Source organism: Bubalus bubalis, chromosome 8 (genome assembly GCF_019923935.1).
Source record: "Bubalus bubalis isolate 160015118507 breed Murrah chromosome 8, NDDB_SH_1, whole genome shotgun sequence".
In the NCBI taxonomy this organism is placed as follows: Eukaryota; Metazoa; Chordata; class Mammalia; order Artiodactyla; family Bovidae; genus Bubalus; species Bubalus bubalis.
This window is the reverse complement of record NC_059164.1, coordinates 40541476-40685654: the sequence shown is the minus strand read 5'-3', so window position 1 is coordinate 40685654 and position 144179 is coordinate 40541476. Positions and strand designations below refer to the sequence as shown.

Below are 144179 nucleotides of genomic sequence, written 5' to 3'. Positions count from 1 at the left end.
CTTGAATATAAAATTATTCACTAAATATCACTTTTGTTAAAACTTGTGAAGACATTGCTCCAAAATGCCTTAGTAAGTGGACTCTGACTCCTCATAGACTTATCTACTAATTTTATTTTCTATACTTCCTGTTTTTCCCCCTCTTTGTGTTTTGTTTTACTTTTGGTCCTTGGATTTATCTTTCAATTATTTTTATAATGCTATTTATTTCTATCATTTTTGTCCTCCAATTGTTTTTCTTTTCATAGCATCCTATTCGTATATCTATTGGACAATATTAGAATATTTTAACATTGAAAAATATTATCCCATATGTTACCTCTATTTTCAGTGGGTTTTTTTCTGGTATGGTATGGTTTTTTTTTTATTGCTTTATTCATTCCTTTACTACTGTTTTAGTAAGGTTTGAAAAGGAAGAAAAATAACATGTGATAAATAATTTGGTTAAAGAAATACATCCCTTTTTAATTTTCCAGAATACTGATTTTTGGTTTTCTATTTGTACTGAATTGAATAGTGTCTCTCCAAAACAAATGTTGAACCGGTGAATGTGGCCTTATTTGGAAATAGATCTTTGCAGATGTAATCAGCCTAAGATGAGGTCATACTGTGTAGGATGTGTTCTAAATCCAATATATCTGATGTCTATATGTGAAAGAGAAAAATTTGGCCTCAGAGGCTCACGCAGGGGGGAAGGGACCTGAAGACAGGGGCAGATGTTAGAGTGATACATGTACAAGCCAGAGGCCACCAAGGATTGCTGGCAGAGATAAGAAGCTGGAAGAGATAAGAAAGGATTCTACCCTGGAGTCTTCAGAGGGAGTATGGCTTGCTGACCCCTTGATTTTGAACCACTAGCCTTCAGAATCATGAAAGAATAAATTTCTGTTGTTTTAAGTCACCCAGTACTTTGTTACAGCAGCCCTAGGAAACTAATACATCTTTCCCCATTAAGATGGATTTATATTTTAGCAAAAACAGAAAGATTAAGTTACTTTTGAAAAACTTGTCTCAGACTAGTTCATTCTAAGCTTCCTTTTCGAGAAATACAAGATGCAGACAGTTAAAAATCTAAACTTCTTCCCTGTAATCATACAATGTTGAAAGAATTAGTGTTGTCTTTTCCTTCTTAGTGGTTTCTCCTGGTCAGGTCAATTCAAGCACCCAGTGGTAAGTGCCTAGAATAAAACAGTTTTTCCCATGCTGATAACTGCAGGTAAAATTATACTTTTATACATTTAGCTAATTAGAAGGGGAGGTGATGACTGCTTTTTATATATAATTTTAGGGTCTGGGCAATTAGATGCCTTTTTCTATACAATGAGATTGACTTTTTTTTTTCTTTTATACCTAAGAATTTTTTCAGCTCTATGCATAGTTTTATTTAAATATATTTTAGTTCAAGACTAATGAGAGATAGAGGGAAATGTATAAACAAAAAATGCAAGCCAAGAAAGGTATGTATTAAGGAAGAGAAGAGTTGATTCTATCAGATGCCACAGACTCCAGCATGGGGGAAGTTACTGACATTTTTGGTGCCTTGAGGGGTTCTCAAGCAGAGACTAAATTCCAATAAGACTGTGATTGAACCAGAGGTGAAGAAACAGAGTAGGGAATGCTCTTTTCTATGGAGAAGTTTGGTTTGCAAGAAAGGAAAAAGAGGGGCAGTTACAGAATGTTAATTTTAGAATAAGAGATTCCAAGTGTTTATATTTAGATGGGAAAGAGTTTGAAAGGAAAACCAGGTGGAACTGAAGTTGAAATATAAGAGAGAAGGAAAGATGGAGGTGAGATAGGAATAAGGAGGGAAAGGTTGGGGAGAGAGGAAAGAGAAACAGAGAGACAGTGAGATAATGAGAGGTGAGGGAGAAGATAATTAGTTATGATGTTTTCTTGAGTGAAGGGGACACTGATATCTAAACAATGGCATATATTAGCACTAGCTTTGAACATAAAAAATGACTAATGTGATTTCAGGGAGTTAAGTGTGGAGGGGACAGGAAATAATAACTCTTGATTTTCTGTGAAGTTAGAAAGCAAAATCATACACTGAATATATTTATAGAAAGAAACTAAATTGAATAAGCAAAAATTATTCTTTTATTTCAAAGTCAAAATAGTAAAAAGAAAAGAATGACTACACAAGTGTTTTGAGAACTCTCTTTAAAACAACAGAGAAGGAGGATCACTGAGTGTCCTAAACACAGGGCTTCTTAGGCCCTTAACAGAAATTATAGATTTCACACAGCCCGTCAACCTTGTGTATTTAGCTCATTTACAAAACAATAAATGACAGCTACAGACTGTGGTTTCAGATGCTAAGAGACTGGTAGGTTCTGCTATTTTATCTCTGTAGGCTCTAAGTATCCTGTTTCGATTTAAGAAAAAAAAAATAGTGCTTCCTCTAGAAGGAGGATGTGGTTTTATGAGACATACTTTTACTTTATTTGCCTAAGTGCTCTCTTCACAGGGTGTAAGGAAAATCTGCATGGAAATTTTACTTGACTTCATCTGGTAACACTGCCTATTTCAGGAAAAAAAAAAAAAAGAATAAAACTGTTCATTAAATTTGTAGTTCCTATAGATAAACTGTAAGTTCCTGACACAAATTTCAAAATCCGTCAAATATAGATAAGTGACTGACTGAAGTACTTTATGTCACTCTGCTTATTTAGAAAAGAAAGCACTTTCATCAGCTAAGCATATAATTTATTCAATCTTCTCAATTAAATGAACACATTCATAATTAAACATGACACAAACGTTTGCTAGAATGCCAAGAGGCACCCAGAAAAAGACTCTTGTTTGAAAAAAGTTGTATAGAGATATTTGTGAAGCACACAGCTCAAGGAAAAATTGTATTTTAATATTGCTGTTCGTAGTCATGCTTTTTCTCTTTGCTCTTATCATTTATGTTTATGAAAGTAATCTAGACCGAAAAGGAGAGTACTGGTGCAGGTATACTTTCTGTATTCAGCTTGGGCACGTGGTTACTTGTAGCTGAATCCATTTCCAAGTGAAATCACACAGCATTTGATATGAGCCAATCCTAACTTTATGAAAATGATCTCTATTTCTAACAAATTATTCAACACTGCCTTTATTGTGAACGACTTTGTGATGCTTTTCTTCCTGCATGCTGGGTTAATGATGAAAGAGCAGAGCAGCTTTGAATGTGGTGCCTGTCTTCTTGGTTTTTTCCTTTTATGCCAAAGATGTTTCCTTCAGAATGGATTTTAGTTTTGCAAATGGTAGGACATTGTCAGGTTCAAGAAGACTAAGGAAAGAGAAAAAATATGGAAATGATCCTAGCCACACTTAAAAACATTTATTGTACTCATATAAATGAGACTGCTTTAACTCAAAAATCAGAAAATGAGGGTTCTTACTACCACAGAAATAGAATAACTGAGTTTGTTTAATGCTTCTTTTCTTAATATAACAACCCATTTTGAGGTTTATTGAGAGGTAGAAGAAACACTTTGTGGTTGGAAAGATCTTATATACTTCATTTGACATATAATTAATTGATAAAGCATTACATTCATGAAATTTTATATTTGACACTTTCATACTTTCATTTTCCTATGAAAGGATGAAACTTATTTAAAAAAATGTATGTTATACAATAGAAATTTTATTGTAAATATAGAATAATTCAGCTGGGGAAAAGTAACAGATATTAATAAAATATGTGAAATAGTTTGTAATAGAATAACAGCAGATACATAGGATATGAATAATGCTATTGTTCTCAAATTCTTGATTATTTTTTATATTTTAAAAAGTTTCCACAAGCATGGTGTGCAAACTGAGTTTTGCATTTTCAGTTAAGAAATCAAGATAAGCTATGAAATTGTCAGTTTTACTGATTAGCCTAAATCAGTACATAACTAAATATTAACGTAAATTGTACATACCTAAATATCTGATAATACGTACAATGATTAACAACTGATTTGCAGTAATTTGGGTAAAGTCTCAGTCTTTAAAACAAAAGTCTGATTTCCATGGTTCTGCATCTCTGGATATTGCTGGGCCTAATGCTTAGACCCTCAGGACACATCAGTATTACTAAGATTATTTATTGCAATTTGCATATGTCCTTATTTGTAAGAACTGTCTTTATAAAACACTCCGAGTTATTTGTATCTAGGTCTCTCTTTTAGGGCCATATTATTCAAATGTGGTATCCACATCTGGAAGCTTCTCAGAATTGTAGAATCTTCAGGCTCTACCCCTGACCTGCTGAAGTAGAATTTTAGTTTAACAAGACTCTCGTATGTTCTGCATGCACGTTAGAATTTGAGCAGAAATGTTTGAGGGAGTAAAAACCCAGTATGCTAGAAGGTTTAAAGGTCCCAGGTGGTGTGGAAAGAAAATTCATTCCAAAGAAATATAGCTCAAATTATATTCAACTTTACTTTTTCACATCTTGGGTTTTCTTTAGAATCTGTAAATTATAAGTGGATCATTTAAGTGAGTCAGTTTAAATGAATGGGCATAATTCAGAATTGAGTAGAAATAAGAGATTTTATTTGCATAGTATTCTAACTTGGAAACTTTTTAAAAATAAAACAGTACATCAAGTAATTATTAGTGATGTATTTTTCTGGCTAATTTCCTCATTATTTTAAATCATAACTTCAATAATACTCAATATGCCCCTGAACTAAATATAAAAATCCTTAAATATTCAAGTGATTGAGTATTCTATTCACTTTCTTTGCATGACTTGAAAAGATTTCCAAATCTAAAGAAGCTACAATAGGGAAGGTGCACATGAGTTGGTCCTATTTTGGCAATTCATTGAATGTGTACGCGGGAAGGTTTTCTCCCTTCACATGGAGTCCTCTACAAACATTTACTGAGTGAATGAATCATTGTTGAATTGGAGACAAAGACTGTTCTTTTAAAAATCTGTTGTACCAGGAAAATATATAGGGCAGTATCCAAAAGGAAGATACATTTAATGTTTTTTTTTGATTATTTATAAAACCAGAAAGGCAATTTATTATTTAAAGATATGAATTACGTTATCAAGAGGAAAGGATACTCATGTTTGCTGATCAGCACTTTCTCTTTCTGGTACAACTATGTGTGGGAAGCAATATTATAATCAGACAGTTACTGTGAGTCAAAGACATTTGATGGGTGATTATAAATGCTATTGCCATCAAGCCTGAAGAACTGATACATAGGTTTTTACCATTGTTGTTCAGTCACTAAGTCCTGTCTAACTTTGCAATCCCATGGACTGCAGCACACCAGACTCCTCCACCATATTAAACCCACAGAATGGATATGTGATTTACTGGGTTCAGGGTAAATCTTCATCTGATTAGTACAAGAGACATTTTATTACTGTTTGCTCTACATATTCTTCCTTTTCTTTTTCTTTCTTTTGGAAAAATGCTTAGATGGCAGAAAGAATGGATTGAGGGAAGCCAATCCAGTTAGGAGCCTATTGTTCTACTGTGTGTGTGCTTATGTTTATCTGTGTCCCAGTTTAGCAGGAACAGGTCTCATTTACACCCATTTAACATATTGTCACCCTACTTATTTAACTTATATGCAGAGTATATCATGTGAAATGCCAGGCTGGATGAAGCACAAGCTGGAATCAAGATTGCAGGGAAAAATATCAATAACCTCAGATATGCAGATGACACCACCCTTATAGCAGAAAGTGAAGAAGAACTAAAGAGCCTCTTGATGAAAGTGAAAGAGGAGAGTGAAAAAGTTGGCTTAAAACTCAGCATTCAGAAAACGAAGATCATGGCATCTGGTCCCATCACTTCATGGCAAATAGATGGGGAAACAATGGAAACAGTGGCAGACTGTATTTTGGGGGGGCTCCAAAATCACTGCAGATGGTGACTGCAGCCATGAAATCAAAAGATGCTTGCTCCTTGGAAGCAAAGCTATGACCAACCTAGACAGCATATTAAAAAGCAGAGACATTACTTTGCCAACAAAAGTCCATCTAGTCAAAGCTATGGTTTTTCCAGTAGTCATGTATGGCTGTTAGAGTTGGACTATAAAGAAAGCTGAGCGCCAAAGAATTGATGCTTTTGAACTGTGGTGTTGGAGAAGACTCTTGAGAGTCCCTTGGACTGCAGGGAGATCCAACCAATCAATGCTAAAGGAAATCAGCCCTGAATATTCATTGGAAGGACTGATTCTGAAGCTGAAACTCCAATGTTTTGTCCACCTGATGTGTAGAACTGACTCATTGGAAAAGACCATGATGCTGGGAAAAATTGAGGGCAGGAGGAGAAGGGGACAACAGGATGAGATGGTTGGATGGTGTCACCGACTTGATAGACATGAGTTTGAGTAAACTCCTGGAGTTGGTGATGGACAGGGAGGCCTGGTGTGCTGCCGTCCATGGGGTCGCAAAGAGTTGTACACAACTAAGTGATTGAACGGGACTGAAACTGAACATTTGTCCACGATTTTTTACTTTTATTAAAGAATCAGTATTTATATGGGCTTCGCAGGTGGCAGTAGTGGTAAAGAACCTGCCTGCCAGTGCAGGAGACATAAGAAATGTGGGTTTGATCCCTGGGTCGGGAAGATCCACTGGAGGAGGGCATGGCAACCCACTCCAGTATTCTTGCCTGGAGAATCCCATGAACAGAGGAACCTGGTTGGCTACAGTCCATGGGGTCTCAAAGAGTCGGACACAACTGAAGCGACTTAGCATGCTGAGTTGTTAGATCTACTCTTTGTATTCCCAGGTCTGTCATCATCTGTCAGGAACATGGTTGTATCTTTTAAAATAACCTTTGATAACCACCGACCTTTTCCTGGGGCTTCCCTGGTGGCTAAGATGGTAAAGCATCTGCCTGCAATGCAGGAGACCTGGGTTCGATCCCTGGGTTGGGAAGATCCCTGGAAAAGGAAATGGTTACCAACTCCAATATTCTTGTCTGGAGAATTCCATGGACATAGAAGCCTGGTGGGCTACAGTCCATTCAGTTGCAGAGTCAGACTCGACTGAGTGACTAACATTTTCATGTTCTGGGCCTCAGTGAACTCAAAATAATGAAAAGCCCATTTAATGAAAACTTTAGTATTAAACATCTACTTTTTAAACAAGTGGATATAATGTGAACTTGCACAGAAAGCTTATCAATGGATACCATTCACCACAGGAGCCAGAGTAAAGCTAATACTAAGCGAGAAAACACATTCTCTGAAGAAACATTGTCTACTTGAAAAGTTAATACTTATCTTAAGAAGAATGTTCCCAAAGACAACAAGTAGTACATACAATTAATACACTTTGTTCAGAGAAGCCTGAGTTTTCATTTAGATCAAATGAATGTCTTTCTAAATAGCTGTATTTATTTTCAATCCCAATTTTTCTTGGGCACATATGGAAAGTGAACCAGTATCTCTGATGTCAGTTTTATATGTGTCTTTAGATGCTTTAAATAAGATTTCATTTAAATTAATTCCAATAATGCTTCAGGTTTTTTTCTACCAGCTCAAGGAAGCAAAGTAAAATTTTGGAGGTGATACATCTGACATTTACAACATTACATAAAAATTGTAAATTCAATTGAAAGGTTCACCATGTAAGATACAGTTATTTTTACACTGATAAAATGAATGCAAATTTTGATTGGGCAAGCTTTATGGTAGAAACAATGTTGTGGCTAATTTAAGAAACCTATTTTATCAATTATTGTCACATTAATGCTGCTTAATAAATCATCCCCAAATTCAGTGGCTTAAAAAATTACTTATTTGTGTGAATATATGATTAGTTGGCAGTAAGAAGGCCAGCTAATAGATGAATGCAATCATCAAGAGTGAGATGATGGTGGCTCAAGCTAGGATGATAGGAGTGAGGACTCAGGGAGAGGTAAGAAGTGACTGAATTTAAATGTTATACATGGTCAGCTTTGCATCAATGACTTGGGCTATGTTAGGTTGCTACTTTATTATATATCTCTCTCATCCTTCCTGTGGTCCCAGTGGAATAGACAAGGACCTGTTCTTCTCATGGTTATGGGAAAGGCTCTGTAGGGCAAGCAGAAATGCTGCAGACTTCTTAAAGCCTAAGGTCAGAACTAGCACACTATCAAATCTATCCATATGCCACTGGCCAAAATAAGCCAAGGACTGGGGAAGTAGATTCTGCTCAGGATGACAAGCATATGGATGAAAAGCTTTCGGCCCATCTTTCAATCTACAAACCCTTTTTTTTTGTTTTTAAACCATGCCCTGTGGCATGCAGAATCTTAGTTCCCCTCAAGGATTGAACCCATGTTCCCTACTTTGGGAGCATGGATTCTCAACCACCAGACCACCAGGGAAGTCCCTCCAAACCCTTTTGAAAGCAATAAACACTTAAACAAATAAATTTGGAATTGGCTGTGGTCATGCATAATTGACTGCATCACATTAAGTACAGTGCTCCATAGTCAAAACAGAGGATGTAGATGTCAAAATTTATGCTTTTTAGTATGTTCACAGAGTAATTAAACTACAAAATCTGGGGGAGTAAAGCTAATGTTAAATAAACATAAAGGCACTTTAGCATTGACGTATGTGGTTTTTCTCTTTGCTGCTCTTCATCAATTTGATTTTTAAAAACATCTGAGACTTGGGAGACATAATTTGTAAAACAACCTAGAAGGCCTACAGTGGAATTGAACTTCTTTAAAAAAACTAAAAGTTTCTGAGTTTGGGTTGCATTTTATTCAAAATTAAAGTTGAAATATTTAACCAAAGTGTTCTGCAAACAAAACAATAAAAAACTTCCTTTTAGGAAAGAAAAAGTATTTAAAACAACGCTAAAATCCAGAAGACATTAAAATATATTTGTTTAAAAGCAAAGGAGAAACTGAATAAATTAAGGTTGAGAACTTAAACAGAGAACACAATTTTTGAAGAGTAAAATTGCACTTTGGAATATCTCAATTTGAGATGAACCTTTTGACAGAGGCCTTATTCTTAATAAATTTATAAATTTTTTAAAAAATTGAAAAAAAGACCTATGCTATGTTGAAACATCAAAACAATAACAGAAGTAACTGACAAGGTTTTTTTTTATAAAATGTACATTAAATAAAGATTTTCTGAATGGAAACAAAAAGAAAACCTGTCAAAATATTTAGGTCAAATACTTGCATATCTGAATGGCAAAAGTAAAAAAGAAGAACTGACAATATCCTCCAGTTAGCAAAATTTGTTCAGATCTTACCAGGCATCTTAATGTCTGTAAGAGATTACATGTTTAATTAAAAATACAATGATCCACAAAGAAATATTACTATAAATTACCAACAATCTCAAGTTTAGTAAACATAGAATACAAACTTGAAGAATATTGTAGGTAACTGTATAAAAACAAAATAATTAAGACTTTTTAAAGAAAATCTGCTGAAAAAAATATATTCTTAAAAATACTAGTGGCATTATATAACAAACTGATTAAAGAACATGAATATGTGGCAAGATTAATTTTTATGCTTATAATTTTTAAATGTACATAATTGTTGAAATTTTTGCTTTAACTAACAATTACATTATATTTCCTTTTGAAATCTTTGTATAGTTTCAGCATTATACCAAATAATTTTGGGAATAAAGAGATAAACATTTTTAAAAACTATGTAATTTTTATATCCTTAATTAAATTCCTTTTTAAAAAAATTTTATTGAAGTATAATTGATTTACAATGCTGCATTAGTTTTAGGTGTAAAGCAAAGTGATTCAATTTTATAAATACACATGCACACACACACACACACATATATTAATTCTCTTTCAAATTTTTTCCCATATAGTGTACTAAGTAGAGAGTCCTGTACTCTACAGTATGTCCTTGTTGGCTATATACTACATACTATATTATATATATACTATACTAAATATATACTATATATTTTTTTTATATATAGTAGTACATTGTATGTTAATCCCAAACTCCTGATTTATTCCTCCCTGCCACGTTTCCCATTTGGTAACCATAAGTTTGTTTTTTATATCTGTGAGTCTGTTTCTGTTTTGTAAATAGTTCATTTGTATCATTTTTAAAAACTAGATTCCACATATAAGTGATATCATATGATATTTGTCTTTCTCTATCTGACTTACTTCACTTAGTATGATTGTCTCTAGGTCCATCCATGTTGCTGCCAAGGCATTATTTCATTCTTTTTAATGGCTGAGTAATATTCCATCATATATATGTACCACATCTCCTTTATCCATTCCTCTGTCAATGGACATTTAGGTTGCTTCCATATCCTGGCTGTTGTAAATAGTGCTGCTATTAACATTGGAGTGCATGTATTTTTTGGATTATGGTTTTCTCTGGATAAATGCCTAGAGGTGAGATTGTTGGATTATACGGTAGCTATATTCTTAGTGTTTTAGGGGACATCCATACTGTTTTCCATAGTGACTTTACCAATTTACATTTCCCCCGACAGTGTAGGAGGGTTCTCTTTTCTTCACAGCCTCTCCAGCACTTATTGTTTGTACGCTTTTTGATGATGGCCATTCTGTCCAGTGTGAGCACCTCATTATAGTTTTGATTTGCATTTATCTGATAATTAGGGATGTTAAGCATCTTTTCATGTGCTTTTTGCCCATCTGCATGTCTTCTTTGAAGAAATGTCTTATCTTCTGCCCGTTTTTTGGTTGGATTATTTGTTTTTTTGACATAGAGCTGTATGAGCTGTTTATGTGTCTTGGAGATCAATCTTTTGTTACTTGCTTCATTTGTAAATATTTTCCTCCATTCAGTGGGTTGTCCTTTCATTTTAAAACTGTGTAATTTAATTTGATTCTTTCATTCTCCAAATTGAGTTTAAATTATCCAAAACTGAAATTTAAAATAAATGGTCAAACCTACATTTTAGTAGTATAGGCCTAACATGATAGTCTGAACTGAGCAGATGCTAGTTGTCAGACAGAAATGTGGATAGAGTTTAATTATATTTAATTAAAATTAATTGGAGGTGAAATAGACATATCTAGATTTTATATTTTGATTAGTGGATCTGGTTAGTATAGTTAGTTGGTTAGTGGAAGTCACCTGTTAATAGTTGGTGCTGGCCTTCATGGTATTAGAAAAGACAGAGATACAGTTTGATAGGAAACTGTTTCCAAGGAGGAGGATCAAGAAATAGTGGGTCTTGATGGTTGGCTGAGGCCTCAGAGATGAGGTTTTGAGACATTGAAGGGACAATTATTGCTAAGTGACCATATCAAAGTCATGTGTCCTAACAAAGGTACTGAGTTTTGTTCATTTGAAGCCTTTGAACGTATTTTATGTGTTTTGAAACAGTATTAGAATAAATAATACATTTTCTGTGTTTATGTTGGTATGACAGACTACTAACACAAGAAAAATAATACTGTTATATATTAATTTTGTGTGAGACCTAGTCAAATCAATTAGTGCAGTAAGATAGGGAAAGATAATTACATATTTTCATTTACGCAGTAAACATAATGCATAATTCAACTAAAAATAAATCTATTGAAATTCAGTGCACTAAGGAAATTAAAAATTAATATATTTGCATTCTCTATTGATTTATTTGATTACTCTTGAAAAAAATAGTTTTGTTATATACAAGTGGACACACAATCATATCCTGAAATCACAGCCCTTTTACTGTACTAGCTGATAATGTACAGGTACAACATTAAAAAAGATAAATATAAACATAAAAATATGGAGCAGTTTGGCATTTTAGAGGGTGAAAAAGACTATTTTAAATTTTAATCTGGTTAATTTTCTTCATCTGATTTATTAAGACACCAGCAGTTGCTTTAGTATGCAATAGATTTTTTATTTTTGTAATCTTGTTATGGTTATCAAAGTCTATGTTTTTGTGGTTTCTGTCCTTCAGGATCTCAGACTATTTTATAGTTTATCTTATTCACTTATTTGAATATTTTAAAAGAAATTTCCATGCTCATGCAAATGTATATACTTTAGAAAATCCTGTGGAAAATATGATGTAGAACCCTTCAACATTATAAAATATGATGTAGAATCTTCCATTAATACTACAGTAAATGGTAGTTTTAAGACATTCCATCTCAGGAACTCTATTTAAACATCACTCTATTGAAGACATTTAGTCTGGCCGGGTGTCAGCAAATGTAGATAATCAAGTGCTTCCCAGATCACTAAAAATGAAACAGAAACTAGGTGAGTGAAATGAAAACAGAATCAATTAGAGTCTAACAAATAATTAGAAAGCTAATTCTAAAGTTTACATTCAGTTCAGTTCAGTCACTTAGTTGTGTCTGACTCTTTGTGACCCCATGAACTACAGTACACCAGGCCTCCCTGTCCATCACCAACTCCCGGAGTCCACCCAAACCTATGTCCATTATGTCAGTGATGCCATCCAGCCATCTCATCCTCTGTCGTCCCGTTCTCCTCCCAGCCTCAATCTTTCCCAGCATCAGGGTCTTTCAAATGAGTCATCTCTTCACATCAGGTGGCCAAAATATTGGAATTTCAGCTTCAACATCAGTCCTTCCAATGAACACCCAGGACTGATCATAGGACTTTATTTTCTTAAACCTTTAAAAATATGTGAGTCATATTACTGGATACTCTCATCCTCATGTCTTGAAAAGTAACCCATTCATTATGACATCAAAGTACAACAGATGTCGTGCATCTGTTGTGAAATATCTCCTCCTTCTCCTAGTGAGAATGTCACTCCCCAGTTAGTTCCCTGTTCACCCCCAGTTAGTTCACTGTTGCTCATATCATCCATTCATGTGATACTTGCCTTCCCTCTCCCACAGTCCTTAACTCTCAGCTGAGGTACACTCCACCTTATTGCTCGCTGAAAAAAGTTACTGCAGGGGGGCTCCCTCATATTCCCAGCAGACAATCTATTCATTTTCTCTGCACTCCTACTTGGAGTAGGAATGGAGTGTCCAATCAAGTCTATTCTTGCAGGCACTGGCCTCCTTCCCCTCTTGGCTTATCAAGGACTTCAGTTCCTCAGCCGTGCCTCCTCCCTACCACCTCCTCAATCTGTTCATCTGTCATTAGTCTTTTCCTCTGTACTGGCATAATTCCATTAGCATACAGATATTCTCTACTAGTTCCTTAAAGATAAAAAGGCTGTATCATGAGGTTTGCAAGGTCTTAGTTCCCTGACCAGGGATTGGATCCATGCCCTCAGCAGTGAAAGCATGGAGCCCTAACCACTGGAATGCCAGGGAATTCCCTGCTATTTCCATTTTTAAAGCCCTTCCCTAACCTCATCATTTCCTCCAGTTACTGTCCTATTTTTCTACTCCTCTTTCCAGAAAATGATATTTAGTTAATGGCTTTATGTACTCTCTACAACTTCATTTCTCCAATTCATCCATCAAACAACACATATATGACTTTATTCTCCCTTCCACTGACTCTTCTTTTGAAGGTCACCAGGTACCTCAGAGTTGCCAATTCCAACAGAAATTTCTCTATATTTAACCTATGTGGCCCCTTGACAGTATGTTCAACATGACAGGAACACTGTTATTATGGAAGCCTTCCCTCCTGGACTCCTTGACCTGATAGTTTCAGTTTTTCCTCATACGTCACTATCTCCTCAAGGTCTGTTTCTGATGTAGATCTTACTAAATGCCATCCTGGTGTGCCTCTTACTCTTTATTATCTACATTTTCGTCTCAGGTTGTCTTTTTTTTTTTTTCCTCATAGCTTTAGATAGTATTCCTGCTCTCCCACATTGCAGGTCTATTTCTCCATGTCAGATATGTCCTCTAGGTCTGAATCCTGGCTCATGAAGTCTAGACTCATGTATTCACCTGCCTATCTGACATCTCCTAGATACCTAAGTGGTAGGAAATGTTCAAAAGGTAGCTGATGATTCTCTCCCCTAACCTATTTCTTCCTCTATTCATAGTAGTTCCATTTTTTAATTTTTTGAGGAACTGCCACTTTGTTTTCCACAGAGGCTATATCATTTTATACTCCTACTTTATGCAATGACTCTGCCAGTTATTCAAGTCAAGAAAAAAAAAACAAAAAACTTAAAACTAAAAATCATACTTGATTCCTTTCTGTTCCATACCATCATCCATAAATCCAATTGATCACCAAGTCCTGTTGGTCTAATTAATTGTAAAATATGTCTTGAATTTATCTAAAAGATGTCAGTTGTCTTTCTGAACTTCACCAGTCCTAAATCATCTTCATTGTGTTGCCTAAAATATCACAAAAACTTCTTACAATCCCTGCTCTTCTCTGTTTTGTTGTTGTTCAGTCTGTAAGTTGTGTCCAACTCTTAGAGACTATAGCCCACCACGCTCCCCTGTCCATGGGGTTTTCCAGGCAAGAATACTGGAGTGGGTTGCCATTTCCTTCTCCAGGGGATCTTCCTGACCCAGGATTGAACCTGCGTCTCCTGCATTGACAGGCAGATTCTTTACCTCTGAGCTCTGTTTGCTTCCCAGGTGGTACTAGTGGTGAAGAACCTGCCTGTCAATTCAGGAGACATAGGAGATGTGGGTTTGATCCCTGGAAAAGGACATGGCAAACCACTCCATTATTCTTGCCTGGTTTATTCTCCTCCAGTTGTTCCCCATAGCATCTTTCCAAATACTATCAAGCTCCTGTTTACCTCTGCAAATACAGATCCCCTGTATAATAGGCTGTATTACTTCTCAGTTAACAGCCTATTCTTCAGTCAGCTGCTCTTCCAGTATCCACGTTGCCTGTCTATGGAAAGAAAAGACCTTCCTTCCACTCCTAGCCTTCCATTGGCTTATTCTCATCCTTCATATTTCAACTCAAATATCGTCTGTTTTGCAAAGTCCTCTCCTCCCCCAAACCATTTACGGTAGCCTCTGCCTACCACTCTTTATTTTCTCACTCGGCTTATTTAGCCCTACACCTGTCTATCACCACCTGAAAACATCCAATTTGGTTTCCTTCCTCTTTTTTTGGCATGTGGGATCTTAGTTCTCCCAACCAAGGATCAAACCCATATACCTTGCGTTAGGAACATGAAGTCTTCCTTAACCACTGGACCACCAGACAAGTGCCCTGATTTGGTTTCTTCTTCACTCTTTATCCATTTGAATATTCATTTAAATGGACACTCCTGGAGAACAGGGACACTAACACTCTGAATGAATTTCATTTTTTTTTTTTTAAGCCTAGGTCAGTGTTTGCCCTGTATAGCAATTGATAGCTAACTGCTGAATAAATGTAGAATTAAATGAATAGATTATTTATAAAGTATGTTTGTTATATTAAAAAGGTCAGAGCATGAAATTGGATGACATGACAATCTAACCCAAACTCAATGGTCAATATGCTCAATTGTCTAGAAAATTCAAAAAATATAAATAATCCAAGAATATCTGGAGCAACAGCACAGCTGAGAGAATAAAAACAAAACAAATATACTAAGTTTAGAGAGACACATTTTTTCTCTTTTGAAAACTTACAAAGAAATGTATATATAATTGCAGAAATCTTAGAAAAATATATAAGGAAAAATAATCTAAGTATACCTGCTATCCCATCAACATGTCAAAACCTCAACTAATATTTTATTACATAACTTCCATATTTTCCCAGGATATCTACATATGGTCACTGAGCACTTGAAACATGGTTAGTGCAAACGAGGAACTGAATTTTTAGTTTACTTATTTATTTGTGTTGTTGTTTAGGTGCTCAGTCATGTCTGAATCTTTGCAACCCCATGAACTGCAGCATGCCAGGCTTCCCTGCCCTTCAGTATCTCCTGGAATTTTCTCAGACTCAAGTCCATTGAATTGGTGATGTCATCCAACCATTTCATCCTCTGTCGCCCCTTCTCCTCCTGCCTTCAATCTTTCCTGGCATCAGGGTCTTTTCCAGTGGGTTGGTTCTTCACATCAGGTAGCCAAAGTATTAGAGCTTCAGCTTAAAATTGAGACAGTATAAAATATTTTTCTCAAAAACCACTTTATTGTTTGGTGTGACTGTGTTTTGCTTAATTGAAAATACAGTGTCTGAATTGAGATGGCTGTAAATGTAAAATATATGCTATATTTTTAAAGCCAACATAAAAACATTCAAAAAAATTTAGTAATAACACTTATGGATTATATGTTAAAAATATTAATATTTTGGATCTAATGGATTAAGTAGAATTTTTTTAATCTAATCTATTTTTATTTTTTGGATATTTTTATTTTTTAAATTGGCGAAAATTTAAATTACATTCATGGCTTATATTATACTTCTATTTAACATTACTTTATACACATACATCTATATTTATATATATATATACACATAGACATATGTAGGGTTTTATAAAACATATCCTTCTAAAAACTACTTCCTTGAATTAGTGATATTGTACAAACATCCTCTGAAGTCAGTGAACATAGATCTATATTTTGTTTATTTGACTGAGTGCTTAGTATTTCACTATGTGGAATATTAGATATATTTTTTTATTACTAAACATTTAGATGATTTCTAAATTTTCACTCTTATATACAATGCTGCTGCTGCTAAGTCACTTCAGTCGTGTCCGACTCTGTGTGATCCCAGAGACGGCAGCCCACCAGGCTCCCCCATCCCTGAGATTCTCCAGGCAAGAACACTGAAGTGGGCTGCCATTTCCTTCTCCAATGCTAGGGGCATAATTTAGGCAATGTTTATACATGAGACATGGTTATAAAGACCAAATACCTTCAATGCTAAATTTTAAAGCAATTAAAGAAGGCAAGGAGAAATTTTTAGAAAAATCATTGAAGTAATGAAAATAATGGAAAGCAAAAGTAATAGTGGATTATTATACCTAAGGGTGAAAGAATGGATTGAGAATAAGTCACAAGGGGTTCCAGGAGGAACACAAGTAGTGACAAGAAGTGTTTTCATGACAATGAGAACAGGAACAAAGACAAGACAGAAGCGACTAGAAGCTGGGGCATCAGGGCTGTCTGAAGACATTTGGTCCAAATGACCTTACCCAACTCCTCCACATATTGTTCTAATAGAAGATGCTCCTAAGAATAATAAAAGAGAGTTTAAGTTTCATACCTTCTGTTTATTAAGGCAGAAAGTAAATAACATATTGTGAAGATTGATATCAATAATAAATTATGTTTTAAAATTCTATTTAAGATGGTTCTAATTTTCTGGGAAAATATGTTATATGATGATTTCATGTCTCTGAGAACACTTTAAAAATAATTTTAGATAAATGAAGCACTGTCTTTTTATTTATTTTTTTGAGCAATGATAATTATTTTTCTAGTTTTTTTAAAAATTTATTTTGGCTACACTGGGTCTTAGTTGTAGCATGTAGGGTCTTTTTAGTTGCATGCCAAATCTTTAGTTGTGGCATGTGGGATCCAGTTCCCTGACCAGGGATTGAACCTGGGCCCCCTGCATTGGAAGCTTGGAGTCTTTAACTGGAGAACCCCCAGGAAAGCCCCTTCTATTTTTAAAACTAGAATACAAGTTCATGGATTTAAGAGGCTAAAAGCTGTGGCCTACATATGTTATTTTTGCCTCACTCTAGAAGATGCTATGAGCACGTCAGAAGACAAAGAGCCTGCAAGGACAGGTATACTGAACCAGCCCTCTGGAGAAAGTGTGTGTTATCTCTTTTCTGATAACACATCAGAATTTACCCACCTAGGGCAGCCTCGGGGGTTTGCCCAGGGAAGGATGTGGAATGGAATGGTTCTCAGACCACTTCAAGGTGGTCTTTATCCTTTGTGTTCCAACTTGTTAGATCTGTTCCAGGTGTCCAGAATCAGTAACAACATTGTCTCCAGAGAACTTCTAATACACTTCACATTAGAGAAGATAAATGGAATAGGACTGTCGTGTTTTCCAAGAGCTTTGAGTCCACTCAACCCATATATATGTTCAGTGATTCAGTATTGTATGAATTACAAATTCCAGAGTTCTTAGGCCACTGACAGGTTCCTAGACAACAAAAGATTAAAACCTAATATAGAGAAAATTATAGACTTTTATGGTATTATATGGGAATAAATTATAATACCATATTTAGCATTGCTAGAAAAAGTCTTTTAAAATTTGAATCCGTTATGCTACTTACTCCATAAATAAAAACATAAGACTTTATTGGTTAAGAGCGATACAGTTACATTTTTTCAATCAGCTTATTTCAGGAAGGGTTTTGTGTCCTGTGTCCCACATTGGAATTTTATTGCAATCTCACTTGACTTAAATAGATAATAAGTGGTATCTAGGCATTGTTAAGGGCTTTCCAGGTGGCTCAGTGGGTAAAGAATCCGCCTGCAATGCAGGAGACACAGAAGACACAGGAGACGTGGGTTCGATCCCTGAGTCGGGAAGATGCCCTGGAGGAGAGCATGGCATCCCACTCCAGTATTCTTGCCGGGAGAATCCCATGGACAGAGTAGCCTAGAGGGCTATAGGGTCGCAAAGAGTTGGAAACTACTGAAGTGTCTGAGCAGAGCTCAGGCATTGTTAAATTTCCAACAGTTACAACTTTTATATAAACACACTGTAAATCAATTAGAAGCCCCTCCTCTCTGTATCATTTCTACAGTGTCACAGAAGCACCAGGAGGTCTGTCATCTCTCTCTGGCTCTGTCAGTTACTGATTATTTTACAAGGGCATGTAAGTTAAACTCTGAAAGTTAATTTCCTCGTATGTGATATGAGGACAGTAAATCTTGTGCTATCTGCTTCATAGGGTTATCATGGGAATCAAATGAGGCAAAACATACAAATAACATTTTGAAAACAAAACGAGAGATGATTCCTGGAAGCTTAGAAAAATTTCAATAGTAACAAGTCCTCATTTTGTAAATATTTCTTTTCTTAGGAATCTTTTGATTGCAAGCAATAAAAATCAACTCAAAGAAGCTTAAGTAGGGGGCAAAACATGGAGAAAGGGTTATAAGGATGCAAAATCATCTCTTGGTATATGAAACCAGGAGCATATCAAGATCTTAGAAGAAAAACAGAAGCCAGTTAACTTCTCTCTTCTCTGTTTGCCTGAAGCTTTTTTTTCTTTTAATTTTAATCTAAAGATAGATTTCTTCTGCTTTCCCATGAATGAAAATGTGACTACCCACAGATCCAGAGTATATATTTTACAGATTGAGCCACCTGAAGACACTGGTCTCTCTTTCATATCCAACTACAAATTCACAGGGAATCTGGTTATGCTTGGATGACGTGCCCACCCATGCCTATATTTCCATGAATGATGAAGAACAAGATAGACAAAATGGCTATTGGGTGAATCGTTCTCACTAGACTGGAAAGAGAAACCCTTTTTCCTTCCCAAGGAAAGGGGTCCTCAGACAGATCCCTTGGTAGCCACTAATCCCCTTAACTTTTCAAAGCATTTTCACGTGTGAGTGAGGTGAAAAAATGTATTAATATACAATAGACAGAATTTCTCTGAGGGATGAAACTGTTTTTGTTGAGGAGAAAAAATTCTTTGGAAAACTATTTGAAAGAGATGTGAGATCTTGAGGGCATGGGTGCCTCCTGAATCCCAAGAACAAAGGAGTGCTTGAGGGAACTCTGTTCCAGAAAATGAAAGGTGTCAGATTTGGCTCCTAAGAGACTAGGGCAGAGAAAGACGAGAGGAGACAGGGAGGCCAAGAGACCAAGACATGCTGTGCATCAAAGCTGCATGGAGTAAAGAACTTATAAAAATCTCCTGGGTGGTAGGATAAGCCTCAGCCTCCATCTAACCCAAAAAAGTCCTTTAAGAAAAAAAAAAAATAACCTAATGTGGTTTTTAATTGACTCTGTGTAATTTGGTTTCTATGTCTGTTCTGTAGACATTATGTAAATGACGTAAGAGTGTGTGTATGTGTGTGTGTCGGGGGGGTGGTGTAAATTAAATATGTCTGGATGGAATCAGTAAAGAACAGAAGAAATGTATGCAGAAGCAGAGGCAGAGCCCACACTGTCTCAGATCTCCAGAGCAGGGATGCAGCAGCTGAGTCAGGGTTATAAATGTGTTATTTCCTGTGACCTGCCCAACAACTTCTTGAGTAATTAAAACATATCATTACTGTAACCGATGAGGAAGCTAAAAATCATTTATCCAGTGTCTTATAGCAAATTAGTCTCAAGGCAGGATTGAAGCCTCTATGTTTCTTCACTCCTAGGCTCATATTACTGCATTGAACTTAACCGTTATGACACCAGCAGAACAGGGGTGAGCATACCTTAGTGGCAAGAATCAAGAAGACACTGCTTTTCATGTTTTTTAATGCTTTTAATGAAATCACCAAGATTACCTCTTATTCATTTGTCTACTCGTTTATATATACTGGTTGAATTCCTAATCTGTGACCAGCACTACAGTGGGTGATAGGATGGCCCTTTGCCTATAAGTAAGAATAGTTTGACAAACTGAATCTTAAAATTATGAAAGGAAAAGACTAAATAGTAATGGAAGACCATGCAGTTCACAATGTTCTCAATTTCTTCCCCCCGCCTTTTTTTTTTAAGTTCTCTTTGAAATTGCAGTGTCACACAAAGCCTGATTTGGTGTCAGCAGCAGAACTGGATAGTTAACATTTCAAAACTAACCATATCAACCATCACACATTGCTGGCAGGAATGTATACAAGCCCTCTGGAAAACAGCTTGGCAGGTGCTCGACAAGTTAAACATAGAATTATCATATGAAGTGTTAGCTGCTCAGTCATATCTGACTCTTTGCAACCCCATGGACTGTAGCCCATCAGGCTCCTCTATCCATGGAATTCTCCAGGCAAGAATACTGGGGTGGGTAGCCATTCCCTTCTCCAGGGATCTTCCTGACCCAGGGATCAGACCCTGGTCTTCTGTATTGCAGACAGATTCTTTACTGTCTGAGCCACCAGGGAAGTCCAGAGTTATCATATGACCCAGCAATTCCACTCCTAGGTGAAGTGGAATGCTGAAGGTATGCTGAAGATAGATGAAAACATGTATTCAAACAAATAATTATGAACAAATATTCATAGCAACAATATTCACAATAACCCTAAAGTGGAAACAACCCAAATGTCTACCAACTGATGAATGGAAACATGATAAATGATGAAAACTGATAAATGGAAACATGACATACTCATACAATGGAATAATATTATCAACAAAAAAGGAAATGAAGATTAATACAGGCTACACCATGGGTGAAACTTAAAAACATTATACTAAATAAAAAAACCAGCCACAAAGGATCATATATTTATGATTCCATTTTTATGAAATGTCTAAAATAGGCAAATACAGAGTCAGAAATTAGATTAGTAGTTGTCAAGAGCTGGGGTTTCCCTGGTGGCTCAGTGGTAAAGAATCCACTTTCCAATGGAGGAGACACAGGAGATAAGGGTTTGATCCCTGGCAACACCCTCCAGTATTCTTACCTGGAAAATCCCATGGACAGAGGAGCCTGGTAGCCTAGAGTCCATGGAGTGGCAAAAGAGTCAGACACAACTTAACAACTAAATAATAACAACAAAGGCTGGGGTGGGTAGGGAATTGGGAATGACTGCTAACGGGTGTGAGGACTCTTTTTGGCATCATAAAACTGTATTGAAATTAGTGGTAATGGTTGTACAATTTTATAAATTAAAAACTATTGAATGGTACACTTTAAAATGCTGATTTTTATATGTAGATTATATCCCAATTAAAAAAGAAAACCAACCACATCACATTTCTAGTTGTGTATAAATAATGTGATAATAAAATCACTCTCAAAATGAACACTAACTCCACTGCAGTCACTGCTTCCATTGCTACATTGTCCTTCTCGGTGTTTTCCTATGCTCTCCAAAATTTCCTGTCAGCTACTTTATGTTAAGTAAAAGGAGTCTTAATAATCTGATGGACTTCTGAAAAAAAATTTTTTTTAAGATTTATTATATTTTTTTACTTTTTTAAATTAATTTAATTAATTTATTTTACTTTACAATATTGTATTGGTTTTGCTATACATTGAATCCACCATGAGTGTACATGTGTTCCCCATCCTGAACCCCCTTTCCACCTCCCTCCCCATCCCATCCCTTTGGGTCATCCCAGTGCACCAGCCCCGAGCACCCTGTCATGCATCAAACCTGGACTGGAGATTCATTTCACATGTGATATTATACATGTTTCAATGCCATTCTCACATATCATCATGCCTTCGCCCTCTCCCACAGAGTCCAAAAGATGTTCAATACATCTGTGTCTCTTTTGCTGTCTTGCATACAGGGTTACTGTTACCTTCTTTCTAAATTCCATATATATGCGTTAGTATACTGTACTGGTGTTTTTCTTTCTGGCTTACTTCACTCTGTATAACAGGCTCCAGTTTCATCCACCTCATTAGAACTGATTCAAATGTATTCTTTTTAATGGCTGAGTAATACTCCATTGTGTATATGTACCACAGCTTTCCTATCCATTCATCTGCTGATGGACATCTAGGTTGCTTCCATGTCCTGGCTATTATAAACAGTGCTGCGATGAACATTGGGGTACACGTGTGTCTTTCCCTTCTGGTTTCCTCAGTGTGTATGCCCAGCAGTGGGATTGCCGGGTCATATGGCAGTTCTATTTCCAGTTTTTTAAGGAATCTCCACACTGTTCTCCATAATGGCTGTACTAGTTTGCATTCCCACCAACAGTGTAAGAGGGTTCCCTTTTCTCCACACCCTCTCCAGCATTTATTGCTTGTAGACTTTTGGATTGCAGCCATTCTGACTGGCGTGAGATGGTACCTCATTGTGGTTTTGATTTGCATTTCTCTGATAATGAGTGATGTTGAGCGTCTTTTCATGTGTTTGTTAGCCATCTGTATGTCTTCTTTGGAGAATTGTCTATTTAGTTCTTTGGCCCATTTTTTGATCGGGTCATTTATTTTTCTGGAATTGAGCTGCAGGAGTCGCTTGTATATTTTTGAGATTAATTCTTTGTCCATTGCTTCGTTTGCTATTATTTTCTCCCATTCTGAAGGCTGTCTTTTCACCTTGCTTATAGTTTCCTCTGTTGTGCAGAAGCTTTTGGTTGTAGTGGTCTTTGTTGCTTCACGCAGGCTTTCTCTAGTTGCAGTGGGTGGGAGCTACTCTGTTGCTATGTGCAGGCTTCTCATTGTGGTGGCTTCTCTGGCTGCAGTTGCAGCTCATGGGCTCTAGAGCACAGGCTCATAGTTGTGGTGCACGGACTTAGCTGCTCCGCAGCATGTGAGATCCTCCCGGGCCAGGGATCCAACCGGCGTCCCCTGCGTTTATTGCAAGGCAGAATCTTAACCACTGGACCACCAGGAAAGCCCTGAAAAAGAAGTTTTGAATTTTACTTTCAAAGACTAAGAAATGCTTTGAAGGTGTTCCGCCAACATAAACACTCTTCCTCAGCCAGGTGTCCAGAAGGAGCTGTTGAGGAAAAGAACACAAGCATTTTGTGAATCAAAGCGCCACTCTGCAAGCAGCTGTGTAGCCCTGGGTGACCCAAGGAGAGCTTTGGTTAAAGGATGAGGGTGAACTTGTGGTGGAAGCCTGAGAGCTAAGCAGCACTTCTCCATCAACAGATATTAAATATTTGCGGGCCAACACACTTAGCTTGCTTGGGCAAAACGGTGTACTGCAGGCAGACCTTGAGCCCACGTACCCACCCAGAGTGCATCAAAGGACAGAGAAAAGCTTTGCTGAGGCCAGCACTGCATCTGTCCACCCCATGAGAATTAGAAACAGGTCATGCAAGGGGAGCATGGGTCCCTAGGAGGAAACCAGTGTACCAGCCCTCATGCTGTGTTCCTGAGTGATTGAATTTATCTTCCTGGGTGTTAGGGTTATAGCAACAGTGAGCTGGGAATAAAGGGGGTAAGGATAGGCCAGGCCCAGGGAACAGTGACTAGAGATTTTCTGTTAATATATATATTTTATACCAGTCACTATTCGGACAGGAGACAAAGTCTGATCTTTAGCACTAACTAATTGACTCTGTTTTACTGTGGTTGTATGTATGGAAAACCTTGAAAATTTCATGCCTTAAAGTTCTTCATACATGTTTTTTTTCCCGCCCCCTCCCCCATTCAGTGACCCTGAACTCTTAAAAAGAACTCATTTCCTAATATGTTAATATAAATCATATTTTGTCCTTTTTAGCCCCTAATCCATACATAGCCTAATAACGTGTTGGTATTCAACAAATGTTTGCTAACCTCTTTATTACCGTGATTTGAAATAATATTGCTGTTACCAGTAATTGGGACAGAAAAGCACTCAGTGCTTCCCTGAATCCCCTTGGCCTGGCTCCTAATTCCAGTCCTGATCAACCCTTCTGTTGCAGTTCCTGCTGAGCTGAATAAGACACACACATGCGGGTCTCACAGTTTAAAGAGAGAGCTACGGGGAAGAAAAACAGCTGAGCCAGCAGGAAGCAAACGCTGCAGGGAAGGTGTCAATACAACTGTTTTTTTAATGCAATGTAGTAAATCAACACGTAGACTTTAATAAAGCCAGGTAGCTTTCTTTAAGAAGAAGCTCGCTTATGCTTCAAGCTTGGCCCAAGGTTTGCTTGACCCTTTTTTAGAATAGCATGTTGAAATTTTGGTCAGGTCAAACAAATAAATGTGAGAGGAAAAAACAAAAAAAGACATGACCTCATTCTTAGGCTTATTCTCACGAACAGAAGCATGCAATTTATGAAGCAGGAGAAGACAAGGCAAATAGGAAGCACAGAAACCAAATCATTTAGCATTGTCCACCAAAATACAAATAGACACTATCATGAATTTTACTATTCTGTAATTTCTTCTCTCTAGATCTTACTCAAACCCTCATCTTGGCCTTCAGCATCCTCAATTGTTCTCTCCACCTAATCTTCTGTTTCATATAAGAGTGAAATACTTAAACTCTTGGGTCTGACAAAGCAGAAAGAAAAAGTACAATAATTAGGAAAATATGATGTGCCAGGAACTGTGTTATCCTTGATGTTATTTAATCATCAAAACACATCTGCTGATACATCCAGTTTAGCAGAGGCTCACAAATTCCAATTTAGAATACAGGTAGAGTAAATTCTGACCACCTAAGCATGGTCTGCCCCACTCTGCAGGATCTGACCCCATCTCCCTCTCAGCCCCCATCTCTCTCACCCCCACCCCCCACCTTCACTCTTATGGTTCAGTCGAACCAGTCTTTGGGTTCCTTGATTAGGCCAACCTCAGTTCTATCCTGGGGACTTAGTACTGGCACTTTACAATGAGACTGGAATCCTCTTCCCCCAAATCGGGTTCCCTCTTCGCCTCCAGTTCTCTGTTCAAAAGGGTCACCTCCTCAGATTGATATCCCTGAAACCTCAGTTGAAAGTAATTCCCCCTGAACCCTTGGTTGGAGGAACAATTACTTTCTGGTTGCTAGTTACAATAGTCAGAGTAACTCCCTATTATGGCCGTGAGAGCATTACACTCGGATCCCACTTTAGGGGAGTGTAGTTGGCTGGCCACCTCCAACTGCCCCATCTTTAGGTCCACTGCAGTATTCCCATCTGAGGCTGCCCAAAGTCCATGACAGAGCAAGGTGGGGGTCCTAGACCCTGGCTGTTTCTGCCCAAGGCAGGATTTGTCTAATGAGCAGTATTTACTGGGGAGTAGGGAAAGGGAGCCCCGTAGGCCTGGTTAAGACTTTCTCAGAGTCACACCATAGTCTGAGACTCTTCCTACACAATTCTCTCTCCTTCCCCAGGTGTCAGAGTTGCATCCCCTTTGAAAGTTCACCCCATCTCTTCCTGTTCCCATCTTACCTTTATCCTTCACAGGCATTTCCCCCAATAAATCTCTTGTGCCTAACCCTGTTTTGGAGTTTGCTTCTCAGAAGACCTGAACTGGTGTATTCTCTCGTAAAACACTTTGTTTCTTTATCTTCAGAGCACTTACAACTATTTTTAATTGTATCATGTTTAATTGCTCCGCTTACCTACTTACTTAACATCTCTCTTCCACCACTGCCCCTAACCCAACATAGTAAATCTTGTTTACCACTTCACTCCCAGTGCTAAGAGCATTATCTGGTTCATGACAGGTCTTTAATAGTTGAGTGAAAGAATCAGTGGTTCAGTAGGTTAGATTTATACTCTAAATCCAGCTCTTCCTCTTTATTTGTTTACTATGGGCATTTATGTGCTAGTGATTGGAAATAAAACAGTAAACAAAAGAGATAAATTCTCTGCTCTTTTGAATTTATGTGCTAGTGAGAGAAGGCAGGGAGTAAACAAGTCACAAAAATATGCATGTGATGTGATAAGTTATAAAGAAATGGCAGTGCATAGTCAAGGAATGAAGAGTGACAGGTGGGTGGGTAAGCAATATATCTCCCTTTTAAGATGCCACTTAAGTGAGACTGGACTGATGTATGAGCCAAGCAGTTATCTAGAGGAAGAGTGTTCCAGGCAGGGTGAACAGAAGTACAAAAGTCCCATGACAAGTGTGTTTGGCAAGTTCAAAGAGTAGCCTGCATGTTAGTGAGGCTGAATCACTGAAGGCAAGGAGAGTGGTAGGAAGTAATATTGAGTGTAAAAAAGTGAGCCTGATAAACCAGAAAATCTTTGTCGTCATAAGAACTTGAGGTGGGAGTTTTCTCTAAGTAAGGTGGAAAGTGAATGGATGGCTAGTTCCATGTAAAGAATGACCATTCTGAAAGGATGACTGTTTGCTGGGTAGAAAACAGGCGGGGATAAGGGGCAGAGACAGAGGGACAAAAAAGCAGGCTATTGTGAAATTGCATCGATCTCTCAAACTGGGATATATCAGTGGATGGTGATATTTGGCCAAATTCTGAATGTATATGAAGGCAGAGTATACAGGATTTCCTCCGGGGGCTGAGAGGAAGGGAGGAATCAAAGATGGTGACAGCTTTGTGGCCTGAGCAAATGGAAGGGCAGAATTGCTGATCACTCTGTTTTCCTCCAGTCAAGCTGCTGTGCAGGTACAGACACAGATAGGCTAGGAGTTGATTTAACCAAATTTGAGATTTTTCTGTTGAATTCAATGGTGTGGTTTTCTGGGAGGTATCTGCAAAGCAATGATTATCCTGGTACAAGTTGCATAAGTTGCTTAAGGAGAGAAATGATCACATGACAAGACATAAGGGACAGGGATAAGGCATATGGGCAATGGATGGAAGGTGGGTGGATTGAAGAATTGATGGTGATGACATTTCAGAGAACATAAGATGGAAAAATCAGAGGTAGAGATCAGAAAGTGGGACAGCCACGTTCCTTCCTTGCGGTGGTAACAATTTCCTTTTCTACCCCTGCCTAATATTTGGGAAGAAGAGTCATGGCTTAAAGGAAACAGTAGCATATCCCAAACCTACCTCTCCATCTACTATCCCATGTGTCTACCATTCTTCGTGGTTAAACATTCTGGAAAATGTCCTCATTAATCTCTGCATTCTCAGTATTTTCCTCCTCCTTGATTTTACATGGTATGGCTTACTCACTGCAGTACATCAAAGTGCTTTAGTTTATTTGCCAGCCATCTCCTGTTGAAATGATAGGCTCATAGGAACCCAGGATTATTGGGATCTTGCTGATGATCAGATTCAACATACTCACTTTTATAGGCAGGGATATTTTAAAGGATATTAGTTAAGGGACTTTCAAAGACAGATACCCAGTTGATAATAGAGCTTTGAATTGCTCCAAGGTTATTTGATTATCTGCTTAGAGCGTCTTCTACCATAATACCATTTCCAATTCTCTTTTCTTTTTTCTTGTCCCTGGGAGTATTTTCGATGCATTTGAAATACTCTATTACCTCTCTCTTTTTTTTTCTTAAACATCTTCCACCTTTACTTATGTACTGTTATATTCCTCAATGCCCTTGGCCTCATGGACAATGACTCAAGATGTATTACCCTTTTCAGTAAGAAATTAAGTGTCCTAATTGGCATCATGTTCACATGTGCTCACAAATGAGTCTGTTGGTTGAAGTCACTGCCTCTTTTCTCTCACGTTTTCCCTCTTCTTTTCCCGTTCCTTTCTGTCATGGCCACTGTCTGTGAAGCTAAGCAGGGGGCCTGAGTGTTGCCAGTGGCGCAGTGCCCACGGCAGCATGTGAACATCCACACCCAAGTGCTGTCTCTATAAGCTTTCAGTTCATCAGCGCGCTGGTGCCTGAGCGGCGGTATGTTCTATGCAGAGACGACGGCCTTACATTATCATTTTCTCTGCCCCACGGTGCTGTAAGTTGCAAACCAAAGGGTGCTGCTTGTCTTTTAGAGTCTTTCAGTAATTATTCCATGAGTTCTCATATTTCAATATTTGCCCAGATTCTCACATCTCTAATAAAAATGGTTTTGTTTTGGGGTTTTTCTATCTCTAACTATAGACAGGTAATGGATGCCATGCTAACCCCTCTATTCTGTGTGTATAACCTGTCCCTAAAGCAGACTCTTCTTAGTAGAACTCTCAGTGTAAACAATGGAAATGTGTCCACATGTCTCATCTGCTTCCAACTTAGTTAGACAAAGATACACACTGCCTTTTCTATTGTCTCTTTTTGTCTCCTCTTACCCTGGTGCCGTGTGTGTGTGTGTGTGTGTGTGTGTGTATACACATCAGGTTGTCCTGACTCTCTCCTTCTTTGGTTCCTCCATATCCCCACACTAATCCATCCACACACTAAGCCAACATGTCTCACACAAACTCTCCTTTCCCACTTTTGCTTGTGTATTGATGGCAGGATGAGTAAGAAAGGAAGTTGGAGGCCAGAAGGAGTTTCTGAATTTTAATATCAGTTCTCACACTAATTCCATTTAACTTCTGAATGATACGGAATCTCAAGGCTGTAAGGGATTTCAAAAGCATCACTCTCTAGATCTTCTCCAATATATGATCACCCAGTCTAGATTTTTACATTTTGCTGCTGCTGCTGCTGCTGCTGCTAAGTCGCTTCAGTCGTGTCTGACTCTGTGCGACCCCATAAACGGCAGCCCACCAGGCTCCCCCGTCCCTGGGATTCTCCAGGCAAGAACACTGGAGTGGGTTGCCATTTCCTTCTCCAATGCATGAAAGTGAAAAGTGAAAGGGAAGTCACTTTTACATCTTAGTTGAATATAAATGAGTTTCTGAGGTTCCTTATTTCCTTTTGGGGAAATTATCCACTTCTTTTTTCACTTCAAGGTACAATTTATTGGCTTTCTTCCAATAGTTCTTAAATCTACCACCTTGAATCCAGACAGAAAATGTCTGTTGCCTCTGGTTTATGACATTTCTTCAGTCATTCATAAAGAACTATCATGCCATTTTGTATCTTCTCATTGCTGCATTAAATATCCCCAGTTTCTTTGATTATTCCTTATGACACAGTTTGGAGTTACTTTAAGACCTAGATGCTCTCAGCTGAATGTATCCCATTTCGTCTTTTAACATTGTCTCTAATTCTCTTAACATGTGATGATGAGTTGTTATTCAGCAGTAAAAAAAAAAAATATGAAGTATGAAAAATGCTACAACATGGATGAACCTTGAAAATTTTATACTAAGTGAAAGAAGGCAGTGACAAAAGACCATGTATATGATTCCTTTTATATAAAATGTCCTGAATGGGTAATCCATAGAGACAGAAAGTAGATTATTGGTTGCCTAGGACTGGGGGTAGGAGGGACAGTGGAAAGATTGGGGGAATAATGGCTTTAGGGCATGGGGTTTCTTTTGGGGGTTATGAAAATGTTCTATTATAATTGATTGTTGTGATGGCCACAAAACTCTGCAAGAATACTAGAGCCATTGAATTATATACTTTTAGTGGATAAAATAAATGCAGTGTGAATTATATCTTAGTATAGTTGTTTAAAACATATGATGGCCAGAAGGTAAAACAGTACTCTGAAGTAGATTGCTTTAACCTCTGTATTTCAGTTTCACTCTCTATAAAATAAATGAGTTGATACTATCTGTCCCACCTGCTTGATGAGGTTGTTGAATCATGTTTTTCAATGTCATAATTATGTAAATTATTAATTTGAATGATTTTTATCACCTTGTATCTGGACTACTAACAAAATCCTCTTGCTGGTAACAGGATTTGTTAGGTGAAATGAAGTGAAGTTGCTCAGTCGTGTCCAACTCTTTGCCACCCCATGGACTGTAGCCCACCAGGCTCCTCTGTCCATAGAATTCTCCAGGCAAGAGTACTGGAGTGGGTTGCCATTTCTTCCTCCAGGGGATATTCCCGCCCCAGGGATTGAACCCCGGTCTCCCGCATTGCAGTCAGACACTTTACCCTCTGAGCTACCAGGGAAGCTCATTTGTTTTGTTAAATAAAATCCTTTATTTCCATCATATACTTTGCACTTAACTCTCTTAACTGGTTATTCCTCTTAAACAAAACATACCCTGTTATGAAATGAAAGTTTGTGTCCCTGCCCCCTCCATTCACATGTTGAAGCCCTCACTCCAGTATGACAGAATTTGGAGGCAGGGCCTTTGGCAGGTTATTGGGGGGGGTGGGGGCGGGTTCCCATGATGGGATTAATGTCCTTATAAGAAGAGTTGGAGGATTAGAGCTCTTTTTCTCTACAGGTGAGAGCATAGCAAGAAGGTAGCCATCTGAAAGCTAGGAGCAGAGTCCTCAACAGGAAACTAAATTGGCTGGTACTTTGATTCTGGACTTCCCAGCCTCCAGAGCTGTGAGAAATAAATTCCTATTGTTAGCACACACTGATGTGTGCTAAGATGCTTCAATCGAAAGACTCACAGATAATACAAAATGGTAATATGCAAACACTATGTTGAAAGCTCACTCTGTCAACTTTAATTCCAGAATTTCTGATGAACATCAACATTTAGACTGCCAAGAAATACAAAGAGGGTAAAGATGACTCATTATAATTCAAAGCTTGCTCCTTTTTGCTGATATCTTACAAAAGACCATAGGAAAAGTTGAGGCAGTTCTTGAAATGGCAGTTCTTGAGCCTGGCATGTTTGACTACTGCAGAACAGGAAAGGGCATGTCCAATTAGGAGGAAACTGGCAATCTCTCCCAGGCCCCAGGCCTTCCTTAAGGAGACCCACTCTAAGGCTATCCTTCCTGTAGCATCAGCTCAGCCTTACCTTCTTGGAAAATTCAAGCCCAGTTTTTTTAACAAACTTTTTATTTTTATAAAATAAGACTTATAGATGGTTGCTCTTTGGTTTCTGTTAGAGCAATTTCCTAATATAACACATCAAAGAAGATGTTTTTCTTTGCTACCAACCCAATCTTATAATCAACCAACATTTCCTGTGATATCTGTAAGGAAAAGTGTAGTAGTGCAAGTGACAGAGACCAGATCTTAAACCTATGCTCATTGATGACATGGAATTCATCAATGGGTGGGATACCTCCAATGCCCACAGATTCCCCCAGACCAGGTAAAGCTGGAAGGATGGAGGATAGTGTGGATCAGTTTCATCTCATTTTATGCGTGAGGAAGCCAAAGCCTGCAATAAGGAATGACATGCCCAGTGGCTTCTGATTTACTAACATGGTCATGAATATTGGTGCAGAACTTGGCTTGGAAGCTTCTATGTAGTCCCAGAGGAGGTAAGTTACGGTGAGGAGCAGGTTTGTGTGGGTGTGTTGGTTCTTATTTTAAAAATATACTCTTTGATTCTTTGTCTCACATTTTCTCAGGTTTGAGGAAATCCTTCAAAATGTTTTCTGCTTGTGGAAAGGAACGTGAAAATGGATGGTAGGAGGGAGGAGAGAAGGAAAAAAAAAAAAAGGAAGAAAGTTGACCTCTTGTCCTCCCCGGACTTTTTTGTTCCGCACTTTACCTGTTCTGCTTTCTCCATGGCTCCATTCCCAAACCAGCTAGCTCTATCTCCCACCGCCATGAAGGCCAGCTGACACGGGTTTGCATTTTGAAAACCCTCGCGCGCCCGCCCGAGCTGGGCATGCTCAAACGCCCAGGACTGGTTTTTTTTCGGTTTCCAACTTTGGCAGCTCTCCCACCCGCACCCCAAGGGGCAGGTCCGCACACATCCCTGGGTGTGAGTACACGGGAAGAAATTATCACACTCTCGAGGAGGAAGCCAGGTAGGGGAATTGCCCGAGAGGTTTGGGGCTCCGGGGGCGCTTCCCAGGGGCGCGCGCGCGGGTGGCCAGCCCTCGCGGGCTGTGCGGCGCCGGGGTCCGCGGCAGCGCGGGCGCGCGCGCTCATCCGAGGGGGCGAGGTCCGAGGGCTCGTGCGCGGGCGCGCGCTCTGGGAGTGGTCGCGGGGCGGCGGGCGGGGCGGGTAGGGGCGGGGACGCGGCGGCGCGCGGACGCCTCGCAGAGCTGGGCTGCTTAGAGGCTGCAGCGCGGCCACCAGTAGGAGGCCGCTGGCAGCTGTTCCCAGAGCCTAGGAACCTGGTCTTAGGGGGCGCCTAGGGAGGCGAGGAGTAGAGCCTGACTGTAGAAAAGAGCTGCGCGGTGCTCCTCGCCCTTCGGCAGACAGCGCTGCCCTCGCTCAGTTTCGGAAGGAGATAGGGGTGGCGTGGCCGGCGTCAGGAGGAATTCGAACGCCTGCATCCAGAAAGAAAGAATTCACCTGTGTTTCGAGGCAGCGCGCCGGACTTGGAGGGAGCGGCAGCCAGCTTTCGCTCCTGGCACAATGGGCTGTACGCTGAGCGCCGAGGACAAGGCGGCGGTGGAGCGGAGTAAGATGATCGACCGGAACCTCCGCGAGGATGGCGAGAAGGCGGCGCGCGAGGTCAAGCTGCTGCTGCTCGGTAAGAGCTGCTGGAGCCTGGTGGGCCTGGAACCCGGGGGTCGGGCGGCAGAGCCGTGCGCGGCTGTGCTGGGCTCTTTGCGGTTGGGAAACCCGGAGGGGAAGTGCCAAAGCGGCGGAGGGCGCATCGTGTAGCGTCCGAGGATGGTTTTGGAGCGCGAGCTTGTGCGGCGCAGAGCTGAGGCGGGGGCCCCTCTCCTGCCTTTCTCTTTGCTCCCTTGGCCCCGGAGAACTCGCCGGTGGCGCGGCAAGACTTCACTCGCGTGCCTGGTGTGAAATTTCACCAGGAGCCCAGGAGCGGTTCGCAGGGAAGCCCCCTTCTTTTAAGTTAGCTCAGCTTTATGAAAATGGAAGGGCATTCGCGAAAAATAAAGAAAAGCACCCCCCGCGCTAAAACCCTGCGTACAAGGCATCGTATCGCGGTTGTGGTTTCCTCGAGGATGTCAAGAGTGCCACGTTTTGTGAAATCAGTGCACCTTTCGTGGGGCCTCCTTAGGGTTGAATTGTGTCTTTCTGGTGAACTTCCTATGGCGACTCAGTAAGTGTTAAAGGAGCACTGATTACAGGGGAAGTAGGCTATGCTGGATGCTGGATTTTTTTTAATACTGTGGGGACATGGGAACCACCAAAAAGTTGGGTAACATTGGCTTCAGTAAAACCGATGTGAAAGGTGTGAATGGGTCACACGGGACAACAGGATTCTCCTCTGCTGCCAGGGCTTCCGATGAATGAGATTTGCCAGGTCGACGCAAGGCTTTTATTTGTTCTTATTATTGTTCTGGTGGAGAAACGCTCTGCGGAGGTCTTTTCCAGTTGTTTGAAGGAAGGGAACGTGAAAAGAGTAATCCAGGATTTTGATTGAGGGATACACTTGGAAAATATTCACAGTTTAAGATTTTTGATGTGTGAGTTAAGATTTCCTTTTGTTTGCCCCGCCCCCCCCCGCCCCCCCGCAAACACACCACACCACCCTACCTATAGGTAGCGAAGTAGGTGAAAGATTTCTTAGAATCTTTATTTGCACTGCAGCGACTGCTTTTATTTTTGTAACAGTTATAATAAAATAAATACTATTGCACAAGCCTATTTTCAGTAAGCTTCTGTTTCATTGGTTTAATGACTGCAGGAAAAATGGTGGGGTTTTTTCTCCATTACTAGTAGGCTTAGAAGCTGCAAACTTGGCATGACTAAAAGTAATAATGATCCGAGTCATTCTACAAGTAAACTGTGAAATAACTTTGTATTTTAGAGACCTGGTGGTTTTTCCACACCTCCCCCTACCCAAAGTAAATCTTTCTCAGTTCATACTGTTTACCTAAGTTTTTACATAAATAAGAAATAGTCTTTTGAGGAAGGCAATATATTTTTAGTATCTTGAACACAGAAGGAACATACCTTGGTATGGAAACATATAGGTGCTCCTCTTTCAAATGGAATGTGCTTGAGACAAAAATGGAAAAAGGATTGAAAAGTTCTCTTCCAGCAGTTTGTGCACTCCTGCTCTGATGTATTATTTCAGTGTATTGTGTGATGCTCAGTTTGAGTCAGCCATCCACCATGTTTGTTTAAAGGCTTGAAAAATGAGTCCTCTGGTATGGTAATATGCTTTAAATAGATGTCTATTAGAAATGGACAAGGATAAGGGTCCAAGGAGTTGGTGTTTGCTTATATTCAGAAGGGATTAGTATTTCTCAAACTTAGCACTATTGGCATTTTGGATGGAATATCTCTTTGTTGTGCAAGCTGTGTTGTGCCTTACAGGAAGCTTAGCAGAATCTTTGGCCTCCAACTAACGTCTCAGGTAACTCCCAAACATGCCCTAGGGGCAAGTTTAATCTCAGCTGAGAGTAGCTCTTCTAGACTGAAAAATATATACTGAATTTGTAGGGTAGAACCTGAATTTGGATCTCTACCATGAACTGTAGTGAGAGCTCTGAGGGAGGTGTAGCAGGTTATGATTTTCAGAAGAAATTAAGGAGTTTTGTTTCTCCATACCAATAACATTAGAAAGCTTTCAAAATGACTTAAAATCTTTAGGTAGCTAAATTTTTTCAGCTCTCTTTTCTAGCTTTAGTCTTGTGCTGTTCCCACACCTTTTCTCTGGAGAAATCCCATCACAGCATCATATTATTGGCCCAGCATTCCTCCTTGTCTGTCTTACTCCCATCCTACCCTCTACCCTTTTGCCCAGAGTTCCAACATTCTAGTTCCTTTAAACAGAATGTTGGCTTATTCTTGGAATGTTTGAAAAAATATTTCTTTTTCCTAGTTTGACTTGAGCAGTAAAGTATTGACATTTGATTCTTTGGGGGATTTTTTTTTAGTTCTTAGTGTGTAAAGAGCTCAATTAAATCATTCCATGTAAAACACAGCAACTGAATCATCTAGAAATGTAAAATGGTGTCTAGGTAACCTATAACCAATGTCAATTCCATTTACATCAGGCTTTCTTTCTGTTTATTTCTTTTTCTCATCAAATGATTTTTTTTTAAGGCATAAAGCACCTAAGGTACCTTTAAGATGGTGTAGTAAATAGTCCATTATATTTCATTTTTTATTAAGGCAAGAATTATATTTTAGACATTGTGGTTGAGAGATTCAGGTATAAGACACATCAGTAAAAAGTTTTTGGTACTGGATGTCTATGTTATTGGGAACAAATGTATATATTTTAAACTCAGAGGTATTTCACTATCCTTATTAGGAGCAGTGAATTAGGCCTTACAAAATAGAGGACCTAGTCTAATTGACCTAAAGAAAATTAGGTCAGGGTTTAAGTGGTTCGACCTTTTAGATTTAGCTTTCAGGCTTTAGTATTAGAGTGGTAATCCTAAAGAAACTTATTTTAATAATGAAAGTTTTCTTTCCATTATATGTGACTGTCTCAAGGGAAAATCTTATTGTTATATCTTTGAGGATGTTACAACTTACCATCATCATTAAACCTGTTTCAGTGAGACTATATTGTACATATGGGTACTTATTACATATTTTATGATAATTTTCAATGATATATGAGGGTATAAAATATGCCAATAAAATTTTTACAAATTGTTTTAAAATTATTTGATTCTGAAACTTTGAGCTGTTATTCTCACTCCACCCATTATCCTTCCCTCCACCAGAGTCATCCCCACAAACAAACAAATACAAATCCACACCTTTTATCTCCTTCTTTAGCTTCTTAAAATGAGGTGAGGAACTGGATCTCTTATACTTGGTGAATATTTTTCCATTCCTGCCACTCACAAGCTATTTGAGAAACTATACTGTTCATCGCTTTGCTTTCTTTAAACTTTTCCCTTGACTCCTCTAGTTAAGAAATTACGGCATTGCAGAACTTTTGATTTTGCATTGCTTTAGCTATTTCCTTAGAATTGGCTCAGGATCTTAGATGTCAGAAAGTTCCTTGAGTGAGTGAGTGGATCTGGTATTTCAGCAGACGTTGTTCTCTCTTCCTCACCTGCTTTGTATTAGCAGTTACTGTAATAGAAGCCACAGGTGGTGGTGATGTGTGTTTTGAAAGTGCTGATGTTTCTGTATCTTCTCTTTTTCATTCTTATTTTTTATAGTTCAGGTTCTGCTCTGCCTCTGGCAGCCCAGTTGCAGTAGACTTTCCTGCCTTTGCTCTTCATTCACCTCTAACCTGCAGTAGGTACCATGCTAACTCCAGAAAACCATTCTTGACTTCTCCTTTGCCTGTAAAATAGAAGCTTTCTTGTAGACCTAGCTTCCCCTGTCCTCGCGCTCTTTTCCTCAGGGCACCATTCTTCTCCAAGAGGAATGCTTGGCATATGGTGAAGCATATTTGCACTCTGGCTTCCAGCATGATTTCGCTTTATGCCCTGTCCGCTTCCCAAACTATTGTGAGACTTCAGGAACAGGATCTTTATAAGTCGTCCTGACAACCCTTTTATTTTGTCAAGTCCATATTTAGTTCTTAATTATGTTAATATCTTGTGTAGGACTAGAATTCACCTGGAATATAAACCTTGTACTTTGCCATTTTCAGTATTGATGGGAATGTAAACAGAAAGGAGACAGTAAATGACAACTAAATAAGTGCATGGTATCTAAAAGCAAGTTGATTGGTTTAATAATTTTTTTTTTAATAAGAACTTTTCACAGTCATTATGTTTATTTGACACGTTAGGTAAATTCAAGAAAATGACAATGGATATCTGAGGAGGGTCTTTTATGTTGTTATAGTGTAGTATTATTCCTTAAATAATTTTCTTTTATTAAGCCTAGATCTCATTTTTTTACTCTTTATTTTTGGACTCTTAGCTATAAAGAACATGAAATTAATTTATCAGTGATAGTAAATTAGTTCAATTCAGTCACTCAGTTGTGTCTGACTCTGTGACCCCAGGGACTGCAGCATGCCAGGCCTCCCTGTCCATCACCAACTCCCAGAGCCTCCTCAAACTCATGTCCATTGAGTTGGCAAAACCAACCGTCTGGTCCTCTGTCATCCCCTTCTCCTCCCGCCCTCAATCTTTCTCAACATCAGGGTCTGTTCAGAGAGTCATTTCTTTGCATCAGGTGGCCAAAGTATTGGAGCTTCAGCATCAGTCCTTCCAATGAATATTCAGGACTGATTTCCTTTAGCATTGACTGGTTGGATCTCCATGCAGTTGGATCTCCATGCAGTCCTTCCAGTGAATATTCAGGACTGATTTCCTTTAGCATTGACTAGTTGGATCTCCAGGGAACTCTCAAGGGTCTTCTCCAACACCACAGTTCAAAAGCATCAATTCTTTGGCGCTCAGCTTTCTTCACAGTCCAACTATCACATCCATACATAACTACTGGAAAAACCATAGCTTTGACTAGACAGACCTTTGTTGGCAAAGTAAAGTCTCTGCTTTTAATATGCTGTCTAGGTTGGTCATAGCTTTGCTTCCAAGGAGCAAGCTGCTTTTAATTTCATGGCTGCAAGTCACCATCTGCAGTGATTTTGGAGACCCCCAAAATAAAGTCTGTCACTGTTTCCATTGTTTCCCCAATTATTTACCATGAAGTGATGGGAACAGATGCCATGATCTTAATTTTCTGAATGTTCAGTTTTAAGCCAACTATTTCATTCTCCTCTTTCATTTTTCATCATGAGGCCATTTAGTTCCTCTTTGCTTTCTGTCATAAGGGTGGTGTCATCTGCATATCTGAGGTTATTGATATTTCTCCCAGCAATCTTGATTCCAGCTTGTGCTTCATCTACCCTGGCATTTCGCATGATGTACTCTGCATATAAGTTGAATAAGCAGGGTGACAATATACAGCCTTGACACACTCCTCTCCCTATTTGGAACCAGTCTGTTCTATGTGCAGTTCCAACTGTTGCTTCCTGACCTGCATACAGATTTCTCAGGAGGCAGGTCTGGTATTCCCATCTCTAGAAGAATTTTTCATTTTGTTGTGATCCACACAAAGGCTTTGGCATAGTCAATAAAGCAGAAGTAGATGTTTTTCTGGACCTCTCTTGCTTTTTCTATGATCCAGTGGATGTTGGCAATTTGATCTCTTGTTCCTCTACCTTTTCTAAATCCAGCTTGAACATCTGGACATTCATAGTTCACATACTGTTGAAGCCTAGCTAGAAGAATTGTGAGGATTAGTTTGCTAGTGTGTGAGATGAGTGCAATTGTGCAGTAGTTTGAACATTCTTTGGCATTGCCTTTCTTTGGAATTGGAATGAAAACTGACCTATTCCAGTCCTGTGGCCACTGCTGAGTTTTCCAAATTTGCTGGCATATTGAGTGCAGCACTTTCACAGCATCATCTTATAGGATTTGAAATAGCTCAACTGGAATTCCATCACCTCCACTAGCTTTGTTCATAGTGATGCTTCCTAAGGCCCATTTGTCTTCGCATTCCAAGATGTCTGGCTCTAGGTGAGTGATCACACCATCATGGTTATCTGGGTCATGAAGATCTTTTTTGTATAGTTCTGTGTATTTTTGCCACCTCTTCCTAGTTTCTTCTGCTTCTGTTAGGTCCATACCATTTCTGTCCTTTATTGAGCCCATGTTTGCATGAAATGTTCCGTTAATATCTCTCATTTTCTTGAAGAGATCTCTGTAGTCTTTCCCATTCTATTATTTTTCTCTATTTCTTTGCACTGATCACTGAAGAAGGCCTTCTTATCTCTCCTTGCTATTCTTTGGAACTCTGTATTCAAATATGATACCCATATTATAGGATGTGGTGGAAGATGTTATTTAAACCTTGAAAAGAGTGCTATGATTTTTAAGACAACAATTGAGTGTCCAACCACAATCTTAATTTGTATTTTGTCATGCACTTCTCTCTGCCTTGGAAAATTCAGTATACCACAGATTTACACGGGAGGACCTGATGTATTTGTCATATTCCTAAGTCATGCATTTTTTGGTCACGTGTTCTGGCTTGTAGTGACCCAGCGTCTGACATCCTAGAGAGTGACACTGGTGAAACTGGGTCCCAGATGGCATTTGAGTTGAATAAGCTAAAGTCAACTGCACCTGATTTTGTAATGCTTAGGCTGCATTCTGTTATAATTTGTTAAATACTACTTTAAAACTTGAACAGAAGTGGGGCTAAAAATCCTAACAGAAATGAGACAAAAATAATTTTAAAATGAACGTTCATTACCACAAAATTAGTGGCTTAAAACAATGCCAGTTTATTACCTTTACATTTCTGTAGGTCAGAGCCTTATACCAAACTCAAGTCAAGATGTTGTTAGGGCTGCTTTTCTTTGGAGGTTGTGGGAGAGAATCCAACCTCTGTCTAGAGAGACTACCTGCTTTCTTTGGCTCATGGCCTCATCTTCATCTTCAAAGCCAGCAGTGGCTAGTGGAGGCTTTCTCATGTAGCATGACTCTCTTGTCTCCCTCCTTCACCTATAAGGACCCTAACCCCAATAATCCCAGATAACAGATTTATCTCAAGCTGAGTCTTGAATCACATCAGCAATGTTCCTTGTTTTGTAGGATAACATGCTAATAGATTCCAGAGACTGGGGGCATGGGCATCTTTGGGGGCTGTTATTCTGTCTACTGTAATCTGCCCTCTGGCTCCCAAAGATTCGTGTCCGTCACATGTGCAAAAATAGTTGTTGCTATTCAGTTACCAAGTCGTGTCCAACTCTGCACCCTCATGAACTGCAACACGCCAGGCTTTGGTGTCCTCCACTGTCTCCCGGAGTTTGCTCAAACTCATGTCCATTGAGGTGGTGATGCCATCCAACCATCTTATCCTCTGTCGCCGTCTTCTCCTCTTGCCCTCAATCTTTCCCAGCATGAAGGAAGGTCTTTTCCAATGAGTCGGCTCTTCACATCAGGTGACCAAAGTATTGGAGCTTCAGCTTCAGCATCAGTCCTTCCAGTGAATATTCAGGTTTAGGAAATCAAACTGGTTTGATCAAATCAGACTGGTTTGACCTCCTTAAAGTCTCAGCCCTTTACGGCATCAACTCAACACCCGAAATCTCATCCAGATCTCAGAATCTACTTCTGGTATGGGTGAGAATCTTCATATAATTCATACTGGAACCAAATTTCTTTTTATCTGTGAAACTATAAAACACATTATCTGCTCCCAGAATATAGTAAGAATGCACAGCTTATAAAACAGGCATCAGTTCAGTTCAGTCAGTCAGTCATGTCTGACTCTTTGCAACTCCATCAACTACAGCACTGCAGGCTTCCCTGTCCATCACCAACTCCCAGAGCTTTCTCAAACTCATGTGCATCGAGTAGGTGATGCCATCCAACTATCTCATCCTCTGTCATCCCCTTCTCCTCTTGCCCTCAGTCTTTCCCAGCATCAGGGTCTTTTCCAGTGAGTCAGTTCTTCTTATCAGGTGGCCAAAGTATTGGAGCTTCAGCTTCAACGTCAGTCCTTTCAGTGAATATTCAGGACTGATTTGCTTTAGGATTGACTGGTTTGATCTCTCTGCAGTCCAAGGGACTCTCAGGAGTCTTCTTCAACACCACAGTTCAAAAGTATCAGGATATCAGTAATAGTCATTCTCATTCAAAAAGGGATAAGGCGGAAAGAAAAAGGCCTGCGTATTCGGTCCCATACACTTTGCAAACTACTTTAGGTTTCAAGGCCTACGAACACTCTTGGTGACTATGCTTCACTTTGTGGCCTCTGGACTCCGCCCTTCAATTTTCATTCTTTCTTTTCAAGGAAAGGCAGCACCGTTTTATCAGCCTGTTTCTTGTCTGTATGATGGTGACAGCATTCTTTCATTTGGTACTTTTTTCCTCCCATTTCCTATAACCAGTAAGAGAAAAACAGGCTGCACCTTCAACAGTTTGCTTGCCAATCTCCTTGTCTAAATATCCAAGTTTATAGTTCACAAGTTCTGCTTTCCACATAACTGCAGGACATAATTCACTTATGCTTTGCCATGAAATAACAAGGGTTCCCTTTCCTCTAGTTTCTAATAATACGTTCCTCCTTTCCATCCAAATCCTCAGCAGCAGCACATGTTAAGTTCACCTGTTTATTGACAGTCTGTTCGTGATGGTATTTAGTTTTCTCTACCATCTTCCTCTCTTTCCTCTGAGTCTCACCAGGGGAGCCATTAATATCTGTATTTTGAAAAGCATGTCCAGGCAAATCTTGGCTTTTTTTCCCTGCTTCTCAGAATTCTTTCAGCTTCTACCCATTGCTTAATTCTAAAGCCATTTCCACATTTTTAGTATTTGTTGTAGCAACGCTCTACTTCCAGATACCCTCACTGATAACTCGTGTTTAACTTTAGGAATGCATAATGTTGGTAATTTTATATCCTTTGCTGCTGCTAAGTCACTTCAGTCGTGTCCGACTCTGTGCGACCCCATATACGGCAGCCCACCAGGCTCCCCCGTCCCTGGGACTATATCCTTTGGTCCCTTGTAATTTACTTAACTGTTAAGATAACAGCAAAACCACCAATTTCTGGTGCTTCATATTGAACTTGCGGTATTTCACTTGAGACGTAGTGTGAATGAATAAGACTTTTTCTTTGTTTGCCGCCTCTTCAGTGAAGTTTTTCTGGACCATTCAGTCTAAATTAGTCTTCTTTCCTCTCCCTTCCAAGTTACACCATTTTGAAATCATCTTGTCCTTTTGTTTTTGTGTTTGCTGCATCTCTACATGCGGAGCGGTTTCATCAGAGCGCGAACCCTGTACGACTTATCACCTACCGGGGTGACACATACTAGTCTTTTCATAAGCGTTAATTAAATGAGTAACTAGTTAAATGATTCATTTTGAGTAATAGTCTTTTAAAGGGAAAAAGTCAATATATTATCCTTGTGCTTTGGGTAAATTAGTGAATTTTGGCCCATTGTGTCCCTATTTATGTTTAATACCTTGCTGCTGCTGCTGCGTCGCTTCAGTTGTGTCCGACTCTGTGCGACCCCATAGATGGCAGCCCTCTGGGCTCCTCTGTCCCTGGGATTCTCCAGGCAAGAACACTGGAGTGGGTTGCTGTTTCCTTCTCCCATGCATGAAAGTGAAAAGTGAAAGTGAATTCGCTCAGTTGTGCCTGACTCTTTGCGACCCCATGCACTGTAGCCTACCAGGCTCCTCCGTCCATGGGATTTTCCAGGCAAGAGTACTGGAGTGGGTTGCCATTGCCTTCTCCAATACCTTGCTGCTGCTGCTGCTGCTAAGTCACTTCAGTTGTGTCCGACTCTGTGCGACCCCATAGACGGCAGCCTACCAGGCTCCCCCGTCCCTGGGATTCTCCAGGCAAGAACACTGGAGTGGGTTACCATTTCCTTCTCCAATGCAAGAAACTGAAAAGTGAAAGTGAATTTGTTCAGTCGTGTCCGACTCTTAGCGACCCCATGGACTGCAGCCCACCAGGCTCCTCTACCCATGGGGTTTTCCAGGCAAGAGTACTGGAGTGGGGTGCCATTGCCTTCTCCGAATACATTGCTAGTTAAGAGTAACTAGATAGAACCTACTATGTTGTATCTAACAGAGTTCTAAAAAATAACATAGAGGACCGAATTCTTGTTACATGATCAGAAGAATATTTTGACTCTTGGTAAGTGGTTGGAGTGAAATGTGATTTTTTATTTGTATATTCTGAATACATTTTTTTACCTGTGTATTTTATATTGAAGTATAACCAATTTACAATGTTGTGATAGTTTTAGGTGGGCAGCACAGGGACTCAGCCATGCATATCCATGTATCCATTCTCCCCAAAGTCCCCTCAGGTCCAGGCTGCCACATAAGAATGAGCAGAGCTCCCTGTGCTACACAGTAGGTCCTTGTTGTAAACACATTGTTTTTAACAGGATTCTTCACATACTATTTGAATGCTTTGTTTTGAATGCTTTCTCAAAATGCATACAGTCATGCAACAAGACATTAAATATACTCTCACAACCGTATCTGTCCTACAGAATGGTGCGACTCTGGGTAACTCTGGCTTGCAGGAGCCAGCAGGGGTGCTCAGAAGCTCATCAGTGTGTTCTTTGTGCCTTGCTGGCCTTTGTGTGGTGAGAATTCTTATTGGTGGCATTTGTTAAGCGTGGTTCATATTTTTGGTATTTTTCCTTAGGTTTGCTAAATCCTTGGGAGAATTTACAGTCTACTTAGGGAAAGAAGATGTATATATAAAGATAACGCCTCACAATGGAAAATGGAGGAGAAGTGGCAGAAGAGACACCGGGGGAGGGGACTGCTTTGCTGGTCTTGTGAGATGAGGGTGGATGCGGCATGCATCTCAGAAATCAAGTGGTTACACATCTGCCCGTTGCCTTCATGTACTTCTGAGGGACTTTTGGATTCTGTCAGCTGTAAGCTTTGTATTGTACCTAAACCTATAATCTAGGAGAGACTTTGCCATCTGTAGTTTACTTTTCTTACTTTTTCCATGTATAAGGACTTTTATTCCTCCAAGGGTTTGTTGTTGTTGTTCTGTAGGAAGACTCTCCACTTGGGAAAGGTGGTTGACCCAGAACTTGGGCAGTAAAATGTTTTCTTTAAGACCTTGGGCAAGTTATCCAGTTCTGTAAGCCTCAGTTTTCTATAAATTCCAGACAATAAATATTGCTATCCTATAGGGCTGGGAGACAAAGTCAGGTAATGTATCTGCAGTACTTAGACCAGTTGTTCATGGCACACACATCTTAATAAGTATTGATATAAACTTATTATAAATACTTCAGAGACTCTGTGGAATCAGCCCTCCCTCCCTGCCTCCTTGCAGTTTGATCCATTTATGGTCACAAATATTAAATCTTTTTGTTGACTCTTCTTAGCAAAGGGTGTGTACATAGCTGAAGAAGTATAAAATCAGTTGTAATTACTAGTTTCCAATCCCACCTCAGCTTCCTTTTGGGATTTGGATTTCTGTTAACAGACTCCCCACTGGGAATAGACCAGCTAAATACCTGTGCTAGGTTAAGAATTCTGTAGAGAGTGAATTTTGAGTAAATAGAAAATTTTACGAATGATTTAGAGGTAATTTTCTTACCATTTTATTACCCATTCATAGAATAAATGCAGCAGTTTCCTGCAAACTTTCCTTTTATCTTTCTTAAAAATAAAACATAGCTGTTATGAAACATAATTTGAGTTGATTCAAATGAATATGCCATTTATCACAGAAGTTTATGATTATTTCCCACAAATTTTAGAACTTTTCTGAAACTTCCTGCATTGCTAACTCAAACAGATTCCTAATAAAACTCCAGAATTAAAATGAAGTTACTTTTAAGAGAGAAGCAGCATCTCCTGAAAAGTGGGCATAACCTTGACATAAAAACAAGGAAGCATTGAATTTGTTACAGTACTTACGCATTTTAATAATTTTTCAAAGAAGTCCCTTAAGACTTAACCTTGAATTACCTGGAATTGTTCTGTTTACCATGCCTATTTAACCTATTTAAGGTTTCTACCAGATTTTTTTTTTAATCCTGGTAATATACTTATCTAATCTACAATATATTTTTTCTTGTTTGGACACATGCCTTTTATTTATTTAAAGCATGGAACCTGTAAGTAAACCATACAAGATCAATATAATGTAGTGGGAGAAGAAAACTGCCTTCTGATTAGTAGTGTTGAAGTTAATCTTTTGAAGAATAACATATTTCTATGAAAAATTTGATCCACTGAGTTTTTACAAACTGAGCACATCAGTGTCCCTAACAACCAGATCAAGGCATACCTGCCAGAGATGTGTTGTGACAGAGTACAAAGTGCTGATGCTGGTCAGTGGAGTGGCTGGAAATGATGAGATGGTGCTCCCCAACTCAAGGCCAGTGCTCTGCACTGGCTCCAACTCCTTCATCCTCTCTTGGCATACAGGACGCTCCCATCCTCTCTGATTCTGTCATCTTCACACTTCCTTAAAGTCTCCTGTGTCTTGTTCCATAAATATTCTCAAGTCATGCCTGGCATTAAAAGTAATAAAATCCAGATAGAAATTAAAAGTAATAAAATCATATACTCCTTTGATAATGTTTCATCCCATATTTTGTCATCTAAACTTTTCAAAATACTAGGCTATATTCCCATCATTTCCTCTTTTAATTCAGTGTTTAAGCTGCTTTATGTTTTAAAATTGTGGACTTTTCTAGTGATACCGAATTATTGGAAACTACAAACGCTCATGGAATGCACACCAATATCTTTTTTAAAGAGATAATGTTGTGTGACTTTGCTTTGTTCACTGAAGTTTCTTTTATAAATAGTTTGGGCTTCTCATTCTAACTTCCACATCTCTTAACCTCTCTCCTGTTTTTTGGGTTTTTTTTTCATCCTTTGTTGTGTGCTACTTAGATAATCTTCTAGTTTACTTTCTCAATTCAGTAATAAATTAATGTGCCTTGTAACATAAGTGTCATTTTTTTACTTCTAACGGTGACAATTTTATTTCTAGAAACTGTTTTTAATCTTTTAAATAATAGTTTATTACTGTATTTTTTGTCTTAAAAAAATCACTTTTATTACCACTAACTTCATAGTCTCTTGGCAGCTACTTGTAGTGTCTTGACTGTATCTCATGGTAAGTAGATTGTACTCTCCTGTAATTTTTTGTGTGTGAGTGTATATTAACCAATACATGGCCTGTGTGAATCCTGGGCACCCTGTATTGGCTGCAGTTTTCCTCTCAGTCGTGCGAACTGAGGGCAGAGGACAGGTTTATTTCTTATTTACCTAATATGGTGTTCTAAAACTGGAAGCATCATCGCTCCTCCACTCACTAAACCACTTTCTTCTTCCTGTTTCCTTCGTCTTACTTCCTGTCACCACCAATCCTTCACTTTTTATTTGTTCTCACACCTAATTAGTCAGAATCACCATTGACTTTATTTTCTAAGTATTTTCCTGCCTTACTTTTTTTTTTTTTTTTACCATCCAGCAACCTTGAATTTGAATATTTATGGTTCCTTTCATTCCTGTGCTCTCTTTTTTTTTTCTTTTGCTTCCCTCTACCCTTCACTTATGAGATCTCTGCTTAGGTTGAGAGGTGTGGGTATGTGTGGGTGGTGTGTGTGTGTGTTCACGTGCGCCCGTGTGTGTGAGCCCAGTGGGGAGGGTCTTCTGGGGATCCTCATTCGAGGTGTGTGTGTGTGTGTGTGTGTGTGTGTGTGTGTGTATGTGTGTGTGTGTTCGTTCATGTGCGCCTGTATGTGTGAGCCCAGTGGGGAGGGTCTTCTGGGGATCCTCATTCACTTCCACTGTGCCCGTGACCCCGGCAGACAGCTTGTTCCCTGTCTACTGGCACCCACTGCTGAAGTGGGGATATCCGTGCTGGTCCATTATGTCTCGTTTTAATCACAGCCAGGACCATCTGTCTCACTGCCGTGGCTGTCCTCTGTCTCTAGTGGTGCTGTGGGCCTCCTGGTCTCCCCCTTTCCAGACAGCCCTTTGCTGCAGAGCCAGAATGTTGTAGCCAAGCTGTGAGCCCCCTGAGAGCTCTGCCTTCTCTAGGCACCTCAAGCCTGTGGAAGGTTCTGTGTGGCATCGATGCTGTGGTGATGCCAAGGTGCTGGAGGGAGACGAACTTGCGTGTTCTCTCTGCAGAGTCACATCACCAGGCTGCCTGGAGGTGTTGCTGCCTTAGGCGACTTTCTTCCCCCAGGATCCCAAATAGTCCCCTCTGCCTTTAGCAGTCTCTTCTCTGACATCCCATTCATGCCTGAAACGTGGGCTCAAAGAGAAGATCAGCCTAGAGATGACTCCGTACCTCCCTTGTCCCCGTGTGCCTTTTGAGGTTGCTCTCAGACCACTGAGTGCCCTGGGGCTGCCAGGGTTGCAGTCTCTGCCATGTGATACCTGGAAAGTACGCCATGTGTCTTCACCCATTTCTGTCTTGATGACACTAATGAACCCTTTTCTGCCTCTTTCCCATTATTCATGTAAATGTGAAAAAGAAAAAAACACAAAAAATTTTAAAATATTTCTCACATTACATTCTCTGTTGTCCTTTACCTTCCTGCTCTGAAGCTGTTTTTTTTCCGCTACTGTCCTAATTGTGAGTTCTTGCTGCTCCATGTGTGCTCACCTTTATTTTCCTAAAGCAATTCTTTTTAAACACAAAAAAGTAAGTCGTAATCTTTTAAAATGCAGGTTCTAATTCAGTAGGTCTGGGTTGGGATCTGAGTTGCTGCATTTCTCACAAGCTCAGAGGGGATCCCTTGGCTGCTGATCCACAGCCCAGGCCATACTTGGAGAAGCAAATTCCTTGAGTAGGTGATCCTCCTGGATTGTTCCCATTTAACCATTTGTACACATTTTTAGTCTTATCCTGTCTTTGCCACATTCTTGAAGCCTCCCATAACCTTCTCAATAAAGTATTTAAAACAGCTCTTTGTTCACAGTAAGCACTTATTATGTTTTATGCATTCACATATATGTACATGCATGTATAATGCTTATTGTTGTTTTATTGCTAAGTCATGTCTGACTCTTTTGCAACCCCATGGACTGTAGCACACTAGGCTTCTCTATCCATGGGATTTCCCAGGCACAAACACTGGACTGGGTTGCCATTTCCTTCTTCAGGGAATCTTTCCAACCCAGGGATCGAACCTACATCTCTTGTGTCTCCTGCATTGGCAGGTGAATTCTTTATCTATGAGCCACTAAGGGAGTCCTGTATAATTCTTACCACTTACCATTTTGTTGTCAACTTTTAATGTTAATCTGGAATCTTGTTTTAGTAGTGCATTTTGAAAAAAACTACTTGATACTATCTTGCATGGAAACATGCACTTCCTGGAAAGTGATCAAAAACTATAATTAGTGATAATGAATCTTCTGTGTGTTTAGCAAGAATTTTTACAGTGGATTTCCTCTTTTGATGATATAATTGTTCAGGTCAGGTTGAACATGACCTTATAATTTTTTATGAACATTTTCATTTGGTAAAGTTCATGATGAAATTCCTTTGTTAGAAGTAAATAAAAGATGGTTATAAAGCCTGAGGAAGTTTATAGCCATTGCCACTTTTATAACCTCAGCTTTCCTAATCTATATGCACATACAACACATTTCCCCTGCCCTTAAAGGGAGTTCTGGTCTTAGAAAACTTATCTGTCACATTAATGTTTACTGACTTGCACTTACAAAATGTGATTAAATATAGAATAAATGTTCAATGACTTCTGTTTTCATTATAGTATCATTAGCTGGCTGGGCTTACTTTAAGTTAGCTGTGACATCTGGTTCTTATGAAACATATGTAAATTCATTCAACGAATATTTATAGAATGCCAACCCTATGGCCTGCATTTAGGTATCTGGGAATGGAAAAATCTCTGGGAAGCTGGTATTAATTAAAGTAGAGAAAGCATTCTTTAAGCATTTTACCATTAGATAAGAACAATATGGTTATTTTGGGCATGTTATAAGTTTAAGTATTAAAAACTGGGTTCTGGGTTTCTTCCACTCTGACATTTGTCTTACCCTTTGTAGTAGAGATCATTTTAACTTTGCTATGGATGATTGCACTTTATACGTCAAGTTGAATTTTACTACTTTTTGCCAAAAGCTGTTCAAAAACTTTCAGAGCAGAAAATATGTAATGAGCTCCACAGTGACTTATACTGTGCACATGGTATTTCAGAACTAATTTCCAGGAAAGTTGTCAGTCTACAAACGTAGCCCATTGTAGTTCTTGCAGTCACATCCAAAGGAACTGAAGCTCTAATCTAAGAAGTAAGCATTATATAAAGAATGATTCTGAAAAATATGAAACTCTTAACAGATTCTTCATGCTGCTGCTGCTAAGTCGCTTCAGTCGTGTCCGACTCTGTGCGACCCCATAGACGGCAGCCCATCAGGCTCCGCCGTCCCTGAGATTCTCCAGGCAAGAACACTGGAGTGGGTTGCCAGTTCCTTCTCCAATGCATGAAAGTGAAAGTGAAGTCGCTCAGTCGTGTCCGACTCCTAGCGACCCCATGGACTGCAGCCCACCAGGCCCCTCTGTCCATGGGATTTTCCAGGCAAAAGTACTGGAGTGGGGTGCCATTGCCTTCTCCAACAGACTCTTCATAGTGGCTAGCTTTTGACAGTCAGTCAGCAGGACTTAAGCTTTGTGTGATTCATAGACTTGTGTAGAGTTTGAATTACATTGGGTGTGTGTGGATGTTTTTGTTCATTAGTGGACAAATGTTATTTTAAAAAACAAAAATGTTAGAAAATTCAAACATCAGAATGAGTCTGTCAGGTACGCAACTTATTTTTTCTGAATAAACATAGCCATGAAGAATTTCTAGAATGGGTTCCTATACATGGGGGAATAAGTCGAGAGTTGAACTTTAATAATTTAAGAATCATATTCTTAAAACATAATTTGGCATAATGATTTTGCCTGGATTCTGAAAGTTAAGATTGTGTGTGTGTGTGATGACTCAGTTGTGTCTGACTCTTTGTGACCCCATGGACTGTAGCCCACCAGGCTCCTCTGTCTGTGGAATTCTCCAGGCAAGAATACTGGAGTGGATTGCCATTTCCTTTTCTAGGGGAATCTTCCCAACCCAGGATTTGAACACAGGTCTCCTGCATTGCAGGCTGACTCTTTACCGGCTGAGCCACCCGGGAAAACATCTTAAGTTAAGAAAATCTAAGTTAAGATTAGGTGTTTAGATTTTTTGATATTTCTAACTATTAAATACTATGTGGGTAAGGTTGCAATCCAGATAATCACCTTATTTGCTAGAACATTTCAAGTGCAAATATAGGGGAGTAATTGTTTGTCACATGTTTCCCATATAGATAGTATGATTGAAGAGAAGTTGGTTTTTAATTGTGTATAGGTATCATTTACATTTGTTGTCATTTCAAGCTTTAGTTTACTATAATTAACTTTCTAAAACTTGATGTGTGGTCTTAAGGAAGCATTCAGCCAGAGCCTTTGTGTTATTAGTCTTTTGAATGCATTTCTTCTATTAATAATGGATTATATGATATAGATCCATGGTAGTTTCATACTTTAATGCAGTCTGCTATTACAGCTTCAGTAAAGAGACTTTATAAAAGACACATTCTACAGCTTTCTTGGACATAACATATTCACAAAGTTTTTTCTTCTTTCTAGCTCTCTATTTCTCTTAATTTTATATTTAATGATATATCTCATTCTCTTAAATGTAAACTGGCATCTGTGCTGATAGATACAGTAAATATCTGACAGGATAAGTGTGTGAAGAACATTTCTGTTGTTAGGTGGGGCTCTTTATTGGCTAGGAAGAGATGCTCCTCAAGCTGGCTCTGACACAGAGGGCGTCATTACAAGAGGCTCAGAGGAAGCCCAAGGCTGAAACTTTAAATTGGCAGGTGGGGATCAGGGCTGGTACCTTTGGTTCTGGCTTGTGTACAGCATTGCCTCCATGATTTCCATCCAGCCGCTGGTTTCTACATTCCATGAACTTAAAGTTAACCTTGCACCACTCACAGCCTCAAACCCATAATTCAGTTCAGTTCAGTTCAGTTCAGTCGCTCAGTTGTGTCCGACTCTTTGCAACCCCATGAATCGCAGCACGCTAGGCCTCCCTGTCCATCATCAACTCCTGGAGTTCACTCAAACTCATGTCCATCGAGTCGGTGATGCCATCCAGCCATCTCATCCTCTGTTGTCCCCTTCTCCTCCCGCCCCCAATCCCTCCCAGCATCAGGATCTTTTCCAATGAGTCAACTCTTCGCATGAGGTGGCCAAAGTATTGGAATTTCAGCTTCAGCATCAGTCCTTCCAAAGAACACCCAGGGCTGATCTTTAGAATGGACTGGTTGGATCTGCTTGCAGTCCAAGGGACTCTCAAGAGTCTTCTCCAACACCACAGTTCAAAAGCATCAATTTTTCCACGCTCAGCGTTCTTCACAGTCCAACTCTCACATCCATACATGACCACTGGAAAAACCATAGCCTTGACTAGACAAACCTTTGTTGGCAAAGTAATGTCTCTGCTCTTTAATATGCTCTCTAGGTTGGTCATAACTTTTCTTCCAAAGAGGAAGCGTCTTTTAATTTCATGGCTGCAGTCACTATCTGCAGTGATTTTGGAGCCCCCCAAAATAAAGTCATCCACTGTTTCCACTGTTTCCTCATCTATTTCCCATGAAGTGATGGGACCAGATGCCATGATCTTAGTTTTCTGAATGTTGAGCTTTAAGCCAACTTTTTTACTCTCCTCTTTCACTTTCATCAAGAGGCTTTTTAGTTCCTCTTCACTTTCTGCCACACGGGTGGTGTCATCTGCATATCTGAGGTGATTGATATTTCTCCCCGCAATCTTGATTCCAGCTTGTGCGTCTTCCAGCCCAGCATTTCTCATGATGTACTCTGCATTTAAGTTAAATAAGCAGGGTGACAATATACAGCTTTGACATCCTCCTTTTCCTATTTGGAACCAGTCTGTTGTTCCATGTCCAGTTCTAACTGTTGCTTCCTGACCTGCATACAGGTTTCTCAAGAGGCAGGTCAGGTGGTCTGGTATTCCCATCTCTCTCAGAATTCTCCACAGTTTATTGTGATCCACACAGTCAAAGGCTTTGGCATAGTCAATAAAGCAGAAGTAGATGTTTTTCTGGAACTCTCTTGCTTTTTCGATGATCCAGTGGATGTTAGCAATTTGATCTCTGGTTCCTCTGCCTTTTCTAAAACCAGCTTGAACATCTGGAAGTTCATGGTGCATGTATTGCTGAAGCCTGGCTTAGAGAATTTTAAGCATTACTTTACTAGCGTGTGAGATGAGTGCAATTGTGCAGTAGTTTGAGCGTTTTCGGCATTGCCTTTCTTTGGGATTGGAATGAAAACTGACCTATTCCAGTCCTGTGGCCACTGCTGAGTTTTCCAAATTTTCTGGCATATTGAGTGCAGCACTTTCACAGCATCATCTTTCAGGATTTGAACTAGCTCACCTAGAATTCCATCACCTCCACTAGCTTTGTTCATAGTGATGCTTTCAGAGGCCCACTTGACTACACATTCCCGGATGTCTGGCTCTAGGTGAGTGATCACACCATTGTTATTATCTGGGTCGTGAAGATCTTTTTTGTACAGTTCTTCTGTGTATTCTTGCCACCTCTTCTTAATATCTTTTGCTTCTGTTAGGTCCATACCATTTCTGTCCTTTATCGAGCCCATCTTTGCATGAAATGTTCCCTTGGTATCTCTCATTTTCTTGAAGAGATCTCTAGTCTTCCTTTCTGTTGTTTTCCTTTATTTCTTTGCATTGATCGCTGAGGAAGGCTTTCTTATCTCTTCTTACTATTCTTTGGAACTCTGCATTCAGATGCTTATATCTTTCCTTTTCTCCTTTGCTTTTTGCTTCTCTTCTTTTCACAGCTATTTGTAAGGCCTCCCCAGACAGCCATGTTGCTTTTTTGCATTTCTTTTCCATGGGTATGGTCTTGATCCCTGTCTCCTGTACAGTGTCTCGAACCTTGGTCCATAGCTCATCAGGCACTCTATCTATCAGATCTAGCCCCTTAAATCTGTTTCTCACTTCCACTGTATAATCATAAGGGATTTGATTTAGGTCATACCTGAATGGTCTAGTGGTTTTCCCTACTTTCTTCAATTTAAGTCTGAATTTGGCAATAAGGAGTTCATGATCTGAGCCACAGTCAGCTCCCGGTCTTGTTTTTGCTGACTGTATAGAGCTTCTTCATCTTTGGCTGCAAAGAATATAATCTATCTGATTTCGGTGTTGACCATCTGGTGATGTCCATGTGTAGAATCTTCTCTTGTGTTGTTAGAAGAGGGTGTTTGCTATGACCAGTGTGTTCTCTTGGCAAAACTCTATTAGCCTTTGCCCTGCTTCATTCTGTGCCCCAAGGCCCAAATTGCCTGTTACTCCAGGTGTTTCTTGACTTCCTACTTTTGCATTCCAGTCCCCTATAATGAAAAGGACATCTTTTTTGGGTGTTAGTTCTAAAAGGTCTTGTAGGTCTTCATAGAACCATTCAACTTCAGGTTCTTCAGCATTCCTGGTTGGGGCATAGGCTTAGATTACTATGATATTGAATGGTTTATGTTGGAAACGAACAGAGATGATTCTGTCGTTTTTGAGATTGCGTCCAAGTACTGCATTTCGGACTTTTGTTAACCATGATGGCTACTCCATTTCTTCTAAGGGATTCTTGCCCACAGTAGTAGATATAATGGTCATCTGATTTAAATTCGCCCATTCCAGTCCATTTTAGTTCGCTGATTCCTAGAATGTCGACGTTCACTCTTGCCATCTCCTGTTTAACCACTTCCAATTTGCCTTGATTCATGGAGCTAACATTCCAGGTTCCTATGCAATATTGCTCTTAAGAGCATCGGACCTTGCTTCTATCACCAGTCACATCCACAACTGGGTATTGTTTTTGCTTTAGCTCCATCCCTTCATTCTTTCTGGAGTTATTTCTCCACTGATCTCCTGTAGCATATTGGGCACCTACCGACCTGGGGAGTTCCTCTTTCAGTATCCTATCATTTGCCTTTTCATACTGTTCATGGGGTTCTCAAGGCAAGAATATTGAAGTGGTTTGCCATTCCCTTCTCCAGTGGACCACATTCTGTCAAACCCTTAATTAGTTTTCTAAAATTAGACAGATCTGATCTGCCTATCACAGCTTTTTACCCCAAGCTCTGAAGTCACAGGTCTTTGGAAGGTGAAGATTGGGCCTCTTGTTGATCCAGTGCTCACTCTTTTTTGGTCCAGGCAGCTGTGGTCTGAGAGGAGTGCAGGGTCACTGAGCCTGCTTCTCAGTAAAGCCAAGAGGAGGACTGTCAGACTGTTTAAAAAATATATGGCATTGCTTCTGAATCCTTTATATATATCCAGTATAAGAAAATAATTTATTTGTTGCATTTCAGACAACAAAATTGCTTTCTGTTAAGCTTTTCTATCAGTCCTATTCATTGTCTCCTATGTTCTGAGCTGTTCAGTCTTGAGATTGATACAGTTCTGTTCAGTCGCTCAGTTGTGTCCGACTCTTTGCAACCCCCATGAACTGCAGCACGCCAGGCCTCCCTTTCCTGCACCATCTCTCAGAACTTGCTCTTCCCTTGTGGCTCAGCTAGTAAAGAATCCTCCTGCAGTCTGGGAGACCTGGGTTTGATCCCTGGGTTGAGAAGATCCCCTGGGGAAGGGAAGGGCTACCCACTCCAGTATTGTCACCTAGAGAATTCCATGGACTGTATAGTCCATGGTTTCTCAAAGAGTTGGACACGACTGAGCTGCTTTCACTTTCAGCCTTCTTTTTGGTTTAGAATCGTTTAAATTGTTAGACCATGTAACTATGACTTGGTAGTTTTGTATTCACTTAGTTATATGTGCCTTCAGGATACACAACTTAAGAACTTTTAACAGAAGTAGAGAAGACTTTCTTATACAAGAAGAAAAAACATTGCAAATTGTAGTAGGCAATATTGATTAATTCATTCATATTAACATTGATGACATATGCACTCTAAACAAAGTGGGGGGAAAATGTAGCATATATTTTGTGGAAGTGCAAATTAAAACGAGATGCCATTTCACACTTATTAGAATCAGACAACACCAAATACTGATCTGGACAACTTTTGTACACTGTTGGTGGGAGCATCAGGGCAGAACCATTTGGGGTAATGTTTTGTCCATATCTAGTAAAGATATATGTCTCTCAGACCAAGGAATCCTACTCCTAGGTATGGACTCCAGAGAAAGTGTTAACACTTATACCAAGAAAAATATTTCCTGCAATATTGTTAGTAGTAAAAGCAAAATTTGGAAATACTAGAATTATTCATATTCAGGAGTAAATGAGCAGGAATAAATAAATAAGAATTTATATTGAAAATGAAGTACTATAAACAACTCTATGAATGAAATACTCAAAGAGAAAGTGGATATATGATAAATTTCAGTGACAATGTTAAGTTATGTATGCATTTTGTAAATGTAAATGCTCTATGGCACATCAGGGCTTCCCTGGTGGCTCAGCTGGTAAAGAATCCACCTGCAATGTGGGAGACCTGGGTTCGATCCCTGGGTTGGGAAGATCCCCTGGAGAATGGAACGGCTACCCACTCCAGTATTCTGGCCTGGAGGGTTCTGTGGACTGTATAGTCCATGGAGTCGCAAAGAGTCGGAAACGACTAAGCAACTTTCTAGTCTATGGCACAATCAAGTAAAGTTAAAAAAAAATCTTAAGACCTATACCATATGTTTATAGGTACAAATGTATATAGCAAAAGTATAAAGAAATGCATGGAGAGGATAAACATCAAATTCAAAGTGCGGGTGATTCCTGAGAAGAGAGAGAGGGGATGAGTGAGGGAGGGCTATCCAGGATGCTATAGTGCTTTATGTCTCAAGCGGTGTGCTGGATACACCACACAGGTGTTGATTCTCTTATTTTCCAGATATTTCTGTTTGACTGAGATATTACATATAAACACTGAAGTATTGTTACTCTTCGCTAATTCTTGTCAGTTTTGGCATCCTCTTTTTGTGTGTGTGTTTCACATCTCTTACTTCCCAAGACTTGTTTGCTAATAATTTCCATTGTCTTGTTCATCATCCTTTTTTTTTTTGCTGTTTTCATCTTAGGTTGAACTGTAGTAATTTCTTCCTGCCAGGACTTCCTACCTACACACTTTCTGCCCTTCATTCTAACTTAATGCTTCTGAGTGATAGCCTTGATCTTAGCAGTAACTACTCAGCAGTATGTAGTAGTTGTGATTACTTACAGAAAATTACCATGTTTTTTACTTTTGTAATCAAGAACCTCTGTGGTTTGGCATCTGCCCTGCCTTTCTGTGTTGACCATGATGATCCCTTGTCTCTCTCTGCACACTGCACATGCTTCCCCCATGGATACCCTTTCTCATGCTGTTCCTCTTTCAAGGAACACCCTTCCATCCTTCCCGATTTCCAGTCCTGCCCATATATGTTCATGAGTACAGAGAGTTTGGAACAGCCTTCGTCCAAATTGAATAATATGTGGATCCTTAATAAAGAGAAAACAATTCTTACAGATTCCTAATAGTGTTTTAAATGTATTACAATATCACTAAATTATATACAGTTGTGCAAACATGTAATTAGGTTTAAAAAAGTCATACATTTCTTACTCCTAATCAGCTACAAAGCCAAAAAAATTACAAACAAAACTACATATACAATTCCCACTAACATTTATTCTGTGCTGGTTGTGGTTTGAGTCAGGTATACATTGCCTTTGCTTTTTGGCATGTCTATACTATTAGGCAAACTGCCCCAATTCTCTCCTCCCCTTTCTCTAATTGAGTTATTCAAACCCCTCATTCTATGGTCTCATTATCATTGGAATAAATGCCCATTGAGGCATCATCTGTGATAACATGAATCATAAGGCTCAGTACTATACCCACCAAGTAACCTGATTTTGTATGTGGGGGAAACAAGGTATATTTGGAGGTAAATGCAGATTCACTAATAAATATTAAATTGACTTCCATAGCAGATGCCAACACATATCAAACATGGGTCTTACTCTGAAGGAGTTTCAATTCAGTTGCTCAGTCATGTCCGACTCTTTGCAGCCCCATGGACTGCAGCATGCCAGACTTGCCTGTCCATCACCAACTCCCAGATCTTGTCCAAACTCATGTCCATTGAGTCAGTGATGCCATCTGGCCATCTCATCCTCTGTTGCCCGCTTCTCTTCCTGCCTTCAATCTTTCCCAGCATCAGGGTCTTTTCCAGTGACTCAGTTCTTCACATCAGGTGGCTAAAGTATTGGAGCTTCAGCATCATTCCTTCCAATGAATATTCAGGACTGATTTGCTTTAGGATTGACTGGTTGGATCTCCTTGCAGTCCAAGGGACTCTCAATAGTCTTCTCCAACACCACAGTTCAAAAGCATCAAAACTCAACGAGTTTAGTGGTAACATAAAGCAAAAGGAAACATTATAGGAGGAGTAAATGCTGGAGGTGGTATTTGAACATATACAGGGAGGCACCAGGATTTCAAATTCAGAGCTGTTCACTATTCAGTCCTTAAGCTATTAAAGGATACAAGCAAAAAAATTCGGTCAGTGTGATTCATTTTGAATTGATTTCTCTAGTTTCATATTTATTTTCTTCATTCTATTTCCATTGCTGCTGCTGCTAAGTTGCTTCAGTCGTGTCTGACTCTGTGCGACCCCATAGACAGCAGCCCACCAGGCTCCTCTGTCCCTGGGATTTTCCAGGCAGGAATACTGGAGTGGATTGCCATTTCCTTCTTCAGTGCATGCATTCATGCTAAGTTGCTTCAGTCATGTCCAACTCTGTGCGACCCTATGGACAGCAGTCCTCCAGGGTCCTCTGTCCACAGGTTTTTCCTGGCAAGAATACTGGAGTGGGTTGCCATTTCCTTCTCCCATTGGAAGGTTTAAGAGTATCTAAAATTTAAATATTAAATCTTTCACAGGAATTTTTTTTTTTTTTACAAGAAAGCTACTTCCATTGCCTCTCTTCTTTTTCACAGGCTTTTTCCCTTCAGTTTTCTAGAACTAAGGAAGGTGATGATAATGTCATGTTACAAAGTAGGAAATGGAGGCTTAGACTTGTATGTAATTTGCCCAAGGATATACAGCTGCTGAGTGGCCAGGCTGGGTCTTTTATATACATCTCTTGATTAAATTCCAGGTTCTTAACTCTCTTGGTATACTGCCTGATCAGTACTTTCTTAAGCTTAAATCTGAAGTAATCTACTTTTCTGTTGTTTCATGTAGGTTTTTTTTGCATTTGTGAAGTTAAAGGGTGTATTAGGGTGAAAGGGTTTGGTAAAGAACAGACATTTCCTAAATATTGGTTGAATAAATTAACAGTTGTGTCTTCTGTTGAAAGAGCAATAATTTAAAATACCAATATTAACTGATAGACATAATGAGATGTTTTAGCTAGATGTTTTTTAAAGGGAATACTGAATGATACATGTACATTAAAATAGTTCAATGTTAGGTTTGAGAAATCAACCTCAGAATCTCATCTGAGGTTAGTATAAATTTAATACCATCTCTTCCATCTCCAGATCTAGGGCTGAAGTATTTCAAATGAGACATGAAATTTATTGTTTAAAAAAATAGTAAAATTGAATATCCTGAATCTTTGAAGAAAGAGTTACTTATACTTACTACACTATATTTGACCCTCAGTGTGGCTCAGATGGTAAAGCGTCTGCCCACAATGAGGGACACCTGGGTTTGATTCCTGGGTTGGGAAGATCCCTTGGGAAATGGCAACCCCTCCAGTATTCTTGCCTGGAAAATCCCATGGATGGAGGAGCCTGGTAGGCTACAGTCCATAGGGTCACAAAGAGTCGGACACAATTGAGCGACTTCACTTTACACTATATTTACCATAGGAAAAAATTATGGACTATGTGATTTTAGAACAGCTGCTTTCTATATCAGTGACTTTCCCATTAGCCAAGGTAACTAAAATACTAAATTTTAAAGATAATGCCACAGTGTAAAAATAACCCTCTCAATGACAAACTGATAATGATGGAAACTGAGGACAGATTAAATTAATCAAGCTTGTCAGGTCTAATATACACTTCAAGAAAAATCAAAATATTTTCTTTAACTTTGAATTATTTTTTCTTTGGCATAGGCGTAACAACAGAGTTTTATATTTTTGGTTTAAGGGTTTCGTTATAAAATGTATGTCTTAAAATTGGTAAGCATAATTAATGCTTATATTTTTCTAACTTTATAAGTATATTTGAACACTGGTATGTCTAATTATCAAATTGGAATTAAAACATTTCCATTTCTACAGGTTAATAAGGAATATATTGGGGGTGTTTTTGCTCTGATTTACCATAGGAAAAATGTGAGATTAATAAGTCAGATTAGAAAGTTATCCTATTAATAAGATAGGATGCTTATTCCTTCAGGAATGCTAAAATACTGTAAATATATAAAGAAGTGTTTCTGGTGAGCTTCTTTGAGGGGTCATTTTAATTGTCTGAAATAATGGCCATAGATACTTTACTCAGTTCAGTTCAGTTCAGTTCAGTCGCTCAGTTGTGTCTGACTCTTTACAACCCATGAACCGCAGCACGCCAGGCCTCCCTGTTCATCACCAGCTCCCTGTTCATCACCAGCTCCCACTTTCTGCCATAAGGATGGTGTTATCTGCATATCTGAGGTTATTGATGTTTTTCCCAGCAATCTTGATTCCAGCTTGTGCTTCTTCCAGCCCAGCATTTCTCATGATGTACTCTGCATAGAAGTTAAATAAGCAGGGTGACAATATATAGCCTTGATGTACTCCTTTTCCTATTTGGAACCAGTCTGTTGTTCCATGTCCAGTTCTAACTTTTGCTTCCTGACCTGCATACAGGTTTCTCAAGAGGCAGGTCAGGTGGTCTGGTATGCCCATCTCTTTCAGAATTCTCCACAGTTTATTGTGATCCACACAGTCAAAGGCTTTGGCATAGTCAAGAAAGCAGAAGTAGATGTTTTTCTGGAACTCTCTTGCTTTTTCAATGATCCAGTGGATGTTGGCGATTTGATCTCTGGTTCCTCTGCCTTTTCTAAAACCAGCTTGAACATCTGGAAATTCACGGTTCACATATTGCTGAAGCCTGGCTTAGAGAATTTTAAGCATTACTTTACTAGCGTGTGAGATGAATGCAATTGTGCGGTAGTTTGAGCATTCTTTGGCATTGCCTTTCTTTGGGATTGGAATGAAAACTGACCTTTTCCAGTCCTGTGGCCACTGCTGAGTTTTCCAAATTTGCTGGCGTATTGAGTGCAGCACTTTCATGGTTGACAACACATTTCAGTTATATAATTTTTAAGGTTATTTTCTTTGTTTTAGTAAAGCAAATCGTTGGTACATTTTATATTTAAGATAAAACTGTAAAATATCTCTTGAAAATGGTGTTTTCTGCAAGTTGGAAGAACTTAGAAAGATTTCAGTTATTGTAACTAGAACTTTGGCTTTCGGAATAGCTTTCTAGGCCGTGTTCCAAAATTACACATGGAGTCTAATTGTGAAAGACTTGGACTTGTTTATTAGGTTATAGATATAATATTTTTAAAGTAGATTATTTTGATAAAGTATTGTTTCATCTTTAATTCGATATACTGCTACAGAAGAAATACCTATTATATATTATGGGGAAAATTAAATAATATGCTGATTATTCTTTATTTTGTCTTAGCCTGCATTTGAATTCATTTTTAAGTGCATTGTCTATAAATGTTGTATTTCTAACTAAGTGTAGAGATTTTTTAAAATTACTGACTCAGTCAGTGGAATTATACAACTTTTGTTTTATTGAGCTTTTCTTAGTAAAAGGAAAAGTTTAATGTTTTTAATAGAATCTCATTAACTTGAATAAGGACAGATGATTCTGAGAGTTGATATTAAACAAATACATGGATTTGTTTTGTGTTTTTAATATTAAAATCATAATTGAATTGCTTTTTCCTGCATAAAAAAGGAAATAAAATTTTCTTTACTAGTATTGTGAATTCCAGATAATTTCTAATTCTATATTTCTATCAGATAATACATGTATACAGCATAAGAATGATGTTCTTTTGGTATATACCAGATCTATAATAGTTAGACTTCATTGATTTCAGAATGTATTTTTTGGTGTGTTTTTTTGTTGTTCTGAAATAAAATGATTTTGTCAAGGTTAAACAAAAACTCATATGTGCTTACCTTCCTTAAATATATTTTATGTAGTCTAGTGTTCAAGACTTTGCACTCTTAGTCATTAAGGTGTCAAAGTCAGTGAGTAGGCTGGTGTCTTTATTATTAAAGATCAGTGATTATAATTGAGGTTTTGAAATTTTAAGTAGCAATGGCATTCCAGAAAGAATGATAACAGAGTTATTCAGCTAGATGTTTAAGAGAATGAAATCCAGTGTGTCACTGAGCAGACTATTAGAAAGTGAATGTACAGACGAGCAGGCAAGTTTGCCTGTCTTCCAGATGACATTAAGATCAGAGCTGTTGGAGCAGGCCTGCCTTGTGGAGGGCACCATGCTTCTTTGCATAATTCTTCCGAACACTTTCCCCCTGTCTTAAATATGCTGTAATTACTAAGCACTTACTGTGGGCTTACCATGCATCCTGTTGGATGCATGTTGGAAGAAGTAAAAGAAAATAAGGCAAGAGAAGGCTCTTGTACCCTGGATTTAGTGGTAAGAGATTTAAGACTGGATATAGAGGTGAGAGATTTAAGATACCCTTTTAGGTGAAACAAACCCCCAAGTATAAGTATACTTTTTTAAAAGGAGGGCTTTTGAGTACAGAAATGAAATTATTTCTTTCAAATGGCAAAGCTTTTAATGAGGTTCACATGCTGAATAAGCATACTAATACTTAACAGTGTTTCTAGACATTTCATTAAACTTTTCTTTCCCAAAGAGCGACCTTCAAATAAAAAGTCACAGTGCAAAGGGCAAAGCACTGTATTCTCAGGAGGTTCCAAGCTACTCTTGCCAGCCTCAGGATATCCATCCTTTTCAAATTCCTCCAAGTCCACCCTGAGATTTGTGCTGCTGCTGCTGCTAAGTCGCTTCAGTCGTGTCTGACTCTGTGTGACCCCATAGATGGCAGCCCACCAGGCTCCCCCGTCCCTGGGATTCTCCAAGCAAGAACACTGGAGTGGGTTTGCCATTTCCTTCTCCAATGCATGAAAGTGAAAAGGGAAAGTGAAGTCGCTCAGTCGTGTCCAACTCTTCGTGACCCCATGGACTGCAGCCCACCAGGCTCCTCCGTCCATGGGATTTTCCAGGCAAGAGTACTGGAGTGGGGTGCCATTGCTTTCTCCATGAGATTTGTGAAGGAGACTCAAATCCCTCGTGTCTTTTTTCTTGGCTTCTGCATGAACTCCGTTGTTTTCCAGTGCTCTGGCTACAGCTCACAGTGGTCATGTCTTCTAAGGCTGTTGAGATCAGAGGTATCCTAGCTTTCGCCGTGTCTCATTGCCCACGCAGACACACTGGGACTCTTGGTGCCCCAGGTTGAGCTTGCTGTGTCTGTCTCATGGTCTCTCCAGGTCTCTTGTGGTGGTTCCCATGCCACATTGCGAGCACTGTCCTTGGCCCCAGCTGCTGGCACAGGTTCCGGAGCCTTGTGTTCTCACAGTCCCATGGAGAGTTTTGTGAAACAGTTCTGTTTCAGTTGGACTTGCTTGTTGATTGCAGTGCCCTTGTCCAGGCATAGCCGTCTGACATCATGCTAAGAACCGTAGCTCTGAGGCCCCATCCTTCTTTGTTCTTGAGCTAGTCTGTGTGGATTGACTCCTCACCACTCCCAGCCCCCAATTTCTTTCAATATAGTGTCTTCTAGTGTCTAGAAAAGCCTTAAATCCTAGGTGACCGCAGCTCAAGTTCAGGAAATACACAAGGTGGGTGGTTCTTAGCAGACACTTGAGACGTTTCTATTTACTGTCTTCTTTTTCAGCAAACTGTTTTCACATTTTGAATTATGCTTTGCTTCCCATTTGGGTGGCAGAGAATCTTTAGCCGTAGTTGTCTCCAGGTCGATTTTTTCCACTTCACTTTTCTATGCTGAAAGATCCTAGTTTTCAAGCAGGCAGAATTCAGTTTCCATCTTAACGTCAATGCTTTAACTGGTGGGGGTGACTATGATGCATTTCTACATTTCTGGGAACCTTCATCTCCTCATCTGTGAATTTGTAAGAAAATATCTGTCTTACAGGGTTTATTGTGAAGTTTAGATATATATCAGGGGCTGTGCACATGCTGAATGCTTATTACGTGGTAGGTAATGTTGACCTTCCTGGCTTGATTGGATCACTCATTAACCATCAGTAAATAAATGAATCTTTCCTGTTACTTTGCTTCATAGATCTGTGCTTAACAGGCAGCTCTACTGCAAATCAGTTCTCTACAGCTTCTCTGGAAAATGACTGCTTCTTTTTAAAATGATCCCACCAATCACCCCAGAAGTGACTTATATGTTGTTTATTGGTAGCTCACTGCAGACAGTTTTCCTTTAAAATGTGAGGGGAAATATTGGAACTGTTTGCACATGATGTAAGCATGTGACAGTCAGCAGAGTCTAGATTAAAACGCAACAGCTCACAGAGCTTGGTATTTCTGCAGTTCTCTGGACCACAGTCTGGTTATTTTTACAGATGGGAGGAAGCAACCAGGTGACCTTTGAAGAGCTTCTCCATGTTAAAAAAATCTGTTACTCTCTAAGACAAGATCTGTTATGCTCAACTTTGTATTTTAGGCTAGAGGTTTCCACATAAGTAAGATGTATTCTGATGTTCCTATCCTGGAATAAGTAGATATCCAGGATAAACCTAATACGAGTCAGAGTTTGGAAATAGATCCAATAGCTTCCAGCCCTTTTGGTTGTGGCCTTGGATGATTTTCATTAAGTTTTAAAAATAGTGCTTATGATATCCATTTGCAAATCAGAGACTTAATTTCAAGTTATTTGCCAATATATTATTTGGAGTGATTTTACCAGTTAAAGAATATTACCTTGAATTGTTATAGCATATTATATTCTTGAGAGCAAGAATATAATTTTAACAGTGAAAATCTGTTAAAGAGGATATTTTGATAAAACAACTTGAGTGTTTTCTAAAGAAGGCAGTAATTAATATTTTTTATATTCTTTCTGTTTTGTTGTTGTTTAGTCGCCAAGTCATGTCCAGCTCTTTGCCACCCCATGGACTGTAGCACACCAGGCTTCCCTGCCCCTCACCATCTCCCAGAGTTCGCTCAAGTTCATATCTCCTTCCATTTAGTAATACTGTTTTTCAGGAAAAAAAATTTGATAGCTAACATCATAGTTGATATTGTATGGTTTATTTTGCAACAGTTTTCTGAATTTCCATAAATCAAGTAGCATGGTTTCTTAGTTCTCATTACCTCTAAGAAGTACTGAGTTAAAGTTAAAAGTAGGACACTTCTTAGTCTTTAATATGCTTATGTTCATTGTGTATATCCTTAAAGTAGGTATGGTAAGCACCTTATTATACTGTACAGCTTGGTATTCACAGAACACCTATTGGCATTCTTCATATTAGTGTTCCAAGGATAGTTTGTGAGAAACTCAGTCATATATAAGTCTTAGCAGTTTATGAAGTACTGTTGCATTATTATCTCCTTTGATTTTCATGACTCTGTTAGGTATTGTTTTACTAGTCAGATGTATGAGTATTGGAGAAACTATGGCTATGTTACAAAGGCACATGTTTACTTAGCTGGAGATTTTATATTGAGAAGGAAATTTGATCTTAACTCAGCAACGGTGTGTTGTTTTAAGAAGTATTTGAGAAGTTAATTCAGTACAGCCTTGGTGATTAAAGAGAAATATATTAGAAGACATTGATTTAGGGAATGAGAGTTTAGGAATGTCAACTATTTACCACTGGGCGTGCGAGTGAAATTTTCCACTCCTTAATTATGTTTGTGTCAAAAAAAGAATTTCTTTGAATGTTGTATGTTTTTAAAAGTACATTATCCCTGATGCTGGAAAAGATTAAAGGCAAGAGGAGAAGGGGATGGCAGAGGATGAGATGGTTGGATGGCATCACCAATTCAATGGGCGTGAACTTGGGCAAACTCTGGGAGATGGTGAAGGTCAGGAAAGCCTGGTGTGCTGCAGACCATGTGATCGCAAAGCAGCAGACATGACTGAGCAACGGAACAACAGCAGTGGCTCTGTAATATAAACTCCTTGGGTTCTTATCAACTTCAACTCTAAAGTACATGTTCATCTCTAATGTTACTGTTCGCTAAGGCAGCCTGTGTTTGTTTCTAAAGTGGAAGCCCCACAATCGAAACCATTGGATCATAGACTGATAGGAAGTTGTGTTGAAAGAGATTTTCTGTGTCCCTTAATCCATCCTTCTCTTCTAAAAGCTGAAAGTATCCCTGCAACATTCCTCCTGGATCATGGAATTGTATAGCATGATTGATAATCGCTGGAAAGATGCTCAGTTGTTTTATTTATTAGCAGATGCTTATATATTGCTTAGCGTTTTCCAGACAGTGTCCCAAGGGATCTGTAAATATCAGCGTATTTCATTCATTGTTACTGAGTGTCTGCTAATATCCCAGGTACTTTGCTTGGTTTTTTGAGTTATTTTATTAAATCCTACAGCAGCTGACTGTGAAAGTTTGTATTATTATATACATTTTATAGATGAGACAGATACTCTTCTCATGCATCTCAAATTGAGACTACACACCTAAATACCAAGGTTAATACCAAAGACAGGAAAAGAACTCTGCTACCTCTTCTGAAATTGGCTTTTTTGATACCCAAGCAGAATCAGCAGAATTCTCATCAGTTTCATGTTTTCCAGGAGGATTTGCTCTTGGATCTCCCATGTCAGTAGCAACAGCAAATCTCTCCTCTTGAAAAGAAACCCTTCTTGGGTTGAAGGGATGCTTTGAACAGTTGCTTGAGTTTAGGGGGGAGATGTTTAAGATGCCTGGGAGAAATAATAAATGGTCCTCGTTCAGCCCAGACATTAGGTGCGGCTGTGCATGATGGCTGGGTTTTGAGAAAGCATGTGAGAGAAGAATGGAAGAGGTTGGGGTGACTTCCAGTGAGGAGAAACAGGGGAAGGAAGAATGGGTGTGTGGGGGCAATATTGTTAGATTCTGGAATGCATTGTGTGATACAAATTTTATCCCTAGTCTCCCCACAGAATCTTTATTGAAAGGGGTTAAAAATAATGTGTGGACCTGGGTTTGTTTTTTAGTCCAAGTACTAACTGCAGTTTCGTGGGGAGACTCAGAGCTGACTTGCTGAGATGACCCAAGGGAGGCTGACACATCTAAGTTCCATGCTTGTCTGAGGTCCCTGTATATACTTCCCTCTGGCAGTATATGTGTCACTTCTCTTCTATGTAGCATCTGAAAGGGTTTTAGATGATTAAAGGAGAGAATGGCCCCTTCCCTGAAACCTCCCACTCTTTTGTATAAGTTCTGTAATTATTCTGCAAGCATTATTCTCAGACACCTTAGCATCACCCTGCTGTAGGTGGGCCCACACCTGTTTGCAAACTCCACATATATTTATACAATAGCAAGGACTTAGACACTGCTTGATCTCTGCACGTCCTCTTGTAGTATGCTCTGTTTAGAGTAGATTCTCCATCACTCTGTTTGGTGTTTAGCAAACTGCTCTTTACTCTTGGCATGTTAATTATATCCCACTGAAATTCATTACGTAACTACTTAGCTCAAACCAGTAACATACATTTGAAAAATTGAAATTTTGAGTCTGCGTTCTGTTTCCTACATCCATTTTAACATATGTGAAGACAATTTGTCCTTGCCCTTTATTACTGAATTTTGAGATACTAAGAGATGCTGGTATTCCTTCTACTTTTTTCCTCCTACCTCATGATTAAAAAATAAGTTTTATAACTAATTATTCACAAATAGTAATTAATTAATCCTATTATTTAAATAGATACCAGATACACACCCACCTAAACTAGAGCTTAGCATTGTTTGCTTGTATTGAGCACAAGGATATTATGGGATATCTGTTAAAGCCTTTCTGAAACTAAGCTACTTTTGGCCTCATGTGTAGTCATGCCTTTTTCTCTGTCTAATAATCTCATCAAAATAGTACTTACCTTTTTTAGTGAACCTGTAGCTACTTCCTCATGCCAGGGATTTCTGTTCTAAATGCTTAGAATTTACTTTTTTAAGTTGTCTTCAAAGTTGTCAGCAGTTTATTCCAGGCTTACCTAATTTCTCCACTCCTTTTAGTCTATTTCTCTTCTTCTCTAGCCTTCACGATGTCTCAACTTTCATTTGATGACTTTACAAAGATACTAGCAATTGGAGAAGCAAGAATGATGGCTTAATAACAGTGGGTTGACGTTTTAGAGCATGAGAAACCACCTACTTCCTCCCTTGGCCTTTTAAGAGGAACGGAGAGAGATCAGAGAGAAGGATTTATAACAGATTAGAAAATAAAGTCTAATGAGAAAAAGCTAAAGATGGCATATTTGTGTCCCCACCCCGGCCCCGCCCCAAAAGAGAAAGCTAAAGACTACATGTAGTGTGATGGCCAGCTGTTTTGCACATTCCACGAAGACCATACGAAAGGAAATGGACTTAAGCAGGATTATTCAAGGATTTATATTGAGTATAAATAGAGGTTTGACTCTAAATATTGTTCATCTCTGGGGTGACTTTTTAAAGGAAGTAGGATATTTTCCCTCCCTTCTAATAATGTCTAAAAATAACAGATTTTCATCTCTCAGTAATGGTGTAGCCTTGTAGTGCTCCCCAAGGCTAACAGAGGTACTAGGTGACCTTTACAAATCCTTTCTGGCCCAGTGATTCTGTCTTTTCACAAATCTCACCTCACATCTACAGATCCGATGCCTTAGAGTCACTCCAGTTCTTTCTCTTTCTGTCATTTAAAATGCTGTGAACATTCCTTCATGAAGCTGCTAATGGAAAAGTGACTAGGCAGTTTAGTGTGCTCTTCTGTATAAAAATAAAAGTCAATATGTTTATGTAAAATATAAATGCTTCCTATAATGTTTTGGTAATTTAAATGGAAGGTGATGTGCTTAATTGTTTTTAATGATGGTCTTTACTTTTCAGGTCACCCTAAGAGTTTTGGCTGAAGATTTTTTCTGTCTATTGTGAAACTGAGTATGCTAGCGTTTATTTTTACTTGATATTTCAGATATTTCATTACTAGGTATTTCTTTTAGCTAAACCATTTTATAACTGGGGGTGTTTTTTTACTGTAGTACTTCTTAGAAACTAGATTACTCTTAAGCTGGTCATGTTATCTATCTCAGAAGAACAAATGCTGTTTGGGAACATCAGTTCTTAATTTTCTCTGTTTTGGAAATAAAGTTAATTATAGATATAATCAAAATAACAAAGTTCAATCTGTAAGGTATTTCCATATCAGTTACTAGATCCTTTTTACAGGAGGTGTCATCCTGTGTGGCTTCATTACTTTGTCCTTCATTGAGAATTAAAGGCAGAGAAGGTTGTTGTTCAGACGCTCGGTCATGTCGGAGCCTTTGTGACCCTATGAACTGCAGCATGCCAGGCTTCCCTGTCCTTCACCATCTCCTGGAGCTTGCTCAAACTCAGTGTCCTTTGAGTTGGTGATGCCATCCAACCACCTCATCCTCTGTTGTCCCCTTCTTCCACCTTCAGTCTTTCCCAGCCTCAGGGTCTTTTCCAGTGAGTCAGTTCTTCGCATCAGGTGGCCCAAGTATTGGAGCTTCAACTTCAGCATCAGTCCTTCAGTGAATATTCAGGGTTGATTTCCTTTAGGATTGACGGGTTTGATCTTGCTGTCCAAGGGACCCTCAAGAGTCTTTTCCAACCAGTTTGAAAGTATCAGTTCTTTAGTGCTCAGCCTTCTTTATGGTCCAACTCTTACCTCCACATGACTACTGGAAAAACCATAACTTTGACCATATAGACCTTTGTCAGCAGAGTGGTATCTCTGCTTTTTAATATGCTGTCTTGGTTTATCATATCAGAGAAGGTAGATTAATATAGAATCTTTGACTTTGGATCTCTACTTGCAAGGGGTGTGACCTTGGGCAGTTAGTGTAATCCAGGTTAAGCTTCAGTTTTAGCATTTATAATATAATATAGTTATGACTTACAGTCATGGCAGTGCTTATTAGGACTGAGGAAAAATTAATGCAAAATGCTTAGTATAGTGCTTATCACATAGTAAGAATTATAAAGGTAGCTATTTTCATACATTAACAGAAACAAATGCAATTTGCTTAATGCTGTTCACTAGGCATTATGCTGGGTACTGAACATGTAAGAATGAAAATATTTTTTAAAAGGGCGCTATTTAGATCATTTTCCTGTGTGCAAAATAAGATCAATACATTGCTCTTATAAATAATCATAAAGTTAGTAGTAGTAATACATTTGGCATTTGCTTGACTCTAAGTAATTGCTTGTAGAGCACTGTTGGAGGAAGTGAAGTCTCACAGTTAATTCTGTTGTGAATATTTGCATATTGATATTAATTTAGTACTCTGAGTTTTTATGATTACTCTGATTGAGTGCCCATTTTAATATTGTTGCTTTAACTATTATAATTTAGTTTTAGTCTTTTCAAACTATATGGGAGTTTTGAACGATGATTGATATATATATATATATATTTATAAAATTATTTTCAGTCTCATTTTTCCTCTCCCTATTTTTAACGTCAGTGGTTGGGGATAGAAATGGATCTTCTTCTACACATAGTTCTGTAAAGTACATACCTGTGGTTTTTAAAAGTGATTTGGTACAGTTGTCATCATTGAGGTCTATCACCTGGGCCATTGTGTTGCCTGTGAAAGCCTTTCTAGCACATTTGGTCCTGTTTAAAACATCCATGAGCGTATTTGGCCCATGCCAAGTAGTTTTGGACAGGGCCAAATATCAAGGATGTTTTGGTGTGGATAAAATGTCTCATGGACCTTTTAGACAGGACCAGATGTCTGCTAGCCCTGAGAGCTTGATGAGGTGGTTGGTTAACATCATTATAAACAACAACCATGAGAATGAGTGGGTTAATGACTTGCTGTTTCCTGGGGTTTGGTAACTTAAACTCACCTTAGAACTATTGATAGTTTCATAGACTTTTTGAAGTTAGAAAGAAACTTGGGGCTAACTGTTGTCCAGCTTTCAGCTAATGTAAGAATGACCTGTATCATTCTACATCCCTGACTGATGGATATCCTGCCTTTGACCACTGCTCCTGGATGGAGGGAACAAAAGAAGAAGGTCTTTCTTGCAGTGCTTGGCGTTCTGTGGAAAACAGACATTTACAATGTCAATAATGGACAGCAAGACTCGTGTGGACTTCGCTTTTCTTTTCTGTACTTCAGAGTGGAGGTTAGTGTTCTGAACTGAAGTGAAAAGTGTCTGAGAAAGGAAAAGTGGTCCATATTTTACTTGTTCTAGATCAACGCTTCTTATCCTTATCAGGCCCACTGCCCCCTTTTGTAGAAGAAAAAATTTTAATGTGCCCTGTAATATTTCAAAACAAGATTGGTAGATAAAAATAACCTATAATTATAGACATATTAAAAAGCAATCAGTATAACACTTTGGGCTTCCCTTGTGATTCAGCTGGTAAAGAATCCACCTGCAGTGCAGGAGACTTGGGTTCGATCCCTGGTTGGGAAGATCCCCTGGAGAAGGGAAAGGCTACCCACTCCAGTATTCTGCCCTGGAGAATTCCATGGACTGTATAGTCCGTGATGTCTTAAAGAGTCAGACATGACTGAGTGACTTTCACACTATAACAATTTAACTACAATGTATTATGAGAAATAAAGTAATTTATATTTTTCCATTTATGACTCAGCCACAACTATACTGCTAAGTCACTTCAGTCGTGTCCAACTCTGTGCAACCCCATAGACGGTGGCCCACCAGGCTCCCCCGTCCCTGGGATTCTCCAGGCAAGAACACTGGAGTGGGTTGCCATTTCCTTTTCCAGTGCATGAAAGTGAAAACTGAAAGTGAAGTTGCTCAGTTGTGTCCGAGTCCTAGCAACCCCATGGACTGCAGCCTACCAGGCTCCTTCCTGCTACTGCTACTGCTAAGTCTCTCAGTCATGTCTGACTCTTTGCGACCCCATGGACCACAACCTACCAGGCTCTTCCATCCATGGGATTTTCCAGGCAAGAGTACTGGAGTGGGGTGCCAGTGCCTTCTCCGGCCACAACTATAGGTCATTATAAAACTCAGATGCTTGTTCTGTGTGTGGAATCTATGTAGTTTGCTACACATGCAGACTACAGTATGTGTGCTACTGAAAATCTGATTGTCAGAAATGGAGCTCAGCTTTCCTAAAATTTCTTAATGATAAGAACGTATTTTCCCCATTTATGCAGCAGTTGCATTCCCGGAAAAATCCAGCATATACTAAAACTGCAAAAAGGCCTTTGTGTTTATATGAGAAATGGGGTTAGGTTCTAGACTCAGATCATGAACTTTTTTTTTTTTGAATGATAGAGATGTCCAAAGGATCATTTGAAAATTCTACAGAACACAAGACCAGTGCCTCATTGATAAGATTGTTTTGTATATTGCAGTAAACCACCCAACCACTCCAACAACCAAAAATGCTCTCATAAATTTCCTTTACACTGCCCATGAGGCTGTACCATCCCTTTTGAAAATCACTGCCCTGTGCTGATTCCAGTAGAACTTTACCAGCACCTTGAAGCCCAGGGAACTTCCTTAGGTCAAAAAGTTATATAAACCTGTGCATGTGAAATGTCTTGTAGAAATCTTTAGTCATATATTTAACTCCTTTTCACTAACTTGTTAGATTTTATTTTTAAATTACTGTGAAATTTATTATAAACAAGCCCCCCCCCCCCCGCCCCACCCCATGCATACTAAAGCCATACCTAGAACATCATCAGTTCAGTTCAGTTGCTCAGTCGTGTCCAGCTCATTGCGACAGCATGGACTGCAGCACACCAGGCCTCCCTGTCCATCACCAACTCCCGGAGTCCACCCAAACTTATGTCCATTGAGTCAGTGATGCCATCCAACCATCTCATCCTTTGTCATCCCCTCTCCTCCTGCCCTCAATCTTTCCCAGCACCAGGGGCTTTTCAAATGAGTCAGTTCTTCGCATCAGGTGGCCAAAGTATTGGAGTTTCAGCTTCAACATCAGTCCTTCCAGTGAATATTCAGGACCGATTTCCTTTAGGATGGATTGGTTGGATCTCCTTGCTGTCCAAGGGACTCTCAAGAGTCTTCTCCAACACCAGATTTCAAAAGTGTCAATTCTTCAGCTCTTAGCCTTTTCTTATTTTACAGCATCCCAAGCGGATACTCTGTGCTTATTAAACAATAGCTCCACATTCTTAGCCCTTAGCAATAATTGTTCTGCTTTCCATCTCTATGACTTTTGACTATTCTGTATACCTTGTATAATGGAATTATGGAATAGTTGTATTCTCTTTCTGGCTTATTTCTGGCTTAGCATAATGTCTTTAAGGTCCACCTACTTCATTGCACACACAAAATTTCCTTCCAGACTGAATAATATTCCATTGTTTGTATATACTACAGTTTATTCATTCATTAATACACATTTCAGCTGTTGATACCTTTTAACTATTATAAATAATACTGCTGTGAACATGGCTGTATAAATATCTCTTTGAGTTGCTACTTATAATTCTTTGGGGTGCATACTCAGAAGTGGAATTACTGGATCATATGGTAATTATGTTTTTTTAATTTTCATTTTTTAGAATAAAAATTCTGTTTTTAAAGTTTCAACTACCGTACGATTTTCCATAGTGGGTACACCATTTCACATGACCATCGACTGTGTTCAAGGGTTCTGATTTCCCCACATCCTTCCCAAAACTTGTTATTTATAGGTTTTTGTTTTTGTTTTATGACAAGTAGTCTCCTAATGGATGGTATCTTATAGCTGTTTTGATTTGCCTTTTCCTAAAGATTAGTGAGGTTGAGTGTGTTTTCATGTGCTTTTTGGCCATTTGTATATCTTCTTTGGAGAAAAGTATTCAATTCCTTTTTCCATTTTTTAATTGGATTAATAACAAGATAAATATCTTGTTAAGTCATAGGAGTTTTCTGTATGTATTCTGGATGTTCATCATTTATCAGATATTTAATTTGAAAATATTTTTTCTCCTATTCTGTGAGTTGCCTTTTCATTTTCTTTTTAGTGTCTTTTAATGCACAAATTTTAAAGTTTGATGAAGTCCCATTTAGCTGTTTCTTCTTTTGTTACTTGAACTTTTGGTGTCATATCCAGGAAATCATTGTTAAATTCAATATCATAAAGTTTTCTCCTATGTTTTCTTCTAAGAGTTTTATGGTTTTATCACTTATGTTTAGACCTTTTATCTATTTTGAGTTAATTTTTTTGGTATGGTACAGGGTAAGGATCCAACTTCATTTTTTTATATGTGGATTTCTAATTTACTAGATTTTCAACTTTTTACTTTCAAAATTGTTGTTTATAGTCTTAGCTGTCTTACCATTATACAATCTTAATCTTCTTTCACATAAAACTTTTTTGCATTTTTTAAAACAATCTGTTTATTTTCCAGTTTATGTTATACAGTTATTTTTATTCTTAAATATGAGCATGTTTTGTTTCTTCAGTTATTGAAATTATTTAGCTTTGTCCTCTTTTCAATCTTTATTATTTTTACTCCTGATATGCCTTAGTCTCTTTTTGCACTTGCCTGCTTAATACATTACTTAAATCGTTTAAATGCTATTTTTCCATTTTTATTATAAAGTGATATTTGATTATTAGAAAGTAATTTAGAAAAATATATAAATTATAAAATGAAAAAGCATTTCATTTCATAATCCTAGCCTCAAGGGTTAATAACAATTCCATGTATATTCTTCTAGATACTGATTGTATATATATATATTCCAACACACATATTTAATCTATTCATACACTCTTATAGCCTGTTTTTTCCCACATAACATATCCTGAACATTTTTCTATGTTGCCTCACATAAAGCTATCACATTTTAATGCTTTTATAAAAATACTTTTGTATGTCTATCATGATTTGTTAAATCAGCTTCCTATTACTGGACGCTTAGGTTGACTATACTCTTCATATTGTTAAAAAATATACAAATATGCTTAAGACAGATCTCTAAAAAGGATTGTCTGGTTTGGACTAGGGTATTTATTAAGGCTTTTGAAATGTGTTATCTGTTGCCCTCCGAAAGGTGGTAACCATTCTACTTTCAGGAATAGTATGAGAGTGTACTCACTTGCACACCATTTCTTATACCATATTGATTTAGCTAAAAATATTTCATTACTCTTCTTTTTAGTGATCAGTGACGTTGGCTGTCTTTTTATGTTTATAGGGCTTGTATATTTCCTCTGTTGCCAGTTCTTGTGCTTTATTTTTTGTTTCTTTATTGTTGCTTACTTTGTATTAGTTTATTGGTTTCATCTTATCTAGTGTAAGTATTTTAAATAGTAGTTTTCTCATTACCCTTTTTCTGTAGTTCTTTTCCTGATTCTTATAGTTTTGACTATTTTGTTGTCTGTCAGAATTTTTAAAATTATGATTTTCCTCTTTTTAAGTATTCCTGGATTTAAAAGGAGGAGCAAGAATCATGACTTAACAATGGTAATTTTAGGACGATTCCACATCCTGCCCTACATCTGGCACTAGGGCTAGCTTTTTCCATCCCCTTGCCCCTGTAGTAGCTCTCTGAAGAGCTCTCCTTAACGAAGTTCTAAAATGACTGTTTGAGTGGCCTAAAAGCTTTTAACTTTTGCAAATCTGAAGACCTAAAGGTTAAAATTTCTTCCTCAGGGAATATTTTGCTAGTTCTGCATTCAGACTAAAGTCATAGAAATACATCATTCTCTCATAACAAACACCACTAGTCTGCTAGGTATGAAATCTTTGGACTTCTCCTTTAGGTAAAATCACTAGTCTTTCAGCAAATTGTGTAGTCAGAAAGTCTACATGACAGAAGAGGAGGTATAACAGAGGTGCCATTTAGAAAAAGTTTGGTGTTCTGGGAGCAAAGAAACAAGCATTAGTCGAGGTTCAAGACAGTTCCATAGGAAGAGGAGGTAAATGGAATGTTTGTAATCTACTTTTTAAATAATCTATTTAAAAAAAGTTTTATTGGACTATAGTTTATTTACAGCGTTGTTAGTTACTGCTGTGCAGTAACTAGCACAGTCAGTCAGTTATACATGTACACACATTCACTCTTTTTTAGATTCTTTCCATATAGACCATTACAGAGTATGGAGTAGAGTTCCCTGTGCTGTACAGTAGGGCCTTATTGGCTATCTATTTTATAGTAGTGTATATGTCAATCAGTCTTCCAATTTACCTCCTTCCTTGCTTTCCCCTGAGTAGCCATAAGTTGCTACTAAAATATTCTTAAAACTATCTTTTTAATTACAGTCTATCAAATTTTCACTAACTTTTAAAACATCTTTATTGAGATATAATTCCCCAACCATACAATTTGCCCTTAAAGGGTACAAGTCAATGTTTTTTAGTGTATTCACATTGTAGTGCGGCCATTACTGTAATGAATTTTAGAACATTTTCATAACCTCCAAAAAAACCCCTGTATCCTTGACCAGTTACCTCCTATTTCCTCTAAACCCCATGCCCCCATCCCTGGCCTTAAACAACCACTAATCTACTTCTGTCTCTATAGATTTGACATTTCTGGGCATGTAATATGAGTAGAATCAAACACTGTGTGGTCTTTTTGTTGACCTCTATCACTTCACATGATGTTTGTAGCATCTATCAGTACTTCATTGCTTTAATGGCCAAATAATATTCCACTGTATTAATATGCCACATTTTGTTGATCTCTTCAGTAGTTGATGGATACTTGGGTTGTTTCCATTTGGGGGCTATTATGAATAATGCAGCTTTGGCCACTGATTACAACTTGTTGCATGGACATGTTTCATTTCTCTTGGTTAAGTACTTAGGAGTGGAAATATTGAATCAAATGGTAACTTCCATTTAACTTTTTGAACTTCTGAGGATTCCAATTTATTCACACACTTAGCAACACTTGTTACTATCCGACCTTTTGGTTCTAGCCCTCCTGGTATATGTGAAGTAGTATCATCTTATGGTTTTGATTTGCATTTCCCAGATGACTAACTGATGTTGAGTATCTTTACATGTTTATTAACTCCTATTTAACTTTTAAAATTTAAATATACTAAACCCCTAATGGAAACTCTAATCTGGCATTTACTCCATTAGAGAGAATGAATCAAGACATGTATTTCATTAATTATCCGATACACATGTTTTGAAAGATCACTGGAGAAGGGAGAGGCTACCCACTCCAGTATTCTTGGGCTTCCCTTGTGGCTCAGCTGGTAAAGAATCTGCCCGCAATGTGGGAGACCTGGGTTCGATCCCTGGGTTGGGGAGATCCCCTGGAGAAGGGAAAGGCTACCCACTCCAGTATTCTGGCCTGGAGAATTCCATGGACTGTATAGTCCATTGGGTCACAAAGAGTTGGACATGACTGAGCGACTTTCACTTCACACATTTTTCACATTTAACATACTGAAATCAGCACATGCACATCTTACAGTAAGTATAATATGGCTTATAGTAAAGACAACTTGAAAAAGAAAGCCCAGTTGGCATTTAAGAAGTTTACTGTTTCTCATACCATAGTCCTAGAGCAACCGATTCATCTAAAAATTAAAGGATTCTCAGATTAGGACTTAGTACTAATAATTCCTTCTCTTACAGATCACCAGACTAAATTTTTAATTAACTGAGGATGTGAGGTCTCTTTGCCTCCACAATTCTTTTCTGGTTAGTTTACTGATACTTGCCAACCTATTTTATCATGTCCCTACCAGTCATGAGGGATTGGATGCATTATTTATCCTCATTTTTAATAGATTGTTTCCCTTATTTCCCTATAAAATTATTGGCTATTTACTGAAGAATTTTTGTTTATTACTTATAAATTTAAGTCTCTGTGTTTCAGTTTGCATGGAGTATAGGAATTTAGTTAAAGCTGTTTCATCACTGATCAGTTTTAGATTCACTTTTGTTTGGTGAAGAGAGCTGATGAAAAAAACCAAAGGCTTGTGTTTTATTGATCCCTATAGGACTTTGACCCTGTACAGAAACTGGCTATGGCCAGAATGTATGAATTCAGCAGAGTCTTTTTTTATTATTGTTTGCATGAAACCTACAGCTTAACATGACTGTATAAACCAAGGTAGTACAAGTAGTTTTGATGATTTTGAGTAGTGTTGTCTAGAGTTCTGTATTGCCCCATTCCTTCCACCACCCCTTTTATTGTGGTAAGAGTAGCTAAAATGAGATCTGCTGTCTTAACAAAATGTTAAGTGTACAGTATTGTTAACCATGGAAAATCAGAAGGTTGCCTCATTTCTTTTTAATGTATCTTAATGATGTAAAATGACGTCTAACAAACCTATGACTCCTGCTAAAATGAACTTCGTCATAGCTCAGTTGATAAAGAATCTGCCTGCAATGCAGGAGACGCAGGTTAGATCTCTGGGTCAGGAAGATCCCCTGGAGAAGGAAATGGCAACCCACTCTAGTATTCTTGCCTGGAAAATCCCATGAAGAGAGGAGCCTGGAGGGCTACAATCCATGGGGTTGCAAGAGTCAGACACAACTTAGTGACTAAACCATAGCATAAAGAACTGAGGAGAATAACAATCTTATTGACAGATTCTGGCATCAGTTTGTTAATAGCTTATTCCTTTTACTGAGGTTTGCCTCTGTGTAATTTCAGTTATTGATCCTAATTCAGCCTTCTTGAGTGTCACACAGTGTAACTTCCCTTCCTATGTAGGGTCTCAAGCCGTTTAGCATACACCCTGCTCTCTCCTAGTCTTTTTTCTAAACATTCCTCCATCCCTCAGCCTTTCCTCAAATGAAGTAGTTTAGAGTCCTCTAGACCTCCTCTCTGGACATAATTCTGTTTTATCTGTGTTCTTTCTAGAACTGTGGCTAGAAAGGATATTTTAGACATTATTGGACCAGTGAAAAGTAGATTAGGGTTGTAGTTCTTAGGAATTATATACTTGTACATGTTTTGTTTTATAGTAACTGTCTGTAAGTTTCTACTATCGTTTTCTTCCTCTCATTAATTTAGTTCTTCCACTGACGTACTAGGTACATTAGCTTGTTAAGATCCATTAGTAGCAGTTATATTTTAAGTAAACCATCTGCATGTATTTATTAATCAGCCTTCTGAGTAGCCCTTCCTCCCCACACGATCTCAAGTGTTTCCTGCCGCCTGTTCCTCCCCCTCATGAGTTGAGGACATACAACGCTTATTCCCAACCATTCTGTTCTCAATACCCAGAGTTGTACCTGCCAGACAGCAAGTACTTCATACTTTTTGAATGAAAGAAAGTATGTTGAAATTGTTCATTTTCTTGACTGTCTCCTTTGATTCTAGATACAACTTTTATAGAGTCAGGACCTCTGATTTATTCACCTTTGACTTGGTTGTGTAATGTGATCCTTGACACACAGATGCTGGAATTCTGGCTGAGTAGATTAGATTATTTTGAAGACTTCCATGGCTAGAGAATGCTTGGAGGTATATGAAAGAGGTGAGGCTGGAATACCTGTGGGTCGAAATTCTAGCATCCTTGGAATGTCATGCTCAGAAGTTTGCGTTAAAGAACTGATACACTTTTAAACAGTTTAGAAAAATGGTTGTGGGAGGCTTGTAAAAATTAGAAGATAAAGGTAATTAAGTTCTGAATTTGTTGACACGCAGGGCAAAATTCCTTTGTACAAGTTCTCTGTACTGATAGGATCAAAATTTACCGGTCTTAAGGGTAAAAAAAATATTACTTTTGTAAATATAACTTGAATATTCTATTTTAGTTGAAAACATAAGTATAGTTCTGTTTAGCAATCTTTTGATATACAATTTTGATCCCTTTTTGGGGGGAATATGATTCACTGATTATATAGTTGTCTTTTTTGCATAGTTAAAATGAACCCCTTATTTCCAGTTTCTTTTTTTTTCCAACTGAAGATACTTGCAAAGGAATCTGAGTGAAGAATCCTCTTAGATTTTTTTTTCCTCCTCTCTGTTGAAGAGTTTCTCACATTGATCTAATTCAGTGGCCATTTTTAGCAGCTTGCTTTATTGCATTTTTCCAAGGCACCCAACTTAGCTTTTAGAAGGAAACCAAAGCAGATAAAAAACAAAACACAAACCCTTTTATTTTGTATATTAATATATTGACTGGCATAATGTTTCATTAAAAAAAATTTTTTTAATTCAAATATGAAACAAACAGCACGGGAAAGAAAAGAATAGGCCTATTGGGATAAGCAAAGATTTCTGGTTATTCTCCAGTAGCCACTGTCCCTTGATAGGACACATTGCCACACAGATAGTGACTATATTTCCCAGCTTTACTAGCATGAAACTAGAAAGATAAATTCTGCTCATGGGGATATGAAGGGAAATAAGCTACTAGCTTTGGGGTTGTCCCCTTGGAGGGAAAGCACATTCCCTCCACTTCCTCTACTTGTTGTCACCCCCAGTGACAGTGAGTTCCTGAACAGATACCTGTACCTGAGTGGGAAGCCTTGTCATGAAGGTGGCAGAGCAATAAGGTAGAAGGTGCGTGGGCCTCTCAGTGCAGGCCCTGGAAGACTCACATGTGGACTGCTGAGTGAAAGAGTGATGGAGTCCTTTCTGTCTTGTTTAAACCACTTCCAGTGCCTGAACCAGAATCCTCATTAAAACTTTAAGGTACATGTATACATGCCAAACGCTTGGTGCCCCACGGAACTGATTTAATCTGACTCGATAAAAGTAGAAAAGGTAGTGTGTGCATTGGATTATGTACTGAAGGGAAGTGTTTGAAGTGGTGAAAGGATGGAGTCAGTCCACATCAGTGTGAGACATGTCATCCTAGTCAGATTTATGATTCCTCTAGAGAACAGGCTGTGAAGATACTGTATAAAATTTGGGATGTTTGATAGGGGAAAGTATAATATCCGTGTCTTTTAAAAAATATGCTTAAAGATTATTGCCTATAAATTGAGTAACAAAATTCACAGTAGTTTATTTTAATCTGAAATCAACTTACTTCCTGCTGATGAGTAGAGAAAATGATAAAATGTTCAATGTTGCTTAAGCTTTAGTCCAATATGATTATTTGAACAATCATTTATGTAGTGTTCAGATAAAAATGTTTCATCCTTTGCCATCCTTCCTTCCTGCTGTTCTCCCTAATTGGTAGCGGGGCAGTGAGTGGACTGGGAGGGAAGAGTGACTTCCTTGGACTCACTGAAGTGTGGACAGGGTTCTGGTCCCTTAGATTTAATATACTCTGCTTTGCTTCCTCTGGTCATGGAGGTGATAGTTTTCACCTTGGTGCTCCTGGCATCATAACTGAAGTCTCTGGTGCTATAACTCAGCCTGCTTAGACCCTGCCTGCTCTAGATGCCTCTTCGTGCAGCCCTCAGAGTCTCTCTCCTGGGTCTTTGTAGAGCCGTGGTCTTGGTTGTTTTCTCGCCTGCCATATTGGGCCATGGAGCATATCTCTGCTCAGTTTCAAACTCCCTGGGAATCAGCTGTGTTTTGGTTGGAAAAGTTCAACCCCAGTTGCTCCCTGCCTAAATATGGTGTGGTCCTTTTTATTGCCGATGTTAATAAAGGGCTCCACTTGGGAGAAAGTCTGGGGGAGGAATGGAGCAGGCATGATCATGAAACTTTTGGAAGTAAAAGTGATTTGCTGTGATTAGAATGTGAGATTTGTGTGCATGAGTGATGAGATTGGAACATGGGTTGAAGCAAAGGAGATTAAAGAAGATGATGTTATTCAACTTTAATCATAGAGATATGACCAAATTTTTCTAAATAAATTGATTCATTTTGATTCTTACAGTGTAAAAAATTTGGAATTATACAGATATTTGAGGGATAAAATTGCATTATTCAGATACAAACACTTTTCAGTATATTTCTTTCAAGGTACTTTTTTTTGGTGTGCATGCTCAGTTGTGTCTGACTTTTTGCAACCCCATGGACTGTAGCCCACCAGGCTTCTCTATCAATGAAATTTTCCAGGCAAGAATACTGAAGTGGGTTGCCTTTTCCTTCTTTGTTTGGTATGAATGTATGTATATCTAGAGTTTAAAACTATTATATATGTTTGTTTTTTCTCTGTAAGTTGTGTTTGTGTCCTTTGTTTTTAGAATAGTGGTATTTTTCTTGTCATTTAATGTTAATCTATTATGAATTTTAAAAATATACAGTTTCTTTTTCTTTGATGTCTTTGTCTGGTTTTACTATCAGGGTGATAGTGGCCTCATAGAATGAGTTCGGAAATGCTCCTTCATCTGCAATTTTTGGAATAGTTTCAGAAGGATAGCTGTTAACTCTTCACTAAATATTTGGTAGAATTCACCTGTTAAGCCATCTGGTCCTGGATTTTTGTTTATTGGGAGTTTTAAAATTGCTGATTCAATTTCAGTTATGGTAATTGTCTTGTTCATATTTTCTATTTCTTCCTGGTTCAGTTTTCAATTTCAGAGAAATTGAACCTTTCTAAGAATTTTTCCACTTCTTCTGGGTTGTCCATTTTATTAGCATATAGTTGCCCACATGGTGGTATTAGTCACTAAGTTGTGTACAACTCTCTGTGACCCCACAGATTGTAGCCCACCAGGCTCCTCTGTCCATGGGATTCTCCAGGCAAGAACACTGAAGTGGGTTTCCATTCCTGTCTCCAGAAGATGTTCCTGACCCAGGGATTGAACCCAGGTCTCCTGCATTGCAGGCAGATTCTTTACTGTATTTGCTGAAGGGAAGTCGTCTCTTCTGTGTGTCATTTGTAACTTTTCCTTTTTCATTTCTTATTTCATTTGGGCCCTCTCTCTTTTTTCTTGATGATTCTAGCTAAAGGTTTATTGATTTTGTTAATTTTTTCAAAGGACCAACTGTTAGCTTCATTGACCTTTTCTACTGTTTTTGTGGTCTCTGTTTCGTTTATTTTTGTTCTGATCTTTATGATTTCTCTCCTATTAACTTTGGATTTTTGTCTGTAGTTCTTTCCTTGGCAGCTTTAGGTGTAAGGTTAGGTTGCTTATTTGAGATTTTTCTTGTTCTCTGAGGGCAAGCTTGTATGGTGTAAATTTCTTAGAAGTGCTTTTCCTACATCCTATAGGTTTTGGATGATTGTGATTTCATTTTCATTTGTCTGTAGGTATTTTTTGATTTTCTCTTTGAGTTTTTCAGTGTTTCATTGCTTGTTTAGTAATATATTGTTTAATCTCCATATGTTTGTACTTTTGCAGTTTTGTTTTTTTTCTTGTATTTGGTTTTTAGCCTCATAGTATTAGGCTCAGAAAAAGATACTTCATATGATTCTAGTATTCTTATATTGGGTTGGCCAAAAAGTTTGTTTAGGTTTTTTTGTAAAATGTTTCCCAGATGAACTCTTTGGTCAACCCAGTATTTACCAAGGATTGCTTTGTGGCCCAGTATATGGTCTGTCCTGCAGAATGTTCCATGTGCACGTGAAAGGAATGTGGATTCTACTGCTTTTAGATGAGATGCTCTATAAATATCAATTAAGTCCATCTGATGTAATTTGTCATTTAAGGTATGTGTTTTTCCTTATTGATTTTCTGTCTGGGTATCTGTCCATTGATGTAAGTGGAGAGTGTTGAAGACCCCTACTATTATTTTGTTACTGTTAATTTCTCATTTTATGTCTATTAACATTTACCTTATATATTGAGGTTTCTCCTTTGTTGGATTGGAGATACACACACAAACACACAATTGTTATATCTGCCTTTTGGTTGATCCTTTGATTATTAAGTAGTGTCCTTCTTTGTCTCTTTTTTAAAATTATTTTAATGGAGGCTAATTACAATATTGTGGTAGTTTTGCCATACATTGACATGAATCAGCCACAGGTGTATATGTGTCCCCCATCCTGAACCACCCTGCCACCTCCCTCCCCATCCCATCCTTCTGGGTTCTTCCAGCGCACCAGCTCTTGAGTGCCCTGTTTCATGCATTGAACTTGGATTGGCAAGCTATTTCACATATGGTAATGTACATGTTTCAATGCTGTTCTCTCAAATCATGCCACCCTCGCCTTCTCCCATAGGTCCAAAAGTCTGTTCTTTGTATCTGTGTCTATTTTGCTGTCTCGCATATAGGGTCATCATTACCATCTTTCTAAATTCCATATATATGTGTTAATATACTGTATTGGTGTGTTTTCTTTCTGACTTGCTTCACTCTGTATAATAGGCTCCAGTTTCATTCACCTCGTTAGAACTGATTCAAATGCATTCTTTTTAATAGCTGAGTAATATTCCATTGTGTATATGTACTATAACTTTCTTTGCTTCTTTTGACAGTCTTTTATTTTAAAGTCTGTTTTGTCTGATATTAAATACTGCTATTCTGACTTTTGATTTTCATGTGTGTGGAATACCTTTTTCCACCCCTGATTTCAGTTTGCATGTGTCTCTAGATCTGAAGTGGGTTGCTTGTAAGCAGCAGGTGTACAGATCCTGTTTTTCTGTATCAGGTTGTACTATACAGTTACAATAATTAAAGCAGTGTGGTGCTGGCACAAAAACAGATATATACATCAGTGGAATAGGATAGAACGCCCAGAAATAAACCCATGCGTTTATGATCAATTAATCTATGATAAATTAGGCAAGAATTTATCAACACAGTGGAGGAAAGAGAGTCTTCTCAGTAAGGTGTGCTGGACAAGCTACACGCTAGTCATAATGGGCATCAGTCTACAAACAGTAAAGGCTTGAGAAGGTGGGGAGAAAAAGGAACCGTCCTGCACTGTTGGTAGGAATGTAAATAGGTATAACTGCTATGGAAAACAGAATTCAAAAGGATACATGTACCCCGGTGTTCATAGTAACACTATGTGTAATAGCCAAAAAATGAAAGCAGCATAAATGTCCATTGATAGATGAATAGAAGACCTGGTGTTATAACTCAGTCATAAAAAAGAATGAAATGATGCAGCAACATGGATGGGCCCAGAGACCATCATGTTAAGTAAAGTAAGTCAGAGGAATATAGATATCATATGATATCTCTTACATGTGAAATCTAAAAGAATACATATGAACCTATTAGCAAAGTAGTAATAGACTCAGATATAGAAAACAAACTTATGGTTACCAAATAATAACCAAAGAGGGGATAGTGTGGGGAGAGGGAGAGAAGGAGCTAAATTAGTAGTTTGGGTTAACATATATAAACTACTATATAGATAACAGATAAACAACAAGGACCTACTTATTGTATAGCATAGGGAACTATATTCAATATCTGTAATAACCTATAATGGAAAAGACTCTGAAAAAGAATATGTGTTGGGACTTCCCTTGTGTTCCATTGATTAAGACTCCAAGTTCTCAATGCAGGGGATGTGGGTTCAATCCTTGACTGGGGACTAAGATCCAGTATGCCAAATAATGTGGCCAAAAAAAGTTCAGTTAAAAAAATTGTGTGTGTGTGTTTGTGTAACTGAGTCATTTTGCTGTGTATCTGGGGGGAAAAGAAATAAATCTACATTTGATATTCATTAACTACTGATAGTTTTCCCTATTCTATAGTTTGCCTTTTGACTTAATTTACGGTAATTTAAGAAAAGCAATGCCAAAGAATGCTCAAACTAATGCACAATTACACTCATCTCACACGCTAGTAAAGTAATGCTCAAAATTCTCCAAGCCAGGCTTCAGCAATATGTGAACTGTGAACTTCCTGATGTTCAAGCTGGTTTTAGAAAAGGCAGAAGAATCAGAGATCAAATTTCCAGCATCTGCTGGATCATCAAAAAAGCAAGAGAATTCCAGAAAAAACATCTATTTCTGCTTTATTGACTATGCCAAAGCCTTTGACTGCGTGGATCACAATAAACTGTGGAAAATTCTGAAAGAGATGGAATACCAGACCACCTGACCTGCTTCTTGAGAAACTATATGCAGATCAGGAAGCAACAGTTAGAACTGGACATGGAACAACAGACTGGTTCCAGATAGGAAAAGGAGTACGTCAAGTCTGTATATTGTCACCCTGCTTATTGAAGTTATATGCAGAGTACAGCATGAGAAATGCTGCGCTGGAAGAAGCACAAGCTGGAATCAAGATTGCTGGGAGAAGTATCAATAACCTCAGATATGCAGATGACACCACCCTTATGGCAGAAAGTGAAGAGGAACTAAAAAGCCTCTTGATGAAAGTGAAAGAGGAGAGTGAAAAAGTTGGCTTAAAGCTCAACATTCAGAAAACAAAGATCATGGCATCTGGTCCCATCACTTCATGGGAAATAGATGGGGAAACAGTGGAAACAGTGTCAGACTTTATTTTTCTGGGCTCCAAAATCACTGCAGATGGTGACTGCAGCCATGAAATTAAAAGATGCTTACTACTTGGAAGGAAAGTTATGACCAACCTAGATAGCATATTGAAAAGCAGAGACATTACTTTGCCAACAAAGGTCCGTCTAAGTCAAGGCTATGGTTTTTCCAGTGGTCATGTGTGGATGTGAGAGTTGAACTGTGAAGAAAGCTGAGTGCCGAAGAATTGATGCTTTTGAACTGTGGTGCTAGAGAAGACTCTTGAGAGTCCCTTGGACTGCAAGGAACTCCAACCAGTCCATCCTAAAAGAGACCAGTCCTGGATGTTCATTGGAAGGACAGATGCTGAAGATGAAACTCCAATACTTTGGCCACTTCATGCGAAGAGTTGACTCATTGGAAAAGACCCTGATGCTGGGAGGGATTGGGGGCAGGAGGAGAAGGGGACGAAAGAGGATGAGATGGCTGGATGGCATCACCAACTCGATGGACATGAGTTTGGGTGAACTCCGGGAGTTGGTGATGGACAGGGAGGCCTGGCATGCTGCGATTCATGGGGTTGCAAAGAGTCAGACATGACTGAGCAAATGACTGACTGAACTGATGGTAATTTTTTAAAACATTTATAGATTTGGGGACTTTTTAGTTTTTTTAATTTATCTATATATTAATATATATCAGTCAGTTCAGCCGCTCAGTCGTGTCCGACTCTTTGTGACCCCATGAGTCACAGCACGCCAGGCCTCCCTGTCCATCAACTCCCGGAGTTCACTCAGACTCACGTCCATCGAGTCAGTGATGCCATCCAGCCATCTCATCCTCTATCGTCCCCTTCTCCTCCTGCCCCCAATCCCTTCTAGCATCAGAGTCTTTTCCAATGAGTCAACTCTTCACATGAGGTGGCCAAAGTATTGGAGTTTCAGCTTTAGCATCATTCCTTCCAAAGAAACCCCAGGGCTGATCTCCTTCAGAATGGACTGGTTGGATCTCCTTGCAGTCCAAGGGACTCTCAAGAGTCTTCAACACCACAGTTCAAAAGCATCAATTCTTCAGTGCTCACCTTTCTTCACAGTCCAACTCTCACATCCATACATGACCACTGGAAAAACCATAGCCTTGACTAGATGGACTTTTGTTGGCATTATTTGCTTGTATATTTACACCTGGACAGCTTTTAGGAGAAGACAGTGGCAACCCACTCTAGTATTCTTGCCTGGAAAATCCCATGGATGGAGCAGCCTGGTAGGCTGCAGTCCATGGGGTCGCAAAGGGTCGGACACAACTGAGTGACTTCACTTTCATTTTCACTTCCATGCATTGGGGAAGGAAATGGCAACACACTCCAGTGTCCTTGTCTGGAGAGTGTCAGGGATGGAGGAGCCTGGTCGGCTGCTGTCTATGGGGTCGCACAGAGTTGGACACGACTGAAGTGACTTAGCAGCAGCAGCAGCAGACAGCTTTTAAGAATTAGTATAAAAGGCTGTTTCAGAATCAGAAACCTAACCTGAAAATGGCCTAAAGAAGATAGGTGTTTAGTTCTCTCATATAATGGGATTTAAGGTTAAGTAGTGCTGGGGTGCTCTGCCTCGCATGACGATTCATTACCCACATTCCTGCCTTCTTACTGCCCTACTGTCCTTGGACATTGTCTTAATTCACCCAGTTGGAACAAGACCACAGGGAAACCTATTTTCTGGCTAATACGTAGGAACCTGAATGATAGAGTCAAAGCCTGCATTTTCCTTTTAGATACATAGTGATTTGATGAGAAATGTGGGGATATGGCTACACCCAGCAGCAAGTAAGGATGAGCAAGATAGTTTCTAGCTGCCGTGCTCTCAGTCACTACTCTTATTGTAATAGAAGAAGAAGAGAACCTGCTTTTTTTTCCTTTATGAACCTGTTTTTAATGGTCAGTCACAGGCTTCCATTCATTTCTTTATTTTGTCTTCCAACAGGATTCTGTTCTCCCTTTCCATGGTTCATATAAATATTCAGTTACATTCTCTTATGCTGCTTCATGTTGTGTATTCTTCTTCCCTTCTCTCTACTCCCTCCCTTTCTGTCATCCAGCCAGTGAATAAATGTTTTCCTGTTATTAGGGATGTCATGATGACAAAAACCAAGTGCTCTCTTCCCTCATAGCTCACAGTCTAACGGGTGAGAAAGACATTAAATCTGTGGTTTTAGGAGGGATCAGTGGACTCTGGAGGCCCCTGAGACCATTTTCATAATACTAAGATATTATTTGCCTTTTCTATTGTGTCATTTGCTCTGATGGTACCAAAGTAATAATCGGTCAAACTGCTGAATCACATCAGTAGCACTGGGTTGTACCAACAGTCATTGTATTCTTCACTACTCTGCACTTGTGATTTTAAAATGTTGAAGTCATAAACATTTTTATTAAATCTTGACCATTGAGTTAATACCTCTTTAATATTCTGGGTGACCAGACTGCTGTTGCACGTGGTGTCTTGAGAAAGAGCAGTTGTGTGGTGAATTGTGAATTGAACTAGATACAGTTTTCCTGGAATACCATTGCATTTTCACTTGAAAGACAGAAAAATTATGGTTAATCCGACTTGGGATTTGGCAGTTAGTCAGTTGCCACTTCTAGGAAAACAGCAAACAGTATTTGTTGGCAATAACAAAATGTGAGCTTTCAAACAAAAATAAATAAATAAATAAATTGAAATTTTATAACCTTTTCCCTACCATTGGGAGCTTGATACCATTTCACCTAAAGCTTTTTCTGGTGAAATTATGTGTAATATTACAGTAAAGGCCATGTAAACATAAATGCTTTTTTAAAAAATATTGAAAATATGTCGACATTCAGTTCTCTGTAAGTTAGTGAACTAATTCCCACATCAGAAATAGAAGATCCATTCCAAGTACAAGATAGACCAATGGACTTTAAGCTACCAAAGTATAAAAAGTCCAGAGAAATACATTATAATCAAACTTTAACCTTTTCAAATTTTGCTATAGAATCGATGAAAACTATCCACAGTTATCTGCAAATGTTATTAAAATGCTTTCATTTTCTAACTTCATTATTATGTGAAAATGGATTTTCTTCACTTAACCAAAGTAATATATTGTATCACATTAAATGCAGACATAGATATAACAATCTAGAATTTGCAGAAAAGTAAAAGAATATTACTTGTTTCACTTATAGGAGGAGAAGGGAAATAGAAATATTTCATAAAAATAATAAGCTTTTTATAACTGATCAGCAACTTAATCACTATAATGACTCTGATCACAAGAAAAAAGAGGTGACCTTTCTACCTAACTGGTTCTCAGTCCCTAGCTTGTATTAGAATCACTTGGAGGGGTTGTTAAAACATAGATTCCTGGGCCCCACTCCCAGAGTTTGAATCACTAAGTTCTGGGTGGGACCTGAGAATGCACACTTCTTTCTTTTTTTTAACTTTTTAGTTTACATTGCAGCATAGCTGATTAAAAATGTTGTGATAGTTTCAGGTGGTCAGCAGAGGGACTCAGCTATGCATAACAGAAGTATCCCTTCTCTCCTAAACTCCCCTCCTACCCAGGCTTCCACAGGACGTTCCTGTCAGTGGGCATTTAGGTTGCTTCCATGTCTTGGCTATTGTAAGCAGAGAATGTGTATTTCCTAAGTGTTGCTGATACTGCTGGTCTTTAGATTGTAGTTTTAGAACCACTGTTCTAGCTCTTTATTGGACAAAGCTGATTGAGCTGCCATTTGAGGAAAGGAAAAAAAAGATAAGTAGTACAGGTGTAAAGATAATGGCCAGAAGTGTCCTTAGTTGTCAGAAGTTTGGGAATTAACTAAAAATTAAGCAGAAGAGCATGTCCAGAATGATTCAGTACCTGAGACTTTACCCTGCTAACACACTAATTAGCTTACCCCAGTTTTGTTTTTCTTTGTTTTTTTTTTTTTTTGGCCAAGCCTTGATGCTTGTAGGATCTTAGTTCCCTCACCAAGGATGGAATACAGGCTCATGGCAGCCCTAACCACTGGACCACCAGAAAATTCCCACCTCAGCTTCATGGTTACTGGCAGAAGACATAAGAGTCTTGGTTCAGAGACAAAAATGACTATATTGCAGCAATTGCAGTTGCCATTATGGCAATTTACCAAGCCCTGATTCCCTAAAGCAACAAGAAGAGAGCCATGGCTACACAGTCTGAGTTATGTTGCAATAGAGGAGCCTTGAAGTTAGGGATCCTCAGTATTTTTTTCATAATGTGCAGTTCCTGGGAATTTATCCCAGAGGATATGTTATCTTTATTATACTGGACAGCAAAGAGACCTGCTCTTGGTTCCAGAGAAGAGCCTTATCTCTGACTTCAAAGACTGTTCTCTACATAAACATCCTTGAAAAGATGTTTGAGGACAAAGGCTCATGTGCATTCAGAAATGTGAGGGAGACCCATGGAGAGTTGCATGGCAACATAGGAAGAGTTGCGAGTTTGTGTATTATATTACTCAATGGTCCTTACTAGTAAACAGCTAAGCAAAAACCTGAGGGCACTTAGACTTGAGTTTTAGAAAATGCGATCTCTGACTCCCTAATAAAGGAAGCCTTCCCCTTCTGTGTGGTACCAAATCATTTTCACAAATGTGTGTAATTGTCATTGGGAACAAAGTTCTCGTGCTTTACAGGTCTTCTATGAACTATAAAGTCAAACAGTTTTATAAAGTGTATATGAACATTTAAAAGGTAAATATGAATTTAGTCAGACAAATAGTGATGTATTAGTCACAGTAAATTGCACTTACTGTGTGACTCTTGGATTAAGGCGTACCCCTTCTACAGTGGGCTATATGATGGCTAATTTTCCCACATCTTTGCTCTCTCTAAACTTCTGTAACTTTTCTTTTTTAAAGGATCCAGTAATTATCATTTGACCTTTACTTGCTGCAAATGCATCATTAACCTCCTTTGTTTTCCCCTCATTAGCTAAAGATAATTAAAGTAATATTGTTTGGCACAGGGTTAGTCTAAAACTCTTTTCAGGTCCTTGTGACAGAACACAAACTCATAACTGACTCATAGCTTGGAAATTGAGTTGAAATTGTCTTCAGTTCTGACTAGAGTGGTGTCTTTTTTTTTTTTTTTTTTTTTAAAAGGAAAAAAAAGCTTGATTGAGATCAAATTCACACACTGTATAATTTACCCTTTTAAAGTGTACAATTCAACATTTTTTAGGGAATTCCCTGGAGGTCCGGTGGTTAGGTCTTTGCACTTTCACAGGCTCCAAGGATTAGAAAAAGGGCATAGAGTGGTGTCTTTTCTCCTTCTCCCAGGTCATCCTGGTTTGTGCTTCTGCCCCCTTTAACTCTCAGCAGTGCCCCACTTCCTATGGTCATTTGTAATGTGATTCCCTAAATGTGACTAAAGGCTCAGGGATGCTTCAGGCTTTTCTCATCCTAGCTCTCTCTCAGTCCTGCTTCCCTCTCTTCTGACCCCATCCTTTCCTAGTGTTTTCCATGATATGATCATCGGAAATGACTTCTATGGACCAGATTTCAAATTCTCCTTTCCTGTGATTTCTTTCTTTAACTTTAACGTAAAAGGCCAGGGAAGATCTCCGGCACCTAGATCTCATTCCTTCCTTGGAGCAGGGGGAAAAAAAATCACTGCATCCAAACTGATTCTTTGTTAAGCTTTTAGTATATATTATGTATATCATAATATATATATTGTGGTCAGGTCAGATCAGGAAGCAACAGTTAGAACTGGACATGGAACAACAGACTGGTTCCAAATAGGAAAAGGAGTATGTCAAGGCTGTATATTGTCATCCTGCTTATTTAACTTATATGCAGAGTACATGATGAGAAACACTGGACTGGAAGAAGCACAAGCTGGAATCAAGATTGCCAGGAGAAATATCAATAACCTCAGATATGCATATGACACCACCCTTATGGTAGAAAGTGAAGAGGAACTAAAAAGCCTCTTGATGAAAGTGAAAGTAGAGAGTGAAAAAGTTGGCTTAAAGCTCAACATTCAGAAAATGAAGATCATGGCATCCGGTCCCATCACTTCATGGGAAATAGATGGGGAAACAGTGTCAGACTTTATTTTTCTGGGCTCCAAAATCACTGCAGATGGTGATTGCAGCCATGAAATTAAAAGACGCTTACTCCTTGGAATGAAAGTTATGACCAACCTAGATAGCATATTGAAAAGCAGAGACATTACTTTGCCAACAAAGGTCTGTCTAGTCAAGGCTATGGTTTTTCCTGTGGTCATGTATGGATGTGAGAGTTGGACTGTGAAGAAGGCTGAGCACCGAAGAATTGATGCTTTTGAACTGCGGTGTTGGAGAAGACTCTTGAGAGTCCCTTGGACTGCAAGGAGATCCAACCAGTCCATTCTGAAGGAGATCAGCCCTGGGATTTCTTTGGAAGGAATGATGCTAAAGCTGAAACTGCAGTACTTTTGCCACCTCATGCGAAGAGTTGACTCATTGGAAAAGACTCTGATGCTGGAAGGGATTGGGGGCAAGAGGAGAAGGGGATGACAGAGGATGAGTTGGATGGATGGCATCACTGACTCGATGGACATGAGTCTCAGTGAACTCCGGGAGTTGGTGATGGACAGGGGGGCCTGGCGTGCTGCGATTCATGGGGTCGCAAAGAGTCAGACACGACTGAGCAACTGATCTGATCTGATCTGATCTGATGTATATCATATATGGATATATTTACATATATTTCTAAGATTTTTTTGATGGTTTGTAAAAGATCTATAAAGAATAGGGAGTTTTACCCTCAGACACAACTGTGATTAGCCTGCTGGAAACACATGGTCCCTTCTTTGGATAAGGGGGTCTAGTGATTGACAGCCAAACCGGATAGAGTCATGCTTAGACACCTTCTCAAGCAAGGTACAGTGTTTGGCACTTGCTTGAGTATCTTAGGACCTATAAACACAAGCTCAAATACAGATCCTGAAATTCCGCTGTATAGAGGCATTCAAGTGACTCAGGATTTCTAAAAATACTCTTGTTACACAAAAACAAAACAAAACGCTGAATTAATTTTTGCAGAAAACTTGTAAACTCTCAGGAGCTTGCTTGCAGCACCAGTCCTTTATCCTTCCTCACCTTGGACTCTGCAGACTTGACTCTCCGAAACATTGATCCCTCAGTTCAGTTAGCTACTTTGTGGTCTCTCTGACTAGGCTGCCAGGAAAAAGTTTCCTGTGTTGCCCACAATTCTCCTTTCTCTTGTCCTCCCTTTCTAGGGTAGCTTTGCATGTGTAATCATTCTTGCTCAGTGTTACAGTGTGATCCCTATTTCAGTCATGAATGACTTGGGGAGTGATTTTATGGGGCATTAATATTTAGAGAAAGAGGATCATTTGGGGGGAATCTATAGATTCTGATGTTTACAGTCACTATTTTTATATCCCAGAATGTCAGGTAATCTCATAAAATGTATGTATTCATATAAATGTAAGTCCAGCTTACAGCTAAATAAGAAAGGTTTCTAGATTATTACCTATGTTGGGGACTTATAATTAAAAACAAAGTCTTCTCTCAACCCAGAAATCATCTTCACAACAGTAGTGGAGAAAGAAAACTTTTTTTTTTTTAATTGAATGGATTGCTTCACAGGCATTCCATTAAGAGACTGCAGAAAAGAATGAAACTAGAACACTTTCTAACACCATACACAAAAATAAACTCAAAATGGATTAAAGATCTCAACGTAAGACCAGAAACTATAAAACTCCTAGAGGAGAACATAGGCAAAACACTCTCTGACATACATCACAGCAGGATCCTCTATGACCCACCTCCCAGAATATTGGAAATAAAAGCAAAAATAAACAAATGGGACCTAATTAACCTTAAAAGCTTCTGCACATCAAAGAAAACTATTAGCAAGGTGAAAAGACAGCCTTCAGAATGGGAGAAGATAATAGCAAATGAAGCAACTGACAAACAACTAATCTCGAGAATATACAAGCAACTCCTACAGCTCAACTCCAGAAAAATAAATGACCCAATCAAAAAATGGGCCAAAGAACTAAATAGACATTTCTCCAAAGAAGACATACAGATGGCTCACAAACACATGAAAAGATGCTCAACATCACTCATTATCAGAGAAATGCAAATCAAAACCACTATGAGGTACCATTTCACACCAGTCAGAATGGCTGCGATCCAAAAGTCTACAAGTAATAAATGCTGGAGAGGGTGTGGAGAAAAGGGAACCCTCTTACACTGTTGGTGGGAATGCAAACTAGTACAGCCACTATGGAGAACAGTGTGGAGATTCCTTAAAAAACTGGAAATAGACCTGCCTTATGATCCAGCAATCCCACTGCTGGGCATACACACTGAGGAAACCAGAAGGGAAAGAGACACGTGTACCCCGATGTTCATCGCAGCACTGTTTATAATAGCCAGGACATGGAAGCAACCTAGATGTCCATCAGCAGATGAATAGATAAGAAAGCTGTGGCACATATACACAATGGAGTATTATTCAGCCATTAAAAAGAATACATTTGAATCAGTTCTAATGAGGTGGATGAAACTGGAACCTATTATACAGAGTGAAGTAATCCAGAAAGAAAAACACCAATACAGTATACTAATGCATATATATGGAATTTAGAAAGATGGTAACAATAACCCTGTGTACGAGACAGCAAAAGAGACACTGATGTATAGAACAGTCTTATGGACTCTGTGGGAGAGGGAGAGGGTGGGAAGATTTGGGAGAATGGCATTGAAACATGTAAAATATCATGTATGAAACGAGTTGCCAGTCCAGGTTCGATGCACGATACTGGATGCTTGGGGCTGGTGCACTGGGACGACCCAGAGGGATGGAATGGGGAGCGAGGAGGGAGGGGGGGTTCGGGATGGGGAACACATGTATACCTGTGGCGGATTCATTTTGATATTTGGCAAAACTAATACAGTTATGTAAAGTTTAAAAATAAAATAAAATTAAAAAAAAAAAAAAAGAACCTGAAAAAAAGAAAAAAAAAGACTGCAGAGACAGAAAGGTATCTCACCCACTTACATAGACAAGCTGATACAACCTATTACGTATATGTTTTCAAGATAAACAACTAGTTCCTAAATGACAGGCTTTACAACACCTTATATAATACACAGTTCATCATAACTTCACTGGGTAATTGAAATAATCATCATTTAGCTAATTAGCCTTGTCCAGAAGAGAAACAAGCTTATCTTGTGATGAGGTAGTTTTGCAACTTGGAGCAAGATATTCAACCGAGTTAGACTTCTGCCCACCTGCAGAAACGGGCAGTTAGGGTGCTATCTCCCTGATGTTTACCTTTCAAAGAGATGATTCTCAGGTCCTTGAGAAGGACATTCTCCCTCATAAAGCTGACAAAAAATGTCTATTTAGTTTTCCAAAGGGAATACAGTTGTTCTTGGATATCTGCAGGTGATTGGTTCCAAGACCTGCCACTGATTTAACCAACCTGAGAGTCTGTGTGTAGTACTATGTGAATTTACTGGGGGCGGGGGGAGGGGAACATGTATAAGTGAACCCATTCAGTTCAAACCCAGGTTGTTCAAGGGTCAACTGTACATACATTTCAAGGATAGGGGAAAGTTTTTACTTATATTTAAAACTATTCTAAGTAAATGTCCTAAAAAGAAGGGAGAGAAATTTTTCTTTACTCCCATCAGGGGTAATTAAAGCCTCTTCAATTTATGTTTACCCTTTGCTATTGTTCAGTTGCTAAGTCATGTCCAACTCTTTGCAACCCTATGGACTGAAGTGTGGCAGGCTTCCCTGTCCTTCATGATCTCCCAGAGTTTGCACAAACTCATGTCCATTGAGTCAACGATGCCATCCACCCATCTCATCCGTTGTCACTCCCTTCTCCTGCCTTCAGTCTTTCCAGGCATCAGGATCTTTTCCAGTGAGTCAGTTCTTCACATCAGGTGGCCAAAGTATTGGAGCTTCAGCTTCCGCATCAGTCCTTCCAGTGAATATACTGGGTTGATTTCCTTTAGGTTTGACTGGTTGGATCTCCTTGCAGTCCAAGGGACTCTGAAGAGTCTTCTCCAACACGACAGTTTGAAAGCATCAGTTCTTCAGCACTCAGTCTTCTTTATGGTCCACCTCTGACATCCGTACATGACTACTGGAAAAACTGTAGCTTTAACTGTGTGGACCTTTGTTGGCAAAGTAATGTCTGCTTTTTAATATATTGTCTAGATTTGCATATTTGCCCTTGCATCCTCTTTATTTGCTTCTATCTTAAAAATAAGGACCTTGATCTTATTCATCTTACAGTAGCTTTATGATTAAACAAAAGTGACTTTAAATGCATTTGTAAATTTGGTTTTATTACAGGTTAAATTATTATTTCATCTTATTCAGTATAAAGTGGTTTAATTGGGATTTTTTTAAGTGGAGTAGTATTGTCATCATAGTCAACAAAAGAGTCCGAAATGCAGTACTTGGATGCAATCTCAAAAACAACAGAATGATCTCTGTTCATTTCCAAGGCAAACCAGTATCACAGTAATCCAAGTCTATGCCTTGACCAGTAATGCTGAAGAAGCTGAAGTTGAACGGTTCTATGAAAACCTGCAAGACCTTCTACAACTAATACCCCAAAAAGATGTCCTTTTCATTATAGGGGAGTGGAATGCAAAAGTAGGAAGTCAAGAAATACCTGGAGTAACAGGCAGATTTGGCCTTGGAATACGGAATGAAGCAGGGCAGAGGCTAATAGTGTTTTACCAAGAGACACATAGGTCATAGCAAACACCGTCTTCCAACAACACAAGACAAGACTACACATGGACGTCACCAGATGGTCAATACTGAAATCAGATTGATTACATTCCTGGCAGCCAAAGATGGAGAAGCTCTATACAGTCAGCAAATCAAGACCGGGAGCTGACTGTGGCACAGGCCATGAACTCCTTATTGCCAAATTCAGACTGAAATTGAAGAAAGCAGGGAAAACCACTAGCCCATTCAGGTATGACCTAAATCAAATGCCTTACAATTATACAGTGGAAGTGACAAATAGATTCAGGGGATTAGATCTGATAGACAGAGTGCCTGAAGAACTATGGACGGAGGTTCGTGACATTGTACAGGAGGCAGGAATTAAGACCATCCCCAAGAAAAAGAAAAGCAAAAAGGCAAAATGGTTGTCTGAGGAGGCCTTAAAAATAGCTGTAAATAGAAGAGAAGCAAAAGGCAAAGGAGAAGAGGAAAGATAAGAATAGTAAGGGGAGATAAGAAAGCCTTCCTCAGTGATCAGTGCAAAGAAATAGAGCAAAACAATAGAAAGGGAAAGACTAGAGATCCCTTCAAGCAAATTAGAGATACCAAGGGACCATTTCATGCAAAGATGGGCTCAATAAAGGACAGAAATGGTATGGACCTAACAGAAGCAGAAGATATTAAGAGGTGGCAAAAATACACAAAAGAACTATACCAAAAAAATCTTCATCACCCAGATAATCACGATGGTATGATCACTCACCTAGAGCTAGACATTCTGGAATGCAAAGTCAAGTGGGCCTTAGGAAGCATCATCACCAAGAACAAAGCTAGTGGAGGTGATGGAATTCCAGTTGAGCTATTTCAAATCATAAAAGATGATGCTGTGAGAGTGTTGCACTCAATATGCCAGCAAATTTGGAAAACTCAGCAGTGGCCACAGGACTGGAAAAGCTCAGTTTTCATTCCAATCCCAAAGAAAGGCAATGCTGAGGAATGCTCAAACTACCCGCCCAATTGCACTCATCTCACACGCTAGTAAAGTAATGCTCAAAATTCTCCAAGCCAGGCTTCAACAGTACATGAACTGTGAACTTCCAGATGTTCAAGCTGGATTTAGAAAAGGTAGAGGAACCAGAGGTCAAATTGCCAACATCCATTGGATCATCAAAAAAGCAAGAGAGTTCCAGGAAAATATCTACTCCTGCTTTCTTGCCTATGCCAAAGCCTTTGACTGTGTGGACCACAAACTGTGGAAAATTCTGAGAGAGGTGGGAATACCAGACCACCTGACCTGCCTCTTGAGAAATATGTATGCAGGTCAGGAAGCAGCAGTTAGAACTGGACATGGCGTTTTGATGTTTGGCAAAACTAATACAGTGTTTCAGGTTTAAAAATAAAATTAAATTAAAATAAAAAAAAAAAACAAATAGGAAAAGGAATACGTCAAGGCTGTATATTGTCACCCTGCTTATTTAACTTATATGCAGAGTACATCATGAAAAACACTGGGCTGGATGAAGCACAAGCTGGAATCAAGATTGCTGGGAGAAATATCAATAACCTAAGATATGCAAATGACACCACCCTTATGGCAGAAAGTGAAGAGGAATTAAAGAGCCTCTTGATGAAAGTGAAAGAGGAGAGTGAAAAAGCTGGCTTAAAACTCAACATTCAGAAAACTAAGGTCATGGCATCTGGTCCCATCACTTCATGGCAAATAAATGGGTAAACAGTGGAAACAGTGACAGACTTTATTTTTTGGACTCCATATCACTGCAGATGGTGACTGCTGCCATGAAATTAAAAGATGCTTGCTCCTTGGAAGAAAAGTTATGACCAACCTAGATAGCATATTAAAAAGCAGAGACATTACTTTGTCAGCATAGGTCCGTCTAGTCAAAGCTATGGTTTTTCCAGTAGTCATGTATGGATGTGAGAGTTGGACTATAAAGAAAGCTGAGTGCCAAAGAATTGGTGATTTTGAACTGTGGTGTTGGAGAACACTCGTGAGAGTCCATTGGACTGCAAAGAGAACCAACCAGTCCATCCTAAAGGAAATCAGTCCTGAATATTCATTGGAAGGACTGATTCTGAAGCTGAAACTCCAGTCCTTTGGCCATGTGATGCAAGAACTGACTCATTTGAAAAGACTCTGGTGCTGGGAAGGATTGAAGGTGGGAGGAGAAGGTGACAACAGAGGATAAGATGGTTGGATGGCATCACCTACTCAATGGACATGAGTTTGAGTAAACTTCAGGAGTTGGTGATGGACAGGGATGCCTGGCATGCTGCAGTCCATGGGATCACAAAGAGTTGGACATGACTGAGCTACTGAACTGAACTGAGTTTGTGAGGAGCTCAACATAAGATGACCTTGGTAAATCACTATTTTCATGCTGAACAGCCTGTGATGTTGGGTACCTGAAACTGGTAACTTGTATAAATGTGCACCTAAGCAGAGAATCGGACAAAGAACTGTTGGTTAGTTGCTAAGTGTGTCCGCTTCTTTTGCGATCCCAGGGACTGTAGCCTGTCCGGATCCTCTGTCCATGGGATTTCTTGGGTAAAAATATGGAGTGGCTTGCCATTTCCTTCTCCAGGGGATCTTCGCAACCCAGGGACAGAACCCGCATCTTTTCATGGACAGGCAATTCTTTACCACTCAGGCACCAGGGATGTCCTGGACAAAGAATATTGGGAAAAAGACAAGTTTGTGTTCTGAAGTTGGAGGTCTTTTTTCTTTTACACTTCACTACAGTTAAGATTCCGAGTTTCCCTGGACAGCCCCTCAACAAACATCGGGAGTAGGCACTATTTGCTTATCATTTTTATAGCTGTAACTTACATAATTCTATTCATGGACTTAGAATCTTTTATATGATTTTAGTCTTTCCCCTCCTCCTGCCTCTCCTTGTCAGCACTTGATGCGCTGTTAATGAGCAGGCGTGTACACATGGCCGAGCCCGCAGGTAAGTCCCTGTCCGCGTCACTGTGGTGGCGTGCCCTTTCTCTCCCATCATCTGTGTGGTGTGTTATCACATGCCGAGCTCCACTTCATGCAACTGCTGGGCGCAGTGTTTGCTCGCAGACTTGCAGTTTTCCATCTGCCACTTCCTCTTTAAAGAAGGGCCTGGGGGATCCCCCTCAGTGGCCTTATGGTTCCTATAGCCATGCTGCACACATTCTTGCCCACTGTCCTGAAGTCTCTCATTTCACACCGACCAGCTTGTCGAGAGTTACTTCAGAGGCCACCTAGTCACCTTGGCTGGGTCAGCTTGTGACTGCAGGGTCTGTGACGAGGAGCTCTCCTGACGATTGGTGCTACATATTCCTTGTTTCTTCTCTCACTCTTAATCTCACCTACGGATTGAATTGAAAAGTGATAGCTGCCGAGCTGAGTCCTGCTAGGAAAATTTACCCTTTTCTCCTTTATCCTGCCTCCATGAGCTCTGAGGTTTGTTTTTGTTTTGTTTGTTTTTTTAATATATAAACAATTGCTTCCTGTTCATCTCTCAAACAAGCCTGTGCTGAGATTTGTAGAGAGCTAGTCTCCTATATGCTGTATGGAAAGAATAGCAGTGTTTAGAATTTTGGAACCGTAGCAAGGCAGCATTTCTAAGTTTCCTATTAAGAGTCAGTGTGGAACTAAGAATTGAAAACTAATTACACAAATCTTTAAATTTTGAAAGATCCCCCGCCCCCAAGTGTTTCTGCCTCTGGGATATCTATCCCACAGAAGGGTACCTTGTATCTAGCAAAACAATCAGTTAAACATTCAACCAATAACACTGCCACCGCTCACTCTTAAATGTTAAACATGTTTCAGGATTTTTTTGAACCACAAACCATTGACTAAATTCTCTATTGCTCATACAACAATTGATGACACGGGAAGTGAATTTGAATGTAAAAATAATATCTAACATTAGGAAAACTTGCTTTTTTCTCATTAAGATTTTAAAATTTTCATCTCTACACACATAGTTTAGCTAGTAACTTTTCTGTTTCATCTTATTCTTACTGTTTCTGATTTTTTCACCTTGTGTGGTTCTCAGACCTCATGGACTTGTGTCATATAAGCCTTTCTCTGAGCCTCTGAGTTGTTTCACTAACAGAATGGGGGGGTCACCACAGCATGCCTGCTGCGGAGTCAACGTGCAGGGCCCTGGAAGCTCAGAGGTCCCTTGGAGATAGCTCTGCTGGAAACTGTTGATGGTGTGTGACTTGGGCAGACCTCTCCTGAATTGGAGCAATGTGTGAGCCATGATGCCTACAATTGTGCTTTTCATAGAGCCAAGTATACTGTTGCTGATTAATAAATAATGGGTTGTTTATCTTGGAGTTGTTTGTATTGGCAGATGCCCTCTAAGATTCAAAGGCTGTCTGTAAACGAATAATGCCCTCATTGTTTATTCAGCGCCTGCTTTTCTATTTAATATGCAGCTATCTTGGAGAAATTTCTTGAATATCAAATCACAAGTAAAATGTAAGCAGTTTTTTTCCCCCAGATTTCCAAATAGGCCATTTAACTGTGACTTATTCTCAGATGCTCTGATGATCTGGTTGTGTGCATGTGGCTGAGGGGGAAGGGCAAGGGAATGAGGCCCAGAAGTTTGCCATCTACCAGATCCATCACAGATAACTTAAATAAATTCACGTGCATTTCTGGTTGATGGTGTGTCTAGCACAGGTTAGCTGCTGAGCTTTCAAGTGGAAAATGTGCAAAGGGACAGGCAGCAGGGATCACAGTGGGAGTGGGTCGGGAAAGGCTGGTGAAGGAGGTGGGTTTGATGGTTGATACAGCATCACTGGTGTGGCACAGGGAACAGAGCAAATTACACTCGGCAGGAGAAACAGTATGTTTGAAGACTTGTGGCATCATCAGCAGTAGGCGTTCTGGGAACTATAAGTTCAGTGATACTGGAGCATAAAGCACTGTAGGAATGGCCCTGGGAAAATGGGAATATGAGGCCCAGATAATGAAAATCCTAAGCCCCGTCTCTCTAACAGGAGTGATAGCTCCATGACGTGTAGCTCTGGCTGAAGACAGCATGAAGCTCTCACACCTTCCTTGTTCTGTGTGCTATGCTCACGTGTTCTCAGTATGTAGAGGGCTCTAGTTTTGTAAAGGGCCATTTTGTGATTAATTTTTTCATGTTGTGATGGCATAATTCTAGAGACTCAAATGGTGAGATCGTGCATGAGTATAGAGGGTCAGGGAGAGTTTTTTGTTTTTTTTTTTTAAAGGGATAGTTTTGAGACTGGGTTTATGACTCGGGTGATAGGGAATATAGAAAAACATGGGCGGAGATACTTCTTTCTGCATACCTTTGCATCCTCACTGCTGGCAAAGTGTGTTGGCTCTATGTTGGTTGTTTAATAATGGTGGCCGACTGTATATAATGCATGAGACATTGTTATTTTAATGAAATATTTAAAAATAATTTTCATGGTTTCTTGGTACTGCTGGCTATCTGTTTCACAAGAAGCAAAGGTTAAAATTATGATAATTGGCCAAACAATTAAATGTCTTCCAGTGAGGGGCAAAATCTTGAATAAAACTAATTTATACTGCTTCAGTGTAAGTCATAGAAGAAGAAATTTTTTTAAGTGCTTTAGGGAATACATAAAAACAATGATGAAATCATTGTTTTTCAGTTGAATTTTAAGTATTATGATGTAATAAATATTTGGACTTATTTTTAAGAAATTTTTGGTATTTTGGAAACCAGTAAAGATCATTTTGATATAAAATTTAATCACAGATATTAAAAAAAAATGGTTACCAGGGTAAAAGGGGGTAGACTGGGATTGATATATATATATATATATATATATACACACACACACACACACACACACATATATATATATATACACACACACACACACACACACTACTATATATATAATTGATAACTGATAAGGGCCTACTATATAGCACAGGAAACTATACTCAATACTGTGCAATGATCCTATATGGGAAAGTACATTTTTCATATATGTGTGTGTATAACTGATTTACTTTGCTGTATAGCAGAAAGTAATACAGCAAGGTAAATGAACTATCAGATCAGTTCAGTTCAGTCATTCAGTCGTGTCCGACTCTTTGCAACCCTGTGAATCGTAGCACGCCAGGCCTCCCTGTCCATCACCAACTCCCGGAGGTCACCCAGACTCATGTCCATCGAGTCAGTGATGCCATCCAGCCATCTCATCCTCTGTCGTCCCCTTCTCCTCCTGCCCCCAACCCCTCCCAGCATCAGAGTCTTTTTCAATGAGTCAACTCTTCGCATGAGGTGGCCAAGCATCAGGGTCTTTTCCAATGAGTCAACTCTTCGCATGAAGTGGCCAGAGTACTGGAGTTTCAGCTTTAGCATCATTCCTTTCAAAGAACACCTAGGACTGATCTCCTTTAGGATGGATTGGTTGGATCCCTTTGCAGTCTAAGGGACTCTCAAGAGTCTTCTCCAGCACCACAGTTCAAAAGCATCAATTCTTTGGCACTTAGCTTTCTTCACAGTCAAACTCTCACATCCATACATGACCACCAGAAAAACCATAGCCTTGACAAGATGGACCTTTGTTGGCAAAGCAATATCTCTGCTTTTTAATATGCTATCTAGGTTGGTCATCAGAGAAGGCAATGGAACCCCAGTTTCTTGCCTGGAAAATCCCATGGACAGAGGAGCCTGGAAAGCTGCAGTCCATGGGGTCACTGAGGGTCGGGCACGACTGAGCGACTTCACTTTGACTTTTCACTTTGCTGCATTGGAGAAGGAAATGGCAACCCACTCCAGTGTTCTTGCCTGGAGAATCCCAGGGATGGGGGAGCCTGGGGGCTGCCGTCTATGGGGTTGCACAGAGTCGAACACGACTGAAGTGACTTAGCAGCAGCAGCAGGTTGGTCATAACTTTCCTTCCAAGGAGTAAGCATCTTTTAATTTCATGGCTGCAATCACCATCTGCAGTGATTTTGGAGCTCAAAAAAACAAAGTCTGACACTTTCCACTGTTTCCCCATCTATTTCCCAAGAAGTGATGGGACCAGATGCCATGATCTTTGTTTTCTGAATGTTGAGTTTTAAGCCAACTTTTTCACTCTCCTCTTTCACTTTTATCAAGAGGCTTTTTAGTTCCTCTTCACTTTCTGCCATAAGGGTGGTGTCATCTGCATATCTGAGGTTATTGATATTTCTCCCGGCAATCTTGATTCCAGCTTGTGCTTCTTCCAGCCCAGCGTTTCTCATGATGTACTCTGCATATAACTTCAATAAACAGGGTGACAATTTACAGCCTTGACGTCCTCCTTTTCCTATTTGGAACCAGTCTGTTGTTCCATGTTCAGTTCTAACTGTTGCTTCCTGACCTGCATACAGGTTTCTCAAGAGGCAGGTCAGGTGGTCTGGTATTCCCATCTCTTTCAGAATTTTCCACAGTTTATTGTGATCCACAAAGTCAAAGGCTTTGGCATAGTCAATAAAGCAGAAATAGATGTTTTTCTGGAACTTCTTGCTTTTTCGATGATCCAGCGGATGTTGGCAATATGAATGTTGGCAATTTGATCTCTGGTTCCTCTGCCTTTTCTAAAACCAGCTTGAACATCTGGAAGTTCATGGTTCACGTATTGCTGAATCCTGGCTTGGAGATTTTGAGCATTACTTTACTAGCATGTGAGATGAGTGCAATTGTGCAGTAGTTTGCACTATGCTGCTGCTGCTGCTAAGTCACTTCAGTCGTGTCCAACTCTGTGCGACCCCATAGATGGCAGCCCACCAGGCTCCCCCGTCCCTGGGATTCTCCAGGCAAGAACACTGGAGTGGGTTGCCATTTCCTTCTCCAATGCAGGAAAGTAAAAAGTGAAAGTGAAGTTGCTCAGTCGTGTCCGACTCCTAGCGACCCCATGGACTGCAGCCCACCAGGCCCCTCCATCCATGGGATTTTCCAGGCAAGAGTACTGGAGTGGGTTGCCATTGCCTTCTCCCAGTTTGCACTATACTCCAATTAAAAAAAATGTTTTAAAAAAATTCAGCTGTGAGAGAGAATGTGTGTGTTTGGGAGTTGGATATACATGTGATAAAATTAGAAATCCCTTAATTATTTTATTTCACATTTTTTTAGGTGCTGGTGAATCTGGGAAAAGTACAATTGTGAAGCAAATGAAGTAAGTAGATTTAAAACATAATTTTTTTTTTGATGTTGTTTAAGTGTACCATTCCCTCAAAGGAAGTAAGTATTCTTTTTTCCTTTGTCTCCTTAGAATTATCCATGAAGCTGGTTATTCAGAAGAGGAATGTAAGCAGTACAAAGCAGTGGTCTACAGTAACACCATCCAGTCAATTATCGCTATCATTAGGGCCATGGGTAGACTGAAGATTGACTTCGGTGACTCAGCCCGGGCGGTAAGTTACTAAAGTCCTTGGAGCAGACCAGAAGAGTTTAAAAAAAAAAAAATTAAAGAAAAAACCTTACATGATAACACCATACTGTATTTATCAACTGTCTCAACACCAGAAGAATAGTAGTGAGTGAAGTAGGTCAGAAGCTTTAGAAGTGAGTAGAGTAAGAATACACAGATTTGCATAATCTTCCCCATTAGAGCCAGAATGCTTTCCTTATCCATCAGATGGTTGGACCACTCGGTAACCATTACCATGTTTTCTATATAACATAGTATACTGACTACCTCTGAATCTCCATCATGGTTTTGGGTAGTTGCTACCGAGTTCAGTAAACTGCCTACACTGGCATTCTTCAGAATTTGTTTATATGATTTGGAATGCTGAAATGATCTAAATATTTGTGTTCATGCCCAGACTACAAAGCAGTCTAGTCTCAGATGATGAAAACAAGTATAAAGTTTGCTTATCTTTAGAATCAGAAAATACTTGCTATTAGAAAACATTTTTCAGAATTTCAGAGCTAGAAGGACAAGGACCTTAGGAGACGGGCTAGTTCCACCCCTTCGTTTTAGCAGTAAAGGAACTGGAACCCAGGACGTCACATGATAGGGAAGATTGCCACACGGTGGTGGCAAGGCAGTGGGCCTGTGCTTCCTTATGTGACCCAGTGTGGAACTTGTTTGCAGTTTGATTGGAAACAGCCCCAGCCTGGCCCATATATTATGTTTTCCTCTTTTCTCCCCAGTCCTGGGTTGCTTGCTTAATCTGTTTCAAGTTTTTTTTATTTGTGTATGGTTTATTCTTCACTGATTCTTTTTTTAAAATAACATGGTAAAACTTGATGTTTCCAGAAACCTTTAAGTGAGTCTCTAGATTAGTTTTTAATATTTTGGTACAAAGTAGATGTATATTATTACTACTGTTACTACTACTACCCCCTTTTATAGTTCCTTTTTATTTTTATGTGTTCAATATGTGTGTTATCTCCCTAATAATACTATAAAGACTTTTCTGTTTAGAGACCATAATGTTTAGTCTTCTTAGGTCTGCCAGGTTTTTAATTTTATATACAGGCTCAATTTGTACTTAATAGGAAAAAAAATGAATGAAAGCTGCATTAGAAAACATATATTGGGGAAATCTGTAAAAATTTGTTTATTTTGTATAAGTCACTAAAATTTCTTTATAAGCTGTGAGGCATATTAATTTACTAAGCTTTTCTTTTTAAATAAAGAATATTTTCAAAGACTTCAAGATCATTTTTAATAATAATTCATAGCATTCTTCTAACTTATCTTTTCTGAAACAGCATCTGATCATATCCAGACAATTTTTGCCTTATCTCCTATCCATTCAGGCTGTAACTTATTCATTTATCGTTATTCATTCAGGAAATGTTTTTGAGCTCTTAGTCATACACAAGAGAGCTACCCTAAGATAAGGAATTGAATAAATTGTACTTTACATTAATTCCAATTCACGTGTACAGTATTATGCATTCAGATCTTACATGTGATTATTAAAGAGAAAGGTTTTGTAGCCTCCATTGTGTGAGGTAATGAAGGGTCAATGCAAGCTGCTTTTTTATGAGGTCTTTTTATTTTCATATTTTTCTCAAGAAATATTTTCATTTTCTGTCCTTTGGGGGCAGATTTGGGCTTAAATTCAGGACTGACTGGGCTTCCCTGGTGACTCAGCTGATAAAAAAAATCGGCCTGTAGTGTGGGAGACCTGGGTTCGATCCCTGGGTTGGGAAGATCTGGGAAGGGCTACCCACTCCAGTATTCTGGCCTGGACAATTCAATGGACTATATATATAGTCCATGGGATGGCAAAGGTCCATCTAGTCAAGGCTGTGGTTTTTCCTGTGGTCATGTATGGATGTGAGCGTTGGACTGTGAAGAAGGCTGAGCGTCAAAGAATTGATGCTTTTGAACTGTGGTGTTGGAGAAGACTCTTGAGAGTCCCTTGGACTGCAAGGACATCCAACCAGTCCATTCTGAAGGAGATCAGCCCTGGGATTTCTTTGGAGGGAATGATGCTAAAGCTGAAACTCCAGTACTTTGGCCACCTCATGAGAAGAATTGACTCATTGGAAAAGACTGATCCTGGGAGGGATTGGTGGCGGGAGGAGAAGGGGACGACAGAGGATGAGATGGCTGGATGGCATCACTGACTTGATGGACGTGAGTCTGAGTGAACTCCGGGAGTTGGTGATGGACAGGGAGGCCTAGCATGCTGCAATTCATGGGGTCGGGAATACTCGGACAGGACTGAGCGACTGAACTGAACTGAGCAACTTTCAGAGACTTTGGTTCAGGACTGACTGGGAATAACTGCTCCCTCACACAAGGTTTTTGTTTTGTTTTGTTTTTAACTGGTTTTCTGATGCTTTGGCGGAGAAGGCAATGGCACCCCAGTCCAGTACTCTTGCCTGGCAAATCCCATGGACGGAGGAGCCTGGTGGGCTGTAGTTCATGGGGTCGCTAGGAGTCGGACACGACTGAGCGACTTCCCTTTCACTTTTCACTTTCATGCATCGGAGAAGGAAATGCCAACCCACTCCAGTGTTCTTGCCTGGAGAATCTCAGGGACAGGGGAGCCTGGTGGGCTGCCGTCTATGGGGTCGCACAGAATTGGACACGACAGAGGTGACTTAACAACTTAGCAGCTGATGCTTTGGAATCTACATGGAGGCCTGCAGTGGTCAGTTTTGTTTCATCGTTGCTAGTTTCACCCACTCTTTTCTAGACTCTCTAGCTGTATCCTAGTAACTTATTTTCTTCCTTCCTTCTGACTGTTACCTCTGCTAATGTTAGCCATTGTTACTCTTTCACACAAATGTCTTCAGGCTGTCTCATTGGTTTTGATTGGTCTACTCCATGTCTTTGCAGCCTTGCCTCTATGCAAATTTTAAAATACTATGAGGCTCTGGAAATTGTACTCAGGAATACACAGATGAATTAAAGACGGCTTGGACTTTGAGCTTGATAATTGGAGCATGTGTTAAGAGTTTTCTAGACCAAAAGAAGGGAAAAAAGCATTCTAGAAAGAAGAAACTGTATAGTGAAAGGCTGAATATATTTCTTTTTCCAAGGTATCAATTCTGGGAAGTTAGCCTTAAGTTGAAGGATAACCAGATATTTAAGTGTGAAGGTAGTATAGTTTTTTCTGTTTTTGGAAAAAAAAGTGAATAATCTGTTCTAGCAACTGTGCATCAGTGTGAACTCAATCTCATTAACTTAGATATGTCAACATTGAATTATTTAATACCTTTTTTGGTAAGTTTATTTGTCTTTACTGGGTTGTTAGTTGTAGCATGTGGGATCTAGCTCCCCTGACTAGGGATCAAACGCAAGCCCCCCGCTTTAGAAGCCAAGTAATCTTAGCCACTGGACTGACCACCAGGGATTGTCCCGAATTTGCTAATATCTTAGTGAAAAATTACTCTTTTTTTCTTTACTAGCTTTTATTTTCTTGATTTTTACTGAGGTTGAGAATCTTTCTTTTTGTATCTCTTCTTAGTATTGAACTTAGTATTTGGACTCATCTTTGTAGTCTTTACTCAGTTCTGTTTAATACCTTGTCCTTTTTCACATTGAGTCTCTTAGAATATTAGGGATGTTACTTCTTTATGCTTTGCAAATAGTTTTATCCAGGATATTTCTTTTATTGTTTTAAAACAGTATTTTTCTTACGGTAGAAGTCCTTGTTTTCTTCAGTCAATTCTGACTTCTGAGTTTTGTGCCTTTAGATGTTCTTCATCTTAAAATTATTTTTAAAAACATATCATCTTTTTCTAGAATAACATGTCCACTCACCTGGAAACGTTATTTGTGTCTCCTGCTAGGTGGAATCTAAGTATGTTTTATAATTTGATCATCTCTTGCCTTACAAACCACGTATTAAGTACTCCATTCCTGAGTGACTTGAAAATGCTACTTAGCATTATACTGAGTGTTTTTAGACTCCAGTTTTTTTTTCTCACTGATGTATTCTTTTTTCCCCAGCTCAGTCACTTATTTTCATCATAAGATGGAAATAATAATAACATCTACCTTTTAGGGTTGTAAGGAATAATGACAAGACTTTACCACATGCCTTGCTCGTAAGAGGTTTCAATAAATGTTATTGCTGCTACTGTCATTTATAATGACTATACTACTATTATAATTTTTGTCAGAGTAACATTTAGTTTCTCTTGATTTATAGGACATTGGTATCTGCTAGGGTGAGTGCATCCATTCCACTATTTTTTAACCAAAATATCAAGGCTACTATCCATTTCTCTTCCATAGAACTCAGGAATCATTGTAATTCCCCACATCCCTATTGAAACGAAACAAACGAAAAAGCCTATCAATATCTTAACCGGAATTATATTTTAATATGTCGGGTAACTGGGTGAGTGAGAACTGATGACAAAATGTATTTTAAATTTTAAGAGATGGTGACTCATTTGCTGTGGTTTGCTTCATATTTGGCAGCTAGTGAATTTGCAAAGCAGATTACATATTAGTTATTTAAAATGAGAGGAAGCAAAATTGTTTTCAAGGCTGGCATAGAGCAATCAAATTTTGTGCCTAATATACTTTCAGAACTCTCATAATGAGTGTAGTTAATCTGTGGGTGACAATACTGATAGATTATTTTGTTTTTAATAGTGTGCAGTTAAGGAAGCCTTAAATAAGGGCCTGTAAACATGTCTTAGGCACTGCACACAAGCATGTACACAGGTCAGCACAGGGGTAGGGGAAGTAATTAGACAGACTTGCAGCAATTGACGTAGTAATTTATATGTTAACTCTTATAGTTAATAAAAATGTTTTATGTCATTTAATTAATTTCCAATAGTATTAGTATTAAAAGATTAGAAACAAAAGAAGATAAAACACAGGGCTGATCTTTCATCCAAGAAAGCTTGAGAAGTACTTCCTTAGAATAAGCTGGGCTGTAAGGAACGGAAAACCTTGCCTTGAATGGACTTAAGCTCCCTTTCTCCCCCAAACCTCAGTATGCTCCTGCGCTGGTGCTGCTGCTAAGGCGCTTCAGTCGTGTCCAACTCTGTGCAGCCCCATAGACGGCAGCCCGCCAGGCTTCTCTGTCCCTGGGGTTTTCCAACAAGAATAGTGGAGTGGGCTCCTGCACTGTGGCCACTTTACTCTTCCTCTGATTTTTAAATTTATTTCATTAGTCAGTTAAATTATATCTGTCTGCCAAATTTGCCAGATTGCTTCTGAGAAAGGCTGTATCAATGTACTTTTCTAGCAGCAGCGCTGTTTCTTAGCAGTCTCAGTAGCCAAAATCTTGCAGTCTTAAATTTTAAAAATATTGGCTAATTTAAGTCTTATTTCAATTTAATTTACATTTTCAATTTTTTAATACAACTATGCATTTTTCCATATCTTCATTGACTCTTTTTCTCTGCATTTGTCACCTATTTTATCCTGTATTCATTTATTGATTAGAGTCTTGGTGTTTTAATTAATCTCTTTGCTTGTTTGTATATATATGGGCTTCCCAGGTGGCTCATTGGTAAAGACTCTGCCCTTGCCAAGCAGAAGATGTGGGTTCAGACCCTGGGTCTGAAGGTTCCATGGAGAAGGAAATGGCAACCTACTCCAGTATTCTTGCCTGGGAAATCCCATGAACAGAGGGGCCTGGTGGGCTACAGTCCGTGGGGTCACAAAAGAATGGACACAACTTAGCCAGTAAACAACAACAAATGTACATATATAGTAACTCTTTATGCACTAATGCATACTTCTCTCACATTTGGCTTACTGCCTTTCATCTTAGGTTTTCATTAAAAAAAAAAAATCCCCTATTATTTATTCTATTATGTTTAAATTTAGATAGTCTTCTCTCAACCAAAGATTTACTGAATATTTATGATATTTTAAGAGTTTTTTTAGGGAGTGAATTTCAGCATTGTTTCTATGCTAGATCCTCAAATCCCTCTGAAACTTTGCTATATGCATGGAATAAGGATCTACACTATTTTTTTTCCTCTTCAGATGGCTATCTAAATATTCACAAGTGTTTTTTAAGTAATTGCATTATTTCCTGATTTATCTTGCCACCTTTACCATATAAGTTCAGATTTGGGGCTCCCCACCCCCATTGATCTTAATACCAGATGTTCTACATATTGTAGAATTTTAATATCTGATAATTTCAGCCCTCTGTCCCCAGTATTCTTTTTCAAAATGTTTCTAGTTATTTCTACTTGTTATTTTCCCAGATCAGTATTTGAATTATTTATAGTAGTAGTGTGGTTTATATTTGAGAACTAAGATGAAAAAGTTACATTGTTTTTGATTCTGAGAAATAATGATTTACATATGTGGAAAGTGATACTTAGCTTAATTTGAAATATATTATGTCCCTCCAGCACAGTATGTTTCTGCTTTACTCAATTCATGTATCATTCATTACATATTTAACTGTCTTTTGACAATAGGTTCTATTGTCCATACAAAGAACCCTTAAATATTTTTTTATTGATTTGATATTTTAAAACACATACATTTATAAGATTAATAAACACGTTATATTTGTGTAATATATTGTAATTTCTTTTTTTGACATAATGAAGCTCACGCTTACTGCAATTTAGCCAAGTTTTGCCATCTGCAGTTTAAAATTAGATTATTTTATTTTTAGCACACCCCCATTTCCTTGTCTCAGTCATTTTTACTTTAGTTATAGTTCTGTTTTTAGAGAAAAAAAAGTTTTATGTTTATTTTTTAATCAAAGCAATTCTTTAATGTCTGGGATTAGCACCAGGAGCTGTGGAGAGGTGACTTCACTAATGTTCTCAGTATTTCCTATTGAGTACACTAACTTTGATAAAAGCTGTATAATCGTTTTAAATTTATAGGAGTGATTGTATGCTATAGAAATGTAGTAGATTAAATATAGGAGCATTTCTCATTGTATGTGGTATTCAGTATTGTCAACTAATATTATTAATGAAAATAATTATTCAAAACCATTGAAACAAAGGATTTCTATGTGTATATCCATCATGACATCAATATATTGATATTTTCCCTGCAGCCAAAAATTTGAAGGTGTCACAATTTTTTAACACTCCTTGAGCATATTATTTAGCCTCTATTGTAAAGGGCTTTCTGATGATTTCTGTTTAAACTCTTCATCTGATTCATAAATTCTGTCTGCTAGATCACGATAAATAATCATGTAGCCTTTGCTTAAAATTTAAGTCTCTCACTCTCCCTCCATTTTTTGTTTTTTAGGTGGCTTTGGTTGTTAAAAAGTGTTTTTATTGAATTGGAATCTGCTCTCTTTTGCCCTAAGAATTATTTTTCTGCTCTGTGTCTAAGCACAAAGTCTACTCCTTCTTCCCTTTAATGAACCTTGATATATCAGAAATCAGAAGACAGCTGTATGTATTGTCACTGAGTAACAGGTGCTCACTCATCGTCAGTGGGGGAAAAGAGGCTATTATGTGTCTCTTGACATGATAGCAGATAGCATTTCTTATGTCTTTTCTGAGTTCCCCAAACACCCAGTTTGTATGAACTAGAACTTCCATTCTTCAAACCATCTTATTTTCATGTAGTTTAGTCACTTAAAAACATACTAACTTGGCTACATTCACAGATTTTTTTCTTGATACTTGCAAGTAATTTCCTGATAAGTACATTTCTTCTTAACATCACAAACAAGAGTCCTTATAAGCTGTTTCACTTCCCTGTAGCCCTTTAGTAATACCTGTCAGTTTTCTACACTGCGTCACACTGTTTCGGTGCACTTGAGTTTTTCTTTCTTAAATGTGCTTAGTAGTCGTAGTGTCATTACCTTAGTCGTGTCCGACTCTTTGCAACACCGTGGACTGTAGCCCACCAGGCTCCTCTGTCCATGGAATTCTCCAGGCAAGAATGCTGGAGTGGGTTGCCATGCCTTTCTCCAGGGGATCTTCCCTACCTGGGGCTCGAACCTGGTCTCCTGCATTGCAGGCAGATTCTTTACCATCTGAGCTACAGGGAAGCCCTAAATGTTCTTAAATAACATTTTACATGAATCTTGGAAAGACTTCAGTTGATGATAAGGTAGGACTCTTGTCATCATTCTGCAATTTTCAAATGTGTCTTAGGCAGTGGCTACTTAGTAACTGTTGACTAATATGTGTGATTGGGTGGGGTGACTAATTACCTGTGGAACTCCAAATAAATTTCACAATCTTTCTGTGCATCAGATTCTTTTTATATAAAACCTAAAGTTAGGTAGAATAATTTTAAAAGTACCTTCCAGCTTATATTTATTCCTTAAAGCTCATTTATAGACATCTGAATATCCTGCTAATGACGTGGGAGTATTCCAATTTATTTATTAAGGAAAAGAGACTTCTTAACACTTGTGGGAAGAGGAGACATTTTTGAATGCTACAGAGAGAATACAGTTTATAAATAGAGTTTCCACAGTTTCCCAAGTCTTTTCTTCAGGCTTCTTGCCTGCTAAGTTTGAAGAGAATGTGATCTTATGACCCATACCATTGGGCATTGGTCTTTTCTATCAAAAAATTTTATGGAAATTGAATAAATACGTCATAATGAAATCTCACTTAAGTGAAAAGCACTTGTCTAAAATGGATAGAGAAAAGTATGTTTGATACTTAGTTAAAAATAAAAGGATATTTGATGATACTTAGTTAAAAATAAAAATGACCAAGTTTAGAATTTCTTATATGTAAGTCATTATTTGGAAAACTGAGTAACTGTTTACTGGAATAAGGCAAATGGTGCTAAGAACGACTTGAAATCATGTTTTGTTGGCGTTTATTAAGGATCTTGTACACATGCTACTTGCTTGCATGCATTTCTCTTGTGATTTACTAAAAAGGGAAACATATGCTTGAATAATATGTTCCCATGCTGAGTGACTTAATTATTTCTCATGATGGGCTCCATCTGAAAAGAAAATGTCTCACAAATTGGCAGTAGAATGAACTTATATTGTCAGCTGGTACCCGCTGCTGGCCCATGTCACCAGTGCTTCCCTCTGCACCGTATCCTGAGATGTGCCTTCACTTCGTAAAGAGCTACTGCACCAGCTGGAAAGATGCCCCTAGAGAAAAGTTAGGAGCGGTCCACCCAGTTAACATAAGCTGCAAATCCCAGCCCAAGAACCTTTGTGACAATGGTATCCTCACATCTCCCTTATTTTGTATTAACCATGTTATTACCCGAAGACTAGACTCGTGTTGTAGAGCACTGTTGCTACTACCTGTATGTGGCTATTGAGTATGTGAAATGTGCCTGATCAGAATTGGGATGTGCTGTCTGTATAAAAGAAATACCAAGTTTCAAGGAGTAAATATCTAAGTTTATTTTTTTTTAATATCTAAGTTTATATTGGTTAAATGTTGAAATATATTTTATATACAGGTGATGTAAAATATTGTGGAAATGAATTTTACTTTTTTTTTTGTTACACTTTTTAAAATGTGCTGTTAGAAAATTTAGAATTCCATCAGTGGTTTAAATCTCTTGGACAATACTGACCTAGTGGGTTTTATTACCTATAGATCAGAATAACTGTAACTATTGTAGACGCTGGGCTTCCCAGGTGGCACTAGTGGTAGAGAACCCGCCCGTCAGTGTAGAACAGATAAGAGATGGGGGTTTGATCCCTGGGTTGGGAAGATCCCCTGGAGGAGGGCATGGCCACCCACTCCAGTATTCTTGCCTGGAGAATCTCATGGACAGGGGAGCCTTGTGGGCTACGGTCCATGGTGTTGCAGAGTTGGACATGACTGAAGTGCCTTAGCACACATGCATTGTAGGCTCAACACTTAAGCAGAATTTAATTTTATGTGCAGTATTCCTCCTTTTAAAAACTTTTGCATGCTATCTTCTATATGCATCCTGAGTTATTTCTACTTCAGAGCTGTGTTTGTTTCCTATGCTTGGATTAGCAAATACCTGTCCCCACTTCTGGACCCACGGATGTTAATGGATACACACTTGAAGGTATTCTGAAACCTCAGACTATTCTGTGGAACTATTCTTGCTTTATTCCACATTGACTTCTTCCTTATCTGAGTTTATTATGCCTCTACAAAGTATATCACAGAGCTGACAATTCAATTCTGAAAATAACTTCTAATGGTGTCAATGTGTTTTTTTAGATTAGAAAACATTTTGGTGATGGGAGGCAAAGAATACAATCTTCTGTTTGGTCACAAGTGATCATCTTCCATGCACAGCTGACTGTCAGTGGGTAGTTGGTTAATATATTCCCTCATGAGCTGTCTCGTCACTGTTTCAGCTTTCTGGTGCCTTGCTTGATAGCTGTTACTAATATCACCAAACATGGACACATGACTTAAGATTGTGCTTTTTTGATTAAGCCAATTTTTAAAGTGGTATTTTAGGGAAATCCAAGTTATGACACCAGTAGACAGCATAAAGGAAACTCACGATTGTACCTTTTGTAATCAACAGTGTATTTTATCTGTAGTGTCTTTTTACTTTTTAAATAAAAATGGCCTTTGAATGTTCAGGATGATGCCCGCCAACTCTTTGTGCTTGCTGGCGCTGCAGAGGAAGGTTTTATGACTGCAGAACTTGCTGGAGTTATAAAGAGACTGTGGAAAGACAGTGGTGTACAAGCCTGCTTCAACAGATCCCGAGAGTACCAGCTTAATGATTCTGCAGCATAGTAAGTAATCATAACTTCATGATCATGAATAGTTACTTGCAAGTCAAATATACCTCCAAGTCAGTTTTAATGCAGAATTGGCTGACACATTCTTGTACAACTCAAGGTATTCAGGATGACAATATTTGAACACTTTTTCTGTCTGTGTGTGTGTGTGTGTTTGCAGGTAGCAAGGCTCATATTCCTTTTGTGTTCAAAAATAGTCTCAGGGGACTCATGCTTATGCAACTCTAATCTTGCAGCATGGAACTGTTTCCAGTATACTTCCAAGAAAGTATTTGGGATTTCCCAAAGCTTACTGTTAATTTGGGTGGACCTCTAGTTTGGACCAGCCAAAGGGGAGGGTAACTAATGTGAGTGCCCCTCATTTACTAACGTGCCTGAGAAGTCACTTGTCCAGTGACAGGCACCTTGAGTCACAGGCACCCTGTTTGAAGGGGTGTACGATGATAACATCAAGATATTCTTACTGATGAAAATAAAGGATCTGTAAACTTGACAATTGTCAAGTATATATGCTGTGTTGCGTTAGACATTGTTTATATTAATAGATATCGAACTGCAGTTTTTAGAAGAATAATTTGCCCCAGTTTTCTAGGTGGTGGCCTCAGAAAGTCTATAAAGTAAGTTTTGATAAAACCTAGTCAGGGAGTTTTCTGCTTGGTAATCTGCATAGGGAAAAAAATATCAAGAATTTATTTCCATTATTTGGCACACATACTCAGCAATGTCAAAAATGATACTCTGAGTAGAAACAAGTGCCTTACGCTTATTTTATTTTCCAAAGTTAGTTTTCTTGACAGAGCTCTTGGCTCTCAGGGATACAAGTGAGGATTAAATAGAAGCTGCCAAGTATTAGAAGGTCTAGGTAAACACGTATACTTTGCCACAGTGAAAAACAAATGGGTGTGGCTGCTGAGAACCTAATTATAGAATTTTCATGTGTTGCACGTCAGTGTACTCGGCATTACGTTAATGATTTAGTGTGAATGAAGAAGTAATACAAGATATTGTATAACCTGTCATAATTTTTATAACGCTATATTTTTTAACATGTATTTTTAGTGTTTTACAAGTGTATAAGCCATATGTATTATTACATGGGTAGCTTCATCTTTCCATCTGGTGTCCTTACTTTTTACAAGGAAATATTCTTTGACTCAGTGGGTAGGCCTTTGTCTCCGTGTTGTGTACTCATGATCTGAGGGTTTGTTTTTTTTTCTCCCCTAGCACTTATAGATTTACATGTATTTTGAGGTAATATTATTTATACTTAACATTGAGGACTATTTGATTTTCTTTTTTAAATCTCTGCCACTAAACTGTAAACTCAGTAAGGTCTTTTTTTGCCCAGTATTCTATCTCCATTACCTGATACATGGTCATCACACAATATGCCCTTATATTAATAAACCAAACTCCAGAAGCTAGAGGAAAAAATTAGAAAAAAAATTTTCTTATTGCAAAATACAACTCTTGGTCCACAATACTTGCTTTGGCACCACCAGAAGCTGCAGAAAGATCAAAGCAGAAATTACTTATGGTGAGTAACTTGCTCTGAGCTGAGCCCAGCAAGAGGAGTTATTTGAATAATTTAAGGGGTGCTTCTCAGGGACAGTAGATTAAAGTTCATTTCCCCCTATCTTCCTGGATGGACGTCCCACTTCCCACCAAGTATATTTGCGCAGATCCCTTGTCCTGTGCACAGTACTTGGAGTCACTTTGGCTCTCTGTTATTTCATTACTAATAGTTCTGATCTTAAGATGGCAAAAATGGAGCCACTCTTCAAGAATGAAGGAAGTCATGAAACTCATTATTCTCCTTGGTAGTTATAAGGCATCTTGATTTCTGAATTCTTGACTGGAGATAGAGGGTGCTGCCAAGCTGCCCAGTAAGACCATCAAATCATCAATCTATGAAAAATTTGTGATCTTTTAAAACAACCGGAGTTTTTCACAGTGCCCGTTTTTCTTTTTTGTCTTGTCGAAATATAAATGTACATTATTTTTACAGGCTAACAGAACTATAGCAGTTTTATGCTATAAATGTTAATATGAGTAATCAGAACATATCTTAAAAAGAACAGCTCATTATTTCAAAGGGACAGTTAGTAAACTCTTGTCATAGCCTGTTTTAAGTCAGATTTTATTGTAGTAAATTGAGCTTTAATATATGTGGAACTAAAAACATAAAATAGTAGGAGATCATCAACAATGCAGTAATACATTATTTTAAAATACAGATAAACTATCATCTCTGTGTATTCTAGTATCAGCATCACATACATATACTTGTCTATAAAATTTTGATTACTAATTCAGCAGATGGCTTTCCAATTCTGTCTCCACAAATCATATACTTATTGAGCTCCCTTTGTGGGTAAGACCCCATTCTAAATGGCTAAAGAACACTTTGAGAGGACACATCAATTAAAGTTGCAAAAGTTGGTGCTTCTGTAATGAACCCTGATGTATTTGCTAAATTATCTTGAACTGTTCCACTCTAGTATTAGAAAACACTGCAGTCATGCTCCCCACATTCAGGTGACCTTAGAATTAATTCCATGCATAGCCTACTAGTGGACTTATGTTCTAAGATACAAGATGTGGCTGTTCCTACCTCCTTACTATGCTTTTTATGATGTGAATAACATTCCCTTTCATCCATGCACCTTTCAGATTTCTGTTACACTCCTCACTTCACTCTCCAGTAAGCCCTCTTCTTAACCACTCAGGTTCACCTTAATCTCTCTATACCTGTACTGTATGTAACATTATTGATTCTACTGCATAATTGGACACAAAAGAATTGCATAGTATGATACCACTACATTTTTATAACACAACATATTTTGCATTATTGGCAGAGAGAGTTGAATGAGTGGCTGAAACCAGAAACAAAATATGAATGTTGATTCATAGAGCCAGTAAAATGTAGAGTACAGGAGCATGCGTAGTGTTTTTCTGTGTATAACTTAAGGCGAGTTGAAAAGGAACAATACTGAATTCAGCCTTTGGCCAGGGGTTTCCTCACTACTTTCTCAAAAAGGAAGGCTTTCTACAATAACTCCTCAACAAAAAAGAAATGTCTAGAAAATAAACACAGTGGTACGTCAAAAAAAAATGTAATAAAGAGTTTTTAGAGACAAATTCATGGCTTGCAGTGAGTTTGGGTGCTTATGGAATTTTGTGGCTGGAGAAGTATAAACATTTTCATTTCAGAGAGTTGTGTAAGATTCAGATTTAAATTGGTCAAATTATATCATTACATAGAAATGTAAAAACTTGCAGTAATCTGTAGTACTTCATGCATCAAAATGTTTTGCTCTTTGATTTAGATGATCTTTATTGATAATGTTAACTATTAGCATATTGTTTATTTTTCAGCTATTTGAATGATTTGGACAGAATTGCACAACCAAATTATATTCCAACTCAACAAGATGTTCTCAGAACTCGAGTGAAAACCACAGGAATTGTTGAGACCCATTTTACTTTCAAAGATCTTCATTTTAAGTGAGTAGCTTCAAGGCAGATAATATATGAATTCAGATATATAATACAAAATAAAATGTTTAAGGGAAAAAGGTATAAAAAAGTTTAAAATTTTTTAGAGTTGGAAATTACAAAAAATGTTTTTCAGGTCCAAAGGGGGATATTTTTATTTAAGTAAAAGTAACCATGCAGATTTCTTTTGCCTGTATTTTTCACAGTGGCTTAAATAAAAATAGATTTTGGTTTTTATTTTTAAATAGAAACTACTGCTCTAATAATGTATATTTTGGAAAAGTGTTGCCATCTATTTCTAGGTTTTACTGATAGATTATATGCTGATTTATGGAAATGTTTTTAAAAGCTACCTTTTAAAATTTTTTCACCAAGATTTTTACGCACACTTACATTTCTACTATTTCATGATTAAAAATGTTCATTTAACTTTACAGTGTACTATAACTTATTGAGGTCTGAACAGAGAAGCATTGACTGGTAGCCTATAGAATGAAAGGGATCCTGAAGTTCATTTTGTCTTGTTTGCTCATTTTATAATGAACCAAGTTCAGGGAAATTCAGTTAAACATTGAAAATTGTTACTTACTGAAAAAAGAAAAACTAAATGTGAGAAAAGCTGCTGAATTTTGCTACAGTTAATTCCAGTGCTCTGAAACAGTATGATAACAAATCAGAATTTCTGAAACTATCTTAAAAAGAGGTTTCTAGCCAGAGATTAAAAACAAATATTTGTCAGCTCACCTCAAAGAAGCTCAGTATTGCACACTGTGGGGAGCACAGCTAGATATGCACCTGTACCCGTGAGTCTCTCCATAAGTATTTTAAATATAATACATCTGTTACTAGCATTCATCACTACATTATCCCACATTCAGGGATTCATGTAATTGAGTTTTCCAAGAAATTAAAATTTAATTTCAGTTTTCTGTGGCAGCTTCCCTCTCAGAAACAAACACTGCCTTGCTTTCTTAAACAGAGATACAGATCATAATGAGTTTATCTGAGCATGTAACTTTTGGTACTATAATATGGTACTGTTTTGTATTTACTTGTAATTTTTTTCTCCTCTCTCTGCTGGTATTATCTTTTATGTACTGAAATCATTTGCCTTCTTTTAGTTTGCTTACTATTCTGTAGAATATTACATAACCAAACTCAGGAATATTAAAATAGCATTATTTTAAATCATCTGATTTGCCTTACTTGATTACTACTGCTGGATTTATTTTAAAATTATGAAATGATTTTAAGTATAAGGAAGTTCAGTGCTTGACTTGTAAGATTTATTGCATTTTTTTTTTAAATCCTAGTACACCTTAAATTCTGATTTAAAAAAAAAATTTTTTTAACTTGCTTTACGACCATATTTGATAGGAATCTTAAATTATGTTCAGATCATCACTTTATTCTAAATGTGAAATCTGAGGAAAAAGTGCATGGGGTTAAGGTTAGCAAATAAGGACTCTGGACTTGTGCTTGCTAGGTAAAGGCAAACGCGTTTAAGATTCTTAATAGATTGTTCCAATCTTGCCCAGTGTCAGAGGTTTATACATAAAATGGGTTATTATCTGTGAAAGGAAAACATAGAGGTCTCAGCTCTGTAAATGATGGGAAATGGCAAAGGTAAATATTACGCCAGTTATTTGGTGCTTCAGGCAATCTGTGTCCAGTTCAGTCACGTTCTTGGGTCGATGCACTATAAACATTTACTTCCAGACCATACGCATCACTGCCAGCCTAGGTTTCCCCAGGTTGTCATTTCAGCATCAGGTAGGTTGTCTGTTATCATGATCCTTCCAGGAAGTCCACTTTCCTTGCTCTGTTTAGTCTTCTCGGGTGATGTAAAGTTTCACAGGATGTTTTGAGTTACTGTTTTCACTTGCTGACTTAAACATAGGTCTGTCAGGAACTTCAAATAAACTTTGTCTTATTTTGGATTTGAATTGTTAAATTACTATCATTGCTAACATATGGTTCCAAGTATGCTTTTTATATATTTAAGAGAGTCTCAGAAAAATGAAGACAAAAATGTGCTTAGAACAATTCTACTGGAAATTCCTGAGTGTGTTTTATTATTTTGTGTGTTGTGTGGTATAAATTCATTGTTCAGTTTTTTAACTGCTGATATAAAATTTTAGTTTCACTCGTTTTGTGGTATGGGAATTAACAAATTTAGAATGAGGCAACAAAGCATTATAATTTAGGAATATATACTATCACCTCTGTGACCAGGCATTTATGGACAGTGTCTATGAGGATTATTTTGCTTTAAAGAATCAACAGTTTTATTGGTATTTTGTTATATTTTTGTTGAAAATCGAATTTTCCAATAGAAGTGATACTTCATGATTGTAATATGTTTCTGTTCCTTTTCTTTAGTAATGTAAATGTGCAGTTGGTTCTGGGGTGGAAAGTCATTTATGGGGTAGTATTCATGTCAATTCATAGTCAATTAGCATTGCCCCAGTCTTGGTCACAGTGATAGCAGGTAACAGTCTTGAGAGTAAGTCAGCACAGTTCAGGATCTTCGATACATTCCCTTCCTCCCCCTGCTCCCCTAAAGAAAGAAATCTAAGAAAGCTCAATTTCACTCCCTGTTTAATACTAGTCAACAGTCTCTTCATATGAAGGAGAACATATTATAATCATTTTTTGTTTTGGGTTAAATAGAAATTCAGAATTTGAAGATAATTTTAATATGTGTGTGAAACAATGAATAATGCTCTGTGTACAGTCTGATCCTTTGTTGTATTAGTTCTTAGTCATTTTTGCTCCTTGAGTTAGGCCAGTGATTCTCAAAGTCCAGTCTGCAAATCAGCAGCATCAACATCACACATAACATTTGAGAAGCACCAGCTTAAAGGTTCTTTGTTTATGCTAGGCTTCGCTGGTGGCTCAGATGATAAAGAATCCATCTGCAATGCAGGGGATCCTGGGTTGGGAAGATCCTCTGGGGAACGGAATGTCTACCCACTTCAGTATCCTTGCCTGGAGAATCCCATGGACAGAGAAGTCTGACAGGCTATAGTCTATAGGGTCACTTATGATCAATAATGAATGACCCTCATTCATTCATAAATTAAATTGAAGAGATTGTTTCTGTATTCATACTACTTATCAACTTAAAGCTCTTTTATATTTAACATTCCCAGAGCATAACTGGAAGGTCTGTATCTTTAACATGGTAAAATTAGTCTATTATTGATCCATTTTGAGTTTAATTTTGTATATGATATTAGAGAAGGCTCTAATTTCACTCTTTTTACATGTAGCTGTCCAGTTTTCCCAGCACCACTTTCTCATTGTATTTTCTTGCCTCCCTTGTCTTAGATTAACTGACTGTAGGTGTGTGTTTATTGCTGGGCTTTCTGACCTAGATCCTTGATCTGTATTTCTGTTCTTGTTCCAGTATCATGCTATCATGGTATTTTGATTACTGAAGCTTTGTAGTATAGTCTGAAGTCAGGGAGTCTGACTCCTCCAGCCTCATTTTTATTTCTCAAAATTACTTTGGCTATTTGGGATCTTTTGTGTTTCCATATAAATTTTAAAGTTTTTTAGCTCTAGTTCTGTGAAAAAATAGCATTGGTAAAAACTAGTCTATTACTGCTTAAAAGTGTTTTAAAATACTCTGTAGACACAGTTCATTATTTCATTCAAGAAATACTTATGCAGTACATTTGTTTGTCCAGTGGAGGCCAAAACAAAGTCTTTGTCTTTACATCATTGTAGGGTTTGGGGATGAGAGGAAATGAAATACATATTTAGTATTCAGGGGGTGGTAACTGCTATGATGAGGAAAGCAAGATGGCATATACTAGCTAGCTCCCTAAAGCTTCTGTAACAAATTACCACAAATTTGTGGCATAAAAAACCAGAAATTTATTCTGATAGCACTTGAAGTTAGAAATGAGTTTGTTAGAGGATTATGCTCTTCCTGAAGGCTAAAAAAAAAAAATCTTAATTCTCATCAAAATCACTTTTAATATCTGTATTTCTAACCAACCATATTTCAAGGTATTTTGGACTTTTTCTATCATTCAAAATTCTTCCAACCTTTCTCTACTACCCACATCCAGAGCCATATCCACAGGAGTATTTGATTTACTGCATTACCCAAATTTGGGTACTAAACATGTGTCACTTAGGGTTCTCGGAGGAAACAACCTATTCAGCTCAGCTCAGTCATGTCCGACTCTTTGCAACCCCATGAACCACAGCACGCCAGGCCTCCCGGTCCATCACTAACTCCCAGAGTCCACCCAAACCCATGCCCATCGAGTTGATCATGCAAACCAACCATCTCCTCCTCTGTCGTTCCCTTCTTCTCCCGCCCTCAGTCTTTGCCAGCATGAGGGTCTTTTCCAGTGAGTCAGCTCTTCCCATCAGGTGGCCAAAGTATTGGAGCTTCAGCTTAAACATCAGTCCTTCCAATGAACATCCAGGACTGGTCTCCTTTAGGATGGATTGTTTGGATCTCCTTGCAGTCCCAGGGATGCTCAAGAGTCTTCTCCAACACCTCAGTTCAAAAGCATCAATTCTTAGTGGCGCTCAGTTTTGTTTATATTCCAACTCTCACATCCATACATGACTACTGGAAGAACCATAGCCTTGACTAGATGGACCTTTGTTGGCAAAGTAATGTCTCTGCTTTTTAATATGTTGTCTAGGTTAGTCATAACTTTCCTTCCAAGGAGTAAGCGTCTTTTAATTTCATGGCTGCAGTCACCATCTGCAGTGATTTTGGAGCCCAGAAAAATAAAGTCTGACACTGTTTCCACTGTTTCCCCATCTATTTGCCATGAAGTGATTGGGACTGGATGCCATGATCTTAGTTTTCTGAATGTTGAGCACTAAGCCAACTTTTTCACTCTCCAATTTCACTTTCATCAAGAGGCTCTTTAGTTCTTCTTCACTTTCTGCTCTAAGGGTGGTGTCACCTGCATATCTAAGGTTATTAATATTTCTCCCAGCAATCTTGATTCCAGCTTGTGCTTCTTCCAGCCCAGCATTTCTCATGATGTACTCTGCATGGAAGTTAAATAAACAGGGTGACAATATACAGCCTTGACGTACTCCTTTTCCTATTTGGAACCAGTCTGTTGTTCCATGTCTAGTTCTAACTGTTGCTTCCTGACCTGCATACAGGTTTCTCAAGAGGCAGGTCAGGTGGTCTGGTATGCCCATCTCTTTCAGAATTTTCCTCAGTTTATTGTGATCCACACAGTCGAAGGCTTTGGCTTAGTCAGTAAAGCTGAAATAGATGTTTTTCTGGACCTCTCTTGCTTTTTCCATGATCCAGCGGATGTTGGCAATTTGATCTCTGGTTCCTCTGCCTTTTCTAAAACCAGCTTGAACATCTGGAAGTTCACGGTTCACGTATTGCTGGAGCCTGGCTTGGACAATTTAAGCATTACTTTACTAGCGTGTGAGATGAGTGCAGTTGTGCGGTAGTTTGAGCATTCTTTGGCATCGCCTTTCTTTGGGATTGGAATGAAAACTGACCTTTTCCAGTCCTTTGGCCACTGCTGACTTTCCATATTTGCTGGCATATTGAGTGCAGCACTTTCACAGCATCATCTTTCAGGATAGAAATAGCTCAACTAGAATTCCATCACCTCCACTAGCTTTATTCGTAGTGATGCTTCCTAAGGCCCACTTGACTTCACCTTCCAGGATGTCCGGCTCTAGGTCAGTGATCACACCATTGTGATTATCTGGGTCATGAAGATCTTTCTTGTACAGTTCTTCTGTGTATTCTTGCCACCCCTTCTTAATATCTTCTGCTTCTGTTAGGTCCCTACCATTTCTGTCCTTTATTGAGCCCATCTTTGTATGAAATGTTCCCTTGGTATCTCTAATTTTCTTGAAGACATCTCTAGTCTTTCCTATTCTGTTGTTTTCCTCTATTTCTTTACACTGATGGCTGAGGAAGGCTTTCTTATCTCTCCTTGCTCTCAAGGACCTGGCTTACCTGACAGTGGGTGTTGGTTTGCAGTACAGGACAGCAGGCTCAGGTAGATGTTCATTTTGCAGTATTGAGGCAGAATTTTTTTCCTCTGAGAAACTTCAGCTTTTGCCCTTAAGGCCTTTCAACTCAATAGATGAGGTCTGCCCTGAAAATCAACTGATTATAGATACTAACCATAACAATAAAATACCTTCACAGCAGCACCCAAATTAGTGCTTGATTAAGTGACTGCATATGATAGCCTAGCCAAATTGATACATAAACCAACCATCAACAGAGGGGAAATGTGGGAGAGGGAGGGTTCTGTTGTTATTTTACATGGAGTGATATATGACATATGATCAGAGAAGTTAGCTAAAATATATTATTTTTTTGGTAAGGTAGTCTTCAAATTGTGTTCGTTGGCAGTTTAGCAGATGGGTAATCATTTTAATTTCTTTTATTTTGTTTGATCTTCATTACCAGCTGTCCTTTTCGCATCTTACCCATTTTAATTTAGTGTGTAGTAGAATCATTTTGTTATATAGCATACTTAAACTTAATGAACAATTTACTAGGTAGACTAATAGAATACCACTTAAATGATGATAAAACTAACTACTATTGTTACTTTTATACTGAGTACAAATCTGATGCACTTGGATTTGGTTTATAGGCCAATGCTACTCTACTGGGAAAATTCGTTTTGCCTGAGAATGAAATAGGGACTATTTTAATTAGTGCAGTATCTAGATAAATGGAGTCTTTTAAAATGTACCAGTTTGCATAGTGTTTCTATTATGTAAGTGGCTATTTCTAGATTGCATAATAATCTATGTGAATTTCAACTTTTGCTTAACTTACGCTCTTAGAGGAGAAAGCCGAAAACATCATCTTTATGTTGTTTGTGTTACTGCCTTGTGCAGCCACTTAGAATGGTCTCCTATTGCACATCATGTAAAAACGTAGTGTTTTCACTCCTAGTATTCACACTATTCAGTAGGCCACCCATTTATCTCATCTTTTTTTCTGTACCTTGGTTTTATTTTTTGATTTAGGCAGGCTGTTTGCCCCTATTTAAATATGACACCTTTCTTACCTCTAATGGTTTCTCCTTTACATTTAAGTCCTGCAATATTGCTTCAGAGAGAAACATTTTGTAGTTGGACGAGGGGACCGTGTTCTCTGCCTCTAATGTTCTGTGACTCTGGTGAATTGAATATATTCTATTATCTCTGCATTCTCTAGATGTTCCCTGTGACTTCTCTGTTTACACATAGTTCAGCCCCTTCATTTGTGTGTTTTAATGTTCTTGTTCTAATGTGGTCTCATATGTTAATGAACTTGGGTATTTTTTTTAAGGTATTTTGGGTTTTTTGTGTTTTATTGTGAGAGACCGTCCCTTCTAGCAGACTTTTTCTCCCTTAAAGTCCTTTTCTCCTTACCTTCCATCCCACATTCTCCATGCGATTTGGAGCTTTTTTGTTGATTTTTTTTTATAGAACTCCTTGGTGTGTCTGAGCATTCAGGGTGATGTTAAACTCATGTCTCCTCTTACAGAATGTTTGATGTGGGAGGACAGAGATCTGAGCGGAAGAAATGGATTCATTGCTTCGAAGGAGTGACCGCCATCATCTTCTGTGTGGCGCTGAGTGACTATGACCTGGTTCTAGCTGAAGATGAAGAAATGGCAAGTAGAACCTCTTTTAAAGATTAAACATGGAATAGGAAGAGTTGGAGTTGTTGCCAAGAATTTTTCTAAGAAAAACTCTTGAGAAATTCTTGCTAATGCCTGAATAATGTGAAAGTTCAGGCACTTTTCTCTAACTTTTCTATTTAGTACATATCCCTCTTAGTATGCAAAGAAGCATACTTTTTATGATGGATCCTCATAAAAAGGAGAAGACAAAGAGTTCAACCCTAGATGCTTAACTAGGCATTTCTGAGATCTGGTATCTACATACCGAATAAAAATAAAGCTAGCTCCATTATAGTCCAAGGCTTTTATTTCTTACCTCTGCCATCTTAGTAATCCCTGAGCTATATTATACTTTGCTGCTGTCATGTAATTGTCACATGTATTTCAGTGTACCATTAATCTGAGGGAAATATTTTTAAATAGAAGAGCTATAAATGTCAGTTTCTTTTTTTTTTTAAGATAAGGTATATACAGTTACCATTCAGTAGGTGTAACGTACGACATTCATTTCTGTCCTTCTGGTGCTCTATAATATATCAGTGCCCTTTTTGAAACCACAGATACCAGAAGGGCAGGAAACAGGAATTGGAGGTTTCCTTCCCTCATACACTATTATATAGGGTGTTGGTCTAATTGTATTTCAGCTTTTTCAGTTTATTAATCTTCAAAAACCTCTACTTACCTTTTAATGGAAACCTCAGGTCACTCTGTAGCGAGGTCTCCTCTGAGATGTCCGCACTTGGCATTTCTAGATCACAAGCTCCTGCGGAACAGTGGCACACCACGGGCGCGCAGCGAGTGCTGGATGGCTGATGAGTGATGCGGATCCTCATCGCGCCTGAAATCATCACGTGTGCTTGTTCTTGAAGTGTATTTTTGTGATAGGTTATGTATTTTTCGGCTGGCTAAGCTCTATTGTACTGCCACACTTTCTTCCCAGACACTCATTATTTTTTAAAAGTAATATTTCTCAGAATCTTTGCCCTTATGATACACTGGCTGTTTTCTATTACAGAACCGAATGCATGAAAGCATGAAGTTATTCGACAGCATATGTAACAACAAATGGTTTACAGATACATCTATTATACTTTTTCTGAACAAGAAGGATCTCTTTGAAGAAAAAATCAAGAAGAGCCCTCTCACTATATGCTATCCAGAATATGCAGGTATTTTACTTTCTCTGTCAACTCGTACATTTTTAAGTGAAAGTTCCCCTAAGCCAAGATTTCAGTTGTTGATTTGAATCTCTTGGCTTAGTAGTTCTTAACCTGTAAAAGCAAAATTATTTAGCAAACTGCATTCAAGCCCAGCTTGCTTGGGCTAGCTCCTTGAGGTGTGGAGGATTAAAAATAACATTCATTTTATGGGAAAGCTGTTAGATAATTTTCTGTGGTGACCCCAAGTCTTTGTAAACGTATGATACTGATTTGTACATGCAGTGAACAGATCTTAGCTATTGTGTGATGTACAATAAGTAAGATGTGTCTCTGTTCACTGACTAATCTCTAAGACAGAGGTACTCCTAAGGAAGCAGATAAAACAACACCAGTGCAGCATGTGACTACAGAGGAAAACAAACAGTAAGTAATTGTAAGGGGGGAAGATTAGAAAGGAATATGAGGTAGCTAACTGCTCAGGGGAATGGGGGAAGGGTTCACAAGAAACCCAGGCTTTGGTAATGAGACCTTAAAGCTACTTCAGTTTTACTGCTGTGGAAAACGGTCTGCTTTGAGAAAAGGAAAGCTGAGTTGCAGTCCTGGCTTTCCCATAATTTGCTCTTTGATCTTGATTGAGGCAGTTAATTTCCCTGTCTCAGTACTCCATCTGTGAAATCAAAAGTTAGGCAAAAACACTGCTTTAGTTCTTTGGAACACTTCCCTGGCTACTACTGGAAGTGGGCACAAGGAACACAGATATCCCACCCTCGACCCCCAGGTCCCCTCCACAGAGTCGAACACAACAGAAAAATAACAACCCTCGCTCCATCCTAATTATTTTAAGAATTTTTTTCTTATAAACAAAATTTTAGTTTTGTATTGAGTAAATTATACAAATATTTACTGCCTTTCCACAGGCAGTGTTAAAACAACCGTGTGCTATGGATGCTTTTATATCCCACTAACACAGGTGAGAGCACTGGGAGGAATGAAGCAAGAGTCCCAGTCCAGACCCAAGTCCACTGCACCTGCTGCATCCAGAACATTAACAGTCAGAATACATTTAATTATATTCTCACTGGAGGCAAAGCAGAGGGTTCTTCAATCAGTGTGACCCTACTGCTCTTTACTACAGCCCTTTTTGTAAATCACAGAGTTATCAGTTCAGTTGCTCAGTCATGTCCGACTCTTTGCACCCATGGACTGCAGCATGCCAAGCCTCCCTGTCCATCACCAACTCCCGGATTTTATTTAAACTCATGTCCATTGAGTCGGTGAAGGCATCCAACCACCATTAGGGTCTTTTCAAATGAGTCAGTTCTTTGCATCAGGTGGCCAAAGTATGGGAGCTTCAGCTTTAACAGCAGTCCTTCCAATGCATGTTCAGGACTGATTTCCTTTAGGATGGACTGGTTGGATCTTCTTGCAGTCCAGGGGACTCTCAAAAGTCTTCTCCAACACCACAGTTCAAAAGCATCAATTCTTCAGCACTCAGCTTTCTTTAGAGTCCAACTTTCACATCCATACATGACTACTGAAAAAACCATAGCCTTGACTAGATGGACCTTTGTTGGCAAAGTAATGTCTCTGCTTTTCAATATGCTATCTAGCTTGGTCATAACTTTCCTTCCAAGGAGTAAGCGTCTTTTAATTTCATGGGTGCAGTCACTATCTGCAGTGATTTTGGAGCCCAAAAAAATAAAGTCAGCCACTGTTTCCCCATCTATTTCCCATGAAGTGATGGGACCAGATGCCATGATCTTAGTTTTCTGAATGTTAAGCTTTAAGCCAACTTTTCACTCTCCTCTTTCACTTTCATCAAGAGGCTCTTTAGTTCCTCTTCACTTTCTGCCATAAGGGTGGTGTCATCTGCATATCTGAGGTGATTGATATTTCTCCTGGCAATCTTGATTCCAGCTTGTGCTTCTTCCAGCCCAGCGTTTCTCATGATGTACTCTGCATACAGGTTAAATAAGCAGGGTGACAGTATACAGCCTTGACATACTCCTTTTCCTATTTGGAACCAGTCTGTTGTTCCATGTCCAGTTCTAACTCTTGCTTCCTGACCTGCATACGAATTTCTCAAGAGGCAGGGTAGCCTTTCCCTTCTCCAGGGAATCTTCCCAACCCAGGGATCGAACCCCAGGATTCCCACATTGCAGGTGGATTCTTTACCAGCTAAGCCACAAGGGAAGCCCACAGAGTTATACTTCAGTTCAAACTAATTTCACAGAATTAACTTGTTTGTAGTGCTTTATTGGGGATAGAATTATTAATAGTTCTGATTCCAAGATTGAAGATATCTAGAATCAAGGCAATTCAGTTTTGCCTTTACTTTATCTTTAAGGTCATATTCATTTTCTATAGTGAAATAAAGGCTTCCCTGCTGGCTCAGCAGTAAAGAATCTGCCTGCAAATCCAGGAGATGTGGGTTTGATTCCTGGGTTGGGTAGATCACCTGGAGAAGAAAGTGGCAACCCACTCCCATATTCTCACCTGGGAAATCGCATGGACAGAGGAGCCTGGCAGAATACAGTCCATGGGGTTGGGAGAGTCAGACATGACTATGGACTAAACAACAACATTGTAAAGTAGCCCTTTTGTGTTAATGTCAGAGGACCCAAGTTAAAAAATAAAAGTGTTAGTCACTCAGCTTTGTATCTTTTGTGATCCCATGGACTATAGCCCACCAGGTTTCTCTGTCCATGGGCTTCTCCAGACAAGAATACTGGAGTGGATAGCCATTCCCTTCTCCAGGGGATCTTCCTGACCCAGAGGTTGAACCAGGTCTTCTGCATCACAAGCAGATTCTTTACTGTCTTAGCCACCAGGGAAAGTTTGAGAACCCAAATCACTCCTCAAATATTACATACCTGCAGAGATTTTAGAGCCACCAAGAGCATACTTGTTAGCTCTCTTTTTTTTTTTTGCCAGGCCAGGTATACATTTTTTAAAGTTAGTAATAATCACTGTTCTAAGATTCTTTTAGCAAAGAGTATTATAGAATTCTTGATTTACCTGATTCAGATTCTCTGATGCATCTTCAATTCTTAATTCCTGTTCTATACTGTTTGCTATAGAAGACATGTAGCCTGCAAACTCCTCACTTGGTTTATCTCCTACCTCTCTCTGCTCCTATCTTCTCTTCTTTATATCTGTATGGTGGCATTTCACCAAATTCTGTCTGCAGTCTTATAATCTTCCAGCATTCTATTCTTTCATAGGCATATTTATTCTCAGCATGATACATTCTGTTGTCAACTCTAATTTCTCTGTGGAGACTCAGGCTTGCATTTCCAACTGCTTGCTGAGCATATCTGTGTTTTTTAGCACCTGAGACTCAAATTGAACTCACGCTATTTTTTTTTCTTTTCAAATCACCTTTATCTCCCTTTGAATTATATCACCAGCCTCCCATTCTCCAGTCTTGAGCCAGGCTATATCATCTGTAATAAACCTTTAGTCAAGACAGTTCTATTATGTTAGAAACTAATGTCATCTTCCACCACCCCTGCCCTCAGTCATTCTTTGCCAAAACTTAAAATCAGGTTTAATACTGTACTTACTAGTTCATTCATGTATCTTGTAGTTCTGCGGATTAAGTAATGTAACTAGTTACCTGGAATATATACAGCAGATTGAGGAATGCACACAGGGCAAGCTGTTTTCTCAAAACATATTTTTAATTTAGAGGTTGCATTAGCTTCTGTGAGTCAACAGGACATTATTTATTCCTTTATATTTCAGTGTACCCTTATTATGATTTAATAAACTAAAATTTAATTTGTAGAGTATATGGCTGTCTGCTATTGACGAGATAAAATGTAAACTTATTTTGACAACCTAGAGAAAATTTCCTAGAAACAATCAACCAAGTTTGAATCATTAAGAAATAGAAAATCTGAATAGACTGATTAGTAAAGAATTCAATCAAGAACCTTCCAGTAAACAAAAGTTCATAACCAGATGGCCTTACTGGTGAATTCTGCCGAACACTCTGAGAAGCACTGCTAGTAATTCTTCTCTAACTCTTCCATCACTCGTTTTACCAGGCCAGCATTACCTGTTACCTAAACCAGGCAAATATGTCACAAGAAAATTCAGTTCAGTCACTCAGTCATGTCCGACTCTTCGCGACCCCATGGACCACAGCACGCAAGGCCTCCCTGTCCATCACCAACTCCTGGAGTCTGCTCAGACTCACCTCCATTGAGTCAGTGATGCCATCCAACCATCTCATCCTCTGTCCCCTTCTCCTCCTGCCTTCAGTCTCTCCCAGCATCAGGGTCTTTTCCAATAAGTCAGCTCTTCACATCAGGTGGCCAAAGTACTGGAGTTTCAGCTTCAACATCAATCTTTCCAATGAACACTTAGGACTGATCTCCTTTAGGATGGACTGGTTGGATCTCCTTGCAGTCCAAGGGACTCTCAAGAGTCTTCTCCAACACCACAGTTTAAAAGCATCAATACTTCGGTGCTCAGCTTTCTTTACAATCCAACTCTCACATCCATACATGACTACTGGAAAAACCATAGCCTTGACTAGATGGACCTTTGTTGACAAAGTAATGTCTCTGCTTTTTAACATGCTGTCTAGGTTGGTCATAACTTTCCTTCCAAGGAGTAAGCATCTTTTAATTTCATGGCTGCAGTCACCATCTGCAGTGATTTTGGAGCCCAATAAAATAAAGTCAGCCACTGTTTCCATTGTTTCTTCCATCTCTTTGCCATGAAGTGATGCGACCAGATGCCATAATCTTTGTTTTTTGAATGTTGAACTTTAAACCCACTTTTTCACTCTCCACTTTCACTTTCATCCAGAGGCTCTTTAGTTCTTCTTCACTTTCTGCCATAAGGGTGGTGTCATCTGCATATATGAGGTTATTGATATTTCTCCCGGCAGTCTTGATTCCAGCTTGTGCTTCTTCCAGCCCAGCGTTTCTCATGATGTACTCTGCATATAAGTTAAATAAGCAGAGTGACAATATACAGCCTTGACGTACTCCTTTTCCTATTTGGAGCCAGTCTGTTGTTCCCTGTTCAGTTCTAACTGTTGCTTCCTGACCTGCATACAGATTTCTCAAGAGGCAGGTCAGGTGGTCTGGTATTCCACACCCAATTAGAAGAATACTGTTAGAACGGTCCATGCTACCTACAGTTGTCTAAAAGACTCAGTGTAATCCATATCAAAATTCTAATTGCAGTTTTCACAGAAAGAATAAATAATCCTAACAATTTTAAGTCATAAAAGAGTCCAAAAACTAAAGCAGTCTTTAAAAGGAACAACAAAGGTGGAAGCACCGTGCTCCCTGGTTTCCAACAGCTAGAGTAATCAAAACAAGTGTGGTATTGGCATTAGAAACAGAACTGAGGAACAGAATAGAGAGCCCAGAAGTAAACCATGCATACATGATCAAGTAATTTATGACAGAGGACTCAAGAATACACAATGGGGAAAGAGCAGTCTCGTTAATAAATGTTAGGAAAACTGGACAGCCACATGCTAAAATGAAACTGGACTGCTCTCTCCACCATACACAAAAATAAACCAAATAAAGATTTGAGTGTAAGAAAGGAGAGAACTCCTAGAAGAAAACATAGGCAATAAGCTGGAAATCCGTCTTGACTGTAAATTTTTAGGTTTGACACCAAAAGCAAAAATAGACAAATGGGACTACATCAAACTAAAAAGCTTCTGCATGGCCAAGGATATCATCAACAGAATAAAACTGCAGCCAAAGGAATGGGAGAAAATATTTGCAAACTATTTATCTGCTTAGGGGTTAACATTCAAAATATCCTTTATTGAGCCCATCTTTGCATGAAATAGTCCATTGGTATCTCTGATTTTCTTGAAGAGATCTCTAGTCTTTCCCATTCTATTGTTTTCCTCTATTTCTTTGCACTGATCACTGAGGAGGGCTTTCTTATCTCTGCTTGCTGTTCTTTGGAACTCTGCATTCAAATGGGTATATCTTTCCTTTTCTCCTTTGCTTTTCAGTTCTCTTCTTTTCACAGTTGTTTGTAAGGCCTCCTCAGACAGCCATTTTGCTTTTTTGCATTTCTTTTTCTTGGGGGTGGTTTTGATCTCTGTCTCCTGTACAGTGTCACGAACCTCCGTCCATAGTTCATCAGGCACTCTATCAGATCTAGTCCTTTAAGTCTATCTCTCACTTCCACTGTATAATCGTAAGGGATTTGATTTAGGTCATACTTGAATGGTCTAGTGGTTTTCCCTACTTTCTTCAATTTTAGTCTGAATTTGGCAATAAGGAGCTCATGATCTGAACCACAGTTAGCTCCTGGTCTTGTTTTTGCTGACTGTATAGAGCTTCTCCATCTTTGGCTGCAAAGAATATAATCAGTCGGATTTCGGTGTTGCCCATCTGGTGATGTCTATGGTAGAGTCTTCTTTTGTGTTGGAAGAGGGTGTTTGCTATGACCAGTGCATTCTCTTGGCAGAACTCTATTGGCCTTTGCCCTGCTTCATTCCGTACTCCAAGGCCCAAATTGCCTGTTACTCCAGGTGTTTCTTGACTTCCTACTTTTGCATTCCAGTCCCCTGTAATGAAAAGGACATCTTTTTGGGGTGTTAGCTCTAAAAGGTCTTGTAGATCTTCATAGAACTGTTCAGCTTCTTCAGCATTACTGGTTGGGGCATATTGGATTACTGTGATATTGAATGGTTTGCCTTGGAAACAAACAGAGATCATTCTATCGTTTTTGAGATTGCATCCAAGTACTGCATTTCAGACTCTTCTGTTAACTATGATGGCTACTCCATTTCTTCTAAGGGATTCGTGCCCACAGTAGTAGATATAATGGTCATCTGAGTTAAATTCACCCATTCCAGTCCATTTTAGTTCACTGATTCCTAAAATGTTGACGTTCAGTCTTGCCCTTTCCTGTTTGACCACTTCCAATTTGCCTTGATTCATGGACCTGACATTCCACGTTCCTATGCAGTATTGCTCTTTACAGCATTAATCTTGCTTACATCACCAGGCAAACCCACAACTGGGTGATGTTTTTGTCTTCATTCTTTCTGGAGTTATTTCTCCCCTGATCTCCAGTAGCATACTGGGCACCTACTGACCTGGGGAGTTCATCTTTCAGTGTCCTATCTTTTTGCCTTTTCATACTGTTCATGAGGTTCTCAAGGCAAGAAAACTGAAGTGGTTTGCCATTCCCTTCTCCAGTGGACCACATTCTGTCAGACCTCTCCACCATGACCTGTCCGTCTTGGGTGGCCCTACAGGGCATGGCTCATAGTTTCATTGAGTTAGACAAGGCTCTGGTCTATGTGATTAGAGTGGTTAATTTTCTGTGATTGTGCTTTTCAGTCTGTCTGTCCTCTGATGGAGAAGGATAAGAGGCTTATGAAAACTTCATGATGGGAGAGACTGACTGAGGGGGAAACTGGGTCTTGTTCTGATGGGCAGGGCCACACTCAGTAAATCTTTAATCCAATTTTCTATTGATGCCTGGTGCTGTGTTCCCTCCCTGCTATTTACCTGGGGCCGAACTTGGTGGAGGTAATGAAGATAACGGTGACCCCCTTCAAAAGGTCCCATGCATGCACAGCTGCACTCAGTGCCCCCAACCCTGCAGCAGGCCACCACCAACCCATGCTTCCACTGGAGACTCCTAGACACTCACAGGCAATTCTGGGTCTGCCCCCACACTCTCTTGTGGAGTCACTGCTCCTTTCTCCTGGGTCCTGGTGCACAAGGTTCTGTTTGTGCCCTCTAAGAGTCTGTTTCCCAGTCCTGTGTAAGTTCTGGCAGCTCTATGGTGGGGTTAATGGTGACCTCCTCCAAGAGGGCTTATGCCGTACCCAAGCCTGCTGTTCCCAGAGCCCCTGTCCCTGTGGCAGTCCATTGCTGACCCGTACCTCCACAGGAGATGCTCAGACACAGTTGTGTCTCAGTCTGTGGGGTCCCTGGGTCCCTGAGTCCTGGTGTCCACAAAGTTTGAGCCCTCTTAGCATCTCTGGTGGGAATGGGGTTTAATTCTAAATGCGAATTTGCTCCCCCTACATCTTGCTGTGTCTTCTACTTTGCCCTTGGATATGGGGTATCTCCTCACAGCTGCTCCAGTGCCTACCATCTTACTGGGGTTTTTCTGACCTTGGACGTAGGATATCGTCTCATGGCCTCTCGCCACTCCAGCGCCACACAGCCATTTCTGTAGCACAGTGCGCTCATGTCTATAAAGGACAGAAGTGGTGTGGACCTAACAGAAGCAGAAGATATTAAGAAGGGGTGGCAAAAGTACACACAAGAACTGTACAAAAAAGATCTTCACGACCCAGATAATCGCGATGGTGTGATCACTGACCTAGAGCCAGACATCCTGGAATGTGAAGTCACATGGGCCTTAGGAAGCATCACTATGAACAAAGCCAGTGGAGGTGACAGTCTTCAGTCATCTGATGAAAGTAGCAGTCATTCTGTCATTCACTTTTTGTAACCTCATAGCCATATACCACATTGTAGAGCACTGTACAGTTTTTGAATAAAAAACTGAGAGATAAATGCTAGTTAATATATTGAATATATATAGGAAGTTGAATAAAAATGGCTTCCTTTGTGGCTCAGACAGTCAAGAATCCACCTGCAATGTGGGAGGCCTGGGTTTCAGTCCCTGGGCTGGGAAAAATCCCCTGGAGAAGGAAATGGAAACCCACTCCAGTATTTTTGCCTGGAGAATTCCATGAACAGAGAGGAGCCTGGCAGGCTACAGTCCATGGAGTCGCAAGGAGTCAGACAAGACTGAGGAACTAACACAACACTTTGAATAAAAATATACCAGTCAGTACTCAGTCAGCATTTCTTGATCAGCCACTATAGGCTAGAAGTGTTATAGCAGCCACATCAGTTATTTGTGGAAGCTGTCCATGTTAGGATGTAGAGTGTAAGGGGTAAAAGCAAAAAGAGGCTCTGATACTTAGAGTTTGAGGCAGGAACAAAGATCATGGGGAACATGGAATACCATGCTTTTGTTTTTTTTCTTTAAGGGTAACTTACAGTCATTAAAGGGTGATTAACATTGGGTATTTTTCACTTAAAGTTTATCTTATTCTCAAATGGCATAAAGACAATTATGATGGAATCTACATATTTTATACATATGAAACCTATTTCTGTATTTTAAGGTCCATGTCGCTTAGCAGTATACTCCTTTTAACTTCACCTTACGTTTCTTGCCATTTCTCTTCTCAGGCTCAAACACATATGAAGAGGCAGCTGCATATATTCAGTGTCAGTTTGAAGACCTCAATAAGAGAAAGGACACAAAGGAAATATACACCCACTTCACGTGTGCCACGGACACCAAGAACGTGCAGTTTGTCTTTGATGCCGTAACAGATGTCATCATAAAAAATAATCTAAAAGATTGTGGTCTCTTCTGAGTGTTGGCAGTAAATGGTAAAATGCATTTTCAAACCAAATGAGTACTTACATGTGGATCTCTCTAGACTAGAGTCTTGCAGCAACACAGAATGTAGTATATGGCGAGTGCATCTGGGACCTGACCAAAGCTGTTCTGTTTGTTTTTTTTTAACTGAAAGTAATGGAAGGACCTTTCGTAAATGTGAGAGGTGGTCCTGCAGTGAGAAACTAAGGGCAGTGTTAAAGCTGGGCTCTAGTGTATGGATGACTTCTACATACATGTAAATATGCAAATGTATGTATACATGTATTTATGACTTTCGTTTTCCACAGTACTTTTAGGTATTTAGTAAGCGGCAACTTATAATTTTAGCGTGATGGCTTTGGAAATAACAGAAATATTAAATACTTTGTACTGAATGACAGACTATTGTCATGTTTGCCAGTTCTTAACAGCTTTATTTATGTTCCTGTCCTGTAAATTTTTAAGTACGATGATTAATATTAGGACACATTGCAGCTCTTGTCTTGATTATATGTAGTATACTTGTAATCATAAATGTTATTTGTACAAACATTGCACAGACTATTTTAATAACATGATTTGTTCTTTAAATTTATGTGTTTTATTGAAATGTTCTTGAAGAAGATGACTATACCTGCCTTTGGATCAGTTAAACATTGTATGAGTTTCAGTTTTTCTTTTAAGGGTGCATGCTAATCTGATTCTACATTAGATTTGGTTTAAAAACTGTAAAATTGCAGGTTTCTGAGGATATACATATAGACTTATAAACACTTAATTTTTATTCAGTTGGTTTGTTTTCACTTTGAATTTTAATATTTGGATGGTATTCATGCATTGCCTTAAAGGTGATGCCAAGTTAATTTTTATACACTTTCAAATAACTACATTTTTATTTATAAGTAAGTTTAGGTGGGTGCAAGAGCATTTTTGTGGGTAAAAAAATAAGTTAGCATAATGAATTTTGAGACATTCATTTGTGTATTTCCTTTGGGAAATCCCTTGTACGTACCATACATGACAGCTCTTTGTTCGGAAGGTAACAGGAAAGACCTCGAAGATTCTGCTGCCGATAAAATGCAGCCTTTAAATTCACATATGTAAGTAACTAGTTTCAAATTTAATTATCACACTATATTAAAATTACTTTTTTCCCTGAGATTATTCAAATTTCCTCCACTTGCTTGAGTTTGTATTATTTCTTTAAACTGTGCTATTATCTCTGAGAATGAAATGGGCAATTACACTTAGGAAAATGAGTAATCGTATTTAATTAAGTCAGCAATTGTATGTATTCTCAAGTATTACATTTTTGCTAGATATTAAAATTTTGATAGTCACTTTTGTTTTAATTATTCACAGTATCTCTCTATGACCTTGTTTTCAGCAAAGTGAACAGCATTCCATACCTTACTTCTCTTTTTTTACTCATCTTAAAAACATTATGTAGTGTTTCAATAAACTTTGTGGGTAAGTAGTTTCTAAATTTAGTTGTGTGTTATCATTTTGTTGAGGTCTATTTGTTGCAGTGTGTGTGTGTGTGTGTGTATGTAACCAGAAACAACATTTACATCTGTTTCATTTGGGGGATTTTTCTTGTTTGTAATGTAAAGAAATTCAGAGTTATCAGAATTCTTTAAATAAATGTGCTAGTTTAGATTCTTTATGTGCCTTTCATGAAAGATATGTTTTCATTAATTTTATGGATGGAAGACCTGTTGTATTCATCTTATGAAGCTATGTATGAAATTCAACTGTCCTGTGAATCGATTTGAATCATGAGAAATAACAGCTTAAAAAGCCACAAAGAAGCACATATTGATGACCACCATTGATGAATTCCTGAACTTTATTCTGTGTAATTGTGTTACTAATAAAATCTAATAAATTCGAATTTTTAAAATTTTACAAACCTCTTGGCTAAATACATGTTTTTGTATTCGCATTTATCAGTCTGTAGTTCATTTCTTCTTTACCTTTGTGTTTGCAATTTCATCTATTCCCGAAGCTTGAGTTTTCCCTGCCCTAAATTTTCTCACAAGATGTGGTGCCATATTTGGAATTTCCTGTTCCAACTCAGTACGCCCAAACCAAATTCATCATCATCTTCCCCGTCAACCAATTCTCACCCTGTCTTGGCCACTGAACCGCCATTCACGTAATCCCTCAGTGGGGAATTTGTCAGCCATTGGGAACTCTTCTTAGCCGTCATCTCCATCTCTGATAAGCCACTGTTTGCATACAGGTCTCCTTCCCAGTGCCTTACATGTGGTTTTTGTTTTATTTCTCTTTCCCATTCCCACTACCATCTACTGAATTCAGGTCTTTGTTTAACTTGCAATTAAAATGGATTAGTAATTAAATTCCCCACTTCCAGTTTCTCCTTTCTTCAATGCACTTACTTATCCTAATCTAGAACTGTGCCTGTGTTACTTTCTGTGCATTAGCTCTGACTTGTCAGTAAAATGAAATCTACTTAGCCTTCCATTCATGCTCTTCATCATATGAGCCCACTTCACATTCCCCGCCCCCCTCCCCGCCACCTTCCACACATTCTAACAGCGCTTTATGCATAGCCCGGGCTTTCCTTCAAGCACTATACTACCTGCAAATGCTTAAAACAGTGCCTGGAACAAGGGAAGTGTTCCTTATGTCTGTTAATGTTATTTTTATTTATTAGCACTTTTTTTGGTGGTCTCTTTTTTAGATCAGCTGGCATCTTGTCTTCCATCTGCCCTACGTGAAACTGCATGGTTCTCATAGGGCTGCCAATCACAGGTCTCACCTCCCTGGCCAGAGGCTCAGGTCTGATCAGCCCTCATCCCCCTCACTGGGAAGCAGCTCAGCTGAGCCAGTCATAGTGCCAGTTCTCATTTCTCAATTTCCTAAAGCTCTTCTGGCTGCTAAAGTCCCTTTCATTTATTTCAGTATCCTTTTAAAAAATAACACTTCGTGTCATTCATTCAGGTTCAGACTTCTACCCAAAAAAAAAAAAAAAATGCTGACTAAAATGCACAAGTTCTTACTAAATGCCAGCAGCAACTGTGAGATAGATCAGAAAAGTCTCAGGTTAATCAACAACCAAGATCAACATTTCAAACCTGTGACTTCTGACTTCACATCTGTTTATGCTACCTTATTTCCAGAAAATGTCTTAAGTATTCTTTTAACCACCCCCATTGTCACCTTCTGAGTTTATCGGAATCATATTTTTAGAATAAAAATACATAAGATAGAAATTATGGAGCATGTGTCCCGCTTTGTATGAACTATACTAGAAAACTATAGTAGATTAGTGTTCCATTGGCATAAAAACATGCACATAGATCTGAGAAAAAGAATAGAGAGCCTAAAAATAAACCCAGACATATATGGTCAACTTATGAGACAGAGCCAAGTATATACAACAGGGAAAGAAGAGTGTCTTCAATAAATGATATTGGGAGAACTAGACAATATGCAAGAGAATGGAGCTGGATCATTATCTTATACCATACACAAAAATAAACCCAAAATGGATTGAGGGCCTGAATGGATTAAGACCTGGAACCATGAAAGTCCCAGAAGACAGAGGCGGTAATAAGCTCCTCTACACTGGTCTTGGTGATAATCTTTTAGATTTGACAGAAAAAGTGGGACTCTATATCAAACTAAGAAGCTGCTTCTGCACAGCAAAGGAATCCATCAACAAACTGAAACAGCAACCTGTGAGATGGAAGAAAAAACTGCAAATCATATCTTATAATCCAATAGTTAAAATCCAAAATATACAACTCAAAAAAAAAAAAAAAAAAACATTTTAAAATGGCTTGAATTCAAAAAAAGACATGGATAGCCAGTAGGTTCACAGTAAGTTGCCCAGCATTATTAAGTATCAGGGAATTACTAATCAAAATCACAGTGAGCTATCACTTCACTTGTTAGGATGACTAGTATTAAAAGACAAGAAATAACAAACGTTGGAAGGATGTGCTGAACCAGGAACCCTTGTGCCCCGTTGGTCAGGATGTACACTGGGGCCGTCACTATGGCAAAAAGGATGAAGGTTCCCCAAGACATAAAAGTGGAATGACCATATGATTCAGAAATTCTACTTGCAGGGAATTTATCCAAAAAGAGAGTGAAAACACTGACTCAAAAAGACATACACCCTCATTTTCATGGCAGCACTATTTACAACAGCCAAGATAGGGAAACACCCTAAGTGTCTATGCACAGATGATAAAGAAAATGCAACACACACACACGCATGAACATCAGCCATAAAACAAGATCTTGCCATTTTTAACAGCATGGATGGACCCTGAGGAGGACTTTATGCTAGATGAAGTAAGTCTGAGATTGCCAAATATGGGGTATCACCTATATGTACAATCAAGAAAATTCAGCTCACAGATGCAGAGAACAGATCGGTGGTTGCCAGAGGTGGTGTGTGGGTGTGGATGAAATGGGTGGAGAGAGTCAATAAAAAAAAATTCCAGCTATGAAATAAGTCATGGGGATATAATGTACACCATGGTGAGTATAGTTAATAACAGTGTAGCATATTTGGGAGTTACAAAGAATAAGTTTTTAAAGTTCTCATTACAAGAAAAAAAATGTAACTGTGTGGTGATGGATGTTAACTAGACTTATTTTGACTATATATATAAACTCATTAGTGTACACACAAAATGTTAAATGTATCTCAAAAATGCATAAAAGCTTAAAAATACGTATACTTGTATCAAAGCTATTTATGATAATACCCATTAGATGTGAAGATTCTTAAGGACACAAACAGTTATGGACATTTTTACATCATTTATTGTTAACAGACTCACCCATGGTGCCTTGTGTGAAGGAATTTAATAATTAATCTGTATTATAGATGTTAGCATTGTCATTGCTCAGTGTGTTATTTTAGAGAAAAGTTGAAAGTGGTGGGGGTGGCCTAGGCACTGGGTGTTATCTGAGTTCAGATCCTGACTGTCTCTTATTAATTGGGTAAACTGGGGCAAGTTATTTAATTTTACTCGGTCTCCTTTTTATCTGGAAAAAAAAATAGAGATTAAATAATCAGGCCATTAAATTCACTATGCATGTTACACACTTGGAAGCGAGTCTGGCATGTGGTAAGCACTTGATAAGTTGTACTGCTACTTGACTATAAAGACTTTAAGTTGGGGGTGCCTTTAAAACCCTAATCAGTGCTTAAATAATAGTTGTTGATACTATCTTTGAATAAAATGTCTCAAAACAAGTATCATAGTTCATCTTTATAGATGAAACTTCTCAGTGTCTCACATTGATGATGATATTGGGAAATGTCAGAAGAAAAAAAATGCATTTCATTTTCAGGACACTTCTGTTATTTTTATTCTTTATTATTACATTATTTAATGTAACCAAAAATATGGACATTTATGTTATTTTAAACTTTGGGAAATTTTCTCTTGTAATTGCTTCTGGAAACCTACATCTTAAAATGTCTTTGTATCAAGAGTTTTGTATTTTACTACTCCATTGGCCTGTTTCCTGGGCATTTTTCCCTCAACCAATAACTGCTTTGCTTTGGTGTCTGTTGTGATGTGTTCTATTATTTACTTGTATTTTTCAGTTACTTTAAAAGTTATGGAACACATTTCATCAAGTCCAGAAACAGCCAAATATGCACAGGCAGGAATCTGTTGTAATCATGCAGGCCAGGGCTGAGGAGGCCTGACCTAGGACAGTCCTCTGCTGTGTGTGCTCAGTCGTTCAGTTGTGTCTGACTCTGTGACCCCACGGACTGAAGCCCGCCTGGCTCCTCTGTCCATGGGGATTCTCCAGGCAAGAATACTGGAGAGAGTTGCCATGCCCTCCCTCCAGGGAATCTTCCCAAACCAGGGATCGAAACCAGGTCTCCCACATTGCACGCAAATTCTTTACCACCTATGTCACTAGGGAAGCCCAAGAATACTGGAGTGGATATCCTATCCCTTCCTACCACATTATAACTCTCGAGCACCATATCCAAGTTCAAATATCTCTAACTTTGATTTACTGGCCATCTTCCTGGGGTTCCATACTGAATGGAAACATTGCCAAAGGATAGTTGTTCGAAGTAAGAATGCATTGCAAATGATTAAAAACTAGACACTGGTATTATCAAACCATGCAGAGATGATAAAGCAGATTTTAACTATTAAATACTACTTTAGAAAGTAGTGCCACTTTTAGCAAAAGAAGGTACCGTATCCTGAATTGCACAGTGCCTCACCAAAAACACATGGGGACTCTTGAGAACCTAAGAACCCAAATTCCTTTTCCAAGAGAGATGTACAATTTTTCATTTTTAACTTAATTGATATATTTGTACAATTTCTTTGTAAAGCTGGTCTTACAAATAAGCCAAGTAAAGATTGGATATTACCTGGAATTTTCTGTTATGTCTTCTTGACTTTTCATTATTTTCTTTGAAAATAATTTCAGCTTTTATCCTTTCCTTACTTTTAAAAATAAAAAAATGAGTAAAGTCAAAGCTACTTCTAAACAATTCTGTCTTTAATTTTCATCGAATGAAATCATAGTGGGTTGTGGTTCAAAAGGGTGATACAGAAAAAGACCCTAAACTCACCTCCTCCCAGACACACTGCATTTACAGCTACAGGTGGAACAACTGCTTCTGAAGAAAGACCAAAAACTAGCTGAGCAACTCCTCTGCACTGGGCAAATGAGAAAAGCCACATCAAAGCAGGTAAGAGACTGAACACAATCTCATAAAACCCACCACCGGCACAGCAACTCAAATCAGGCGAGAACTCAAAACCCCCACTTCTCCTTGGGGAGAAAAGAGTTTGAACCCCACCTTGGACACCCCAGCTCTTAAGGCCTGCACCTAAGGGATGAGCACCCCAAACATTTGGCTTTGAAAACTAGCAGGTTCGTGTCCAGGAGACTCTCAAGATTACAGCAAACAGAACCACTTCTCAGAGGAATGAAGCCAGCCATGCCAGGGACCAGCAAAGAGGCAGCCAACTGAAAAGCACCCAACTCTGTGAAAGAGGCTTACCTGTTTATCCCACAGCATGGGCCCGAGAGGCGGGCATCCAATATAACACTTCTAGGGCCCACTGAAAACTCCCCAGGGACAGAGGACAGCAGGCCCCTCCGCCTTGCTCCAGGTCACATGTATCTCCTGGAAAGGACTTTCATCTGGTGCCCCAACTTTTGCAGCTGCTGCCCAAGGATACCTCTAGAAGGCATGGCTCTGGTGCCAGTGGGGCTGAAACACAGTTCCCCCAGGACTGTCACCAACAGAAAGAGTTCTTAGCGAACTCCAGCCCCAGGGCTCAGTGAGAGACAGGAGACCGTGGTGCCCAGTCTTTCTGTGAAAGCGATGCATCAGCTCATCCTCACAGCTGCAGCCTGAGGGGCAGGCTGCTTATTAAACACACATTGAAGGGCCACCCCAATCCTCTCCAGGGACGTCAGAGGCTGACACTATCTTCCCACACTCCCTCTGCTGTGCTCTTG

The 144179-nt window shown here is 38.8% G+C and overlaps 1 protein-coding gene across 1 annotated transcript; it reads left to right on the top strand.

The window, feature by feature from the left end:
- Positions 1–32295: 32295 nt before the first annotated feature.
- GNAI1 (G protein subunit alpha i1) lies at positions 32296–138590 on the top strand. Its single transcript, XM_025291058.3, has 8 exons — positions 32296–32726; positions 103974–104016; positions 104113–104254; positions 114786–114943; positions 118331–118459; positions 125964–126093; positions 127118–127271; positions 136487–138590. The coding sequence occupies exons 1-8, from the start codon at positions 32609–32611 to the stop codon at positions 136675–136677; spliced, it is 1065 nt and encodes a 354-aa protein (XP_025146843.1). The 5' UTR covers positions 32296–32608; the 3' UTR covers positions 136678–138590.
- The last annotated feature ends 5589 nt before the right edge of the window (positions 138591–144179 follow it).

What these genes read in the sequence shown, in the direction of transcription:
- GNAI1 (XM_025291058.3), top strand. Translation starts at nt 32,609, where the DNA reads ATGGGCTGTACGCTGAGCGCCGAGGACAAGGCGGCGGTGGAGCGGAGT. An exon ending in TCGGTGACTCAGCCCGGGCG is followed by an intron (nt 104,255 to 114,785) that starts GTAAGTTACTAA and finishes TTGAATGTTCAG; the next exon opens with GATGATGCCCGCCAACTCTT. An exon ending in CTTAATGATTCTGCAGCATA is followed by an intron (nt 114,944 to 118,330) that starts GTAAGTAATCAT and finishes TTTATTTTTCAG; the next exon opens with CTATTTGAATGATTTGGACA.